At 40.3% G+C, this 139,359-nt stretch overlaps 14 protein-coding genes, 2 long non-coding RNA genes, 1 other non-coding gene and 3 pseudogenes across 20 annotated transcripts; 8 read left to right on the forward strand and 12 right to left on the reverse strand.

The window, feature by feature from the left end:
• The first annotated feature begins 3,434 nt into the window (after window positions 1-3,434).
• LOC104430273 lies at window positions 3,435-5,047 on the forward strand (annotated as a pseudogene).
• Window positions 5,048-7,319: 2,272 nt separating this feature from the next.
• LOC104426018 (histone deacetylase 5) lies at window positions 7,320-14,451 on the forward strand. The gene is made up of 14 exons (XM_010038936.3): window positions 7,320-7,598; window positions 8,838-9,039; window positions 9,794-9,940; window positions 10,036-10,145; window positions 10,431-10,642; window positions 11,811-11,875; window positions 12,101-12,271; window positions 12,373-12,456; window positions 12,751-12,856; window positions 12,940-13,061; window positions 13,174-13,367; window positions 13,495-13,624; window positions 13,750-13,814; window positions 13,938-14,451. The coding sequence occupies exons 1-14, from the start codon at window positions 7,423-7,425 to the stop codon at window positions 14,101-14,103; spliced, it is 1,950 nt and encodes a 649-aa protein (XP_010037238.2). The 5' UTR covers window positions 7,320-7,422; the 3' UTR covers window positions 14,104-14,451.
• A 2,374-nt stretch (window positions 14,452-16,825) lies between these two features.
• LOC120289527 (phosphoserine phosphatase, chloroplastic-like) lies at window positions 16,826-20,422 on the forward strand. The gene is given in 9 exon segments (XM_039304575.1): window positions 16,826-17,052; window positions 17,513-17,743; window positions 17,987-18,119; window positions 18,207-18,314; window positions 19,024-19,055; window positions 19,058-19,116; window positions 19,483-19,632; window positions 19,711-19,764; window positions 20,095-20,422. Coding segments are annotated over 8 exon segments (885 nt in total). The 5' UTR covers window positions 16,826-17,052; window positions 17,513-17,520; the 3' UTR covers window positions 20,221-20,422.
• Window positions 20,423-20,772: 350 nt separating this feature from the next.
• On the reverse strand, window positions 20,773-22,291 carry LOC120289529. The gene is made up of 2 exons (XR_005547563.1): window positions 22,169-22,291; window positions 20,773-21,118 (listed from the first exon to the last, which is right to left on the reverse strand). It is a non-coding gene; the product is annotated as an uncharacterized LOC120289529 (long non-coding RNA).
• An 8,224-nt stretch (window positions 22,292-30,515) lies between these two features.
• LOC104426017 (histone deacetylase 5) lies at window positions 30,516-37,653 on the forward strand. The gene is given in 15 exon segments (XM_010038934.3): window positions 30,516-30,808; window positions 32,043-32,241; window positions 32,995-33,141; window positions 33,231-33,340; window positions 33,628-33,839; window positions 34,986-35,050; window positions 35,276-35,422; window positions 35,424-35,447; window positions 35,557-35,640; window positions 35,937-36,042; window positions 36,126-36,247; window positions 36,361-36,554; window positions 36,696-36,825; window positions 36,951-37,015; window positions 37,139-37,653. Coding segments are annotated over 15 exon segments (1,947 nt in total). The 5' UTR covers window positions 30,516-30,632; the 3' UTR covers window positions 37,305-37,653.
• Window positions 37,654-39,218: 1,565 nt separating this feature from the next.
• Window positions 39,219-42,836, forward strand: LOC104426019 (phosphoserine phosphatase, chloroplastic). Its single transcript, XM_010038938.3, has 8 exons — window positions 39,219-39,415; window positions 39,878-40,108; window positions 40,352-40,484; window positions 40,573-40,680; window positions 41,363-41,456; window positions 41,798-41,947; window positions 42,026-42,079; window positions 42,410-42,836. Exons 2-8 carry the CDS (start codon window positions 39,886-39,888, stop codon window positions 42,533-42,535), a joined length of 888 nt encoding a protein of 295 aa, XP_010037240.2. The 5' UTR covers window positions 39,219-39,415; window positions 39,878-39,885; the 3' UTR covers window positions 42,536-42,836.
• Window positions 42,837-43,062: 226 nt separating this feature from the next.
• LOC120289528 lies at window positions 43,063-46,339 on the reverse strand. The gene is made up of 2 exons (XR_005547562.1): window positions 46,156-46,339; window positions 43,063-43,449 (listed from the first exon to the last, which is right to left on the reverse strand). It is a non-coding gene; the product is annotated as an uncharacterized LOC120289528 (long non-coding RNA).
• On the reverse strand, window positions 44,067-46,149 carry LOC104430274 (putative pentatricopeptide repeat-containing protein At1g64310). Its single transcript, XM_010043028.2, has one exon. It carries the CDS (start codon window positions 45,984-45,986, stop codon window positions 44,289-44,291), a length of 1,698 nt encoding a protein of 565 aa, XP_010041330.2. The 5' UTR covers window positions 45,987-46,149; the 3' UTR covers window positions 44,067-44,288.
• A 914-nt stretch (window positions 46,340-47,253) lies between the features above and the next one.
• On the reverse strand, window positions 47,254-51,519 carry LOC104426021 (nuclear transport factor 2). 2 transcript variants are annotated; one of them, XM_010038940.3, is made up of 9 exons: window positions 51,338-51,519; window positions 50,346-50,588; window positions 49,436-49,739; window positions 49,147-49,355; window positions 48,876-49,050; window positions 48,446-48,567; window positions 48,297-48,359; window positions 47,905-47,968; window positions 47,254-47,794 (listed from the first exon to the last, which is right to left on the reverse strand). In XM_010038940.3, the coding sequence occupies exons 2-9, from the start codon at window positions 50,529-50,531 to the stop codon at window positions 47,571-47,573; spliced, it is 1,347 nt and encodes a 448-aa protein (XP_010037242.2). In that variant the 5' UTR covers window positions 50,532-50,588; window positions 51,338-51,519; the 3' UTR covers window positions 47,254-47,570. The 2 variants fall into 2 exon arrangements, with proteins under 2 accessions (XP_010037242.2, XP_010037241.2); XM_010038939.3 differs by having other exon boundaries at window positions 48,446-48,570; window positions 51,338-51,518.
• A 15,167-nt stretch (window positions 51,520-66,686) lies between these two features.
• On the forward strand, window positions 66,687-68,774 carry LOC104426023 (transcription factor TCP5). 2 transcript variants are annotated; one of them, XM_010038943.3, is made up of 3 exons: window positions 66,687-66,919; window positions 67,237-68,034; window positions 68,161-68,774. In XM_010038943.3, the coding sequence occupies exons 2-3, from the start codon at window positions 67,275-67,277 to the stop codon at window positions 68,427-68,429; spliced, it is 1,029 nt and encodes a 342-aa protein (XP_010037245.1). In that variant the 5' UTR covers window positions 66,687-66,919; window positions 67,237-67,274; the 3' UTR covers window positions 68,430-68,774. The 2 variants fall into 2 exon arrangements, with proteins under 2 accessions (XP_010037245.1, XP_039161660.1); XM_039305726.1 differs by having other exon boundaries at window positions 67,252-68,034.
• Window positions 68,775-72,186: 3,412 nt separating this feature from the next.
• TRNAT-CGU lies at window positions 72,187-72,258 on the reverse strand. Its single transcript has one exon. It is a non-coding gene; the product is annotated as a tRNA-Thr (tRNA).
• A 233-nt stretch (window positions 72,259-72,491) lies between these two features.
• Window positions 72,492-77,513, reverse strand: LOC104426025 (ABC transporter B family member 25). The gene is made up of 17 exons (XM_010038946.3): window positions 76,994-77,513; window positions 76,594-76,665; window positions 76,470-76,505; window positions 76,296-76,370; window positions 76,064-76,188; window positions 75,736-75,835; window positions 75,427-75,598; window positions 75,217-75,335; window positions 74,835-74,945; window positions 74,608-74,752; window positions 74,337-74,469; window positions 74,037-74,112; window positions 73,892-73,957; window positions 73,663-73,770; window positions 73,390-73,497; window positions 73,100-73,297; window positions 72,492-72,965 (listed from the first exon to the last, which is right to left on the reverse strand). Exons 1-17 carry the CDS (start codon window positions 77,036-77,038, stop codon window positions 72,714-72,716), a joined length of 1,941 nt encoding a protein of 646 aa, XP_010037248.2. The 5' UTR covers window positions 77,039-77,513; the 3' UTR covers window positions 72,492-72,713.
• Window positions 77,514-83,949: 6,436 nt separating this feature from the next.
• On the reverse strand, window positions 83,950-88,683 carry LOC104426024 (ABC transporter B family member 25-like). The gene is made up of 17 exons (XM_010038945.3): window positions 88,554-88,683; window positions 87,833-87,904; window positions 87,709-87,744; window positions 87,541-87,615; window positions 87,309-87,433; window positions 86,982-87,081; window positions 86,677-86,848; window positions 86,457-86,575; window positions 86,075-86,185; window positions 85,849-85,993; window positions 85,579-85,711; window positions 85,298-85,373; window positions 85,153-85,218; window positions 84,924-85,031; window positions 84,632-84,739; window positions 84,343-84,540; window positions 83,950-84,204 (listed from the first exon to the last, which is right to left on the reverse strand). Exons 1-17 carry the CDS (start codon window positions 88,596-88,598, stop codon window positions 83,950-83,952), a joined length of 1,944 nt encoding a protein of 647 aa, XP_010037247.2. The 5' UTR covers window positions 88,599-88,683.
• Window positions 88,684-90,274: 1,591 nt separating this feature from the next.
• Window positions 90,275-100,262, reverse strand: LOC104427731 (annotated as a pseudogene).
• Window positions 100,263-101,379: 1,117 nt separating this feature from the next.
• Window positions 101,380-103,549, forward strand: LOC104426026 (pentatricopeptide repeat-containing protein PNM1, mitochondrial). The gene has a single exon (XM_039305594.1). It carries the CDS (start codon window positions 101,461-101,463, stop codon window positions 103,066-103,068), a length of 1,608 nt encoding a protein of 535 aa, XP_039161528.1. The 5' UTR covers window positions 101,380-101,460; the 3' UTR covers window positions 103,069-103,549.
• A 768-nt stretch (window positions 103,550-104,317) lies between these two features.
• LOC104426027 (cleavage stimulation factor subunit 50) lies at window positions 104,318-109,743 on the reverse strand. 2 transcript variants are annotated; one of them, XM_010038950.3, is made up of 14 exons: window positions 109,379-109,743; window positions 108,646-108,729; window positions 108,427-108,551; window positions 107,497-107,569; window positions 107,312-107,395; window positions 107,159-107,245; window positions 106,543-106,613; window positions 106,343-106,394; window positions 106,176-106,233; window positions 105,814-105,914; window positions 105,562-105,716; window positions 105,085-105,193; window positions 104,725-104,781; window positions 104,318-104,640 (listed from the first exon to the last, which is right to left on the reverse strand). In XM_010038950.3, exons 1-14 carry the CDS (start codon window positions 109,481-109,483, stop codon window positions 104,485-104,487), a joined length of 1,317 nt encoding a protein of 438 aa, XP_010037252.2. In that variant the 5' UTR covers window positions 109,484-109,743; the 3' UTR covers window positions 104,318-104,484. The 2 variants fall into 2 exon arrangements, with proteins under 2 accessions (XP_010037252.2, XP_018721448.1); XM_018865903.2 differs by lacking the exon at window positions 109,379-109,743 and adding an exon at window positions 109,064-109,353.
• A 6,621-nt stretch (window positions 109,744-116,364) lies between these two features.
• LOC104426029 (protein COBRA) lies at window positions 116,365-119,775 on the forward strand. Its single transcript, XM_010038952.3, is given in 7 exon segments — window positions 116,365-116,648; window positions 117,332-117,411; window positions 117,654-118,110; window positions 118,535-118,674; window positions 118,676-118,695; window positions 118,819-119,099; window positions 119,195-119,775. Coding segments are annotated over 7 exon segments (1,377 nt in total). The 5' UTR covers window positions 116,365-116,542; the 3' UTR covers window positions 119,488-119,775.
• A 13-nt stretch (window positions 119,776-119,788) lies between these two features.
• Window positions 119,789-122,149, reverse strand: LOC104426030 (COBRA-like protein 4). Its single transcript, XM_010038953.3, has 6 exons — window positions 121,960-122,149; window positions 121,776-121,855; window positions 121,216-121,672; window positions 120,971-121,118; window positions 120,513-120,790; window positions 119,789-120,404 (listed from the first exon to the last, which is right to left on the reverse strand). The coding sequence occupies exons 1-6, from the start codon at window positions 122,081-122,083 to the stop codon at window positions 120,112-120,114; spliced, it is 1,380 nt and encodes a 459-aa protein (XP_010037255.2). The 5' UTR covers window positions 122,084-122,149; the 3' UTR covers window positions 119,789-120,111.
• Window positions 122,150-124,831: 2,682 nt separating this feature from the next.
• LOC104426031 lies at window positions 124,832-126,922 on the reverse strand (annotated as a pseudogene).
• Window positions 126,923-128,916: 1,994 nt separating this feature from the next.
• LOC104427732 (COBRA-like protein 4) lies at window positions 128,917-130,907 on the reverse strand. The gene is made up of 5 exons (XM_018864941.2): window positions 130,866-130,907; window positions 130,273-130,729; window positions 129,837-129,984; window positions 129,471-129,748; window positions 128,917-129,212 (listed from the first exon to the last, which is right to left on the reverse strand). Exons 1-5 carry the CDS (start codon window positions 130,890-130,892, stop codon window positions 128,917-128,919), a joined length of 1,206 nt encoding a protein of 401 aa, XP_018720486.2. The 5' UTR covers window positions 130,893-130,907.
• Between the last annotated feature and the right edge of the window lie 8,452 nt (window positions 130,908-139,359).

Consider the following 139,359-nt stretch of genomic DNA (forward strand, 5'->3'; position numbering starts at 1 on the left):
AATCTGGAAAGTCAGGAACAAGTATGTTTTTCGGTCCCAGAAGTCAGATTTCAAGCGAACCGTGGAAGAGGCTCTCGCGATGCTAAAAAACCAATCCCCATGCCTCCCTGCTAAAACCAACAACCAGAGGTTTCCGCGAGCTTCAATCCGCAGTCATGGAAACCACCACAGCAGGGTTATCTCAATATCAACGTAGGCGGAGCTTACCTCGATGGAACAACTAATGGTGCAATTGCGTGTTTGTACAGACAGATCTAGGCGTTTGGTCGACGGTTGTGCTCGATAGATCAAGTACTGGTGGAATACTTCATTCCAATATCTTTTTTTTTTTCCTTTTTAAGTCAAAACTTCCAATTTCAAAAAATTCGGTTTAGATATCTTGATCTGATGAGTGGCCTCAAGATCTCTGGTCAGATCAGTTAGGATGTGAGCGCCCATATCAGCAAAGCCCAAATCGAATTAGATATCTTTTTTTTCTTTTCGAATCTCAAATTCGGCCACGTCGAGAGAGAGCCCGACAAAATTGTAAGTTTGGATTGTGAAAGGCAAGGAAAAATAATATAACCTAACGCGAAATTGGACCTCCTCTTCCTCTACCCTTTGATTGTTCTGAAGCACAGATTTGTACCCTCCATCCTAATGAAAAATTTCTGACAAAAAATAAAATAAAATCTGATAATTTTTTCTAAATAATTGTATAAAAATTTAATATAGTCATCTCAATCAATTCTAGCATGAAATTGTCGAGATAGCTGTCTCCTCATCATGGTCGTCTTACATGTCGAGACCAAGATCCTACATAAATTAAACACGTTTTTTTTTTTCTTTGAGTTTTTTATTCTCTCTTTCTTCTTTTTTCCTTTTTCTTTTCTTTCTCTAAACATGTAAACTACTTAACGTGGGCTATCAATGGATTTTGTTATCCCATTTTTTTTGGTAGGATGATATGACTACAAAATAGAATACTAATAACAAGATGGGCAAAAGTCGTCAAAAACCCCAAACTATATATACTGGGTGACACTCCATGTGCAATTTAGAACATTGGCAGAGGCTTTCCCTAGATACAAAAATCTATTTAACAGGATGTCAAACGGAAAATTATACCCAATCAAAATTTGGCCAAATTTGTGCAAAATATTACATAATTTTCAAAACATCAAATCGGAAAATTTCTTTAAAATTATACATGTAATTTTTATAGCATTTCAAATTATCAAAGTGGGAAAATTTTTGAAGATATTTTTGTAACTTCTACAAAAATTTAGCCATACTTTGGTCGGACAATTGTTGATAATTTTTGCACCCACGGAAAACTTGTGACCAGTGTTCTATGAAGCACTTCAAATCATCAAGTTGGAAAATATCAAAAAAATCGATATTTATGTAATTTTTGCACAAATTTGGCAAAACTGTTATTGAACATAATTTTTCCGTCCGATAGACCATTTACTCAATTTTTGCACATATGGAAAAGCTCGTGTCCAATGTTCTAAATCATGGTTAAAATTTAAAATGATTTTTTATTTTAGAAAAAAATTAAAATTGCTCCAAACGAGTTACAATATCATCTTATTTTGAGCAATGAAAGATATCTAGAATGACATCTTTGTGTAATAGAAGCAACTTTGCTTTCTATTTTCTTACTTGTTACATGCATCATTAATATATGATTGGATTTCTCAAACTTTATAAGATTTTGATATTGAAAATTATAAAAATAATGCCTTCAAAAACCACACTTCCTGATATTGATTCTTTTTTGGGTGAACATCGAGTCCAGTTCAGCCCTAGAACCAGATTGAACTAGTCAATTCAAGGCCAGTTTTAAGGTGAACTAATCAAATGCTCGGTACTTTATTGGTTCCTGTTGCAAGCCAGAACTCGGAACCCATGATCTAGTTTCACGATCCCGTTTACAAGTTGAACGGGTTTTTTAGAGATAAAAACACTTTTGTGTACATGGAGAATCAAACCATGTCTTCAACACAAACAAATAACATTTCCAAAACCGGCCGTTTTAGTTCCCAGTTCCAACTTCCAAAAAATTACATTTGGAGTCACAGGGCAATTTTCACTTCTAGGTTGGGACTGACCCATTCGAGAAATGATCACCCATAACTCCTTTCTTGGAAAAAGCATGTAATGATGGGGCATAACTCTAAATAATCATATATATATTCTTCTATAAAAATTTAGCCAAGTTGTCTTCAAATTTTGAAGTCGTCATTTATATTCATAAATAAGTCATTCAAATTACTATTCTAGGAAATAAATCATTTTGAATTATACATAATAGAATGAATACATATTCCTCGTTCAATCTAAATATTAATTAAAGCTGAAAACAAGAAAAGGAAGAGTTTGTAAATAAGAATAAATAAAATAATGATAACAAGCTTTACCAAAAAAAAAAATAATGATAACAAGAGTAATACGAAGTAAGAATTCTTTCGAGAAGTGATTGATTTGTCCAAAAAGGAAAGAGTTTAAACTTTTGTTTATGAAATATGTGGATATAAAAGAAATAAAACAAGACTAATTTATGAAATCTAAAAGTAAGAACGGAGAAAGAATTGATTGGTTATTTATGAAATAACGGTATATGTAAAAAAAAAAAGAAGAAAGAAAGCAAGAGAGAACGGAGGGAAGATTTGAATTTCTGTATGCCTTCCATCCCCGTCTTCTTCACCCCACAAACCCAAGGGCAGCATTCAAAGATTGCTTGGCATTTCTTGAGGAGTGAAATAATAATTTCTCTGCAGACATACTTAGAAATTCCCTTGAAACAACACTGCAAAAGCTAGCAACTCAACGAAGAGAAGGAAGGGAGAATCATGAGCTGCTCGAGAGAAGAAGCAAATCAGCCACCGATGATGAAGTACAGAAGGAAAAAGGATTAACGAAATCAGGCAACTTAGGCAGAAGGAGAGAGAGCTCTACTTTGCATGGCTAGAGGCTTGCAGAAGGTATGATCTGGCCGAAGCTGCAGTAGTGCGTTATAGTGCAATTAAGGTAAATATCGAAGAGAGACCAGGAGATATTTCCAAGATTGTGAGCTTCTGGGATGGCGAGCATAAAGCCATTATAGATGGCTCGGTCGAGGTTAGTCAGAGGCTGAAGAATCTGGTGAAATATTCTCTCTTATTCTTATTTTGGTAATCAAAATCTTTCATTTAATTTTTGCTCTAACGTATCATTTTCTTTAGGTTAAAGAGTTGAATGACTTGAGGGACAAGCTTCAGCTGCAGAGAATAACGTGCTGGAAGAAAAAAGTAAGGACTGATGAGATCAGGTAATTTAAGCATAAAGTGGGAGTCTTCCTTTCATTGCAAAAGGATGACAAATGGACCGAGATTTTTCAAGCTAGTGATTTGCATAATCATGCACTTCAAGAAGTTACGCAGCTGGAAGAAAATGCTGAGTAGAACTTAATGTTGAATGAGACTGTTGGACCAGAACATGTTGACAAGGTCGTGAGCAGCAGGACTGGCATTCCCATCTCGACGCTTGACCAGAATGAGAAAGAGTGGTTAGTTGGACTGGCTGAAAAGCTGCATCAGAAAGTAGTTGGGCAAGATCAAGCAATCAGAGCTGTGGAAGCGGCTGTAATGAGGTCAAGAGCTGGGTTGGGAAGACTACAACAAACAACTGCCTCGTTCTTATTCTTGGGTCCGACCAGTGTTGGCAAGACTGAGCTCGAAACGCCCTCGCTGAGCAGACCTTTGACGATAAAAATCTTCTAATCGAGATTAATACGTGACAGTATGAAGAGCAGAATTCTATGTCAAGATTTATCGGTGCCCCTCCTGGGTCAGTGTTTTAGTTTATGGTGCCGCTTCGTATAACATGCATGCTGCAAATGTTTGTGGCAGTATTTGATCCTTGTTCTCTGTTGTAATTTTCAGTTATGTTGGACATGGAGGAGGTGGGGAACTAACTGAGGCTGTGAGGAGGAGACCCTACAGTGCTGTGTTATTCGAAGGGGTCGAGAAAGCGCACAGAGGAGTTATGAATAGACTGCTCCAGGTTCTCGATGAGGGCAGATTAACCGATGGCCAAGGCCGGACGGTTGACTTTAGGAATACCATAATCATCATGACCTCAAACCTTGGAGCAGAGCACCTTCTATCGGGCCTGAAGGGCGATTGCTCGCTGCAAGTTGCCCGTGAAAAAGTCACGCGGGAGGCAAGGCGTCTGTTTCCACCTTATAAGTCTGTCAACTTCATATTCTGGCTGGGTTGTTTAGGAATACTGACATATGTCTTCAATGGAACAGGTGAGGAGGCACTTTAGCCCAGAGTTGCTGGACCGGCTCGATGTGATAGCAGTGTTTGATCCTCTCTCGCATGAACAACTGAGGAAGGTGGCTAGACTCTAAACAAAGGATGTTGCAAGCAGATTGGCCAGAAGAGGCATAGCTTTGGCCATCACCGATGCGGCTTTGGACTTTGTCGTAGAGGGTTGTGATCCGGTAGGTTTTCAGTATATACGTGTGGGTGTGTGGTCATCTACTTACTTTGTGAGCCCGTCGGGAATCATATCGCTAACATGTGTCATTCCACCACAGGTTAATGGCGGATGGTCAGTCAGGAGATGTCGCGAGGACAAGGTGATGACCGAGGTCGCGTTAATGCACTTGAGGGAGGAGATCGACGAGAACTCAACCTTGTACATTGATGCAGGCCCAATGGGCAAGATCTCGTGTACCGTGTGGAGAAGAATGGAGGCTTTGTGAATGCCGCCGCTGGGCGGAAGTCGGATGAAGATAGAAGGAATAGAAGATGGTGATGAGATGTCCGAATGAAGGCTTTGAAGTCTGCACGTAGGAGAGGCTGGAGAGAGCTGCGGATTCTCCTGCGACTTGACCCCTCTTCTTGATTTTGTAGAATCTTGACGTCATTGTTTAGTGCATGCTCTTTTCAAGAAAAGAAACGAGCAAAGAAAGTGCTGTTTCCGGATAACGTTATTCTTTTTTTTTTCTTTTCATTTTTATATATCGAAATCCAATGAAGTTTGAGAGAACCAGTCAACCTTTGATGATGCATTAAACCAGTAAGCAAATTATAGAAAGCATAGTTGCTTCCACTTAAGAAAGACTGACGAGATTTTCTTTCATTGCTTTAAAAGTGAGATGATATTCTAATTTATTTGGAGAAATTTTATAAGTTCTTTGTTTTAAATAAAAAATCAATTCAGATTTTAACCACATGTAGTCTTTTTTTTTTTTTTTTTTTTATGGGTCAGAAACCGTTGCACATTGAAAACTAACAATTTTTCTTGAGATTACAACAAGGGAAAAACTGGAAAAAGTAAAAGGAAATAGAGAAGCTCTTGGAATTTGATAATGCGGTATAACGAGTGATAGCCTGGTTGTCCCCATTGTCTTGTTCGTGCTCTTTTTGGCATTCCACGCAAAGCCGAATTTGATAATGCGGTATAATGAGCAAAGGCCTGGTTGTCCTCATCGTTCTGTTCGCGCTCTTTTTGGCATTCCATTCAAAGCCAACTATCATAAAAATTTAAGTAATTAGATGAATACGTAATTTATTATTTAAATATTTTAATACTTCCCGTCACACTTAATTTGAAAAGATTTAAACTCAAGACTTCTAACTCAGATATTATATAAATTGTATGCGATCATAGCTAACTGTTCTGAAAAATTTAATTGTTAAATGAATGCATTATTTATTATTTAAATATTTTAACACTAAAAGCAAGTTTGGCCAGAATCTCTTTATGGCCATCTACCAAATTGGAGCAGCTATTTTGGAGATACGCTCGATTGTTTTTCCAAGGAGATTATGTCAACGGATTGGACGCTTTGTTAGGATCTTTCCTGGTCACAGGGATTATTGTTTTGCATTATGCCAATCTTAATATATGATTTGTCGCATTTCTTCATCTTCTCTTTTTTCGCTTTTGACAATTCGATGCTTTCAAGAGGAAGATTTCCATATAGACAAAACATGCAACTTCGAAATGAAGATGCCAGGTTTCTTATGCTGTCTGGGATTAGTAAAGATGCTGCAATATCTATAGTTGTATGCACAGCAAATGAACAAATATGATTCCGGCGCAAGAACAGCTGGACATGAAACCGAGGTCGGCGCAATTCTTTTTTCCCCTTCGTAGCCGTTGATGTGTCATCACGAATTCTTGACCAGTGGAAGACTGGCGATAAAGTCGGCTAACCGGATTTGTTTCATAGGTTTTCCCAAGTACGTGCCTATGACAAGCAGAGAAGGATTTTTGTCTTATTTTTATGGACCTGTTTGGTTCGGGTATTGGAAAATACCTTTGGTCAAATGTAAATACCTTTAGGATAAATGAATTTTTAGGAATATTTGAATGTTTGGAAAATTATAATTTAAAAGGCATTGAAAAGTGATTTTGCCGTAAATACCGTTTGGTAAACCCAACATTTACAAATGGCTTTTATTATATTTTAAAAAATAAAAATAAAATTTGATGAAATTCTCATCAATCAATGGCGGAGCCAACCATTGGCGACCAAATCTAGCCACCGTTCGAGGCTAGCTGAGGTTGCATGAATCAAGATCTTGTCATTGGTGAGGTTGCCCGAGGTTCCGCGACCTTAGGTGGCACCACCTAGGCCTCCCCGATGGCCAAATCTAGGTACACATGACCCAAGCGAGGCTACTTGGGTCGCTCAACCTTAGGCCGACATCACTTGGGTTTCCAACCTTAGGTGGTGTCGCTTAGGTTCCCCCGACCTTAGGTGGCGTCACCTGGGTAGCGTGACCTTAGGTGACGCTTGCCTAGGTTGTGCAAGCCTAGATCTCGGCCGCTAGCGAGGCTTAGGTGGTGGTACTTGAGGTTGCGCGACCATAGGCAACCCGACCGACAACTAGTTTTAGATTCCCTAGACCTCGAGCAAGCGCCTCGTTGGTGGCTAGATTTGGCTGCCTTGGCCGCTAGCGGGTGGGGTATGGAAAAGATGAATGCTTGATAAAAAAATAAAAAAAAGTCAATGAATGAACAGTTAAAGTGGACTCGTATTTCCAAAATGCTAACATTTGGCTAATAGACTTCTAAAAATACTTATCAAACACTTAATATTTTTCCAAATAGTATTGAGGGCTCAAGGCCCCGGGGAAGGCTGAGCCAAACGGGATGTCGTCTCGTGTAAGGAACGTCCCTCCGTCAAGGGATCACGAACCGAACCAAAGAGGAAAGCGTTTCAGGCGGGAGTTTATTTTCAAGCAGAGGACCAAAAAGTCCCCGACCAGGCCGCCCCTGTCCACGTGGCGGGATTTCGTTTGCTCATTGCGGTTAATCTTTTCTCGTTCTTCATTCGTCGATTCGAACTTCCTCGTTGTCTGTTCTCCCTCCTGCCTTCCTCTCGTTGACCAGTCGCGAAGAGAGAAAGAGAGAGAGAGGGGGCGCAGGGCAGCGATGGAAGCTGTGGCGTCCGGGAGCGACGGCGCGAGCCGGAGTCAGCGAAGAGTGGGGATAGCGTACGACGAGACGATGTGCAGGCATCACACCCCTGACGATGAGCCTCACCCTGAAAACCCTAATCGCATCAGAGCCATCTGGAACAAGCTCCAAGCTGCCGGCATCACTCAAAGGTCCCGACTTCACGCGTACACATGCGCATATCCGTGTTTCCTGGGCATTTCTTGGCTTTACCATGTTCGAAAGTTTCAATTTTCCGTATTAATTGCATTTGAGGTGGAGGTTCAATGATGGAGTGTGTTTGATCAGTGGACAAAAGAGGTGTTTAGAGTCTTTTTCTGTGTTTTTTTCTTTTTATCTGAATTTGTTACTGACGTAACGGGTTCGTTTTTTCGTACGATCTTTCGTTTTCGGGAGGTGATCGATGTTCATATGGATTGTTGAGAGAAAGGAGGGTGTGTTCGCATTTGCCCGAACTGTGCTCAATTTTAAGTGGAGAAGTTTTGATTTGAATTGGGAATTTTCTTTTGGAGTTGTCAAATTTGGTGGAGTGATGATGATGGGATTTGAAGGAAAGATTTTCTCTGTTAGCGTTTAATATCCTGGATAGATTAGATGGTGAATTGGCATGGTTTAAGAGTAGTCCCCACTCTTTCACTGTGGAAGTACAGTTTTACAACATACTTCTCTTAACTTTAGAGGTAAGAATACGGCGGCATTATTGAGTTTCGGTGTTTGGATGTATCAATTGTGGAAAAGATACTCGCTAAATGACACTTTCAGCTTTTGACATTTATTTCTGATTTTGTTCTTTTTTCTAGACTTAATGAGCCAACTGAAGAATTAATATAAGGGTGCAATTTAATTTTTAATGGGTACAAAAATACACGATACTTAGCTTGTTACATGTTTCATGCTCACTTTGTTTTGGAATTTCTTTTTGTTAATTCATTTGTGGGGCATAGTGAGTAAAATTTACCAGTGATTGCTAAACTTTAATGGGTATTCCATTTGGGTCAATTAACTTCGGTCTAAATCATCGGTTCTCTAAATTTTCATATCTTTATAATTGATACACTTTGACCAGAATTCAATAAATTTTCTCGCGAAGTTTTGAACAAGAGACATGTGGCCACAATATGGTGTTGAATGTTTTGCCCTTGTGTTGGTCAAACCAGCATTTCTCCAAAAAATGGGCCAGATTCCAGTCAAAGTGCATCAGTTACAATGAAAAATAAAGTGCATTGGATGATTAAAATCAAAGTTCAGCTGCTTGATTGTTTGACAAACTAAAGTCAGCAACCATTGGTGAATTTTACGCGTGTTATAGTGGTAGCAAAGTGGTACATGATAAAAGACCAGTCAATTGCTCTGTCATTTTAGTGTATGATTTACTGCTTCTTTCTATCCAGGTGTGAGGTTTTGAATGCCAAAGAAGCAGAAGATAAATATATTTTGTCAGTCCACGGCAAAAGTCATGTTGATCTGATTAGGAACATAAGTTCCAAACAGTTTAACTCTCGCAGAAATAGAATAGCTTCAAAGTTTAATTCAATATACCTGAATGAAGGGTCATCGGAAGCTGCTTATCTTGCTGCTGGTTCTGTTATAGAGGTAATTTTTTTTTTCTTAAAAAACCTGCATGCTTATTGATTGCCACCCTTTTTAGGCGGTGAGTAATAATTTTCCACTGCTGTAAAGCCTCTGAACTTCTGTATGAATTATTGGGTAAAACTGCCTGTAATGTTTACAACGCATCCGCATGCATGAAAGAACCTCCATTGCATAAGGTCTGTAATTAACTGTATTTATCTGAGCATATCAGTTGGCTGTATGCAGTACCTTTTTCCATATGCACTGTACTAAGTACTTAAGAGACTCTATTATCAATCATGTAAGACTGTGCATGAATATGTACTTACCCTATCACTGAAAATCGTAGAAGATTGTCTTTCTCCACTGCCTAATAATCAGGGTTTGTCTCTTGACCAAAATAGAACTTGCAGGGTCCTTCCATGTCTGCAAAAGTATCTTTAACATGTTCAACTGTTTTACGGCCTTGATGTTCTTCCTGCTTGAAGCCTGATGTGTATCCAGGCTATTCATCACAGGGAGATTTATTTTCTTGGCAGAACTTTCCCTTGAGTTAGACCTACAGAATTGTTTGACAGCAGACTTACTGGAATTTCTGAAAGTCAAGCAATTTTCTCTTGCAACTTAAATGAATAGCCTATCTAATCTTTTGCATGATGACAAGCATTCTGGATTGCTGCAATCCATCTGCAACAGTAATATGTACTTCTGCTTCCATGATCATGTGATTGCATCTTTCAATTGTGAAAATTGACCAGAATAATTATCCCTGTAGGTTGCTAAAAGAGTTGCCAAAGGGGAATTAGACTCTGCTTTTGCTATTGTAAGGCCTCCTGGACACCATGCTGAACATGATGAAGCAATGGGATTTTGTCTCTACAACAATGTTGCTATTGCTACAAATTTTCTTTTAAACGAGAAAGTGAGTGCTGGTTTCCTAGTACCTTTCTCTGACTAAGTAGGTGTCCCCTCATGTAGTTTTTACTCTTTCCTTTTCTTTTTTTTTTCCGTTTGCAGGAATTGGGCATCAACAAAATCTTGATTGTTGACTGGGATGTTCACCACGGTAATGGTACTCAGAAGACATTCTGGAAAGATCCTCGCGTTTTGTTCTTCTCTGTCCATAGGTATAGAAACTACAGCAGTTTATACGTGATCCTCATGTCTAGGAGTAATAGTAGAATCTCTTATGACTTTTTTCTGAGGATAAAATTGTATTAGGTGAGCAAGTACTAAAATGTTGTTTCTACTGTGATTTAGCAGCTCTTTTTCCCTTACATGAACTCTTTCCTCATTATAATCTTAAGCTTGTAGACAAGCCCCAGGTTAATGGCTTAAGCTTGAAACTCACTGATGTACTCTCACCATTGACATTTGAACCATAACTGAAAGGTATCAACCTCATATTTCAGGCATGAGTTTGGGTCCTTTTATCCAGCCAGTGATGATGGTGACTATACAATGGTTGGAGAAGGTCCCGGGGCTGGGTATAATATAAATGTCCCATGGGAGAATGGTCGGTGTGGAGATGCGGACTATCTAGCAGTATGGGACCACATCCTGATCCCTGTTGCTAAGCAATTCAATCCCGACATGATACTAATTTCTGCGGGTTTTGATGCAGGTCTGTTATCATATATCTGATGAGCAATTTTTATCTATGAAGGGTCATTTTCATTTTTCTTTTAGTTTCTAGGTTCTTCCAGTTTTTCTTTGTACTTTAGTTTAAGATATGATTTTGGGGTTTCCACAATTTTTTCCTCATTTCATGTTAATGCACTGGCAGCCTTGGTGACTAGAAGCGATGTGATGTGCTTGGCTTTGTGAGACAGTTTCTTTGACACATGCATCGATGAGTGGTTTTCTTTATTGACTAGAATTTCATAGAGGAATTAAATAACAGATGGTATAAAAGATTGTAGCATTTAATAAAAGTTGCATTGGTTGCAGAAATTACAATTAGTCATAATAGGTGGGAGCTGATATTTGGTTCAGAATGTGGTCACTGCTTTGGGAATGTAGGATATAGATCATACTAGATAGCCATATAATATGCCTACTTAGTTTGTGTCCACAGAACATTTTGTTGGGCTCTTTCGAGGAGGAAAAGCATGTAAAAAATTCTAGTAATCATATTGTAAGATGAATAGATGAAGCAAAAGTTATTGTCATGTTTCGTTCACGTGACAGAATATAACGCCTGAGATTGATCATAGGCCAGAATTTGAAATTCATGAGATTATCTTTATGTCATGTCTTAGTTTATTAAGGCCTATTTGAAGGTTGATTACGCGTATTCTACATCTGTAGCTTTTACTACACGATTAGTGCATGATAGGTGAATTACAAAGGGGGGTGTTGCTGCATTGGCTATGCCTACCCCACCTTTTCTACTTATCAAAAAAAAAGAAGAAGAAGGGGGGTGGGGTGTTGGGGAGATAGAAGAGTGTAGGAAAGCAGAATCCAATGCTCATGGGCTTCAGTTCTCTATCATCGTTTCACTTATCCTTGTTGAAGAAAGATAATTGTATAAATTCCATGATTACTGCCTAAATGGGTCAGCATAAGTCTGAAGGACTCTTAGCAACTCCAAACTCATGATGGTCACTGCTTTAGGAAGGTATCACTTTGATTGATTAGTATGTTTCGGTTCATGTGCATTTGAGCTATAAAAAGAAATGGCGTGCTCGGATTTTGCTTTTTCTGTTCCCGTACTTCCTCCATATAGTATGTACGACGGTGACTACTTAGCGGTGAGTTCTACTAATTTATTAATTTCATGTTTATAACAGCTGTTGGTGATCCTCTGGGAGGTTGTCGTGTCACTCCATATGGATACGCAATGATGTTGAAGAAGGTTAATTTCTGGATAAGTTTCTCTCATTTTTTTGGGTAGCTGGAATTTGTCTCCATCCATTTTTTGTTTGAAATATTGTAAATAATATGTAACTAAGTAACATAGGAATTCACCTTCTCAGGAAATCCTTTTCCCTTGTTTACTTTGTGTTATTGTCATAAATAGTATTTGATCAGCTTAATTGGATCCTTACAATGCATTAAGCATGTTGATTTTACATTTCAGTTGATGGACTTTGCACGAGGTAAGATAGTATTAGCATTAGAAGGAGGATACAATCTCACCTCAATTTCAAATTCAGCCCTTGCATGCATGGAAGTTTTGCTGGATGACAAAACTGTCGCTGGTTCCACCGAAGCCTATCCTTTTGAGTCCACATGGCGAGTAATACAAGCGGTAAATGTTTATCTTCTGGGTGTTCTGGCAACATGTCTCCCCAGAATTTAGCTGCATCATTATGATCAATCAAATGATAGTGTGCAAGCTAACTTTCTCAGGTTCGTCAAGAACTAAAAGCTTTCTGGTCAGTACTTGCTGATGAATTGCCGACCAAGTTAACAAGTCAAAAAGCACCTATTCCGGTGAAGATCCTTTTGCTTTTTACTTCTATGCAAGCATTCTTATGTCCCGAAATCTGGATGCTAGAATACTTATGATTCCTAGAGGCTGATTTGACCTCTCATTTTTGCTTTTATCAAAGATAAACCTTTATTATTATCTAGAGATGTAGTATGTTACTAACTGGGTCCTGTGACAAGCCGTTATTTTATCTTTTACAAGGCATATGAAGTGAGCTTTAGAAGTTAGTTGTTCCGTTTTGTTTTATATCATTATCATAGTTCCCATTACTAAAGGAATCATTTTTTTTTTCCCAGAAAATTCTCATTTCAAGCTCTGACTCTGAAGCCGAAGATGTTGAGGAACTTCTGCAGGATGTCATTCGACCTCTTTCAACTCTCAGGGTTGATGAAGATCATCATGGTAAAGAGACTTGCCGTCAGTGGAATTGTGAAAAAGTAGATCTGAATTCTGTTAAATTAATACAATCTTTAAATCAAATGTAGTTCTTGCAGAATCTGCTTCTGTGTCCTGGAGATCGGATCTTTCGAAAATTGACATCTGGTATGCCACCTTTGGATCAAATATGTGGAAGCCTAGGTTCCTCTGCTATATTGAAGGTGGACAGGTAATGCGCTTTATTATTACCTTTTTCAAGCTTTAGAACATCAGTTACCTAACATGCTGATGTTTCATGACATACATGATGATTGTATTGTGGTCCTGTCCAATGATTTCAGGTGGATGGCATGCAAAAGCCATGTTCTGGCTCAATGGACAGAAGCCCGCCTAAAGATATTTTGTGGAAGACCTTTCCTCACCGATTATTCTTTGGCAAGGAATCCACACGCACGTGGGGTATGGGAGGAGTTGCTTTCCTTCATCCCGAAAGCAAGAATGAGGATATTGTGCACATGTGCCTGTATAAGATAACGTATGTCTTTGTCATGTTTTTCTCCTTTATGTTTCCCTGTCTCTGTTGAAGAGAATACTCTCTTGAGAAGGATGGAGTGAATATACTGCAACTATGACCTTTTGTCTTTTTGACTTTCTCTGATCAGGTTAGAGCAGTTGAATGATGTCTTACTTCAGGAAAATGTTTCCAGCTATGACATGAGTTCTCCTTTGTTTGATCTTACATCTTTGGACTGCAGTAAAGAAAAAGGATCCATCGACTTGGAAGCTGTCAAGGTATTTCCTTTTGATCTCATCCAAGTACTGTCCTGTGCACCCGATAAAGCCTCAACTTTATCTCGTTCTCTTTCAGTTATCACATTCTGATCTCTAATATTTCAAGCTGGTCAATCTATTTACAGAATGGTTGGTACCATAACGTTGTTTACTTGGGAATGGAGCAAGACATCCCCATACTCACAATGACGTAAGCATATAAATTACCTTGCCCTCCTCTCCTTGAAGTCACACATGATCTCGAGACTATCAGCCAAATAGACTTCTTGGTCCACAGAATTAATACGATATACCAACTTGCTGATCTATTTAGGTGCGACATGTCGGAAATTGAAAACTTCAAGTCGGGGAAGGTTCCTTTGCGTGCTCCGAGTGAAGACTATGCCAACACGTTGATAAGAGGCTTGGTGGAAGGAGGGCAGCTCTCGGAAGAGGAAGCCGTGTCCTACATCAAGGACGCTGCTACAAAGCCCTTATAGAATGCAAACATTACTTATTTGCTCTCCCCCTTTATCGAGGATGTTTATTCTTCATTTGCAACATCGCTAGATTCTCTGGAGCAAGAGTGAATCCGACTAAAAAGTCTGGCCTCTTAGGTAGCACTTTATAATTGAAGGAGACTAATTTAGGCTTGTGTATAAATCCCATTAAGCGAATTTCTCTTGTATATAGTCTCACCGATCCTGCTGAAGTGGCTCTAGCCAACTTCTTCAGGGTTGATAAGCTTGTAGTTTCCCCCTATACGCATTGATTCAAGGACCGTGTTTGTAGTTTGAGAAGTCTCATGCATTCTCAAGACTGTCAATTGCCACTTATGGTTCTCATTAGGAATTTTCTGCTTGTCTGTTTCCCCTCATTGAAGGTAATAAGGCGGTGGATTTCATACATCCACAGACAGACGGAGGGAGCTACGACAATATTGAGAATGACTCAATAGCATTATCGTGGTCAATAGAGAGTGGTTAGAATTTTATTCACAAAAGTGGGTGCCTCTATTATATTTTACCAACTCCCTGGGCCCACTTCGGTGGTGGGTGCACAGCTGCAACACTGCCCACCATGCAATGTGAAGTGGACTACTGTAGAAAAAGTAGATTTTATCAATAAGTTTTTCTAGGGCAGTCGAGAGATTATAATATATTTGAAAGTGTAAAAGAAAATAAATAATTTGACAAGATAAAATGATAATTTTTGCTAGGGCAAAGCGGTTTTCAGGATAGATAGATTTTAGATTTGGAATTTGTTTTATTAGGACAGGTTCCTAGCTTTTAGACCTTATAATTTATCTTGTAAATTTTGAAATCAAACATGTTGATTTGGTCATGTTCTATAGTCTAAATGGAAAACGATCGGTTCTTTTGGGGTTTCCTCCTGGACCTTTCATTTCCCTGTACCACGCCCCCGTGTTTCAAGGGGGAAGGCATCACGGGGATCCAGGTTGCCCCCTACCCTTGTAAGGGGGTTGTGGACGAGAGGAGCAATGGGGTCAGAATCTTTTTTGACGCCTGAACTCGCCTCTACCTGGACTTTTCCAATGGTTAAAGCCTTTTAAGGTCTTGCTCAGGACCAAAACCTCTCTCTTATTTCCTTCCCCAAATAGCTGGGCATGTATAATATATTGGGAATCCACGCCGATTGCTTTCTTTTCCTTATTGCCTATCGAATATTTCGAAATATTCTATCCGTCCGTCCACCCGGGGGTTTCCCCCCGGACCTTTCATTTCCCGTATCACGCCCGTGTTTCAAGGGGAAAGCGTTGCTATGGGATCCAGGTTGCCCCCTAACCCCATAAGGGGGGTTGTGGACGGGAGGAGCAATGGGGTCAGAATCTTTTTCGAGGTCTGAACCCGCCTCTATTCGGACTTTTCCCGGTGGTTAGAGCCTTTTAAGGTCTTGCTCAAGACCATATGTAATGTGAAGTGGACCAATGTAGAAAAAGTAGATTTTATCAATGAGTTTTTCTAGGGCAGTCGACAGATTATAATATATTTGAAAGTGTAAAAGAAAAATATATGATTTGACAAGGTAAAATGATAATTTTTGCTAGGGCAAAGCGGTTTTCAAGATAGATAGATTTTAGATTTGGAATCTGTTTTATTAGGACAGGTTCCTAGTTTTTAGACCTTATAATTTATCCTGTAAATTTTGGAATCAAACATGTTGATTTGGTCATGTTCTACAGTCTAAATGGAAAACGATTGGTTCTTTTTTTCTTTTTGTGGTTTCATTAGTTAAAAGCTATTGATAACTGGCGGTCTACACGCTTTCAATACTCCATTATTGATAAACACTGTTTTACCTACTAAACAAATTAGAAAAATATGAACCTCGCCCATAAATTTCGCGTCTCTCACAAATAAACATCCTATTGGCAATTTTTTTTCTGATTTCTTAGCAACTTTCTTTATGTAGCCATAGTTTTTTATACTTTAGAAGCAGAAGGAGTTTTCTTCCTTTCAGAAAAGCCTGGACGAAGCAACCATGAAATTCCTTAACAGGACAAAGCAAGGAACCAGAAGCAACAACATGCAAAGCAAGAGTGAAGAGAGAATCGAGCTACTCCAGTCTAGATTCCCAATTCAATCTGGATTTCCTATTTGGTCCAATTCCACACCATAAACTGGGAGTTGGACTGATTATAACCGGTCCTAGGGTCAACCCGGAAATGATGCTTACCCTAGATATCTTGCATTGTTAACTCATTGAACAGTGCAAGAACTTTGTATGCTCATTTCTGATATGTTTTAAACATGTTTTTAACCTTAGAGACACTTGACATGATTGTGTGAGTGCTTTAGAAAATCTCAGAGGCACTTCTTCAATATTTATTACTTCTTTGTTTCATTAAACATTTTACTCACTTGATTCCGACAAAAATGGCCTGTTTTACAATAAAAAACAATGAATTTATTTGGCACTTGCAAGGTACCTCATAAATATGATTCCATTTTACACCCAAAAACCAATCAATTGTTGCCTACTTTACACATTTCAATGAACACTTCCCTATTTGATTTTCCCATTTTCACTAAAAGCACTCACTATACATTATCCTTTCTTCTGATACTTCCCATTTTCCCTATTTTTCTTCTCATTTGAATTCCAGAATCGGCGAATATAGCTTTTCATTTTTTTCCCAAAAAAAAATTAGATATCTATTTTCTGTAATTCCAGTAATGCTGACCATTTTGGAGTTTGGACAGCGACAACAAAAAAAAGGCAAAAAACCCAACCAAAAATTAAAAAAGGCCTCCTAAGTACTAAACCTGAAAGAAAAGTTTCACTTGCTTTCCTCCCACCAACCTCAAACGCAGATCCGAATATTGCAGATCCGAGAACAAGAACGCCACCGTAGGAAAAACCCAAAAGCAGAGGAAGCACTCGACGCCCCGGCGAAGCCGAACGACCAGCGGGCGTAAATTGCGTCGGTGAGTTTCGCGCTCGTTCTTCTCTCGGCGTTTCGATTTGTTCCGCTTCGTGATGTCTCGAGTTGAGGTCGAAAGGCTCGGGAATGGCAGAAATATCTCGACTTTAGCATTCTGGATCGTCCATTGAAGATGTCACTCCTGTTCTTGCATTGCCCTTGAATGTTTTCATTCAGACGGTTGCTCAAGTTTTGTTTTTTCATGTGAAAAATGGTGCCGTTGTCATTCCCATTTCGCAGTCTCTTGCTTATGTTCACCAAGTTCTGTTTTTTTTCGGTTTTGTTTGCATTATGCTCGTGTTTTATGTGGTTGGATTTAAGTGGGTTGCTCGTGCTTGTTGGTTTAAGCTCAAGCATGTTGTGTGATGGCTAATTACATGGAGACAATTACGTTGGTGGGAGCAATGACATTGTGGTGGTGCTCGAGTTCCATTTCATTTATTTCTTCGATCTGCTGGGAACAGATAATTTCATGGAAGGTTTGAAGAGCATGTGGAGCGCACCGGTTTATACTTGCAGAATTCGGCATCTCTCGCTTCTTGTCCGCGCATCTAAGTTGAGATACGTGAAGGCTCTGTACAGAAACAGAGTGTCGATGACCATGAGCTCGAAGTCATTTAACTCGGTTTCTGCTTCCATTAATCCACTGGAGGCCTCAAAATTGAGTCACTCTGACAACACGTTGCCATCTAAAGGTTATATACAGCAAATGGCAGTATTTACAGAAGTCACAGTGGAACTTGAGTTGATGCTCAATTTATATTAATCTGGTTTATTAAGTCATTGTTTAGGAAGTGAGTTAAGGGAAATTGCTTGGTTGCGTCTAAACTGCATGCTTTGCTGAAATCATAATTGGGCGAGTCTGAAGCTTGTAAATAAATAGGTGAACTCTCAACTTATTTCTTTTGATGATTCTGAACTGTGTGTTGTGTGTACAGAAGTTCTTGACCTTTGGAGAAATGCCAATGCTGTATGCTTTGATGTGGATAGCACTGTGTGTGTTGATGAAGGCATTGATGAGCTTGCAGAGTTCTGTGAAGCTGGAAAAGCTGTTGCAGAATGGACTGCAAGGTAATTTTGTTTCTTATCGTTATTGTTGTTCATCCCTTATAATTTGTATTTTAGTATTGATATTTCTGCATTATCCAAATATTCTAGAGCAATGGGCGGTTCAGTTCCTTTGGAGGTGGCCTTGGCTGCGAGATTATCTTTGTTCAACCCTTCCTTGTCCCAAGTTCAAGATTTCTTAAATAAAAGGCCCCCGAGGTACGTTAACTATTTTTATTTGATCTATTGCTCCTACCTAGATCTCTATAAGTCTGCATGAGGATATCCTTTTTGAATATTAATATTTGCTGTGTCTGTCAGGCCCCTAGTGGAGTGAGTATAACTTTAGTTGACCTATCATGCAAGACTAATTATGTTGATATAATGACCATAAAGCTGGATGTAATATTCCAGTTTTCCAAGTCACAATATACGAAGCAACATTGGCAGGTTTCAGACACTCAAAATCTTATGCACTTTGAGATATCTGTAACATCCCAATTTCATGGAGCCTAGTTAAACTGTTAAAATTATATACAAACTACCTGTATTTGTAGTCAGATGTGAACTTAATGTTTCTGTATGCTTTATGGGAATTTTTGCTCGATCCATCAAACGGATATGCCATGTTAAAATAATTAAAACTAGCAAGTGTGCTCCTCAAATGTTATGCGCACCATATATAGCTGACAGCTGACATGAAAGTGTGCTCCTTTCTGTTTGTACGAATGGAAAACATAACAATGATCCACCTGTTAAGTCACTGTTGTTGGTTTGATGCATCTTGAAATAGGTTTTGCTAGATGGGTATATCTTGGTGCAGATAATTTGAATTTTTCTCTTTCATTGGAACCACTTTGAAGCAACAGAACTTTTCACTTTGACGAATGAAGTACGTAGATATCATCATTTGGCTTTCTATTGGCAGGATTTCTCCTGGTATAGATGAGTTAATCGTGAAGCTAAGGCCAAAAAAACAGATGTTTATCTCATCTCTGGAGGATTTCGCCAAATGATCAATGTATGGTACTACTGCCCACTGAATCATCTCGAGGGAAAATCATGCATTTTCTGCTGATTCAGTGTCTGTCTCCCTGTCTTTCTTCACTCTTGCGTTTATTATATCGCAAGAAACTGTATCAAATGCTCTGCACAATGGGCGCAGATGAGTTTTGATTAAGGGTGTAAATGGTTATTATTAATAGTAGATCACCTGTAATGTTATACCATCAAATGCCATGCTCAATTGTGATGGGTTACAATCAATCATCGAACTTGCATAGCTTCATATGTTTTGTCTTTTCCAGTATTGTAAGGCAACCCTATATAGGGAAGCAAAATATGCAGGAAAATGCATTTTCTGATTCTTTGAGCAATTCTTCTGCAGCCTGTTGCCTCAATTCTTGGGATTCCTTCTGAAAACATTTTTGCCAATCAACTGCTATTTGGAAGTTCTGGGGACTTTTTGGGGTTCGACACCAATGAGCCTACCTCTCGGAGCAGTGGAAAGGCCACTGCAGTACAACAATTAAGGAAGGTCAGTTTTGATAGCAACAGGTAGGTTTAATTGTATGGCTTACTAGTAGCAAACCTCAATTTAAAGTCTTCTTGACAGGCCCATGGATACAAAGCTTTAGTCATGATGGGGGACGGTGCAACTGATCTTGAGGTTAGTGACACTGTATGCATATCTTCAGTTAAAAAATCTGAGGAAACCAGCAAAGACATTCTCCTGTTTGCCATGTTGAACAAATGTTGAATTTTTTTTCCCATTGAATGAATTTGGCGAACTCCTTCACTTTACGTTTCATTTATTTTCTTGTGCATTAGTAGTTTTGTCCTATCGGACTGCAATAGTGACCGAAAATAGGGAGGGAAACTTACTAAATGAATTGGGGAAAAAAAAAAAAGCAACCTGCAATTGTGGTTGTTTTTTGGCGGATTGGCCATTGAATTTTATGCCTGTTTTCTTAGTTTGTTTCTGTTATTCTTTTCACAGGCCCGTAAGCCAGGTGGTGCGGACTTGCTTATATGCTATGGAGGCGTTCAACTTCGAGAGGCTGTGGCAGCTAAAGCTGATTGGCTGGTGTTCAATTTTAAGGATCTGGTCAATTCTTTGGACTAAACCTAAGTTGCTCCAGGGGATGCATCTTCATCTTTCACACCTCTTTCGGTTATTGCAATAAAATGTACAGATTTCATATCGGAAGATGTAGAGTGACAGAATATCACTCTCTCGACATTCTTTCATCAGCTCGACCCGGTGGTGTTAAAAGTGATTCTATATCAATTTCTTCTCGAGGACTATTATGTTTACACTCGTTAGAGATATTTGTTCAACTAAATTAGTGAGATTGAGATTGGTATCCGTTTGTTGTGGAATGAAATGTTAATAAGCCCATAGGAAGTTTGATGATGGCAATGATCAATTCGAAGAACTAAGTATCTCTAATCCACCAAAGAAATTGCAGAGATTACCGAGTTGCTTATATTGCTAATGCGAATCAACTGAACATACCCAATGTCTGGAATCACTGAGAACGTCAAGCAAGAGTAGCATTCAAAACCACTCAGAGAATCTTGTCTACTTTAGTACCGTTTTGCCCTCCGTACCCGTTTTTTAATTAACAACAAATCACAACCAAGCCACCCGACTGCTACTGGCTAATAGTTCATTCAAACAAGATACCAGTAAGGGCTAGTACTTGCAGCAGCTAGAAATTGTTCAAACACAACCATAGAAATCGTCAGCTAATGCATGAAGATATCCGTCTTGCCGGTATCCAAATATTGCTTCAAAAACTCTGAAAGGAGAAATTCTGACAACATTCTAAGTGACTTAGATGGAGAAAACAGGACGAGCTTCTGCTAAACATCAATTCATCCTATCTTATCAAATCCAGGGCGTGATGTGGTTCCGAAGGCATGGTGACTCCTATTAATCATCACACAGCCATAAGGTCACCATACTGCCGCATCAGGAAGATAGACCCCGCAAACAATCCAGCAGCTCGCAGCAGTTTCTGCAAGAAAGGGAGTACAAACCAACTTTAAGATGCTATCAACATACTGAGTGGTGAATCCCCATAGAACACATATTTTTACTTTCTTCAGAGGAAACAAGCAGGTAGTAAGTGCTATTACAAGTATCTATCGACAAAACTATAAAAAATACATACATTAGACCATACTCTGTCCATTGAAAAATAAGCAATGCATTTAAAACATGGATATCTCATTAAAAGGACACAGACCTTGCAAATAACGATGAGTCACTTGATTATTCATAAACCATACTATTCAGTGGCATTAGTCCTAGATTTTATCAGAAAACACAGCATTGCGCACCATAAAGAGAGTGATAGGCAGCATATTAACAGGTAATGACCATCAATCTCCACCTAATAAGTTCAGTCAGCCTTCAGTACACAAATGCCAATCTAAACAAGAACATGAAAGCCAAAAGCAAAAGCATCAGTCAATCGGTCATTATCAATTTCATATTTCTTTTTTTTTCTCTGAGTCAGAAACAGAGGACCAATTAACCACTCATTAGAAGTTCCAAATCCAAACTACATCTTAAGTAACTGCGACCATTACCATGGATCTTGTTACCTGGAAAAGATTAGTTGGACTCCCGTCTGAGAACAATATATATACTCATAAAGTTATGAAGATGACACCATATCGATTGCAGATTAAAAAAGATGGTATGGCTACAAGATTCATCAAGAAAAATCATAACACTCATACCACCAATTATCCAAAGGTACAAAATGGAAAACGATCTATTACATAACACTCTTCCCCTCCTCCCTGATCACCCTCTATTTTTAACCTCTAATTGCTCCAGTCATAAAAGGATTAACTGGTCGACATTTTATTGTCAATCTGATTGCCTGAACATCCAATCCAGCTCAGCCCAGGGATTTTTTTCAGTCTCCTGTCTATTATCTCATCTCTCAGTTTCTTCACATCAGACCATCTTCCATCACTAGCACAAGTTTTCAAAAGCATCACTCTGTAGGCACCCTTCTCTGGCTCCATTTGAAAGAGCTGCTGAGCTACTATACCTGCCATTGTGGAATTACCACACATCTCACAACATGACAGTAGTGCACCCCAGACTCCAGGATCCACTGGTTGTGGCAAGGACTGAATAAAATTGAATGCTTCTTCCAACTCTCCAGCGGTACCAAGAAATGCTCAGTCCCAGGTTGGAGGCAGAACTCATCTTCCATTCTCCTGAAAATTTTCTTTCCATCTTCTATAAGGCCAGCATGACAACAAGCACAAAGGAGAGCAGAGAAAGTACAATGATCAGGATTTACTCTGACGCGAAGTATTTCCTCAAATAATTGAAATGATTGGGAAGCTAGTCCATGGAGCCCAAGACCCAAAATGATGGAATTGTACATAATAATATTCCTATCTGACATTTGCTCAAATATGATCAGGATTTACTTTGACGCGAAGTATTTCTTTTTGCCTTTTTCTTTTGCCTTTTCTGGTGGTCGGTGGCCGGCCACAGTCGGCTGACCTCGCCCGCCATAGGCAAGGCCAGGCCGGGTGAGGAGGAGCTCCGGCGAGCGCAACTCGGCAAGGGTCGCCTGGGCAAGGGGAGCCCTCGCCGGGGCTTGCCCTCGCCCAGGCGAGCGTCGGCCTCACCCAGACCAGATCTGGCAAGGCCGGCCCACGCCCTTGGCCGAGCTCGGGCAGAATTGGAGCTGTTGGCCAAAGATGCAGGCCAGGTCCTCGCCATAGAGGACAAAGACGAAGACGATGAACAACAGCAGGGCGAAGAGGTAAGGCGAGAGGCGCGTCTTCCTCAGTGGAGAAGACGAAGACGATGGCGATGGCGGCGGTGCCGACACCGGAGGAGAGAGAGGTGATTTTATCGAGGTGGGTGGCGTCGGCCGGCCAGGGGCGAGGGCGAGAGCTCCCCTCGCCAGATCTGGTGAGGCCGGCCCTCGCCCAGGGCAGGGCGGCCTCGCTGGGCGTCACCGTCGCTCGGCCGACATCCGGCAAGGGTCGGCCTTGCACAGGCGACCCTTGCCGGGCCGCGCCTGGGCGAGGGCTCTCGCCATAGCTCCTCCTCGCCCGGCCGAGCCTCACTTGTGGCGGGCGAGGCCAACCGGTTGGCTGTGGCCGATGGCCGGCCGTTGCCTATGGCCGATGGCCGGCCACCGAAAAGGGAAAAAAATCAAAAAGAAAATAAAGAAAAGAAAAGAAAAAACAGAAAAATAAAAATAAAAATTCAAAAAAATTCAAAAATATTAAAATATTATTAAAAAAATTGTCAAATCAGCGCTTAGTCCTACATGACCCCCACCAACGTCCACGTTAAGATTTTCCTACTAAAATCGACCATGACTTAAACCTAAGAAGTGAAAATGTTTAGACTAAATCAAGAAAAAGCTTAAAAGATTTATGATCAATCGACAAAAGAAGAATAGGTTTAGTGACTTTTTGGACAATTTTCTCCAACTAAATCAGGCTAAGACAAACCTCCAAAAACTTTACATGCCGAATCCATGCACGTACATCTCGCATACATATTGAGAGCTTTCCCCTACCTCCCTTTGGTAGCTCCCCCAAACCCTAGTTTCCAGCAATTGTCCGAATCCCCAAAACCCAAAACCTCTTGTGTAGTTTTATGTCTGCATTTCCCCACACTCTCCTTGGTTCTTCGATGATGTGGAAGGATAGGGTTTCCTTCCGTTGACGGCTTCAAGCAGCGCGAGCTCTAAAGGTTCGGCCCGTAGAAGTGTTGAATATAATCTATTCTCTGAGGGCTTCTTTCTGGGTTGTTGTTGCGCAGTCACTCGAAAGGGGTTTTCTTCTTTTATCCACGTCTGGATGGATTTCTTCGATTGAGAGCAGTAGGATGGTGGCGAGTTCTGATTCTGATCTTTGGTCTTTTGTTGTTTAGTAATAGCCGTTTCTCGGGGAGGTAAATGGACGAACCCGGGGCAATCATTGCCGTCTGGCCTTATTATGCAAGAGGCTAGGGAATCTGTGAATAGAGGTGGATGCCCCGCCTCGGGAGAGATTAATTTTAGAGGCGATGTTAGATGAATGTAAACGTATTGTGTTCGGTAAATTGTATTCGGGAGGAAATATCAATTATCAGACATTTCTTACCACTATGAAGCGAGCTTGGAAGTTAGACTCTGTGAGCTTTGCGCAACGCGAATAAGATATCTTGTCTTTTACCTTTGATTCTGAAATGGATAAAAAAAAAAAGAGTGTTAGCAAACAGCCGATTGTCCTTTGCGAGTAATCTATTGATTCTAAAACCATGGGAGCCTAATAAACCTGCGCAATGTTACAAGTTTACAAGCTGTGAATTCTAGGTTCAAATTCATGGTCTACCAATCGAATGGTGCAATGAGGAGGTTGTGTCACATATTGCCCAAATAATAGGTTGCGTAAAGGAAGCAAAAGTGGAGAAAAAAGGAGTGGCATTTCAAAAGGTGGGAAGAGCAAGAGTAGAACTGAACCTGGATATACCCTTAAGGCCAGGTACATTATATAATTTGGGAGAAGATAAAGTTTGGCTGGATTTTAAGTATGAGAGGCTACCTAAATTCTGCTATTCCTGTGGAAGAGCTGGGCACTTTACAACAGGTTGTGAAGAAATTCCTTATGATGAGACCAAAGTTGAAGATAGGAAGACGAATAGGTTTGGGCATTGGCTAAGAGCAAAGGCCAAGGAGAATATTCCGTTTTGGTAGATCTTTAATGATGACAAGGTGGCTGAAGAGGAGGAAATACAAGAAGACGGTGACCTCTCATCTCATGATACTCAAATAGTCATCTTCTCGAGTGAGCAAACAGCAGCAAGATCCACAAAACCAACTCAATCTCTAAAAAGGGCACATATGGATATAACTTTACCTGAACACCAAGTGGAACAGCAACTGGAGAAAGGAAAATGCATCATGAATATTGACAAACCAGCACAACAGTTTCTGCCAGCTGTTAAACCTTCATCCTAGACAAAAAAAAAGCAGGATTAAAGAAGGAAAGCAGAATTGTAAAAGCTCACCATCAAAGAAATTAAAGAGGTATACCCCTTATAACCCTACAGTTATAGAATTGGCAAGTTTAGATGAAGCTAATTTGCAGGACACTCCTATAAGTCTTTCAGAAGAAACCATGGGAAGGGCTTTGGTGGCTAGCCCAAATAAGCCACCGAGTTACAAATGAGGGCTATTTGTTGGAACTGTTAGGGGTTGGGCACACCACTGACAGTCCAGAATTTGAGAGCCATTGTGGCTCAGGAAAGGCCCTATTTAATTATGTTAATGGAAACAAAAAACAAAGAAAATGTGATAACTCGTATTAGAAGGCAGCTGAAGTTTAAAAACAGTTTTGTGGAGAATCCGAAAGGAATTGCGGGGGGATGGCAGTGATATGAAATGAGGAAGTGGCTATAGAGGTGGAATTTAGCTTCCAGGAAATGATTAATTTGATATGTGTTGATCATGAGAGTCAGATTAAAATGCGGGTAAGTTGTGTGCATGCTCCAAATATATATGGGGAAAGATTACAATTATGGGAGAAACTAAGACAAATAGGTTTTTCTAATACTCTTCCATGGGTATGTTTGGGAGATTTCAATGAAGTATTATATTATTGGGAGAAGGTGGGAAGAAGGATGGCAGAGAATTTTCGAATGCAGGCATTCCAAAGTTGTATTCATGATTGCTCTTGAATGGAAATAGATTGCAAAGGGTGTGTTTTTACCTAGTCCAATAATAGAGAATTGGCTGATTTGGTAAAGGAGAAATTGACAGATGTTTTGCTCGATGGATTGGCGGCTCATGTTCTCGGAAGTAGAAGCCTTTGCTCTACCAGCTGTTGGGTCTGATCATAGTCCGCTCCTCTTGGTGAGTAGTACTGAATCTATTAAAAAAAGAAAAAAAAAATCACTTTGAGGCTTTTTGGGTTGAAGATGGTGAATACCGAGATATAGTTGAACATGCATGGCAATCTCAAACTTGTCTTGAAGTAGGATTGAGAGATAAATTACATGCCACAAGCCAAGCATTGAAAGAATGGAGTAAAAGGAAATTTTCCAATAGCAATATCCGTATAACAGCCCTAAAGAATGAGCTTCAATCCTTAACTAATAGCCAAAGCTTTTTTCAAGAATCAAACAGGATAAAGCTTACAAAAGAAGAGCTTGAAACCTTATGGCGAAGAGAGGAAATGTTTTTGGGGTTAAGATCTCGAGTAAATTGGCTTCGTTGGGGAGATAAAAACACGAAATATTTCCATGCAGCAACGATCCAAAGGAGACAAACCAAAAATTGGATTACTATGCTGAAAAATGCATCAAAGCAGTGGATTCGGGGAAAACAGCAACTTCAGCACCTCACTATGTCTTTTTTCAAAGAGCTATACACTTCAGTAGGGCCTCGCAACTACCAACCAGTATTGGATCAATGTCCTACACTAATCAGAAATGATATAAATGACTGTTTAGTGACGGAAGTAACAATGGAAGAAATTCATGCTACTGTGTTTCAACTTGGACCTCAGAAAGCTCCTAATCCAAACGGTTTAAATGGAATTTTTTATCAACATCACTGGGATATAATCGATTCTGAAGTGCTGGAGGAAGTTCGAGGTTTCTTTCTTTCGGGAGTGTTAGAACCAGCCTAAACAAAACACATATCACTTTGATACCAAAGATCCCCACCCGGAAAGACTTGATCAATATCGCCCTATTAGCCTTTGCAATTTTGCATACAAAATAATATCCAAAATTTTGGCAAAAGACCCGAAAAGACGGTTGCCTATGCTGATTTCAGGAGAGCAAAGTGCTTTTGTCATGAAAAGACAGATTCAAGATAATATTTATATTGTTCAAGAGGTGTTGCATCAATTGAGAATGAGGAAAAGGAAAAAACATTTCCAAATGGTGCTGAAACTTGACATGCAAAAAGCATATGACAGAATTGAATGGGACTTCTTAAAAGGTTGCTTGCTGAAAATGGAGTTCTGTGCTAAATGGGTTCACTGAATTATGCAATGTGTCACTACAGTCACTTTTAGCATCAAGTTTAATGGAGAATCCCTTCCTTTTTTTGCTCCCACTAGAGGTATTAGACAATGAGACCCTTTAGCACCCTATCCGTTTATTTTGGTGGCAAACAGTTTGTCATCTTTGATGGGTAAAGCTCTACGATATGAGAATATAAAAGGAATTAAGTTGAACAGGTTTTGCCCTACTTTGACTCACTTATTATTTGTCAATGATTCAATCTTTTTCTTGGATGGATCTTTACAGGAATGCCAAAATGTTGCAGCTGTTCTTAATCGGTATTATTATGCCTCTGGACAAGCTGTAAACCTAAACAAGTCTGGCATCTTCTTTAGTAAAGATTGTCCATATCTATTAAGGGAGAATATGAAAAGAGAACTGAGGGTACCAGGGCTAGAGCGATCGGGTAAGTATCTGGGAATTCCCTCTAATTGGGGAGCATCGAAGAGGCAAATGTTTGGGTGGATTTTAAATAGGATCAACATGAAATTGGAGGGCTGGAAGGAACAAATTATATCAAAAGCAGGAAATGAAATACTCTTGAAATCAGTGGTGCAGGCAGTACTACAATATGCCATGTCAGTTTTTAAAATTCCAATGTCAATTTGCAAGGTTGAAGAGAAAAAAACAGCTAATTTTTGGTGGAAAAACAGTGAATCAAAGGCTGGGCTGCATTGGAAGAGATGAGAAATCATGAAGATAAGGAAAGACAGGAGAGGAATGGGATTTAGAGACTTGCTTATTGTTAATAAAGCCCTATTGGGTAAAAAAGCTTGGAGAATGGTAAAAAATCCGAACACACTGTGGAGTAAATTATTAAAAGGGCTCTATTTCTGTCACACAGATTTCTGGCATGCTGATAAAGGTTTTAAACCTTCATGGGGGTGGAAAAGTTTGCTTATATGAAGAGAGGCTATTGCGGATTTAGTCAGATGGTCGATAGGAAATAGAGAAACTGTCAATATTAAAACAAATAGATGGCTAAAAAGAGGATTAATAGGAGGGCCCGCAAATAGAAATGATCCACAAAAAGTTTCTAAGTTGATGAACCTTGAGACACAACAATGGAATGAACCGTTGATAAATAACCTATTTGATGAGCAAACTACTTAGGAAATCTTTGCAATTCCAATCAATAGTCATTTTACCAGCAATGAATTAATGTGGACAGGCATGAAGAATGGGTCATTTATATTAAAAAATGGCTATAACTTGCTAAGAGACAGAATAACAACAAGCAGAGCAACAAAACACCATTCTTCCTCATATCAAACACCAATAGAGCTATGGAATGCAATATGGCATATGCGAACCAGCCCAAAAGTGAAGATCTTTATATGGAATGCTTATCAAAACGCCATACCAACCAAGGAGAACCTTTGGAAGAGAAAGATCTTACCTGATCCGGTATGTGATCTTTGCCAAGTCAAGGTGGAAACGGTCGAACACACCCTTCTCCTCTGTCCATGGGATGCAAGGGTATGGAACCACCCGGAAATCAACCTGCGAGTAAACACACAAGAGGTTAAACGAACGGATGAATAGCTGGTACAATTTATAAGGAAAAATTCGCACCTCCCATCTCTGGAAATGATCGGAAATCTTCTTTGGCAAGTATGGAAGGAGTGCAACAATTTTGTCTTTCGAGGTACAAAACCAGAGGTCTGCAAAGTGCTAGATCTAGCAAAATTTCAGCAAGGTAGCTACCAAAATGGGGATTTAGGGATTCTCCAGAAAAAAAAAAAAAAAAAAACCGAAGAGCAACAAATCTCACTTACCTGGCAAGCTCCGAAAGCCGACTCCTTCAAGCTTAATGTAGATGGGTCGTTGTGCGAGGGATCGACGGAGGGAGCTGTGTCTTGCGTCGTCTGGGACTCCTTTGGTAGCCTCATAGATGGATTCACAAAGGTTATCTGGGCGGAGACGGTTCTACAGTTGGAAACCTTAGGGGTTCTCGAAGCCTTGAAGTACTTGAAACACAAAAAAGTTGGGGAGGCTTTGGTGGAGTCTGACAACCGAACTCTTGTGAACTACTTGAAGAATGAAGAGGAAATGTACTGGTAGGCATGTGCAGCTTTGTTCGAATGCAAAGCTCTTCTGCAGCAACTGCCTTTAGTGGGTTTAACTTACTGCCCACGTTCAGCTAATGCGGTAGCGGACTGGGCCATACGACATCAGCGACTGAAGACCATCCCTCCAAACTGGCGGGCCTCTCCTCCTCTAGGCCTTTGGGCTCTGTTATGTTTTGATGCCCCAGCTGTGGGGTTTGTTGCTTTTGTTTTATAATATAAATAAAATAACTCTCTTCGACCAAAAAAAAAAAAAACAAACAAACAAACACACTAGAGCAGCACCCACATAAGCATCAGAATCTAGATAGCTTTTCAAACATAGTCCATGTATACTTTGCTCGACACCTATCAAGTTCATATCTGCCAAACTAGGGATCAACCCAACCAAAGTATACCCATCAGGTAACCTTCCCAAGCTTCTCATCTCGCTAAACAATTTCAACCCCTTATCCCATGCACAAAGATGCCCAAAACCATCCTCACTACCATCTATGTGATATTCCACCACATGCCTGCGCCTTGTCGACACGTTGCTTCGACAAGTTACAACCACTTTAAATGAACGAAGGATCAATTGCACCAATTTGAACGAAACTCGGTTGAACGGGAGTGTGAATTAAAGTGTATGGCGAACCTAGGAAAAGATAATGAAGAATCGAGATCCTCGTGTTACACATGAGCGTCTCAATAACGAAAATGTGGCTTTACTAGAGATTTTGTCTTATTCGTTCAGAAAGAAAAAAAAAAAAAAAAAAAAAAAGATGTGAAGAAACAAAGGTTGGGGTTTCTTGTTGTGTTTCAATCCGTGTTCCATTAATAGAAAATTTCGTTGCTCCAAGCAAGAGAGGACAAAGAACGGAAAACATGAAGGCAGAAGAAGAAAAATGTGAGAAGGTGAAGAGTTTTTTTAGGTCAAAAGAACATCAAGAGTTTGAGGGTTTTTTTAGGTTTGTTAATTTATATTTATATTTTTGTGGACAAAATTACCCATATTTCGAGCCAAATGTCAATGGCCAGCCGGCAAGTCAAGTCATTTTTGAAACTTGTTAGTCATTTCAGGCCATTATTTGGGATAACAGTCGTTTTGGATCCTTAACTTAAAAAATAAGTTTATTTGGGTCTTTATTTAAGATTTTTTTCTTTTCATACGATGCTGTCTCGTGTAAGGTACGTCGCTCCGTCATGGGATCACGAGCCGAACCAAAGAGGAAAGCGATTCCAGGAGAGGACCGCCCATGTCCACGTGGCGGGATCTCGTTCGCTCATTCGTCGATTCACACCCCTGTCCGCTTGCCCTTTTCTCGTTCTTCATTCGTCGATTCGAACTTCCTCGTTTTCTGTCCTCCCTCCTTCCTTCCTCTCGTTGATCAGTCGCGAAGAGAGAGAGAGAGAGAAGGGCGGAGGGCAGCGATGGAAGCTGTGGACTCCGGGAGCGACGGCGCGAGCTGGAGTCAGCGAAGAGTTGGGATAGTGTACGACGAGAGGATGTGCAGGCATCACACCCCTGACGGCGAGTTTCACCATGAAAACCCTAATCGCATCAGAGCCATCTGGAACAAGCTCCAAGCTGCCGGCATCACTCAAAGGTTCCGACTTAGACTTGCGCAGATCCGTGTTTCCTCGGCATGTCTTGGCTTTACCATGTTCGAACTTTTCATTTCCCTTGTCGATTGCATATGAGGTGGCGGTTAAATGATGGAGTGTGTTTGATCAGTGGACGAAGAGGTGTTTAGAGTCTTTTTCTGTGTTTTTTATTTTTCTTTTTATCTGAATTTTGGTACTGACGTAAAGGGTTCGTTTTTTTCGTATGATCTTTCGTTTTCGGGAGGTGATCGATGTCCATATGGATTGTTGGAGAGAATGGAGGGTGCGTACGCATTTGCCTGAACTGTGCTCAATTTTAAGTGGACAAGTGTGACTTGAATTGGGAATTTTCTTTTGGAGTTGTCATATTTGGTAGAGTGATGATGATGGGATTTGAAGGAAAGATTTTCTCTGTGAGCGTTTAATATCCTGGATAGATTAGATGGTGAATTGGCTTGGTCTAAGAGTAGTCCCCACTCATTCACTGTGGAAGTACAGTTTTACAAGATACTTCTCTTAACTTTAGAGGTAAGAATACGGCAGCATTATTTAGTTTCGGTGTTTGGATGTATCAATTGTGGAAAATATACTCGCATTTTTAAATGACACTTTTGGCTTTTGACGTTTATTTCTGATTTCGTTCTTTTTTCTAGACTTAATGAGCTGACTGAAGAATTAACATAAGGGGCGCAATTTAATTTTTAATGGGTACAAAAATACATGATAATTAGCTCGTTACATGTTTCATGCTCCCTTTGTTTTGGAATTTCTTTTTGTTAATTCAATTGTGGGGAAATTTTACCATTGATTGCTAAATTTTAATGGGGATTCCATTTGGGTCAATTAACTTTGGTCTAAATCATTGGTTCTCTAAATTTTCATATCTTTATAATTGATACACTTTGACCAGAATTCAATAAATTTTATCGTGGAGTGTTCAATCAGAGACATGTGGCCCCAATATGGTCTTGAATGTTTTGCCCTCCGTGTTGGCCAAACCAGCATTTCTCCAATAAATGGGCCAGATTCCAGTCAAAGTGCATCAGTTACGATGAAAAATAAAGCGCATTGGATGATTAAAATCAAAGTTCAGCTGTTTGATTGTTTGACAAACTAAAGTCAGCAACCATTGGTGAATTTTACGCGTGTTATAGTGGTAGCAAAGTGGTACGTGATAAAAGACCAGTCAATTGCTCTGTCATTTTAGTGTATAATTTAGTGCTTCTTTTTATCCAGGTGTGAGGTTTTGAACGCCAATAAAGCAAAGGATAAATATATTTTGTCAGTCCACAGCAAAAGTCATGTTAATCTGATTAGGAACATAAGTTCCAAACAGTCTATCTCTCGCAGAAGAATAGCTTCAAAGTTTGATTCGATATACCTGAATGAAGGGTCATCGGAAGCTGCTTATCTTGCTGCTGGTTCTGTTATAGAGGTAATTTTTTTTTTTTTAAACCTGCATGTTTATTGATTGCCACCCTTTTTAGGCAGTGAGTAATAATTTTCCGCTGCTGCAAAGCCTCTGAACTGCTGCATGAATTATTGGGTAAAACTGCCTGTAATGTTTACAATGCATCAGCATGCATGAAAGAACCTCCATTGCATAAGGTCTGTAATTAACTGTATTTATCTGAGCATATACGGTTGGCTGTATATAGGACCTTTTTCCACATGCACTGTACTAAGTACGTAAGGGACTCTATTATCAATCATGTAAAGACTGTGCATGAATATGTACCTACCCTATCCCTGAAAATCGTAGAAGATTGTCTTTCTCCACTGCCTAATAATCAGGGTTTGTCTCTTGACCAAAATAGAACTTGCAGGGTCCTTCTATGTCTGCAGAAGTATCTTTAACATGGTCAACTGTTTTACGGCCTTGATGTTCTTCCTGCTTGAAGCCTGATGTGTATCCAGGCTATTCATCACAGGGAGATTTATTTTCTTGGCAGAACTTTCACTTGAGTTAGACCTACAGAATTGTTTGACAGCAGACTTACTGGAATTTCTGAAAGTCAAGCAATTTTCTCTTGCAAATTGAATGAATAGCCTATCTAATCTTTTGCATGATGACAAGCATTCTGGATTGCTGCAATCCATCTGCAACAGTAATATTTACTTCTGCTTCCATGATCATGTGATTGCATCTTTCAATTCTGAAGGTTGGCCAGAATAATTATCCCTGTAGGTTGCTAAAAGAGTTGCCAAAGGAGAATTAGACTCTGCTTTCGCTATTGTAAGGCCTCCTGGACACCATGCTGAACATGATAAAGCAATGGGATTTTGTCTCTACAACAATGTTGCTATTGCTACAAAGTTTCTTTTAAACAAAAAAGTGAGTGCTGGTTTCCTAGTACCTTTCTCTGACTGAGTAGCTGTCCCCTCATGTAGTTTTTACTCTGTCCCTTTTTTTTCCTTTTGCAGGAATTGGGCATCAACAGAATCTTGATTGTTGACTGGGATGTTCACCACGGTAATGGTACTCAGAAGACATTCTGGAAAGATCCTCACGTTTTGTTCTTCTCTGTCCATAGGTATAGAAACTGCAGCAGTTTTTATGTGATCATCATGTCTAGGAGTAATAGTCTAAAATCTCTTATGACTTTTTTCTGAATATAAAATTGTATCAGGTGAGCAAATACTAAAAAGTTGTTTCGACTGTGATTTAGCAGCTCTTTTTCCCTTACATGAACTCTTTACTCATTATAATCTTAAGCTTGTAGACAAGTCCCAGGTTAATGGCTTAAGCTTGAAACTCACTGATGTACTCTCAACATTGACATTTGATCCATAACTGAAAGGTATCAACCTCATATTTCAGGCATGAGTTTGGGTCCTTTTATCCAGCCAATAATAATGGTGACTACAAAATGTTTGGAAAAGGTCCTGGGGCTGGGTATAATATAAATGTCCCATGGGAGAATGATCAGTGTGGAGATGCGGACTATCTAGCAGTATGGGACCACATCCTGATCCCTGTTGCTAAGCAATTTAATCCCAACATGATACTAATTTCTGCTGGTTTTGATGCAGGTCTGTTATCATATATCTGATGAGCAATTTTTATCTATGAAGGGTCATTTTCATTTTTCTTTTAAGTTTCTAGGTTCTTCCAGTTTTTCTTTGTACTTTAGTTTAAGATATGATTTTGGCGTTTTTGGTGTTTCCACAATTTTTTCCTCATTTCATGTTAATTCACTGGCAGCCTTGGTGACTAGAAGCGATGTGATGTGCTTGGCTTTGTGAGACAGTTTCTTTGGCACATGCATCAATGAGTGGTTTTCTTTATTGACTAGAATTTCATAGAGGAATTGAATAAAAGATGGTATAAAAGATTGTAGCATTTAATAAAAGTTGCATTGGTTGCAGAAATTACAATTAGTCATAATAGGTGGGAGCCGATATTTGGTTCAGAATGTGGTCAGTGCTATGGGAATGTAGGATATAGATCATACTAGATAGCCATAAAACATTTTGTTGGGCTCTTTCGAGGAGGAAAAGCATGTAAAAAATTCTTGTAATCATATTGTAAGATGAATAGATGAAGCAAAAGTTATTGTCATGTTTTGTTCACATGACAGAATATAACGCCTGAGATTGATCATAGGCCAGAATTTGAAATTCCTGAGATTATCTTTATGTCATGTCTTAGTTTATTAAGGCCTATTTGAAGGTTGATTACGCATATTCTACATCTGTAGCTTTTACTACACGATTAGTGCATAATAGGTGAATTTCGAAGGGGGTGTTGCTGCATTGGCTATTCCTACCCACCTTTTCTACTTATCAAAAAAAAAAAGAAGGGGGGTGGGGTGTTGGGGAGATAGAAGAGTGTAGGAAAGCAGAATCCAATGCTCATGGGCTTCAGTTCTCTGTCATCATTTCACTTATCCTTGTTGAAGAAAGATAATTATATAAATTCCATGATTACTGCCTAAATGGGACAGCATAAGAGTCTGAAGGACTCTTAGCAACTCAAGACTCATGATGGTCGCTGCTTTAGGAAGGTATCACTTTGATTGATTAGTATGTTTCAATTCATGTGTATTTGAGCTATAAAAAGAAATGGCGTGCTCAGATTTTGCTTTTGCTGTTCCCGTACTTCCTCTATATAGTATGTACGACGGTGACTACTTAGCAGTGAGTTCTACTAATTTTTTAATTTAATGCTTATAACAGCTGTTGGTGATCCTCTGGGAGGTTGTTGTGTCACTCCATATGGATACGCAATGATGTTGAAGAAGGTTAATTTCTGGATAAGTTTCTCTCATTTTTTTGGGTAGCTGGAATCTGTCTCCATCCATTTTCTGTTTGAAATATTGTAAATAATATGTAACTAAGTAACATAGGAAGTCATGTTCTCAGGAAATCCTTTTCCCTTGTTTACTTTGTGTTATTGTCATAAATAGTATTTGATCAGCTTAATTGGATCCTTACAAGGCATTAAGCATGTTAATGTTATTTTTCAGTTGATGGACTTTGCACGAGGTAAGATAGTATTAGCATTAGAAGGAGGATACAATCTCGCCTCAATTTCAAATTCAGCCCTTGCATGCATGGAAGTTTTGCTGGGCGACAAAACTGTCGCCGGTTCCACCAAAGCCTATCCTTTTGATGTCCACATGGCGAGTAATACAAGCGGTAAAATGTTTATCTTCTGGGTGTTCTGGCAACATGTCTCCCCGGACTTAAGCTGCATCATTATAATCAATCAAATGATAGTGTGCTAATAGCAAGCTAACTTTCTCAGGTTCGTCAAGAACTAAAAGCTTTCTGGTCAGTACTTGCTCATGAATTGCCAACCAAGTTAACAAGTCAAAAAGCACCCATTTCGGTGAAGATTCTTGTGCTTTTTACTTCTATGCAAGCATTCTTATGTTTCGAAATCTGGATGCTAGAATACTTATGATTCCTAGAGGCTGATTTGACCTCTCATTTTTGCTTTTATCAAAGATAAACCTTTATTATTATCTAGAGATGTAGTATGTTACTAACTGGGTCTTGTGACAAGCCGTTATTTTATCTTTTACAGGGCGTGTGAAGTGAGCTTTAGAAGTTAATTGTTCCGTTTTGTTTTATATCATTATCATGGTTCCCATTACTAAAAGGAATCACTTTGTCTTTTCCCAGCAAATTCTCATTTCAAGCTATGACTCTGAAGCCAAAGATGTTGAGGTTCTGCAGGATTCCATTCGACCTCTTTCAAAAACATTCAGGGTTGATGAAGATCATCATGGTAAAGAAACTTGCCGTCAGTGGAATTGTGAAAAAGTAGATATGAATTCTGTTAAATTAATACAATCTTTAAATCAAATGTAGTGCTTGCGGAATGTGCTTCTGTGTCCTGGAGATCAGTTCTTTCGAAAATTGACGTCTGGTATGCCACCTTTGGATCAAATATGCGGAAGCCTAGGTTCCTTTGCTATATTGAAGGTGGACAGGTAATGCGCTTTGTTATTACCTTTTTTCAAGCTTTAGAACATCAGTTACCTAACATGCTGATGTTTCATGACATGCATGATGATTGTATTGTGGTCCTATCCGATGATTTCAGGTGGATGGCATGCAAAAGCCATGTTCTGGCTCAATGGACAAAAGCCCGCCTAAAGAGATTTTGTGGAAGACCTTTCCTCACCGATTATTCTTTGGCAGGGAATCCACACGCACATGGGGTTTGGGAGGAGTTGCTTTCCTTCATCCCAAAAGCAAGAATGAGGATATTGTGCACATGTGCCTGTATAAGATAACGTATGTCTTTGTCATGTTTTTCTCCTTTATGTTTCCCTGCCTCTGTTGAAGAGAATACTCTCTTGAGAAGGATGGAGTGCATAGGATGGAGTGGATATACTGCAACTATGACCTTTTGTCTTTTTGACTTTCTCTGATCAGGTTAGAGCAGTTCAATGATGTCTTGCTTCAGGAAAATGTTTCCAGCTATGACATGAGTTCTCCTTTGTTTGATCTTACATCTTTGGACTGCAGTAAAGAAAAAGGATCCATCGACTTGGAAGCTGTCAAGGTATTTCCTTTTGAACTCATCCAAGTACAGTCTTGTGCACCCGATAAAGCCTCAACTTTATCTCGTTTTCTTTCAGTTATCACATTCTGATCTCTAATATTTCAAGCTGGTCGATCTATTTACAGAATGGTTGGTACCATAACGTTGTTTACTTGGGAATGGAGCAAGACATCCCCATACTCACAATGGCGTAAGCATATAAATTACCTTGCCCTCCTCTCCTTGAAGTCACACATGATCTCGAGACTCTCAGCATAATAGACTTCTTGGTCCACAGAATTAATACTATATACCAACTTGCTGATCTATATAGGTGCAACATGTCGGATATCGAAAACTTCAAGTCAGGGAAGGTTCCTTTGTGCGCTCCGAGTGAAGACTATGCCAACACGTTGATAAGAGGCTTGGTGGAAGGAGGGCAGCTCTCGGAAGAGAAAGCCTCGTCCTACATCAGGGACGCTGCTACAAAGCCCTTATAGAATGCAAACATTACTTTATTTGCTCTCCCCCTTTATCGAGGATGTTTATTCTTCATTTGCAACCTTGCTAGATTCTCTGCAGCAAGAGTGACTCCGACAAAAAAGTCTGGCCTCTTAGGTAGCACTTTATAATTAAAGGAGACTAAATTAGGCTTGTGTATAATCCCATAAAGCGAATTTCTCTTGTATATAGTCTCACCGATCCTGCTGAAGTGGCTCCGCCCAACTTCTTCAGGGTTGATAAGCTTGTAATGTCCCCTCTATTCGCATTGATTCGAGGACTGTGTGTGTAGTTTGATAAGTCTCATGAATTGTCAAGACTGTCAATTGCCACTTCTGGTTCTGATTAGGAATTTGCTGCTTGTCCATCTTCCCTCGTTGAAGGTAATAAACCGGTGGATTTCGTACACCTGCCCAACTCTCGTCCACAGACGGACGGAGGGAGCTGCGACAATATTGAGAATGACTCAATAGCATCATCGCGGTCCATAAAGAATTTTATTCACAGAAGTGGGTGCCTCTATTATATTTTACTAACTCCCTGGGCCCACTTCGGTGGTGGGTGCACAGCTGCAACACTGCCTACCATGCAATGTGAAGTGGACCAATATGGAAAAAGTAGATTTTATCAATTGAGTTTTTCTAGGGCATTTGACAGATTATAATATATGTGAAAGTGTAAAAGAAAATATATGCTTTGACAAGGTAAAATGATAATTTTTGATAGGGTAAGCGATTTTCAGGATGGATCGATTTTAGATTTGGAATCTATTTTATTAGCACAGATTCCTAGTTTAAGACCTTTGAAATTATCCTGTGAATTTTGGAACCAAACCTGTTGATTTGGTCCTGTTCAACAGTCTTCTTTTGGTGGTTTCATTAGTTAAAAGCTATTGATATTTGGCGGTCGACATGATTTCAATGCTTCAATACTCCATTATTGATAAACACTGTTTTACCTACTAAACAAATTAGAAAATATGAACCTCGCCCATAAATTTCACGTCTCTAACAGCTTTTGGTAAATTTTTCTGATTTCTTAGCAACTTCCCTTGTTTTATGCCATTGAAACTTTCTTTATGTAGCCAAAGTTTTTTACTTTAGAATAAGAAGAAGTTTTCTTCTTTTAGGAAAAGCCTGGACGAAGCAACCATGAAATTCCTTAACAAGACAAAGCAAGGAACTAGGAGCAATGACATGCCAAGGACGAGCAAAACGAGAGAATCAAAGTTTCTCCGATCCAGATTTCCAATTCAATCTGGTTTTCCTATTTGATCCTGATTCCACACCATAAATTGGAGTTGGACTGATTATTACCAGTCCTAGGGTCAACACCAAACCAATGCTCACCCTAGACATTTTGCATTGTTAACTCATTGAAAACTTTGTATGCCCATTTCTAATATATTTTAAACATGTTTTTAACCTTAGAGACACCGGACATGATTCCGTGTTAGTGCTTCAGAGAATCTCGTATACACTTCTTCCATATTTACTACTTCTTTATTTCATTAAATGTTTTACTCACTTGATTTTGACAAAAATGCCCTGTTTTTAAAATAAAAAATAACGAATTTATTTGACACTTGCAAGTTACCTCATAAATATAATTCCATTTTACCCCAAAAACCAAACAATTGTTGCCTACTTTACACATTTCAATGAACACTTCCCTATTTGATTTTCCCATTTTCACTAAAAGCACTCACTATACATTATCCTTTCTTCTGATACTTCCTATTTTCCCTAATTTTTCTTCTCATTTGAATTCCAGAATCGGCGAATATAGCTTTTCATTTTTTTCCCAAAAAAATTTTAGATATCTATTTTCTGTAATTCCAGTAATGCTGACCATTTTGGAGTTTGGACAGCGACAACGAAAAAAGGCAAAAAAACCCAACCAAAAATTAAAAAAGGCCTCCTAAGTACTAAACGTTTTAAAGAATATCTGGCAAGAAAAGTTTCTCTTGCTTTCCTCCCACCAACCTCAAACGCAGATCCGAATATTGCAGATCCGAGAACAAGAACGCCACCGTAGGAAAAACCCAAAAGCAGAGGAAGCACTCGACGCCCCGGCGAAGCCGAACGACCAGCGGGAGTAAATTGCGTCGGTGAGTTTCGTGCTCGTGCTTCTCTCGGCGTTTCGATCCGTTTCGCTTCGTGATGTTTCAAGTTGAGGTGGAAAGGCTCGGGGAATGGCAGAAAAATCTCGATTCAGCATTCTGGATCGTCCATTTAAGATGTCACTCCTGTTCTTGCATTGCCCTTGAATGTTTTCATTCAGATGGTTGCTCAAGTTTTGTTTTTTCATGTGAAAAACGGTGCCGTTGTCATTCCCATTTCGCAGTCTCTTAGCTTATGTTCACCAAGTTCTGTTTTTTTGTGGTTTTGTTTGCATTCTGCTCGTGCTTTATGTGGTTGGCTTTAAGTGGGTTGCTTGTGCTTGTTGGTTTAAGCTTGAGCATGTTGTGTGATGGCTAATTTACATGGAGGCAATTACGTTGGTGGGAGCAATGACACCATGGTGGTGCTCGAGTTCCATTTCATTTATTTCTTTGATCTGCTGGGAACAGATAATTTCATGGAAGGTTTGAAGAGCATGCGGAGTGCACCGGTTTATACTTGCAGAATTCGGCATCTCTCGCCTCTCGTCCGGGCATCTACGTTGAGATACGTGAAGGCTCCGTACAGAAACAGAGTGTCGATGACCATGAGCTCGAAGTCATTTAACTCGGTTTCTGCTTCCATTCATCCACTGGACGGCTCAAAATTGAGTCACTCTGACAACACATTACCATCTAAAGGTTATATACAGCAAATGGCGGTATTTACAGAAGTCACAGTTGAACTTGAGTTGATTCTCAATTTATATTAATCTGGTTTATTGAGTCCTTGTTTAGGAAGTGAGTTAAGGGAAATTGCTTGGTTGCGTCTAAACTGCGTGCTTTGCTGAAAACATAATTGGGGGAGTCTGAAGCTTGTAAATAAATAGGTGAACTCTGAACTTATTTCTTTTGATGATTCTGAACTGTGTGTTGTATGTACAGAAGTTCTTGACCTTTGGAGAAATGCCAATGCTGTATGCTTTGATGTGGATAGCACTGTGTGTGTTGATGAAGGCATCGATGAGCTTGCAGAGTTCTGTGGAGCTGGAAAAGCTGTTGCAGAATGGACTGCAAGGTAATTTTGTTTCTTATCGTTATCGCCGTTCATCCCTTATAAGTTGTATTTTAGTATTGATTATTTCTGCATTATCCAAATATTCTAGAGCAATGGGAGGTTCAGTTCCTTTTGAGGAGGCCTTGGCTGCAAGATTATCTTTGTTCAATCCTTCCTTGTCCCAAGTTCAAGATTTCTTAAATAAAAGGCCCCCGAGGTACGTTAACTATTTATTTGATCTATTGCTCCTACCTAGATCTCTATAAGTCTGCATGAGGATATCCTTTCTGAATATTAACATTTGCTGTGTCTGTCAGGCCCCTAGTGGAGTGAGTATAACTTTAGTTGACCTATCATGCAAGACTAATTATGTTGATATAATGACCATAAAGCTGGATCTTTCCACTGTAATATTCCAGTTTTCCAAGTCACAATATATGAAGCAACAGTGGTAGGTTTCAGACACTCAAAATCTTATGCACTTTGAGATATTTGTAACATCCCAATTTCATGGAGCCTAGTTAAACCGTTAAAATTATATACAAACTAACTGTATTTGTAGTCAGATGTGAACTTGATGTTTCTGTATTTTTTATGGGAATTTTTGCTCGATCCATCAAACGGATATGCCATGTTAAAATAATTAAACTAGTAAGTGTGCTCCTCAAATTTTATGCGCACCGTATATAGCTGACAGCTGATGTGAAAGTGTGCTCCTTTCTGTTTGTACAAATGGAAAACATAACAAATGATCCACCTGTTTAGTCACTGTTGTTGGTTTGATGCATCTTGAAATAGGTTTTGCTAGATGGGTATATCTTGGTGCAGATAATTTGAATTTTTTTTACTTTCATTTGAACCACTTTGAAGCAACAAATCATTTGGCTTTCTATTGGCAGGATTTCTCCTGGTATAGATGAGTTAATCGTGAAGCTAAAGGCCAAAAAAACGGATGTTTATCTCATCTCTGGAGGATTTCGCCAAATGATCAATGTATGGTACTACTGCCCACTGAATCATCTCGAGGGAAAATCATGCATTTTCTGCTGATTCAGTGTCTGTCTCCCTGTCTTTCTTCACTCTTGCATTTATTATATCGCAAGAAACAGTAGCAGACGAGTTTTTGACTAAGGGTATAAATGGTTATTATTAATAGTAGATCACCTGTCATGTTATACCATCAAAAGCCATGCTCAATTGTGATGGGTTACAATCATCGAACTTGCATAGCTTCATATGTTTAGTCTTTTCCAGTATTGTAAGGCAACCCTATATAGCGAAGCAAAATATGCAGGAAAAAGCATTTTCTGATTCTTTGAGCAATTCTTCTGCAGCCTGTTGCCTCAATTCTTGGGATTCCTTCTGAAAACATTTTTGCCAATCAACTGCTATTTGGAAGTTCTGGGGAGTTTTTGGGGTTCGACACCAATGAGCCTACCTCTCGGAGCGGTGGAAAGGCCACTGCAGTACAACAAATAAGGAAGGTCAGTTTTGACAGCAACAGGTATGTTTAATTGTAGGGCTTACTAGTAGCAAACCTCAATTTAAAGTCTTCTTGACAGGCCCATGGATACAAAGCTTTAGTCATGATCGGGGACGGTGCAACTGATCTTGAGGTTAGTGACACTGTATGCATATCTTCAGTTAAAAAATATGAGGAAACCAGCAAAGACATTCTCCTGTTTGCCATGTTGAACAAATGTTGAATTTTTTTTCCCATTGAATGAATTTGGCAAACTCCTTCACTTTACGTTTCATGTATTTTCTTGTGGATTAGTAGTTTTGGCCTATTGGACTGCAACAGTGACCGAAAATAGGGAGGGAAACTTACTAAATGAATTGGGAGAAAAAAAAAAAGCAACCTGCAATTGTGGTTGTTTTTTGGTGGATTGGCCATTGAATTTTATGCCTGTTTTCTTAGTTTGTTTCTGTTATTCTTTTCACAGGCCCGTAAGCCAGGTGGTGCGGACTTGTTTATATGCTATGGAGGCGTTCAACTTCGAGAGGCTGTGGCAGCTAAAGCTGATTGGCTGGTGTTCAATTTTAAGGATCTGATCAATTCTTTGGACTAAACCTAAGTTGCTCCAGGGGATGCATCTTCATCTTTCACACCTCTTTTCAGTTATTGCGATAAAATGTACAGATTTCATATCAGAAGATGATGTAGAGCGACAGAATATCACTCTCTCGACATTCTTTCATCAGCTCGACCCGGTGGTGTTAAAAGTGATTCTATATCAATTTCTTCTTGAGGACTATTATGTTTACACTCGTTAGAGATATTTGTTCAGCTAAATTAGTGAGATTGAGATTGAGATTGGTATCCGTTTGCTGTGGAATGAAATGTTAATAAGCCCATAGGAAGTTTGATGATGGCAATGATCAATTCAAAGAACTGAGTATCTCTCTCTAATCCACCAAAGAAACTGCAGAGATTACCGAGTTGCTTATATTGCTAATGCGAATCCACTGAACATGCCTAATGTCTGGAATCACTGAGAACGTCAAGCAAGAGTAGCATTCAAAACCCCTCAGAGAATCTTGTCTACTTTAGTCCTGTTTTACCCTCCGTAACCGTTTTTTAATTAACAACAAATCACAACCAAGCCATCCAACTGCTAAATTGCTAATAGTTCATCCAAACAAGATACCAGTAAGGGCTAATACTTGCAACAGCTAGAAATTGTTCAAACACAACCATAGAAATCGTCAGCTAATGCATGAAGATATCTGTCTTTGTCCGTATCCAAAATATTGCTTCAAAAACTCTGAATGGAGAATTCTGACAACAGGCTAAGTGACTAAGATGGAGAAAACAGGATGAGCTTCTGCTAAACATCAATTCATCCTATCTTATCAAATCCAGGGTGTGATATGGTTCCAAAGGCATAGTGACTCCTGTTGATCATCACACAGCCATAAGGTCGCCATACTGCCGCATCAGGAAGATAGACCCTGCAAACAATCCACCAGCTCGCAACATTTTCTGCAAGAAAGGGAGTACAAACCAACTTTAAGATGCTATAAACTTACTGAATGGTGAATCCCCATAGAACATATATTTTTATTTTCTTCAGAGGAAACAAGCAAGTGGTAAGTGCTATTACAAGTATCTATCGACAAAACTATAAAAATACATACATTAGACCACAGTCTGTCCATTGAAAAATAAGCAATGCATTTAAAGCATGAATATCTCATTAAAAGGACGCAGACCTTGCAAATAACGATGAGTCACTTGATTATTCATAAACCATACTATTCAGTGGCATCAGTCCTAGATTTTATCAGAAAACACAGCATTGCGCACCATAAAGAGAGTGATAGGCAGCATATTAACAGGTAATGACCATCAATCTCCACCTAATAAGTTCAGTCAGCCTTCAGTACACAAATGCCAATCTAAACAAGAACATGAAAGCCAAAAGCAAAAGCATCAGTCAATCGGTCATTATCAATTTCATAATTCTTTTTTTTCTCTGAGTCAGAAACAGAAGACCAATTAACCACTCATCAGAAGTTCCAAATCCAAACTACATCTTAAGTAACTGCGACCATTACCATGGATCTTGTTACCTGAAAAAGATTAATTGGACTCCCGTCTGAGAACAATATATATACTCATGAAGTTATGAAGATGACACCATATCGATTGCAGATTAAAAAAGATGGTATGGCTACAAGATTCATCAAGTAAAATCATAACACTCATACCACCAATTATCCAAAGGTACAAAAAGGAAAATGATCTATTACATAACACTCTTCCCCTCCTCCCTGATCACCCTCTACTTTTAACCTCTAATTGCTCCAGTCATAAAAGGATTAACTGGTCGACATTTTATTGTCAATCTGATTGCCCGAACATCCAATCCAGCTCAGCCCAGGGATTTTTTTCAGTCTCCCATCTATTATCTCATCTCTCAGTTTCTTCACATCAGACCATCTTCCATCACTAGCATAAGTTTTCGAAAGCATCACTCTGTAGGCACCCTTCTCTGGCTCCATTTGAAAGAGCTGCTGAGCTACTATACCTGCCATTGTGGAATTACCACACATCTCACAACATGATAGTAGTGCACCCCAGACTCCAGGATCCACTGGTTGTGGCAAGGACTGAATAAAATCGAATGCTTCTTCCAACTCTCCAGCGGTACCAAGAAGCTTTACCATGTAAACATAATGCTCAGTCCCAGGTTGGAGGCAGAACTCATCTTCCATTCTCCTGAAGATTTTCTTTCCATCTTCTATAAGGCCAGCATGACAACAAGCACAAAGGAGAGCAGAGAAAGTACAATGATCAGGATTTACTCCAATGCTAAGTATTTCCTCAAATAATTGAAATGCCTGGGAAGCTAGTCCATGGAGCCCAAGACCCAAAATGATGGAATTGTACGTAATAATATTCCTATCTGCCATATGCTCAAAAATGTGCATTCCCTCATCCAAGAAACCACACTTTGAATACATATCTATGAGGGCAGATGAAACCATAATATTGGATTCCAATCCACAACGGAGAACAAAACCATGTATCTCTTTACCAGGCCTTACATTTGCTAATTGTGCAATTGCCACGAGCACACTGGAGATCAAAACATGGTCTACCATCCTACACTCAATCGTCAACTTTCTGAAAATCAGAAGCGCTTTTTCACCATCTCCACATTGGCAATAGCCCATTACCAGAGCAGACCATGCAACTAAATCAGGCTGAGACAAACCTCCAAAAACTTTACATGCTGAATCCATGCACCTGCATCTCACATACATACTAACTAGAGCAGCACCCACATAAGCATCGGAATCTAGACAACTTTTCATACACAGTCCATGTATACTTTGCCTGACACCTATGAAGCTCATATCTGCCAAACCAGAGATCAACCCAACCAAAGTATACCCATCAGGTAACCTTCCCAGGCTTCTCATCTCGCTAAACAATTTCAACCCCTTATCCCACGCACAAAGATGCCCATAACCAGAAATCATGGAATTCCACATCACCAAATCCTGATGAGACTCGGACATAGCATAAAACACTCTACTTGCTTCATCAACATGGCCTAACCTCGAATAAGCAGTCACGAGTGCACTACCGCAGATAGAGTCCCAACCTAAACCAGAAACCACAGCCCCTCCATGTACAATTTTCAGCCCATCTAAATCAGCCTCATCACAGCAAGCCCGCATAAGACAAGCATACGTGAAATTATCCGGTCTTATCTCGCTCCTAAGCATCTGCCCGAACATCGAAAACGCCTCATCAAAGTCGTTCGCGCGTGCATAAGCACGGATGATGGAGTTCCACAAAAAGACGCTTCTCTGAGGAGTTTCGTCGAACACCCTACGGGCATAGACGAGGTGGTTGCTCAGGGCGTAAGCTTGGACCACCCTCGTGGCGTAAAACGGGTCGCCGGAGAGGTGGGTCCTGGTTATCACGGCGTGCAGTTGCTTGGTGGACAAGAGCGTCGGCTGCGACCTCGAGAGCGCCGACAGAATCGACCGGAAGTCGATGAACATCTACGTATGACAACGGCTGCTATACTCGAGTGCCTAGTTCCTGGACTTGAATCGCGACAAGAGACCACCTATACTGGACCTTGAAGACATGCGCGACAAAGATCATACGAACTAAAGCTACAATCTAGTGGAAGAGAGAGAGAGAGAGAGAGAGAGAGAGAGAGAGTACCATGTTGAAAGCCCAATTGTCGTCGTCCTGAACCTGGGAACGCCAGAAAGCCTTGAGCTTGTCGAGGGAAATCGGGGAGTCCGCCATTGATGATGAGCTCAGACGCAGAGCTTAGGGCAATCAGATTGACGAGACTTAGCAGGCTCGCGAACATGCCCGTGTTGACCGGACTCGCGAGGGCAGAACTGTAAAATAACGAAATGTGTAGTTTTAGCTCATTTTAGAACAGTGCTCTCCGGCACTCTCATTTTTATTTTATAATATAGTCCACCATTACATTTATTTATCTACTGCCCAATTTTATTGATTAAGTTGGTAGAAAATGAGGACAAGTCATTTTTTTTTTTTTTTTGTATTGTTTTGTCGATTGTTAGATGGCGCCAGCAAATGTGAACAAGCGTTGCATATACCTTAAAAAAATAAATTAAAATATTGATTAAAATCATTGGACTACTGTAAAAGATTTGGATATATCAAAATACACAACATGAAGGCACTATATCACTACATGAGAAATGAGAAAAGTGTTGCATGATATATACACATTTTATAAAGATTGTTATAGATTCGAGTTCTCAAGAAATAAAGTAGAATTTTTTAGTGACATTTATTCATGGACATATTACTTGAAAAGTAAGTAATAAATGATATTTGAAGGGAAAAAAATGATTGAGACCTTCAAAATTAAGATATTTTCTTTGATTTTGTATAATGATATTAATGATTCAGAGTTCCAAGTCAAAACTTGTTTATATACTACCTTAACTAAGATATTCGGGACTCGTAATTATTGAAATTCTATCGAAACATATACCTTTCTTATACGAAAGCAAATAGAATTTTTTTAAATCATTATAATATTGACATGCGAATGTTTTGTTGCTTTTTTTATGTTACAACCCTTCGCTTTCCTTGAACAAAACTAAAAGAGCATAAGGAAAGCAAAGGCCCTACAAACCGAAGGCGAAAACGACTGCAATTCTCAGAAATAAAAATAGAAGCATTAGCAATCGTCACGGGAGGATGAATATCAAACGAAATAAAGCGATAACGACGATACTTAGAAATCAAGATGGATGCATTGGCTATCAATGATCATCAAGGGAAGATGACTATAGTCGAGGGTCAATCACAAAACTCAATTGAAGTCTCACATTGATCAATAGATGGACCTGCTAGCAGCCAAAGGTTTGTCTACAAGGTATGTACCGACCAGAGAAACCGCCGGCAGCCAAAAAAATTGCACAAACTGCAATATTACCCAAATGACTATACCTTTGTTAAAAATCGAAACAAGAAAAAACCGTGATGAGCAAAAAGAGGTCGATCGGAACAGCTCTCTACTCTCAAAATTGCTTGCCTACTTACTACTGCTGTCTTGTCACGTCAATGTTACTTTATGCAGCGCCATCCATTCAATTTGCACCTTCACGGCTGCCCTTTGCATTCCCATTCTGATAAGCGCGTTGATAGCCGTCTCCACCGCGTCCCATTGGACCCCTCGGCGAGAATTCCCCTTGGTTTCGGAAGTCATTCCTTCCATAGCCCCGGCCGCCACCAAAGTTCCGGCGGCCCCTAAAACTGTCATTCCTGAATCCGCCTCTTCCCAAAGAATACCTCCCTCTTCCACTGTTTGCCACTGAACAAAAGACCAGAGGATTAGTTATCTTTCAACATAGGGAGAATATTAGGGTTCAAGCTTCTAAACAACACTAAATTTGCCTCTAGGTCTATATCTATGCATTTCACCTTGGGTAGTAGTTCTCTTCTCTTCGATTAACGCTCGATGATCCCCGATTGTTATTGGTGATGCCTGCAAATTTAGTGTCAAGTACGTCTGGTTAAAGACAAGTATGTACCAAGCAATGCCTGAAGTAGTCCATCTAATATTGATGCCACGTTAGTTTGCTCATGAACTGACATACAAAGTTCTCAACTGAATATTCATTCAGGAAATGTGGCACATGAACTGTACAACAAAGAATATCATACGGCAAATGCTCAAGAGTTTGACAATGACTCACAAATTTCACAAGCTATTGGTGCCTTGCCAACAAAACTCTATGAAGCTAACTATTGCAGCACTGCCAAATAAAGTGTAGTCATGTTTCTTTCCCAAAGTGTTCTGCAGGAGGAAATACCTTAAGAGCACTTTCCCTGGAACTTGATGTTTCAAACTCGATGAAGCCAAAGCACGAACCTTGCTTTAGAATGGAAGAGAATAGGGGGTGAGAACACTACATTGAAAAAATAGAACCTGAGGAAATTACAGAATAATCATATATCTCACCTTAGAACTCCTAACTTGAATGCCATTACTCTTGATAGGCCCAAATTTTTTAAACTCCTCCTCAAGCTGTTCAACTGTTGCGTCAAAAGGCAAGTTCCGGATGAATATCGAACGACCCTCTGCTGCTGGTAAGAACAAAACCAATGAATTAATTAAAAAAAGAAGAAGAATTTTGACATTTATGCAAATAACAATATCAAATTCAATGCTCTTTAAGAAATCTTGATTTTTCTAACTGGATATTTTTTGTTGACAAAGGGAATCGACCCAACTCTAAAGTTGGTAAGGGCGTGACCAACGCTTAGCATGACCAAAATTGCAGACCTGCTCATTCCATTCCCACATCAATTGCCTACATTTGTAAGCGTGCATCTGCATGTGCAGTGTTAAAACATAGCAAAAGAAGAAAACTTAAAAGAGAGCTATAAACCTTCTTCATGAACATCACTGCTTTCAGGGGCAATGTCAGTACTAGGGTTGGGAGTTATGACAGAAGCTTTCTTAGATAGCTGTTGAGTATCGCTTGCAGGTGGTGGTGGAGTCCTTTCCATCTTGGAAGGAACAGTTACTTTGCTGGTCACTGCATGCCCTTGCATTACTTTGACCTATAAAAGAACCATAAAGTTTCTTTCTTAAGCAAATCAGGGTCCCTACCCAAGAGAAAGAAAAGTTCAAAATAAGATTTAACCATACAGACTTACAATTGATGCATAAGATTTCTTTGGAGCATCTTCCTCACTTGCCAAGCAGGAATCAATCTTATGAGGAGTGGATTCAATAGCCTTGTCTTCAATCACATATCCTCCATTGCCAGAAGGAATAAGAATCTCGGGTCCATTATTAAGCTGTTCCTCCTCCACCAAGGGAGTCGGCAGCTTTGCAGCAAGTTCATCGGGAACCTTGGCAGGCTCTGTGCACCAGAAAATGACCCCCTTCTAAATAAAAAGAAAGATTACAATAGATAAAACATATTTAGAGAATATGTCCGACCTTGTTCTAGAGGCAAGGCAGCTGTTGCAGTGGCATTACTTATGCCATTGTTTGCAGTAGAATGGATAGGTATTGGTTCATTCTCCTCAAGAAACCTAAAAACATCGTTCAAAACGAAGTATCCTTTTTCTTGGGGAGCTAGAAAGAATGTCTGAGTGAATTTTCTCCTCACATGGTCCTTTCCAGTTAAGCATCCAGTTACCAAAACAATCACACCATTACCATAGGACTCCTGAGCATCTGCTGTTTCTATCTCTGCCGTATAATCCTCATAGTTCAAAGAGAGTATCTTTTCGTTGATAGCCTGATTCAGTAAATGAAGGTGGAACGATGTGTTAGCCAACTAATATCTTTGCATGTCAAGCAAGATACTTGGTTGAAAAATTGATGCGGCCATAATATGTCTCGCTATATTAGATGCCACTTCTTACTCAGTAGGAGAAAGAGAGAAAACTTGCATATATGAAGCTATTTTTTCCACAATGATCAGGAAGTTGAATGTACACATATATGAAGTAACAAATAGTTTTCTGAGAAATTAATAGCTTGCTGAATTTTCTCCTCCTTGCATACGTCATGGCAAAAGGTGCATTGCAGATTTATATCAGATGCTCTTAAAATCACATCCTTAACCGAGTTGTTCCCCGTAGTTAAGATAAATTAAAGGCTTTTCCATGCACGCACCGGGCATGTAGCATGCATGACTCGGGTTAAATGCGTAAGGCCCAAGCAGAAAAATTTGAAAGAGAAGGAGAGAGATTCTGAGCCAAAACCAGAAGAAACATGATGAAACTTGCGTCTTTATATGTATCAATGACATCTGACATAGGAATAATGCCTAAGTTTTCTCAGCAGCATTAGTTATGGTTCTAGATGAAATGGAAGCAGTCATCCCGAGTGATGCACTTACTTGCGTTGTTTTAACCGTTGTTATGTTGCCACTGACATCTGGCCGACCTAGAACACTCGAGTCCTGGTAAAATCTATGAACCAGACCAGGAGACTGGTGAAGGATGTGGTAATACTGCTCCACAAAGGCATTAGCCACAACTTGCGCGCCGGGAGTAGGGGCTGAACCAGCTTCTTGCACCGCCATAACGATAAGAATTCGACCACCAAACTTCCCAGCAGTAGTCCAGGCTAGACGAATCAGCTGTAAAATTGACCCAACAAGCCTCCATTACAAAAGGTACCAAATGATACTTCCAACAATCCCTCCTATTGCAGCATACAGCAGCTAACGGAGAAACAACACTCCCATTAAGAAAACTAACAAATGATCGTCGAGAAGAACCGGTTAACCTTTTTAGCTAAGCAATGCCAATACATCCAATACCGAAATTTACAAGTGCAAGTATGCTAAAGCCAACAGGACATTAGAAGTCACGCTTCAAATCAAAGAGGGTCGCAACCGTTCACCAAATCCAACCACATGGTTAAGCGAAGCACGGCATCGGCAGCAACAGGCATTATTCCTAACAAACAACAAACGAATATCCATACAAACAAAAACCACATCGAACGCTCGAGACACCTCGCGCAAAAACCCGGCCGGCACGCCGCAACGTCGAACCCACGGAAAACAAATCAAGAAGGGCAGAGACGGGAAAACCTGCCGAACAAGATTCAATGCCCACGACCGAGTCAACATCCGGGTCACAGGCAAAACGGGTAATCTCGAAAAAGAAAAAAAAAGAATTCACAGTAACTCCCACGAGAGACGAGAACGACGCGAAACCAACGAGAGACCTCCGAGGATAGGGACGCGCGCGAGCAAGAAAAACGAGAGCCGTCTCGCCAGCGAAAGACCAGATCTCGCGCCCGAGCAAGAAAACGGGAAAGCCGGGGGAATGGAGACGGGGCGGGGGGGGGCGGGGGCAGCGAGAGAGAAAGCAAAAGTACCTCGTCGGTGATCCGGGTAAGCTCGAGAGCTCGAGATCTAAAGGGGGCGGTTTGCTTAAAAGAGAAGGAGAAAGAAGGAAAGGAGCTGCTGCTGCTGCTGCTGCTGCTGTCGGAAGACAAACCACAGGACACTACAAAGATGCTCGGAGGAAGAAAAGGAAAGCTTTTGCGTATTTCGGGTTTTGATTTGATAGGATGATTTCGAGAGCTGGCGATGATGACTTCCGCCGCTGTCCCTCCTCTTTTCTTTTCCTTTTTTTTTCCCCCACGTGTTTATTTATTCTTCCTTTGATTTATTGATTGCAGCTGTTCCGCACATTTGTCTCGTTTACGGATTCTATAGTTGTGATTATCGCCTAGATTTATGGCTTCATTCGTTTAGTGGAAATTTAATAATTTCAAAAACATTTTCTAAAAGTAAATCGGTTATAATCTATAAAAAGCATTTTTCATTATCGATAATAATCTATGTGTGAATATATTCATGGGGATGAACAAGCGAATTTTTTCCATTAAATAAAAAAAGTTAAGTGATTCACTTTTTGTCCAAAGTAAATCGATTCCCACTTTGAAAGGGGAATCGTCAATGGGACCAAAAGGGCCGGCCCACTTGGTCCGGTTACCAAATGTGTTCCAGAACCAATGGTATCTCCTCTTTTTTCTTTTTTCTTATTTCCTACAAGGCTGCAAAGGTTGTTGCATAGTCTGTTGGAAGATATGATCTGCAGGATCAGGATGATTTGTAAATTGATATGTTTGTGTCTATATTAGGATTAGAAAGATCATAGGATATACATCTTTGTACAGAAGATACAATCAATGAAGTAAGGGCATTCCTTCTCTCGAATATTTTCTTCCCTATGACCTTCAGCTCTTTCTTCTTCGTTCACCTAGTTCGTTGACATGGTATCAAAGCCTTCTTAAAGTTCTGAATCTTTCATTGCTTCCGCTTCGATTGCCTCACGGAACTCCAAATCTGCAAAGGGGTTGCCATAGGAATCGTTATTTTCTTTAGGGAAGAAATTTTTTCATCATGCCTAAAACACAAGACCTTACCTCTCTCTCCTTCAAGCGATAAAACTGCAACACCACCAGAAACCTCGCAAACCCAAGACCCTCTCGTCGTGACTTCCTCCCGTAACAACCCGCAAAGCGCATCAACAAGCACAACACGTGCAATGGCAGCCATTCCAAGCTCGGTCAACTGGGGGCACCGTTTATGGGCCATCCATACCGGTGGGTACCATATCCATGGTTCCCTAGGCCAAACCCAAATGCATCACTGCTTGGAGGCTACCAAAGCAACGTTGGTTCCGATGGAGGCCTACCAACCGGCGAAGGGGCAAGCGCAACCATCAGAATAGAGCAGACGGGCGGCACACCTGGATCGGGCATGGGAGGAAACCATTACCCGACCTTTCTCAATACGGGTCATGCGGGTTATGTGGGTCAAGGAACCGGACCGAATCTCGGACCCGGAATTTTTCCTTATTAGTTTTTTGCTACCGGTGCCTGACCGGAACCAGGCGACCCGCTTCACACGACTAATGCCGACGGATCGGAATTGAAGCTTATTAGCCAGCAATTGACCGGTGCCGACAATTACTCGAGCTAGTCGCGAGAATTTTGACGGGCACTAGTAACAAAAGACAAAGATGGATTTCTCGATGGGACAATACCGATCCCAATCAACGAAAAGATGGCACGTTTTGGAGAAAATGCAACTAGTTAGTTAGAACATGGATTGGAAATTGCATAACAACCGAAGTCACGGCCAGACTCCCTCCGACGGAGGATTCAAAACAGATGTGGGAGAACATCAAAGAAATGTTTGGAAAACTTGATCAAGTCAAGATTTTTTCGTTAACACAACAAATCTCGGAGCTTAAACAGGGAAACATGTCCATTGCAACCGTATATAATAAACTTTCGGCATTATGGAATGAACTTGAGGCAAGCTGAAGAAAGGTTCGACTGGCCCGAGCCGATTTTACAACAATACAAACGGATGCGCGAAAGGGAAAAGGCGACGAGATTTCTCCTCATACTCAACGAGACTTACCTCCTGTTTCATTCCCAGATCTTGACTGTGGAGCCCCTACCGAGCATCGGCTGAATCTATCAACTAGCCGTGCAAGAAGAGAATCAACAAAGAACAGGAGATTACAACAGAGGCGGAAATGGAATGGCGTTGGCGGCGAAAACCCTAGCTTGATCTTCGTCGAGGAGCGGAGGAGAGAGAGGACCGAAAGGGGCGGAACTAGGCTTTCTCGAGGAGAACCCTAGCCATCTCGAATATATAGGGCGATCGGACGGCTCTCGTTCGTCCCTGGGAGGAGGCAAATCGGACGGTTTAGGAGGAAGCCGCGCAGTTGGCCTAGATGGGCTGCGAAATGTTTACGGTTGGACCGGCCCAGATGGGCCGCGAGGCATTCATGGGCCAGAAATCATGCGCGGGGACTTATTCGGTGGAGCAAAAGTGTCATATGGGCCGACTTTGGCCCAAATCTCACAGCTTGCGAACGGGAATCATTTAGGCCCGAGAAATTTTACCTCCAAAGGCAAAGGTAAAATATACTGTGACTATTGTAAACGTCCACATCACACAGTAGAGAATTGCTAGAAATTGCATGGGAAACCTGGAGAAAAAGAAAAGGGAAAATTTTCCTAGATTTTTCAAGTATCAGGACAATCAGCGGAAAAGACAATTAGTCATGATGACTATCAGGGACTTATGGAGGCTCTGAGGAAGTTGGACACCTCTGATAAATCTGAAGTTTCACAGGTACTTCTTATTGCCTGGCAAATACAATTTCGAAGAATGCATGGATTATTGATTCAGGTGCCAATGACCATATTGTCTGTGATATGAGCTTGCTTTCAAATATCAGAAAATTGTCCTTTCCCAAATCTGTTCAGCTCTCAAATGGAAGCATGATCCAAGTTGAAATGATTGGCACTGTGAATCTTAGTTCTCATTTTACACTTTGAAATGTGCTTTACATTCCTAATTTCCAGTTCAATCTCATGTCAGTATCTCGAGCTTGTGAAGAAAATTCCTGTCGTATCTTATTCAAATCTGATAAATGTTTCTTTCAGGCCCTTTCGACTGGAAAACTAATGGACTTGGGTAGAGTTTTTCAAGGGCTATATTTCTGGATGAATTTTCAATTATCTTCCAATAAATCATTGTGTAATACTACTATCAATGATAAGAATCTTCTTTATCATCAAAGATTGGGTCATACTGCTTTATTTCCTTGTCCTCAGTGCCCTGTTTGTCCATTAGCAAAACAGACACGTCCTCCTTTCCCAAATAGCACTTCTCAAGTCAATGAAATATTCTCATTAATTCATGCTGATGTCTAGGGACCCTATCACACTTTGAATCATGATGGGTCTCGTTTTTTCCTGACAATCGTAGATGATTTTTCACGTGCGACATGAATATTTCTCATGCAATCAAAGGCTCAGGTCCTTTCTCACCTGAAAACTTTCCTTGCTTTGTCCAAAAATCAATTTAGGAAATCAATTCGTCGTATACGTACTGACAATGGTAGAGAATTCTTTAATGGGGAATGTGCTTCTTTTCTTTCCTTAAATGAAATTTTGCATGAAAGCTCTTGTACATATACTCCACAACAAAATGTAGTGGTTGAAAGAAAGCTCCGCCACTTATTGGAAGTAGCACGGGCTCTTAAGTTTCAGGCTTCTATTCCTGAAATTTTTTGGAGAGATTGTGTAGTCACAGCAGTATACCTAATCAATCGTATGCCATCACACATTCTTAAAGGAAAAACTCCTTTCGAAATACTGTATGGGAAGAAACCGGATTTGAGTCATCTCAGAGTCTTTGGGTGCCTATGCTATGTGACCACGGTAGGGCACAGGGATAAGATGGAACCTCGTGCAAGACAGTGTATATTCATGGAATATTCAAATCTGAAGAAAGGATATCGTGTTTATGAACCATCCACAGAGAAGTTCTTTGTGAGCAGAGATGTGGTTTTCTATGAAGACATTTTCCCTTTCAAAGATGCTCTTCATATACCTCAAAAGGAAGGGCCAGGCATTAATCGATCTTTATCAGAGGAGGAGTCATCTTCTGGAGAATCTTACATTATTATTCCTCCTCCCAGAAATTCAGAATCCATTGCTGCACAATCCCCGATGTCTACTGAGGCCAATATGGATCATTCAATTGACAAGGACCCCCAAGAAAGAGATTCTCATCTTACAGCTCTTCCAGAATTGAGTACTAATGAAGACTCGACTTTTATTCAGCATGAAGAACCTCGGCGATCTGGTCGAGTTAGTCGTCCACCTATCTGGACGAAGGACTATGTATGTGCTCAATCAGGATCTCCAGGTACTCGATATCCTATCTCATCCTATATTTCATTTGATAGGTTATCGTCAGAACATTTATGTTGCATGAGCCATATTTCTGAGGGGCAAGAACCATCTAGTTATAATGAAGCAATGCATGATCCACGTTGGCAAAAGGCCATGGAGGTAGAATTACAGACTTTAGTGGAAAATCATACTTGGGATATTGTGCCATTACCCACTCATAGAAAACCTATTGGGTGTAAGTGGGTATATAAAATTAAGTATCGAGCATATGGTTCTATAGAGAGATATAAGGCTCGACTCGTGGCCAAAGGTTTCACACAACGATAAGGTTTTGATTATCATGAAACCTTCTCTCCAGTAGCCAAAGATGTCACCGTTCGTTCCTTCCTGTCAGTTGCTGCGTTTCGAGACTGACCATTACATCAAATGGATGTACATAACGCTTTCTTACATGGCGATTTGGATGAAGCAATCTACATGGATCTTCCACTAGGATTACGGAGACAGGGGGAGTCTAAGGTATGTCATCTCCGCAAATCTCTGTATGGATTGAAACAAGCTTCCTGTCAATGGTATGCCAAATTTACTAGTGCTCTTGTTGCTGCTGGATTCAAACAATCTAAATATGACTATGCATTGTTCACTTGGAAGAAAGGTATGTTGTCTATTTATTTGATGATTTATGTTGATGACATACTCATCATGGGCAATGATGACTCAGCTGTCAAGAATCTGAAAGAATATCTGCATTCCACTTTCCATATCAAAGATTTAAGCTCGCCTAAGTATTTTCTCGGAATTGAGATAACTCGTTCAGATCAGGGAATTTCACCCAGTCAGCGGAAATTCATAATGGAGATTATATCAGAAGCAGGATTGTTAGGTTGCAAACCTGCCATTATTCCCATCGAGCAAAATGTCAAGCTGACTTCCGTTGACTATGATGCTGAAGTATCTTCTTCTGATGATCCATTATTGAAAGATCCATCAGGATATCAGAGACTTGTAGGGAAACTTATCTATCTTACCATGACGAGGCCGGACATCTGCTATGTAGTTCAGACTCTCAGCCAATTCATGCACAGTCCAAAACAATCTCACATGAATGCAGCTTTGAAAATTGTGAGATATTTGAAGACATGCCCAGGATTGGGAATACTTCTTTCTCGGAAATGCAACATGGAAATGAAAGCCTATTGCGATGCGGATTATGCTACATGTCCCATGAAGAAGATCTATTACTGGTTTCTGTATCAAATTTGGGGAATCATTGCTTTCATGGAAGACGAAGAAACAATCAACTGTGTCCTTATCTTCAACTGAAGCCGAGTATCGATCTATGACCAAAACTGTTTGTGAAATAGTTTGGTTAAGAGGTTTGCTTATGGATCTCGGGGCACAAATTAAGGGACCTACTACACTCTTCTGTGACAACAATTTAGCACTCAAGCTTGCAACAAATCCCATAGTTCATGAAAGGACAAAACACATAGAGGTGGATTGCCATTTCACTAGAGAGAAGATTCAAGAAGGAGTTATCCAGACTAGAGAAATCAGAACCACGGAGCAACCGGCGGACATGTTCACTAAACCTCTATGTCAGAGACAACACGCATATCTTCTAAGCAAGCTGGGCGTCTTGGACATATACAAGCCACCAGCTTGAGGGGGAGTGTTGGAAGATATGATCTGCAGGATCGGGATGATTTGTAAATTGCTATGTTTGTGTCTATATTAGGATTAGAAAGATCATAGGATATTCAGGAAATATAAACTTGCTTTTTATTATTATTTCTTTTGTATTATATACATCTTTGTACAGAAGATACAATCAATGAAGTAAGGGCATTCCTTCTCTCGAATATTTTCTTCCCTACGACCTTCGGCTCTTTCTTCTTCGTTCACCTGGTTCGATGACTTAGGCCCCGCATGGAAACATTTCTGCTCTTTTCTGTTCTCGAACAAATAAAAAAAAAATGTTTATGTTCCGGAACGGTTTTTGAACAAAAGAACGCGTTTGGTAACGTTTGTTTCGGTAATAAAAATGAATATAAACACGTTTGGTAAATTTTTTTTTTTTTGTTTCTTTTAATTTTTTAATATTTTTATTTTATTTTCCATTTTTTCCTTTCTTTTTATTTCTTTCTTCTTTCGGCCGGCCGTGGTTGGCGAGGCTCGCCGTGGTTGGGCGTGGCTCGGCCTCACCGGCGGGGGCGAGGCCGAGCCTCGCCGCCCTGCCATTGGAGCCGAGCATCTGCGCCCCGAAGCCCGCAGCTCGACGCCGTCCCGATCTCACCACGCCATTCGCGACGCCATCCGCCAGTCTTTGCCCGCGTCGCCCCGTGTTGATCCCGAAGCCTCTAGTGTCGCGCCGCCGTCGCACCGTCCTCCGGAGCCCCTCGCCGGAACCCTAGCCGAAGATCTCCCCTCGAGCGAGGCCGAGCCTCGCCTTGGCTGGGCGAGCTCGGCCTCGCCGGGGGCCGACGACGCTCCAGCAAGGTCGCCGACCCTCGACGGCGTCGCCGGCCAAAGAAAAAAGAAGAAAAAAAGAAGAAGAAAAGAGAAGAGAGAGAAGAAGAGAAGCGTTTCTTTTTGGCTTTGAAGAAGTGTTTCTTTTCTCTAGAGCAACTTTTTGTGTTTCTTTTTTTCCAATTTTGTTCCGGGAACAAAAACAAAAAGAATAGAAACGCAACCGAACGCGTTTTTTTTTTGTTCCTGAACAAAAAAGATATAAAAGTGTTCCAAAAACATTTTTTTGGAACGTTTCCATGCAGGGCCATAGTCTAAACTACTACACGAGTTTTGTTAATAAAATAAGCTCGTGATAAGCTGAAAGTGAGTGACTAATATAACTAGGTTGCAAGAAAAGAATGAGAATTAGGCTTTTAGAATAATGATAATTAAATTATATATCGGTATAGTCCAAGTGGATGGGTTCATGTGCATTGGACTGATATTTACCGATTCTGGATTTTAGGAATTGTGAATGACTCAAAATTGATCGATTCAATCACTGCCTTGGTGGTCGCGATGTTTAGGCTCTCTCCCCCTCACGAAGGGGAGGAACTCGAATCCCCTCACGGTCGCTTAGGGTATTAGTGGGACGCCAGGGGTGGTGGGTCATTTGATCAATTCAATTTGGTTCAATTCAATTCGATTCTCCAATCCATGCTCAATTACAAGGAAGACTTGGGAACAAGTGATTGCTTCTGTATAAATGTCGGGCTTCTATTCGAGTCTTAATCACTTCACATTCGAGTAAATTATAACCCCATTGAACAAGAGTTGATTTGGAGCTAGAACGATCTTACACTCACCTCCAATGAATCAAGATTCTTCAACGTAGATGGGCAATTGAGACCTAAACTTGTGTCTAAGTAGACTACTAACCATGCAAGAGTAAATATTCAACTAACTCGACTACTTACTTTTGTGGTAAAAAGTCAAGGGATTTAGAATGCAAGTAAGTTTGTTTTGGGGGATTTCTAACACTTAACGAGATTCACGATCGAAGTGGTCAATTCGAAGAAGTGAGGTTTGAGATAAATGAAGATCATAGATCATACGTAACATATAGGTAATTAATTTAAGAAAAAAAAGTCATAAAAAATCTCAAATTATACTCATTATAACACATTTACTCTAATTTTTTTTATGCCATCAAAAACCTTAAAGTTGTTTATCTCAACCCTTTTTTTTCTATGAGATCAAAACCCTCAAAATTGTATCCATATAATGTATTTATCCTAATTTTTTCATGACATCAAAAATCCAAAATATGTACTCCCGTGATGCATTTATTGTAATTTTTTTTAAAGAATTGTCAAAAAAGTCTTAAGCATTTTTCAAATGTGCCAATTCAATCCTAAATCATTAATTATTATTTTTTGGCCATTGAGTCATAAATCTTTTGTTTTTGTTAAGTTAATCCATTTGCCCAATTTTGATCGATTGATATTAACGCGGCACGATTAGTGCCCACATGGAAAATTCTTATTAATATTTTAATTTTTCTTTAGAATTTTTTTTTATTTTCCTTCTTCTAGCTAGTGGCTAATCAAAGGCAAAGGCAAAGGTAGGCGAGGCTACTCTCAAGGCTGACCTTGCCATCTTTAGGCGAGGTCGAGCCCATCAAGCCCTCACCATCAATGGGCAATGCTTGACCTTGCCATGGCTGAATAAATTTGTGATAGGTGTATTGATTTAGAGTTTAAATGATTAAAAAATTAGTTAAAAGTGAATTTATCATATAAATATACTAGTTTTAAGTAAATTTGTCATAGATAAAAAGAAATACGCATCTTTCTTAAGTGTAGAAATTACGACCATAAATCCATCCAATTTAGTTAGAGCAAAATTGTCAAAATTTTGAATGGTTTTACGGATTTGATCGAACCATGGACAGTTCAAGCACGATGATACACATTACACATTGGATTACAGATTAGGAACTTAAAAAAGAAAAAAAGAAAAAGAAAAAAAAATTGCATCAAAACGACGACGCGTCTGCACTCTCACGCATCCACCTCCACCTCCAGCCCAGCTCCACATCTCCCGCAGTCTCTGCATCTCCCTGTCTCTCCATCGCTGCAATGGCGAAAGTCTTGCAAACCCTAAAGCGCTACTTCAAGAAGCCGTGGGACTTAACCGGCCCGTGCGCTTCGCCGGAGTACAAGCTGTCCATCCCCAGGGCGACGGAGTACCGCGTCCCCAGCCCCGCCACGTTCCCGATCAAGGCCTGCGTGCCGACGTCGGACCCGGAGACGGTGTACGACATCAAGTACTTCGTCCGGGACCAGCGCCGCAACCGGCCCCCGGTCCGGAAGACCGTGCTGAGGAAGCCGGACATGGTGAAGATGATGAAGGAGAGGACGGGCTTCTCCCCCGAGGAGTTCCCCCCGGTCTACCTGACCGCCAAGGTCGAGGAGGATATGGACACGATCGGCGGCGGTTACCAGAAATAGGTACGTCATTCGAGCTTGGAAAGTCGAATCTTGCGAGGTTTTAGTGGATTTGGGTGTTGCGAAATGAAGATGGAATGTCGGATTGAATGGGCGAATTGCTTCTCTCCGATATGCGCTGATATGGACCTAACAATGAGATAATTTTGTGGATCGGAAACTGATATGGAGGGGCGCTGGAATCGCATTCGTGCGTGAGCGGGCTTTGTGGTTTCATGAATTTCTCTTGTTTATGTAGTGGTGCAATGAAATGTGGTATCCGAAATATGGTTTTAGATGATCTGTTTGTAGGGTAAGAATAGGATATTTTTCCTTGCTTTAACAATTTATGCGAGGACGAAGCTCACTGAGAATTGTTTTGTGTGGAGGCCTACGTGGGTTAATCCGAAGTGCGATTTGTTTTTAGATCTTGCTTGGTCTTATCATTGTAAGGAAGATAAATCGTCGGTGTGAATGGTCTCCCTTAGGCTTCTGGTTGTTTGTTTGGGATTGGTTCTCTCTCTGTGTCTGTCACCGAGCCGACTTATTGCCAGACATGACCATTAAACCTGAAGTAATCGATGAACGGAAGCTCTTTAACCCATGTGATGTAATAGTTATATAGTTTTCACTGCAATCGGGAGAATTGGCAGGTTTGACTACTGTACGAGGGAGATTAGCATAGTTTCGAAAAATCAAGTGATGTCTTATGTAAATAACTATTTGACTTTGATGATCTCCTATTATATCTTTAAGGATTCGGGCTGCTTTAAATTCAATTTTCCTTAGAGAAAATGTGAAGTTGGATGCTTCAAGATTTGTTCTTTGTTCAGATATCACTTGGGAGTTGAGGATTGTTTCATTCTTGGGATATCTTATGTGACAATGAACTGCATTAGATTACTAGGAATCTGTCTGCCTTGTGTGGGGAAATCTATCATACGAGAAATGTGACAAATGAAGAATGAATTATCATCTGGATTGTATCATCAACTCTCTAGCATTTCGACCTTTTTACCTATTGGGATTTGTACAACCACCAGCGGAAGACTAGCAGTTCTTCAGAGAAAGAATCCTTTTTTTATAGCATATGCATGGAACTCATTAGCGGAGTTGCTAAGGAGCTCAATATGGCATTTGTGTATGCTTGAGGTCAGAAAAAGTGCTGCACAACGTCTAAGGCTTGATCGGATGAAGATTTTCAAATTGAATGGTGGTTGGACATAGAGAACATATGTTATTGGAAAAGTTAGACTTTGACAGAAAGGACATGCTTAATATGCATCTCCATTGTTTAATAGTAGCTTGACTTGGAAAGTTCTAATTCTCCATCTCAAGTGACGTCAAAATCGTGAATCTGAAAGGAATCAAGAGAAGGCTAGTATTAAGAATGCAATGTAGGCTTGTGAATACGGCCAGGTTCACACTTACTCAAACGGTGCAGGGGCTGGAAGTTCTTTTTAAAAAAAGTTGTGTTGTGATGCATTGAGCTTTCGTCTAAGTCAATTGGTTGCAGACTGCTGAGTGTAGTCCGAATTTCACTTGTGGAATGTTAGCTGTGGATGACACTTGATGTCCCTTATTTGATCAAGTCAGAACAGAAGCTGAATGATAATACCTTGTAGACTAATTCCGATTTTCTTTGTTACCTCATAGACTAACCAATAAACTTAGAGATGATGCATAGGACTTTTAATGGCATATAAAAGATTTCATGCAATTCTGATTCGTTAAGACAAAGAGGTTCTGCCTAAAGGCTTGGATAGAAATTGTTTTGGGCCCTCACTTCTATTAAAGCTAAATCAAAAGATGAATAGCAATTTTACCCCTGTTGGTCTCTGCTCTCATGGAATTAAAGTGATTTATTACCAAAGGCAGTGTTACAAGATAAGAAAACTGCTCTTATAATCTGGCCACGTTACAATCATCACTTGAACTTTTGTTTACATCGATCCTGCTTTTTGACTAGCTACCTTGACATTGTTTATGTAGCTGATTTTTGTTGAGGTAGTCTCCCTGGTCAATGGGGCATCTGTGGTCAAGTTTTGCTGTTTCTTAAAAATGTAAAAACTGGATGCATAGCAGCCTCTTAAATGATGTACGTGTTAGTTTGGATCGTATTTTTCCGATTCAACATTCATGTCACAGTTGAGTAAATTAGCACAAGTATGCCAATCGGTTTCCCTGTTGTTCGTATATAGGAAGCTCCTCATCTGGTCTCCACTGATTCATGACAAAATTTTTCCATAACTCATCCATTTGGGGGCTCATGGATGGATCATGATGTAAATAATGTAGTGTTTTCCACATTAGGGGCCCCATCTCAATTTTCAGAGAACTGATTATGCATGTCATGGGAGAAAATTCCTCATTAGTTGATTGTTTAATGAGTTTCCTAAGGGCACTCTTTTACACATTTATATACTGGTATTTGTGTGGCTGTGGAATATTTTCTTATGTGGTAAAACATGTTCAAGTCCAAATTTCTCTACTTGGAGCAATGATTAAAGTTGAAGACAATTTGCCGAGTGATCGGATATTTTTTTTTTGTAATGTTGTAGAAGTAATTGAATACTTGATAATTAAAGCTGGCACCTAGTAGATAATGAAAGCTGGCACCTAGTAGATAATTGGGTGGGCCCGGGCTGAGCCAACCCATTGGTCAGGCTGAAATTGTTGCTCGGGCCGACACTACAGACCTTCTAGACTATCTAACCTGAACGGAAATTAATTACTCTAGTTCTAGAATGTCAGAGAGAAAGATTTAGCATGTGATAATATATCAAAGCATTTCCTGTTCTGCAAGTAGGAAGATTCATGTTTTGGTCCCCTATTTGCTGGGAGTTTAGATAAGATAGTTATGCAGAGACCAGTGGAATTATATGGTTCTTTAGTTAGCAAATAAAAATTTATAAGGCCCTAGGCTTGGCTCATACTTCATTCCATTTGTTTAGCAGAAAATGGATGATTTGGAAAATATTTTCTTTAAAATGATTATTTGTATTGTTTAAGATAATTAGTCAATGAAAAATATCTATTAACAACAATTTATGTCTAAATATTTTCATGGACAATGAAATTTTTATTCGTTCATTTATTTTGTGATCAATATAATTGTTCATTTTCAGGAAATTATTTTTCAAATCATTCATTTTTCGCGAAACAAATGGAGCCTTGATTCATCTATGCAATTTTCCTAATATCCGGCTATGCATGTATCTTCCTGTATGAACCTTTCTGGATGATCTATCCTCTTTTCTATATGCCTTGGTCATTCTCCTCCTGTAATTTGACTAACAATATATTTGCATTGCTCCGTAGATGGCTTGGAGATTTGTGCCAACAGATTCCAATGTGCTCGTTGCGGTTGTTGTTAATTTCCTTCTCCTTGAAGAGCTCCGAGTGATATAAGTTGATCGAATTGTTTTAACTTCAATAATGGGAGTTGATGGGACAAATTCAGACTGTGGCTAAAATTTTATTGTTATCCAGTACTTGTATAAAATCCAAATGCTTTTTGCAGTTTGGTCATGGACGATGCAGTTGTTCCAGATCTGTGAGATTTTCTCTCTTTTGAAAGTTACTGATCCGCAGTGGCAGTTCCTTTTTCTGACTCATTTTAATCGATCAAGTTCCCTATTATTATCTACGACAAAGAAGCTGAGGTCGAAAGTTTCCAACCTATTTCTTTTTCCCTACTTACGCAACAATTATGTATGGACGCACCAAACACTACAAATTGAGTTGATGAAATGTATGAGACTGGCTAATGGAGTGAGGGGCAACTACGTAGTTGGTTACTGACCTTGAGGTCAGTTTTAAGCTGGAACTTTTACTATGCACTTCTTTCTTGTCGTCATATTTCCTCCTTAAACTCTTCCTTGAGCTATCACATCGAGATAAAACTCAGATCGATACAGGACACACTGGGAGCTGAAAAGCGTTGTGCTACTCATGAGATGCTGCACCACTAGGCCGCTGAACTTGTGTGTCTGCCATTTGTTCCAGAAAGGAAAAAAGAAATGAATGATGTAGTTTATACTGCGTGGGGTGTGGAAGGGCTGGTAAGTTACCGAACGGCAAAAGCATTGATGACACTGGAAGAGAAAAAAGAGAGACTCAATGCGAAAAAAAAAGGGTCGTGATTTTGGCCTTAATGCGCTGAGTCATCTGATCTGACAGTAAGCAGAATGGGGAAAATGGTACAAGCAGGACTGGAAGTTGCTCTCCGGTTCTCTCTCTGATGGCTCTGTTGTCCGAGTAATGTGGCTCTTGCAGTTGGATCACACATGCTGGGCAATCACATTAACTTAGCTGCAGAATCTGTCGAAGTCCCCAGACATCATTTCTTCGTTTGTCAGACACTCCTGATACGGTCAATTAGGGCTGTTTAAGGAATTTTGAAGCCATCAAGTTGACCAGTGATTAATATGCCGGTCTGCGTCGATTAGCTTGTCAAACTTCAAAGCCCTGAAGAGTTCATACCGTGAAATCTGAGTTCTTGGTGCACGATTTTTTGGAAAGTGCGAATTCTAAACTCCTCTTCTGGGGCCGTGGAATTAGATAGAGATTGATGGTTATGTGTTCTTTGCTAGCACACGACTTTGCAATGTGTTCTCCTAAAAGGTGCCGTGAAACCGGAGTTAGATGTCAAGTTAAACAATCTTGTCTCGAATTTCGTGCTTCAACAATTAGGTCAAATTTTTGGGAGGGAATCTTAGTGAGAACTTGGGTAAAAGCCAAAAGTTTCGGGGTCACACAGTTCTTTTTCTCTGCGTCTCTACATTATTTCCTGCCCACTTTGCCTGTTGTTTCCTCTTCTTAAAAGGTATTCGACCAGTCGCTTTCTGGGGCGGAGTGAAATAACTTCATCCGTCAGAAATCCTCAAAAGGCCGAATCAAGAAGAAACTGAGCCCGCACATGAATTACCTCTTGGATTAGGGAAATTCTTAGGATCCGCATAAACACGCACGCAGACAGTTGGCGGTCTTAGTCTTAGAAGGTATCATCCTATATGGCCCTCAAATACAGGACTTAAAACTTCTCAATTTGATTTCATGACCGCTCTAGTAGTCGTGACTAACTCGTAAATTGCATAAATTTAGTGTATTCCCAGTAATGTTGTGCAGAAGATGATGGGAACCCGCTATTTACATTGGAACCGTATTCTAGGATTAAGGTTACCCTCTCAAGTAGTTGCGTTGGTGCCGAAACCATAAAGAGAAAAACTCCGTTCGTTCGTTTTGATGAATTTTTCATAAGCTGACCCGGAGGCTTCAAGATCATAGACTCTCTCTCTCTCTCTCTTCCAAACTAACCCCCCCCGCGGGGTTGGCTGAGCAAATGCATAGTTCAAGGGCTCAGAAGAAGACAAGTTTTAGGGTCAGCTCTACATTCAGAAAGCCTGCTGTTCCCTGCAGGTAAACTCTGTGAACCATGCAAACATAGCCGGGGTAAAGTAAGTTCAAAGGTAAAAGGAATAAAACCCTAAAAGATGGTTGGCTTCCCAATGAACTTAGACCAGCGAAAGAAGAAGAAGAAGAAGAAGAAGGAAACGGCTAATGAACTAATCCACCAGGGCCAGAACAATTATATAAAACAGATGGTTAAATCGAACGAATTGCACTAAGTCCAAATCTCACTGCCAGATACATGTGGTCTCTCTCCTCTGAGTGATGATGCTTTCAAACGGCCTTGCCTTTGGGTTCTTCCACAACATAATCAATGTGGTTGATACCAAATAGGTCAATGTCTACTGCGGCTGTTAATTGCCATAATCAATGAAAATTCAGCAGCCGAATCTACAACATTCTTTTGTAAACTTCTCGATGTTTTTGAGTTAGGGTTTTGGTAAGGCGCATAATGTGAAATCGACATCTACATGCATAAAGGTATCTACCATGTAATTTGTTGATAAAGGCGACAACCTTGTTCTTTGAATGGTCCCCAGTTTTATTAGATTTTGTGGTTCTGCTTGACGACGAACTCTTAACAGTAGATAAAACACGTGGACGCTAAAGTGCCTTACTTTTCCTTCTTCCATCACCAGAAACTTAGTTTCGCTGGTAAAAGATATTGCCCTAATGAACCCTCAATCCCAAGCACTTTTCTTTCAGCTTTCGCTAGATTGAGAGAACTTGTTAAAGAGAAGGATTTCATGGCATGACATTTCCTTCTCTAATACTGTTCCAGAACACGCCGATCTGTCACTTCATGCCTTTGATTCTTTGCCTGCAGAAGCACTGAAGTTCTTCTCTGGGCAATTGGTGTATACTGGATAATGAGGTAAATGATCATTCATTCTTACAAGAATTAGACGAGTGCTCCTTTTGTTTTCGTGGAGTTTTTCTTGCTCGCAAGGTTAAATCAAAGGAAAACCCTAGGTTAGACCCTTTCATAGGTTTTCCAAGTTGCCCTAAATTTCAGCCCAAGCTCCAGTTCAGGATCTTTTCTTCTTCTTCTTTTTTTTCTTTTTTTTTTCCAAGAACAAGTTGTGTTGTAACTGATCATACGATTAAATTTTTCATGTAGGAGAAAAATAGGAAAAAGGTAACAATTAAACTCCTATTAACTATAGAACTAACTATATGTCTTGGATTCAGCTAAACGTGTTGCAGCAAGAATATGAGACACAAGTGAGATGATCACCAGCTCAAGAGAAAAGAAAAGTGCTTTTCAAGCCAAGGAAGTAGGAGAGAAAGGCTGTAGTCAGATCTCAAAGGTGGCGCCGTCAAGTTCAAGTCGTTGGTCATTGGAACTTCGGAATAATCCAAGGGTTGTTCGCATCCCACGCACTTTTGGAGGTAAAGACAGGCACAGCAAAGTCCGCACTGTAAGGGGTTTGAGGGATCGGCGAATTAGGCTTTCTGCACCGGCTGCGGTTCAGTTGTATTACCTTCAAGATATTCTAGGTCTGACCCAACCGAGTAAGGTGATAGATTGGTTGATTGAGGCTGCGAGGCATGACATCGAAAAGCTTCCACCTCTCCAAATTCCTCAAGGATTCAGCGAAGTGATCAACCAACAATTGTTGTTTCCTCCGGAATCAATTAACTTCTTTGATGCAAGTCTTCCATTCACAAAGCATGGACTAATTAGTCCTAGTCTCACATTACTAGCTGGCAGCGCGAAAATGGAGGTCAATGAGGATTGTGTTTGGAGCGCAGATGATAGAACAAGGCTGAAGTCAAAGTACTATTGGGATGGGATCTCAAAGTTGAGTGAAAGAAGCAACGAGTTTGAAAGAGGGTGCTTTTCCGATAAGAGCAAGCAGATCGATCTGAATGTTCGAGAAAACCAAGAAGATATCAGTTCCTCTGGAACTGGGCTGGTCTCAGATCAAAATCTCCTTCCAATTGGCCTGCTGAACAATACCATTGGATACCGGCACTATATTCCTGGTAATTATTTGGAGCCCTCTTCCCACAATTTATCTTTATCCCCATTTGGAAGCTATGAATCAATATCACAAAGAGCAAACCTCCCCAACACCATTGACGCTTGTTTCTTTCCATCTTCGTCAATAGGTCTCAATTCGGAGGATCAATTTATTCTCAGTCCATCTAACATGACAGGCCCTTCTTCGATTCCTTCATGTTCACCGTGTTGGACTGGTGCTGGTCCTATTGATAATGAACACAGAAAAGTGAACCATTTCCCTTTGTTCAACTCAGGCTCACAATTGCCTAGCTTCACCCCGGCTTCGCTTAAACTTTATTATGATGCCCTTGAGACCAAATATTCTCTTCTTTCTCGAGATGAAAGCCAGGCAAATGACAACAATGGTAACTGTTGAAGTTAAGTGTTTGGATTCTCATGTCTTTTGATTGATATATTTACTCGGATAATGTTTCTTCAGCTTTTTGTTGCAGTTCTTCTATGGGAAGCACGCACTTTAAGCATAGATTTGGCAAGCCTGTTTTTGCAAATTAATTTTGTGTACTGCAGTCAAGACTGCAGTTTAAGCAGAAATTAAAAGATGTGCTATTGTAATAATTTCAATCCAAATAAGTCAATCAGTTCAAGTGTTTTTTTTTTTTTAATATATTATTTATTAGTATCCGGATCAGCTGGAACTTTCAGTTGTTGCATTTAATATCTCTAGTTCCATGTAAGCCTTTTTCTCCACGAGGGATGGTAATGCCTGTATCATGGAATTTGCAAGTCTCTTCATTAATCCTGTTTATGGTGCAAAATTTTGTGCAGTTAATTTAGGCGTTGGCTCTAAGTTTCAAGATGGGAACAAGTTAAACAGTGTAAAGCACAACTCGAGCTTTTATTTTCTCATACATTAACTAAGCCAAAGTACAGGTGACCAAGGTAATCATTTTTTGAAGTATAATTAACTTTAGGTGAAAGAACAAATTATCGCGGTGTTCATAGACTCCGATCATGGGAGAGCCATCTCATTCAATTATTAGTCCTATTGTCGTCTTGTAACGTCTAATTATGAGGAGCCTAATAACCGACTTGTTCATACTTTCATCAGATTTTAATAGCGCAACTCTATCTTGCTTAATTAGAAGTCAGCTAGCAGAATAACGGTAATTACGTGAATCAGCACTTCAGGAAGTTTGTAAAAGAACAACTTCATTGCTGGACAGGTTACATAAGATCATAGAATGCAGTTTCTACGGCAAATTGATTGAAAATATTAAAAGAAGCAAAGGCTAGAGGTCTAGCTAGTGTGGGCGATCAAGAATACTGCTGATAATCCGGCAAAAGTTGAATTACTCACTAGAACTAATTCTTAGAAATCATGTCCTCTAAACAACACTTGAAGTTTAGTGCATGATCTTGAAACAAACACGAATTCGCATGATCCTTAAATAAAAACCCTGCAGCTAGAGTTTTTGGAATGAAAAAAATGAAGATCCAGATAAGTACATGACACTGTAGCAGCACAGATAGAGGATCTTACGGGCTAAGTACACTATCAGTACCAAAACTTGTGTACGGCGCTTACTTTGGTGCAAAAACTTTATTTTGGAACACTTAAGTGCCAAATCGAAAGAAAAACAATCACTTTGATGTCACCGACGAAAGATTTCGACCAAAATAATTACATGGCTTTTATATATATATATATATATATATATATATATATATATATATATATTTTAAAAAAATCGACATGACTTTTAAACGACGTCGTTTTGTCATCCTAAGTGGATGGCCTCACAAAAACGACGCCACACAACTCATTTGGGGATTTTATTTATTTATTTATTATTATTTGGGGATTGAAATTAAGGTTTTTGTCCGATCCTTGCCCAATGCCGACCTAGCTCGCTCGACCGCCGTCGCTCAGCCTTCGTTGTAGTAGCACTGTGTCCCAATCTCCATAACATTTCACCAACTTCAACATCCTCAACGACTTGCGGTTGCACTTGAGCGCGAGTTTCGTGACCAAGTTGAATTGTGCGAAAAGCGCCAAGACTGCGTCCAACAGCTCCGAGTGGGCATGGAGGGTGAGCCTTTGGCGGCTCTAGCCTTTGATCGCAAGCTAGTGGTGGCACACGAGGGAGCACCGGCCTCGATCGCCGGAGCCTAGGTACTGGAAGACGCAAGCCAGGCACTCATCGGGGAGATCGGAGATGGAGAGGGAGAGATCGGGGGCGGCACACTCGTCGGTGACCTCCTCGAGCACCAGCCAGATCACGGCCTTCGACTTGGCCGCCAAGTGGCCATCGTCAGGGTCGGGTCGGGGTTAGAGCCGTAGCGAATGAGCGTGGGGGCCATTGAGGACGGCAACTGGCCCATCGACGGCGGACATGAAGGCGAGGGATGTGGGCGATTGAAGGGGGAGGAGGGAAGATTCAGGCAGCTTATTTTCTTTTTTTTGGGTGAAACCAGGCGACTTATTTTCTCTCTCTCAATTTGGGGATTTAGGGTTTTGAATTGGGAGAGAAACACCAAACGATATCATTTTGTTGTTTAAATGCTAATTGTACCCTCCGACAAGTCACATCAGCTTCAAAAATTAATTAAAAAGTGTCACTTCGGATTTTCGGCCAACTAGATCGGCGTTGGCACTAAAATGATCATTCTTAAAAAAATTTGATACTAAAGTGAGCGCTGTACATAAGTTTTGGCACTAATAATGTACTTACCCTGAATCTTCACAGTCAAATTGTCTAAAATAGATCCAAGAAAATTCAAAAAAGGGCAACACTAGAAGTAGTTTGGTGGTTAAGGAAGAAGCGTTTTTTTTTTTTTTTTTAATCAAGATAAATAGATGGCATGTACATAAAAAGACAGAAGAAAAGCTTGAGTCACTGTCATACCTAGGGATCCTTAAAAAATTAAATGAGCATTATCCCATAATTGTGAATGCAATGAGTCCAGATCCGGTTCAGACATAATTGTTGACAAGTTACAGTGCACGTGAATTTGTCAGAAAATTATTTTTTATATATAACCATACTATTTTTCTAATATGCTATGCATGATTACGAAACTCCAAAAATCGAAGTAGATAAAAACGGGAACGCGCTATTTTCATATCTTTTATGACTAAATTCGCCATTTTTTTAAAACTAAAAAGGCAAAATTAGCCTCAATCATTCGATAACAATTGAAAGTGGTAGCCTCAAATTTATTCACTTTCCTTCTTTTTTATTGTTTTTCCATTTTTATTTAGAATGTAGTTGCCATATCTAAACATTGCACATATTTTATATTTGTTTAATGTGGTTATCTCGTGCATATTAAAGACATTATTATTATTATTATTATTATTATTACTACTACTACTTTTAGATATTGCTTCAGTAAAATAAGTTTTATTGAAAAGAAAATTTTCGTGAATTTTAATTCTTTTTTACATTATCAAGCAAATTTATGGTTTAATTGTCTAGTAAAATCTAGAGATTAACATAGATAATTTTGTAAAACAAACTTATCTTCATAAACTTTTACTTTTGTTGTGCATGTCACCATCAACCCTTTGATATTTTCTCTAAAAGACTTCATGGATAATATTGTCAATCCAGAATAATAAGAATTGATTGGCATTTAAAAAATCATCTCTTATTTTATGAATGTTGTGATTTAATTACATTTCATCTTTAAAAGTTTCACATAGGAGAACATAACTAGGATTTTATTTTAGAAATTCTTTATAGAGGTTTTACTTTTTCATCGATCATCCCATTATATGTATATAAGCATAAAAGACAGCTAATAACAAAGAGTTTGACTATAATATACACAAAATATATGAAAGTTTATAAACAAGTGATTGCATCAAAAAAATGTTTATGTTAAAAATTTTATAGATCCTACTTGTTTATTAATCCACAAATTTTTCCTACAACCTTTAAAAAAAAAATTGGGTTTTTTGACAATCTCTTATCGGAAAAACTAATTTCTAATAAGTAATGTCTAATAATAAATTGAAAAGCATAGTACCTTTAATACAAATGGGATACTCACAAAAAAGAAAAAGAAAATGTGATATTCTAATGTCGCAAATACATCCTATATGTAGAAATAGAAATTAAAAAGAAAAGGGAAGGTAGATAAAAGTCAACAAAAATGGAAGGAAATAAAGCCCCCAGCGAGGATCGAACTCGCGACCTTTCGCTTACGAAGCGAACGCACTACCACTATGCTATGGAGGCTCAACGATTACCAATTTATATCCAACTATTTTTAATCAAAAATTATGATTTAAAAAAAAAAATTTCTTAAGTAATAGAGCGTCCGCATTGTGTTTTACGTCATCAGACATGAAGATGAAGTCACTTCTGCAGAAAGAAGGTGGCCTGGGCATTTTCTTTTTCTCTGTTTCTTGTTTCGTTTCGCACTTCGTTTTTGTTTTCATTCAAAATATCCACGGTGTAGTCGATGATCAGGAAACAAAAGGAGCAATTGTTATCAATAGCATCGTGTCGAATTACAGTTGACTTCGAGGTGAAAATCGAATCAGATTCGGCTCGTTAAAAATGATGCTTGAGGCTGGCACCTGATATGGGCCAAAGTTCACATCCATTATAAGCCAACAGGTGAAATTTTGAGCAGTTTGCGACGGGATCCGATGTACAAGTGAATCACCTACGACCACGCAGTGTGCAAACTACTGTTTCTCTGTAATATCGGTTCCATTGTCAACCGCCTCGATCGTCTTAATCTCGCTCTTGGCGCCTTGTAGCTGTCTCCGGACTAGTGCAGTGTAAACACCGTCTTTGCTGAGGAGATCCTCGTGAGGGCCTCTCTCGACTATCTGGCCATCGGAAATGACCGCCACCGTGTCGGCACTCTTCACTGTCGATAGGCGATGGGCTATCACCAGCACCGTCCTTCCCTTCATTAGAGAATCCATCGCGTCCTACATCATCGGAAGCCGATCGACCAATGAAGTGAAAATTTCTGTGTCTCGATCTCAAGTTACGATGTCGAACCTTAAAAACATATGCGAACTTAGAGAGAAAGATATTGCTCATATGTATGTCATGTGCTTACCTGAACCAGGTATTCACTTTCGGCATCGAGAGCACTTGTGGCTTCATCTAGCAGGAGAATCTTTGGGTTCATCAATAAGGCCCTCGCGATCGCTACTCTCTGTTTCTGACCGCCGGAAAGCCTCACTCCACGCTCTCCGACCATGGTTTGATATTTCTCCGGGAACTCCGATATGAACCCGTGGGCATTGGCCATTTTCTGCAAAATTCACATCATTATAATGACGAGTTTCGAAAGGTCAAAGTGTGTAGTGAGCCAACTATTTGTAAAGGGAGATATGTCAGTCTTACGGCTGCATTTTCCACGTCTTCGCTGCTGATTTTGCCATCAAAGCCATAGGCTATGTTCTCCTCTATGGAGCAGTTGAAAAGGACAGGCTCTTGGCTAACTATACTTATCTGCGAGCAAATTATTAGGATATCAGCACATATCTGTTAAAAAATAATGATACCAGGGATGCAACAATGGCATAATATGGTAACTATGGTACATCTGCATCTAAATTATGACTTTTATCACCGCTCATTGGACATGCGAATGCAAAAGATATAACGGACGAAGACCTTTCGGTGGAGATGTTCATGGGATACTTCTACCAATGGAATCCCATTTATCAGAATCTTCCCCTTGATAGGGTCATAAAACCTCTCAATCAAGCTTGCTATTGTGGTCTGCAGAGCATAAAGAAAAAGTTTAGTAATGCAGGTTGAACAGTATCACCTGGAAATTGTTATTACTCTGAAAGCGGCAAACTGGGCTCAAGAGATTAGGCTTCCCATAGGATGAACCTACCTTTCCACCTCCGCTAGGACCAACTAGAGCAACTTTTGAGCCCGGCTGCAGCTTTAATGTTATTCCCTGAATTTGCAGATGTATAATGTTCTTTACAGCAGCAAAATGCGAGATAGATCATACTATAAAACGAGAAATTCATTACCTTGAGCACCATGTGGCTGGGACGGGAAGGGTACGCAAACCACACATCGTCTAACTCCACCTCTCCATCTTGGTCCCTACAAGACAAAACACAGTTCATAGTGAGGCGTATCAGTCTGATATTTACATTAATTGCATGTTCTCACGCAAAATCTCTAGTAAATAAGATTAGTGGTACTTGACCTCCACCACCACATTCACATTGGCGTAGAAGATGCGACTTCCATTTTTATTTTCGGCTGTTTTTTAACATGAAATCTTGAAAGACTCCAATGGAGTAAGAGAGAATAGAGGAACTAACCCCAAGGGACACTTATCCCCTGACATAGGCATGGATGAAACACGGTCCAGAATCTGAAAGACCCGCCTGCTGGCTCCTGCAGCTTTCATTGCTACAGTGTACAACCCAGATAATCCAGAGACCGAGGATCCCACTGCAAGAACAAGCCTAAATTAGTCATATCGAGGAGTATCTGATATGTAAACTCAATTATCAACTCCTGAATCTTGAAAGACAACAGAAAACATAATTTTTATGTTGGAATTTTCAGCAAATAGACCAAGAGAAATACCGGTGAGGCTATAGAGAATGAAAGAGGTGAGAGCACCAGGTGACATATGACCCATGATGGTCAAATTGGCTCCATATATGACAACAACAATCACTGACAGTGTTGAGGCCGCATTTAGGCTTCCGAAGAAGATGCCAACAACCCTCTGTAGCAGAAAGACAGGTAAAATTAGTAGCTTTTGAGAGTGAGGAAAACTGGAGGGAGGGGAAGAACGAGGAGGAACTCACAGCTTGTTTGATTCCAAGGTTCAGTGTCTCATCAACTTTCTCGGAGTAGCGTGACACTTCATATCTTTCCTGGGCAAAGGATCTCACGGTGCGTATCGCACCAAAAGACTCCTACAATATTCTTTATATAAGCTTCCAACTTTCTCGAGTAGAAAGGTAGAACAAAATGATTATGCTTCATGTTTTTCAGAGTATTTCTACTCAAAGCACTAAAAATTCTACGGGTACATACAGATCACATAAAAAGCAAGATATGCAAGTCACTAGGGTAACTTTGGACATTAAGATCATCAGCACACGCCTATGGACTAAAAGAAGATCAATTGACAAATTTTAGCTGAACGAGCGGAATATCTAAATTCTTAATGCTAGCACGTCATACCTCAGCAATTGAGGAGGCTACAGCAGCCGCAGTTTGTGTTTTATGGGAAAGTTCGCGAAGAAAGCGGCCGAACTTACGAACAGCAACAGAAATAGCAGGCACAATGGCCAAAGCCAACACTGTAAGATAAACAGAAAGAATGGCACAATGTCAACCAGCAATCAGTGCATTTCTCTAAATATATTCATATGCACTTTAATAAACAATTACATGTCAGCTTCCAAGATGTGGTGAACATGAAGCCAAGGCCAATAAATGCAGTTGATAGATTTTTCAAGGCCTCGGACAGATTGGTGGTTGCAGCATTTTTTATAATCTGAGTATCCTCAGAAAGTCTGCTCAACAGCTCCCCTGTTCGAGTGACATCAAAGAATGCTATTTCCTACAAAAAATTAGCCACTTTAATTAATAAGTTGTGCACAGAACAATTAGAACAGTCGCCTTCCAATACATGAAGCTCTAGGTCTCCGCAACTACACTACATGTTATTCATACACTAAATCATTGGATGAGATATACCTGATTAATAAGGTGACTGAATAAGTTCTTTCTCAGTCTAGCAACGACTCGTTCACTAGCAGAGGAGAATAACCATGCTCGGAGTGCTGTGCAAACAGAACTGGAAGGTCGACAAAGAGAGAAGCCTCTATTAGGGGGAAAGTAATCTAAAATTGTAACCACCATAGAATCTCACTAATTGTCAGCTCAGAAGGGAACAGTTCAAAAACGTCATGATTTTCATCATAAGAGAACTTAGATTCTAACAAATTTGATCGTAATTTTGTCGCCATTAGGAGGCAAATTCTGCGCCAGAACGGTATATAATGAAGCGAGTGCAAGTCCTTACCCAGTCACAACAATTAAAAATATCTCCAGTATGGTTCTGTTGACAGCCTCCAGTGCTTCAGCTCTCTGTTCAGGTGATCTCATCTCTCTTGACACAATATCTATTATCATCCCACCAAATTTTGGCTGCGAAGAATGGTCAAACACATTTCAATTAATAGTCCAATTTCTCAAAATGTTTCTTGCAACATCAACGCTAGGACTCCAAAAGGGAGAGAGATTACAGAACCTACAATTAGTATGCTTGAAAGGGATGCAACCAAGAGAGCAATCGTAGCTATGATCAACTTCCCAGCATCGGGCTTTGCCTGTGAACCAATAGAATACCAGTATCTATTTAATTGTTGGATCAGCCCAAAGAGAGTACTCAAAGATCAAAGAACAGTTTAAGCATAAGGGAAATTTACCAGTGAGAGTACTCTGCCAAATCCCACATTTGCAGCCTAAGGAATTAATGAGAGGAAAATTGTATCATGAACTCGAATCTCATTAGATGTCAGTAAGAAAATATGAATAAGATGGCATTCTCACTGGTACAGCATCTCCATGTTCCAGGTCCGTCACATGACTGTTGATGAGAGAATCATCTCTCTTTCTTCCTCCCTGCAAAAGTTAATGTTCAACGCCAAGCAACAACAAATTAAAGGAAAAAAGAAAAGGGAACCCAATTTAGCTTAAAACCCATGCATGGAAATTTCTTCTAAACAGATTAAACTTGACTCCATAAACTGATTTAAACACCTCTTTCCTTAAGCAAAACTACCACAAAGATTCCACTCACTTCAGTATTCTAAAAGCACCATCTATTCAAAGTGGACAAACGCGCGTGGAATCTTTGAAGCCGAAAAGGTCCAAAAGAAAACTGAAAATTTGCCCAAGATCTTCATCAAATCACGAAAGAGAAAAGGAAATCCCAATTCGAAAAACATACTCCTCGTTGCAGCAACGGGGCTCTCTCGCTTCCGAAGCCGTGCATCCTTTTTGCCCTTCGACCAAGCAACGAGAATCAGTGCGAAACAACAAAAAAGCCCAAGGAAAGAAAAAAAAAAAGGTGGGTCTTCTTTCCCTCTCAAGATAAAGTTTTCGTTCGACTTGCACCCCAAGACGGGGAGGGAAACACGAATCAGAGGCGACGAAGACGGCGAGGAGACTCGCCCAGTTTTACAGTCGCGACGACTTGGAGAGGTCATTATTAATTGCCGGTAGCCCCCTAGTGACGGCGACTCTTTAACTTTTGGACGAAGGATTCTCCTGCCCTTCGCGTCTCTGTCAATTGGCTTCCGTCACCGCATGCATCAGGCTCCCTGTCATATCATCTGATCCGGGGATCTAGGCCAAAAGTGGCCACGGTAATTCCACCCTCCTCGGATCGACCGGTCGTTCTTGGAGCGTCTGATGAGCTGATCCACGTGCTCAGCAGCAAAGAAGGAACGAGAAGTCGAAACGTTTGGAGTTTCAAGAAACTATATCCATATGTTCACATTCATAGGCAATGCATAGGTATGTATCGGCGCACGTGCACGTATCATCATGGTGAGCTGACTGGCGGTTAAAGGTCGTTTTAACTCCCGCAGGTTTGTTCACACTTGCAAATAAAACGATGAGCTGCCAATACGTAAGTATTGTGCAAGTTTTGGAAATTTGGGATTAGAAAAAGAAGTCAAGATGTGAGAACTATAAGATTTAAGTTAGTTGAAAAACAAAAGAACAAAAGTCACCAATTGCCGAATACACCAATCTTTTATTATTAAGTAACGATAGACATTTGGTAAGTATAGTTAAGATAATGCTTAAGGCCGGCACCTGATATAGGCCAAAGTTCAGATCCATTATAAGCTAACAGGTGAAATTCGAGTAGCTTGCGACAGCATCCGATGTACACATGAATCAGTTGTAATTATGGTTAATGGATCAACGAATGCCAATAAATTAAGATACGTCTTTTCTATTCACGTATCTCTTTTTGGATTCATGAATTCCTTAAACTTTTCTGTTCACGTATCTATTGAATTCATGAATTTCCTAGATCCATGTATCTTTTAATTTATGTATTTATTGAGTTCACGAATCTTTGAATTCACGTATCTCCTGGATTCGTGAATATCTTGAATTCATGTATCTCTTGATTCATGAATTTCGTGGATACATGCGTCTATTTAATTCATGTATCTCTTCTGTACATGAACTAAAAATATCTATAAATAGATGGGAGCATAGAGCTTCATAATGGTTTTTTGGTTTTTCCGACTCGATTCCAAAAAGGCTCGATACACTTTTCTACTCTTCCGAATTTTCCGAGTGTCTTTGGTTCAATTGAACGGTTCGACCGAGTCCTGTTTGCATAGTGCTAATCCAAACAGTTCGAGGTGTTGTATCTTGGGAGGCATAGTTCGTGAATCATGGAGCACCATTGGCGGGAACTAATTGCCTTAAGGAGATTCGGATATCCGTACCTCACCTCCAATTTCATGTTCTGATTGCAACAAACAGTTTGTGTTTTCTTTTGGATTATATTCCAACAATCTTAAGGCAATTATTCACTCACTTGTTTGTTGTTCTTGTCGATTATTGAGATGGCTGGAAACAACCAAGTGCCATTCAATGTCCCGAATGTTTCGGAGACGTTCCTATGGTCGATTCGACCGATGCTATGGAAGATGTTCAACCTCGTGGTCTGAATTTGTAGCAGCCAATGCTACGGGCCATTGGGCTAACACCAATTTGGTGGTGCGGGTACAAGTCATACGACCGTATACCCGGATCAAGTTTTTCAGAATGATAGGCCAAATGGCTTTTGGCTCAAGCTTTCGGAGGGATGGTTCAACGAACCTTGCCTACAAAAGGATGGCACGCCTCCTAAATTTACCGGAGTGGGCTTTAAACAAAGCTGTACTTCTATTTGACCATGCTCAATCCGACGAAATATTTATCGGAGGTGTGCCCGATAATTAGTCCAAATGAGCAAGATGTCACGACGCTCGGTGCGTTGGAGACTTGGAAGCATGGGGACTTCTTATGCCGAAATTATATCCTTAACTGTTTAGTGAATTCTCTTTATAATGTTTATTGTAATATTGAATCTGCTAAAATGCTTATGGGAGTCCTTAGAGAAAAATACAAAACCGAGGATGCTGGCACCAAGAAATTTGTGGTTGCCAAATTCTTGGACTACAAGATGGTGGATTCTAAATCTCATGAGTCGTTCAAGAATTGCAATTAATTTTGAGTGACATCTCGGCTGAGGGAATGATACTTAGTGAATCATTCCAAGTGGCAGCCATGATTGAGAAACTACCTCCGGCTGGTCCGACTTCAAAATTATTTGAAGCACAAACGTAAGGAGATGAGCCTTGAAGATCTCATTTTGCGCCTTAGGATCGAGGAAGACAATAGAAGGAGTGCGAATCCTTCTTCTAAGCCAAAGGCCAACGTTGTGGAATCTTCCAAATCCAAGCAAGATAGAAAAGGAAGATGTCTTTTCAAGGAAAAGGCAAGCAAAAGGAGCAGTTCCTAAATTCCAAGGAACGTGTTTTATATGCAACAAGCCCGGCCATCGTACTAAGGATTGCAAGAAGCGCCCGAAAAAGGCAAGAACGAAGGTGCAACCCAGCAACTCGAATTTGACAGAGCATGACAATATTGAGAGACTGGTCACTGTGGTAATGTCTCAAGCATCTCTGGTGTCGAACACTAATGGTTGGTGGCTAGACACGGGTGCCACAAATCACATCTGTGGCAGATAAACACATGTTCTCATCTTATGAGAAGGCTGAAGAAGATGAGAAGCTTTATATGGCTAACTCGCATCAAAAAGATCGCCGGAAGAGGAAAGGCGATCCCGAAGTTTACATCTCGCAAGGAGGTCGCCCGCCGAATGTGCCGCATGTACCGTATATTCGGAAAAATCTAATTTCTGGCCCTATACTTGTCAAGAAGGGTTTCAAAGTTGTATTTGAATCGACAAGTTTGTACTTTCAAAAGGAGGGATGTATGTGGGGAAAGGGTACTTATGTAATGACCCGTTTAAGGCCAATGTGACTGTCATTGATGTAAACTCAAAGTATGTGTACCCAAAGACTATTAATAAAGAAAAGTCTTCGCTTACACCGTTGTGTCTCCTTATCTATGGCATGGTAGATTAGGACATGTAAACTATGGTACAATGAAGAGAATAGCAAACTTGGGGTTAATTCCAAGATTTGAGTTGGATGCCCATTACAAGTGTGAGACCTGTGTTGAGGCCAAGTTTGCCAAGAAACCTTTCAAATCCATTGAAAGAACAAGTGAACCTCTACAATTAATCCATAGTGATCTATGTGATTTAAAGTTTGTAGAAAGTAGAGGTGGAAAGAAGTACTTCATCACATTTGTGGATGATTGTACTAGATTTTGCTATGTTTATTTACTAACTAGCAAAGATGAGACTATGAGCATGTTTGTCAAGTATAAAACTGAAGTTGAAAATCAACTTGATAAACGAATCAAAGTGCTTAGGTCTCGATAGAGGAGGAGAATACAGCTCAATCAATTTGAAAGAGTTTTGTGCTAGTCATGGAATAATTCTCCAAACGATCGCACCTTATACTCCACAACAAAATGGAGTTGCTGAACGATTGAACAGACACTAAAGGAGATGGCTAACGCCATTCTTTTGAGTTCAGTTTACCTCGAACTTGTGGGGAGCAGCTTTAACTGCAAATTATATTCTTAATAAAATACCCCACAAAAAGACAGGTAAAACTCCATACGAGTTATGGAATGGAAAGTTGCCATCCTACAATTTTCTAAAAGTGTGGGGGTGCTTGGCCAAGGTGGCGATTCCTCCTCCGAAACAAACTCGGTTGGGACCTAAAACGGTGGATTGCATATTCATCGGTTATGCTCAAAATAGTAGCGCATATAGATTTTTGGTTCATAAATCTGAAAATGCGGAAATTCATGTCAATACAATCCTAGAATCAAGGGATGCTGAATTTTTTGAGGATATATATCCTGCAAAAAGAAATCAAGGAGAACTTTCTCGAAAAGGCTTAGAGAATCGAATCGAGAATGATGAAGTTGTGGCTAAAGAAGCCGAACTTCGAAGGAGTAAAAGGTCTCGAATCGAAAATCTTTCGGACCTGATTTTCTAACATACATGTTAGAAGGTGAGCCCCAAACATATAAAGAGGCAATGTCATCTCCGGATGCTCCTTTCTCGAAAGAAGTCGACAATGAAATCCATTCTATCCTAAGTAACCATACTTGGGAATTGGTTGATCTTCCACCGAAATAAACCAATTGGATGTAAATGGATTTTCAAGAAAAACTAAAAGCTGATGGTTCCATTGATAAGTACAAAGCTCGGCTTGTAGCCAAAGGGTTTAGACAAAAAGAGGGTCTTGACTACTTTGATACTTATTCACCTGTCACAAGAATAACATCAAGAAGGATGTTGATTGCTATAGCTTCGCTATACAATTTGCAAATACATCAAATGGATGTGAAAAACGCATTCTTAAATGGTGATCTCGACGAGGAGATTTATATGGAACAACCCGAAGGGTTCAAGGTCAAAGGACAAGAACACAAAGTGTGTAGACTTGTCAAATCATTGTATGGACTTAAACAAGCTCCTAAGCAATGGCATGAGAAATTTGACCGGGTAATGATTCAAAATGGGTATAGAATCAATGAGTGTGACAAATGTGTGTACACTAAATCCACTACAGTTGGATATGTACTTATTTGTCTATATGTTGATGACTTGTTAATTTTTGGAGATAACATTGAGGTCATCAAAATCACCAAGAACATTCTCAAGAAGAACTTTGAGATGAAAGATTTAGGTGTTGCAGATATAGAGACGGCATCAAAATTCTAAGGAATTCGATGGCTTAGGTTTAACACAATCTCATTACATTGAAAAGGTATTTGAGAGATTTAAAGGATTCGGCATTAAAGATGCAAAAAAATCCTTTTCTTCCACACCTAACTTTAAGAAAGAACACTGAAATAGTGTTAGACAGCTAGAATACTCTCAAGTAATCGGCATCATGTATATCATGAATTGCACTAGACCTGATATTGCGTACTCGAAGCAAACCGAGTAGATATACTAGTAACCCAGTCATGAGCATTGGAATGCTTTGATGAGAGTATTAGGATATTTGAAAAGGACAAAAGACTATGTTCTACAATATGGCAAATATCCAGCTGTTTTGGAAGGTTATTGTGATGCAACCGGATTTCGATTCTGATGAATCGAAATCGACTAGCGGATATGTGTTCACGCTAGGAGGTGCTGCAAATTGTCATGGAAATCCTCTAAACAAACTATAATAACACGCTCTACAATGGAATCGAGTTTGTTGCTTTGGATAAAGTCTGAAGAAGCGTAATGGCTTCGACATTTTTTAGAAGATGTTCCAATGTGGCCAAAACCTATGCATGCAATTTGCATACACCGTGACAATCAAGCGGCAATTGCAAGGGCACATAATGTGATTTATAACGGTAAGTCTAGACATATTCGTCGTAGACATAACACCGTAAGGCAGTTGCTCTCAAATGGAATAATTTCTTTAGGCTTTGTAAAGTCAAAGGAAAATATTATGGATCCGCCGACAAAAGGTTTGTCAAAAGAGCAGATAAACTAGCATCGAGGGGAATGGGTTTAAGAGCCTTAACCCAATAAAGAGATTCCAGGTGGAAACCTAACCTATGCGATTGGAGATCCCATGGTCTAGGTTCAATAGGACAACGCAAATTTTGAAACTCTATTGTCAAGACTGTCTACCATTCCTATGATGCAACAAAGTGCTTTCCTACAAATAAGCGTTATTAAGGGTACGCTATGCGTTTAATGATTCCTATAACTTGGAATATAACATCCAAGTCCAAGTGAGATATGGTAGGATGTCTTTAATAGGAATGCACCTATATGCGTGAGCTGGCCGACTCTATGAAAATCTTTAAAGGCTAGATTTTCTAAAGCACGCATGAATCCCGAGAGGTTCAAGGCCGAAAGAATGAACACAACCGAGAACCAATCTTGAATTGGAAATACTCCGTGTGAGGTTTATTGTTTAGGCTTACACAAACAACTGGCGATTCAAGGCTTAGTCCATCGACTAGTTAAGTAAGTCCGATAAGCTTTCACTAAAGAAGGTTCAAAGAGAAATCTACCTATCTTGATGCGGTTTATTTCAACAGGCATGCTCAGATTCCTTCAAGTCAAAAATGTTTTGTTGATCCATTAATTTGGGAGATTGTTGTAATTATGGTTAATGGATCAACGAATGCCAATAAATTAATATACGTCTTTTCTATTCACGTATCTCTTTTTGGATTCATGAATTCCTTAAACTTTTCTATTCACGTATCTATTGAATTCATGAATTTCCTAGATCCATGTATCTTTTAATTTATGTATTTATTGAGTTCACGAATCTCTTGAATTCGCGTATCTCTGGATTCGTGAATATCTTGAATTCATGTATCTCTTGATTCATGAATTTCGTGGATACATGCGTCTATTTAATTCATGTATCTCTTCGTACATGAACTAAAAATATCTATAAATAGATGGGAGCATAGAGCTTCATAATGGTTTTTTGGTTTTTCCGACTCGATTCCAAAAAGGCTCTGATACACTTTTCTACTCTTCTGAATTTTCTGAGTGTGCTGGTTCAATTGAACGGTTCGACTGAGTCCTGTTTGCATAGTGCTAATCCAAACAGGTTCGAGATGTTGTATCTTGGGAGGCATAGTTCGTGAATCTGTGGAGCACCATTAGCGAGAACTAATTGCCTTAAGGAGATTCGGATATCCGTACCTCATCTCCAATTTCATGTTCTGATTGCAACAAACAGTTTGTGTTTTCTTTTGGATTATATTCCAACAGAATCACCTACAGCTATAGGCAGTTCCATTATCATTATCAGCCGCCTCCATTGTCTTAATCTCGCTCTTGGCGCCTTGTAGCTGTCTCCGGACTAGTGCAGTGTAAACACCGTCTTTGCTGAGGAGATCTTCGTGAGTTCCTCTCTCGACTATCTGGCCATCGGAAACGACCGCCACTATGTCGGCACTCTTCACTGTCGATAGCCGATGGGCTATCACCAGCACAGTCCTTCCTTTCATTAGAGAATCCAACGCGTCCTACATCATCGGAAGCCAATCAACCAATGAAGTGAAAATTCTCACGTCTCGATCTCGAATTAGGATAGAATAACCAACTTTAAAAACATATGCAAACTTGAAGAGAACGATACTACTCTTATATATGTCATGTGTTACCTGAACCAGGTATTCACTTTCTGCGTCGAGAGCACTTGTGGCTTCATCTAGCAGGAGAATCTTTGGGTTCATTAATAAGGCCCTCGCGATTGCTACTCTCTGTTTTTGACCGCCGGAGAGCCTCACCCCGCGTTCTCCGACAATGGTTTGATATTTCTCCGGGAACTCTGATATGAACCCATGGGCATTGGCCATTTTCTGCAAAATTGACATCATTATAATGATGAGTTTCGAAAGGTCAAAGTGTGTAGTGACCCAACTCTTGTCAAGGGAGATATGTCAGTCTTACGGCTGCATTTTCCACGTCTTCGATGCTGATTTTGCCATCAAAGCCATAGGCTATGTTCTCCTCTATGGAGCAGTTGAAAAGGACAGGCTCTTGGCTAACTATACTTATCTGCGAGCAAATTATCAGGATAGCAGCACACGTCAGTAAAAAATAACCATGCAGTGGACGCAACAATGGCATAATATGGTAACTATGGTAATCTGCATCCAAAAAAAAAGAAAAGAAAAGGGATTTATGACTCGAACTACTGCCCACTGGACATGCAAATGCAGAAGATCTAACAGATGATGACCTTTCGGTGCAGATGTTCATGGGATACTTCTACCAAAGGAACCCCATTTATCAGAATCTTCCCCTTGACAGGGTCATAAAACCTCTCAATCAAGCTTGCTATTGTGGTCTGCAGAGCATGTAGAAAAAGTTAGTATTGCAGGTTGAACACTATCACCTGGAAATTGTTATTACTCTGAGAGCGGCAAACTGGGTTTTGAGAGATAATACTTCCCGTAGGATGAACCTACCTTTCCACCTCCACTAGGACCAACTAGAGCAACTTTCGAGCCCGGCTGCAGCTTTAATGTTATTCCCTGAAATTTGCAGATGTACAATGTTCTTTGCAGCAGCAAAACAAGAGTAGATCATACTATAAATCGAGAAATTCATTACCTTGAGCACCATATGGCTGGGACGAGAAGGGTACGCAAACCACACATCATCTAACTCCACCTCTCCATCTTGGTCCCTACAAGACAAAACACAGTTCATAGTGTGGCGTATCTTGCATGTTCTCACGCAAAATCTCTAGTAAGTAAGATTTGTGGTACTTGACTTCCACCACCAGATTCACATTGGCGCAGAAGATGAAACTTACATTTTTATTTTCCGCTGTTTTTTAACAAGAAATCTCGAAAGACTCCGATAGAGTAAGAGAAAATAGAGGAACTAACCCCAAAGGACACTTATCCCCTGACTTAGGCATGGATGGAACGCGGTCCAGAATCTGAAAGACCCGCCGGCTGGCTCCTGCAGCTTTCATTGCTCCAGTGTACGACCCAGATAATCCAGAGATCGAGGATCCCACTGCAAGAACAAGCCTAAATTAGACATACTGAGGAGTATCTGATATGTAAACTCAACGATCAACCCTGAATCTTGAAAGACAACAGAAACAATAATTTACATGTTGGAATTTTTAGCAAATAGACCAAGGGAAATACCGGTGAGGCTATAGAGAATGAAAGAGGTGAGAGCACCGGGCGACATATGACCCATAATGGTCAAATTGGCTCCGTATATGACAACGACAATCACTGCCAGTGTTGAGGCCGCATTTAGGCTTCCGAAGAAGATCCCAACAAGCCTCTGTAGCTCATAGACAGGTAAAATTGGAAGCCGTTGACAGTGAGGAAAACTGGAGGGAGGGAAGAACGAGGAGGAACTCACAGCTTGTTTGATTCCAAGGTTCAGTGTCTCATCAACTTTCTCGGAGTAGCGTGACACCTCAAATCCTTCTTGGCCAAAGGATCTCACTGTGCGTATTGCACCGAAAGACTCCTACAATATTCTGTATATAAGCTTCCAACTTTCTCAAGTAGAAAGGTAGAACATAATGAATATGCTTCATGTTTTTCAGAGTATTTCTACTTGAAGCACCAAAAATTCTACAGGTACATACAGCATCATATACAAAGCAAGATATGCAAGTCGCTAGGGTTACTTTGGAGATTAAGATAATCAGCAGATGCCTACAGACAAAAGATGATTGATTGACAAATTTTAGCTGATTGAGTGGAATATCTAAATTTTTAATGTTAGCACGCCATACCTCAGCAATTGAGGAAGCTACAGCAGCTGCAGCTTGTATTTCATTGGAAAGTTCGCGAAGAAAGTGGCCGAACTTACGTATAGCAACAAAAATAGTAGGCACAACGGCCAACGCCAACACTGTGAGATAAACAGAAACAATGGCACAATAGCAACCAGCAATCAGTGCATTTCTCTAAATATATTCAAATTCTCTAAATGCACTTTAATGAACAAATTACATGTCAGCTTCCAAGATGTGGCAAACATGAAGCCAAGGCCAATAAATGCAGTTGATAGATTTATCAAGGCCTGGGACAGATTGTTGGTTGCAGCATCTTTTATAATCTGACTATCCTCGGAAAGTCTGCTCAACAGCTCCCCTGTTTGAGTGACATCATAGAATGCTATTTCCTACAAAAGATTAGCCATTGTAATTAATAATTTGTGCACAGAGCAATTAGAACACAATTGCCTTCCTATACATGAAGATCTAGGTCTCTGCACTACATGGTGTTCATGCACCAAATCATTGGATGAGATATACCTGATGAATAAGGTGACTGAATAAGTTCTTTCTCAATCTAGCAACGACCCGTTCACTAGCAGAGGTAAACAACCATGCTTGGACTGCCACACAAACAGAACTGGAAGGTCGACAAAGAGAGAAGCCTCTATTAGGGGGAAAGTAATCTGAATTGTAGCCACTGTAGAATCTCACTAATTGTCAGCGTAAAAGGAAACAGTTCAAAAACATCCTGATTTTCATCATAAGAGAACTTAGATTCTAACAAATTTGCTTGTAATTTTGTTACCACTAGGAGGCAAATTCTGCGCCAGAATGGGAGATAATGAAGTGAGTGCAAGTCCTTACCCAGTCACAACAATTAAAAATATCTCCAGTATGGTTCTGTTGACAGCCTCCAGCGCTTCAGCTCTCTGTTCAGGTGATCTCATCTCTCTTGACACAATATCTATTATCTTCCCACCAAAATTTGGCTGCGAAAAATGGTCCAACACATTTCAATCTATACTCCAATTTCTCAAAAAATTTCTTGCAACATCAACGCTAGAACTCCAAAAGGGAGAGAGATGAGAGAACCAACAATTAGTATGCTTGAAAAGGATTCAACCAAGAGAGCAATCGTAGCAACGATCAACTTCCCAGCATCAGGCTTTGCCTGTGAACCAATAAAATGCCATTATTTATTTAATTGTTGGATCTGCCCAAAGTGAGTACTCAAAGATCAAAGAACAGTTTAAAATGCACTTACTAGTGAGAATACTCTGCCAAATCCCACATTTGCAGCCTAAGGAATCACCAAGAGGAAAATTGTATCATGAACTCAAATCTTATTAGATTTCAGTAAGAAAATATGAACAAGATGGCATTCTCACCGGTACGGCATTTCCGTGTTCCAGGTCCATCACATGACTATTGATGAGAGTATCATCTTTCTTTCTTCCTCTCTGCAATAAAATAAAAAATAATCGCATCATACTACCAAAAGTACAAATATACAGACATTAAAAGGGAATGAAGATGAAAAGTACACTATCAAGTCTTTCTTTTACAATTTAACCAACAGGGCAAAAGCACCCAAGAACACTTCTCAAACAATTCTTAAGCTTTCACGAACTGCACATTTAACCAAGACTCGACTGCTAGATGGCCTAGGCTAGAATTTTCTTGAATCTGCTCATGGACTGATCACTGAAACCCAAGTGAATTCGCTCTTTCCATCACTCTTTTTCAGTGGAAACGCAGGGTAAAAGTAAATGTTTAACAGCACGCAACAACAAATTAAAGGGGGAAAGAAAAAGGAACCCAGTTTAGCTTAAAACCCATGCATGGAAATTTCTTCCAAACAGATTGGACTTGACTCCTTAAACTCATTAAAACATATCTTTCCTTAGGCGATACTACCACAAAGATTCCTCTCACTTCAGTATTCGAAAAGCTCTATCTATTCAAAGCGGACAAACACACGTATAATCGAATCAACTCCAAGAAATTCCAAATTCGAACCCCAAAAAGTCCAAAAGAAAACTGAAGTCTTGCCCAAGATCTTCATCAAAATTACGAAGAGAAAAGGAAATCCCAATTCGGAAGACATACTCCTCGTTGCAGCAACGGGACTCTCTCGCTTCCGCCGCCCTGCATTGTTCTTGCCCTTCGACCAAGTAACAAGAATCAGTACGCAACAACAAGAAAGCCCAAGGGAAGAAAAACGGTGGTGGGTCGTCTTCTTTTCCTCTCAACATAAAACTTTCACTTGACGTATGCCCCAAGACGAGAGGGAAACACCAATCAGAGGCGACCAAGACGGAGAGAGAGACTTGCCCAGTTATGCACTCGCGATGACTTTGAAAGGTCATTGTTAATTGTATCGTCTTCCCGTAGTGCCGGCGGCTCTGAACTTTCTCGGTTGGTTTCCGCGACTCTGTGGATTGGCTTCCGTTGGCGCATGCATCAGGCTCGCTGTCATATCTTTTGATCCGAGGATCGTAGCCGAAAAGTGGCCACAAGAATTCCACCCTCCTTGGATCGACTGGTTCTTCTTTCTGGCAGTGTACGATGAGCTGATTCACGTACTCAGCAGCAAAGAAGAAACGACAAGTCGGAAACGTTTGAAGTTCCAAGAATCTATAATTCATGCAGACGCGCATGCACGTTGGGCGACTCGTGGAAAAAACGTTTTATTGTTATTTTCTCTCCAAAGCTTACAACATTGTTCGATTTTTAGAAAATTAAAAATAAATTATATACGAATTCACATATCAATTACTTTTTACACCGATCTTAGTACTACGTGACGACAGACATTTGGTAAGCATAGTTAACGAGGAATACTTTGATTTTTTTAAGAATTGATTACATAAATCTGAGAAAACACATAATGCAAACCTACAAACACTGCTTGTTTAGTTGGTTCTCGAGTGTTTTAGGGGCAAATATTTACGAAATCATCCTATGATAAGGTTTTCTTTACAAGTATCTCACGAGCACAAATGCTAAAAGATTGAAACTTCCTTCATTATGCGTGTTCAACCAATGCCCTAAGGTACTCGTCAATAAGATCCCTCTATGCTATATTGAAAGGATAGCAAAACATGCAACGCAAAGCATTAGAGTGCATGAGAGCATAACGACACTACTAATTGACCAGAGCATTTTCATGTTGTATATTCTAATTAGAATTAAAAAGTCTCCATACACGATCCTCGTAAAAAATTCTTTCCCTCATGGACTCCATCCATGTGAATCAAGCAAATCACAATCATTGGATATCGGGCACTGAGGGTCACGTGTGAAAAACATGTACCTTAGATTCCGTTTATTTTATGGAAAATGAATAATTTTCAAAATATTTTCTAAAAATAATAATTTGTATTGCTTACGAAAATAGATGAATGGAATTAAAAGTCGTACAAAAAGCCACGCGTGCAAGTGCACACTGTTTTGCTTTTACGGTCTCTGCAAGAAATCGTAGAATTAGTGAGTTTCTTTAGTGTTCGCCGCTGATATGTCGTCGCCAAAGCCAAGTGCGCTGGTGCCTTGAGACCTGGGGCAGACTTTTTAACAAACCTCTAATAAGATTTCAAAGATCTTGTATTAATTTTTTCGTTTGAATATTAGCGTTCGATATTACTTTAATATTATATTCAGGTGCAATTTTTTTTTTTTGTGCTTTCATAAAACTTTTGGGAGAACATAAGACATCTTATCGTATTTTCACAAATTAGTATAGTATTGCTATATAGTATTATTCTAATATTTGAATGCGATTTATCAATTGGGCTAAAGCAAAATGGTATATCTAGTCTAGTTTCTCACATTTATTTTTCATTGTAACTCTTAACACTTTCCCACTTCTCTCCCCTAATCTTCTTCCCAATCAGGCAAAGGCTAGCCCTCCTGATCAGGTTGCCGCCACCCGTCGCCTCCAACAAAGTTTCGTTAAGTTCAGTTGTCCTGATCTAGAAGGAAAGTAAACTGTGTAATCAAAACTTTTGTCTCTTTTTGCTCGAAATAGTCGCGGTATAGCTTAAAAAATAAAAAGGGTAAATAGTCACCGAAAACTCCATACTTCATCTAGTGTGATACATTTACCCAATTTTTTCTTGTAACGTAAAAAAATCTCAAACTTTATCAATTGTGACATATTTATCCCAATTTTTTTTGTAACATAAAAAACTTCAAACTTATACCCACGTGACAGATTTACCCCAAATTATAGGGTCTTTTCGTTTTTTTTTTTTTTTTTTTTTTTTTTTTTTTTCCTCTCTTCTCAAGGAAATTGGACTCAGGTGAGGGCCCTCCTCGCCCGACGCAAGGGAGGGCAGCCCTCGCCTAGGTCTGGCTTCTCTCTCGCCCGCCTCGGTGATTGATGCGTGGCACCGGGGTGGTGGTCTCCCCGCTACCGACACCTAGGGGTTTACGTGGCAGCTGTCGGCCAAGGCGGTTCCTCTAGCATCAAAAAAAAAATTAACGAAAATGCCCTTCATCCCTAGAGTTAGAGTAAATGTGCTATAGTAGGCAAAATTTGGGGTTTTTTGTGTAAAGAAAAAAAAAGTTAACGGTAAATTCGTCATATTAGGTAAAATTTGAGGTTTCTAATGGCTTTTTCCCCATAGAAAAAAGATTGTCATTAATCACATAATGTTGGATTACCATAGATTTTGTAGGGAAAACTAAACCAAACACCGCTTGCCAAATAAATCACTTGGTTGGCACCAGATATAAGCCAAGGTGTAGATGTTGGAAATTTCCTATAGTATGGGCTTACATTAATTAATTATTTTTTATTTTAAACAATCGGATTAATAGATATTTCAATATTTGTTGAACCGTAAAGTGATCTGATTAAATTGGGTATTGACATCTATTAATAACGGGCCTAGTTGAGATCTATTGATAACGGGCCTAGTTGAGCAGCAAAGTGTAGGTAATTGTGTTTGACTGAAACTCGTAATGGGAATGGCTCAATTAACACGCTGTTGATTAGGGTTTGCTAGGCCTCTCTCTAGCCTATAAAATGGTAGGTTATACCTATCAATTACTTTAATCCTATTGAAAACTATTATATCGAAATAGGTCGGGAAAAATCTAGCATTCCGATAGATCCCTAATTATGATCTACTTTTCTTTTAAGTGAAGCAATTGTTCAAATAGGTACACTTTAATTCTGCTGTATTTATTGATCTTAGTGTTTTACAATCATATATAAATCTGATTCTTTTTTATTAAAAAATTATCCATATGAATAATTAATTAATCAAGAACCATCAAACTGGACTTCCCAAGGAAGAACTTACCTTTCCACCTCCACTTGGACCAACTAGAGCAACTTTTGAGCCCGGCTGCAGTTGTAATGTTATTCCCTGAAATTTGCAGATGTGCAGTGTTCTTTACATTAGTAAAACATGAGCTGGATCTTACTATAGATCAAGAGATATTAATTACCTCGAGCACCATATGGCTGGGACGGGAAGGGTATGCAAACCACACATCGTCTAACTCTACCTCTCCATCTTGGTCACTACAAGACGAGACAGATCATGGTGAGGCGTATCATTCTAATCAATAAATGCATTGCTTGTTCCTATGCAAGAAAAATTTTAGCGACTAAAATTTGCCATGTTCGACTTACTTGCACCATTAGATTCACATTGGCATTGAAAATGAGACTTCATCTTTTTATTTTTGGCTGTTTTTAACATGATATCTCGAAAGCCTCCAACAGAGTAAGAGAAAATAGAGGGACTAACCCCAGAGGACACTTATCCCCCGACATAGGCATGGATGGAACACGGTCCAGAAGCTGAAACACCCGTCTGCTGGCTCCTGCAGCTCTCATTGCTACAGTATACAACCCCGATAATCCAGAGACAGGATCCCACTGCAAGAACATACCTGAATTAGACACATTGAGTAGTATCCGATATGTAAGCTTAATGAGCAACTCCTGAAAACTTGAACGACAACAGAAAACATTTCATTATTTTGATTTTTCAGCAAATATACTAAGAGAAATACCAGTGAGGCTACAGAGAATGAAAGAGATGAGGGCACCGGGTGACATATGACCCCTAATGATCAAATTGGCTCCATACATGACTCCACCAACCACTGAAAGTGTCATGGCCGCAACTAGGCTTCCAGACAAGATTCCAACAACCCTCTGTAGCAGAAAGAAAAGTGAAATTAAAAGCTGTTGAGAGTGAGGAGAACTGGAGGTAGGAGAAGAGCAAGGAGAAACTCGCAGCTTGTTTGAGTCCGAGGTTCAGTGTCTCATCAACTTTCTCTTTGTAGCGTGACACCTCAAATCCTTCTTGTCCAAAGGATCTCACTGCGCGTATAGCACTGAAAGACTCCTATAACAGTCTGTATATGAGCTTCCGACTTTGTAAAGTAATAAGGTAGATTACAACAGATATGTTTCATGTTCTTTCTAGTGTCTACTTGAAGCACTAGACATTCTACAGGTGCATATATCATCATATAAAAAGTGTTGGTAATTTGTTTATAAAACAAATGAAGAGGTCCCTTGTCTCACATTGAAAAGATGTGAGTGCGCACGTGGACGAGATTTGACACTAACCAACGATAATTATTTTTATTTATTGAAAATTCGGATTTATTTCTATAAAAATTAACTATAAATATTTTTGAAACAGTATGACTGCTCACGAAAAGTTACGATTATTTTTTTATTAATTATTTATTTAATTCCGAATTTCTTATGTCTTTTCAACGTAACCTTTTGAAGAGTTGCCACTATTCAAAAGACAAAGATAAGTATGTTTGTTTTGAGATCAAACACACATCTTCTTCCATTTTCGTCTTCTTTTGAAAGATTATACAGCTATTGTTTCCAATTGTTTCCCATGAGAGATCCTGAAGAAATCTAGAATTGCTATCTAGTATTCTCATTTGAGACTTTGTTGTATCCTGGAGGAAATTTGCAGGTGACCATTAGCAACTTTGTGAGGCAAATAAATCCTTAAAAAAAAGTGATATCACGCCTCAAAGTCCGACTTGAGTATTCTAAAGATCCGACTTCATTGTTCTACCCAATTTGAAGCCATATTTTCCCAACAATTTTAAGGATTTATTTTTGCTACAATGAAGTCAGAGAATCAAAGTCATTACTCAAGACATGGTGATACTAAACTGGTTTGATGGCAACAATTTTACTTGTGTGATCATTTGATGTTTCTTATGTTCCGATCCCTTATCATTTCTATTCTCATTTCAAGACTACGTTGATTGTTGTTCTTAGTTTTGCTCTGAATATATTCCCTGAATCCTTTCGAGGAAGTTCTTTTTGGGCTTGTGAGTGAACCATGCAAGAAATTGGGAGGATGAACTTCACGAATTTTCTTAAGTTTTAGATAGAAGTGGAAGGGAGTCAATGTGGTCCTGAAGGCATGTTCTTTCCTTTGGAGTTTACGTACTCTACGGCCCTTCTCCAAGCCGTAATCCGATGACCTGAAAGTTTCAAATGAGTTGGTCCTTAAACTTCCGGTTCCCGAACATACGAAGCACTTCATCTTTGCTATGAGGGAACCCGAGTCGCAGTCTGTGATTTACATGCTCGCCATGCAGAATTTGTCTGGGATTCCTGCCCGGAACACTATGTGTTTGATTAGAAGAGAGAAGGGAAACCACCAAACGGCTATAATTGACGTTACAAGTTCCATATCTTGCGGGAGCCCAGATCATCAAAATAAAAAATTCGCCTAGCAGAAGACAAGCGTCCATATTTGGCGTCCATGTCGTGGAACGCTGTCTTGAGGAAGCAGTTGAAACGAGTCCCTTGCCAATGCCGATTAGTAAATCTCGAGGCAACGGGTGGCCGTAAATCTCGAGGCAACGTTTGACCGTGGATAAAGATGCAAGAGGGCACGTTCGCCATTGCGTGATGCGAGCACCAGACGCATGCAAGTGGACAGGTTCTTTCACTTCCCAACAGGTCTGTTCCTCGATGGCTTCTAGTCGACGCCAACAATCATCACTCATCACCGTTGGCCAGAGTTTCAAGGAAGATCTACAAGCTCTCTCTCTCTCTCTCTAATTTTTTTTTGTGTGTCCATTTTGGTTCTGTCATAAGGGTGTGTTTTATGTCTTTTGTGTGCGCCCAATGCTATGCCATGTCTTGTCTCTGTATTTGATGTTCGGTTTGTGACTCAACACTTACTAATCTTGATGGCATCTATTGTGATGGAGAAGACAAGAATGGTGGAATATTGAATTACGGCGTTAATTTCTCGGAGCAAAAGGTGATGAATGAGGCTCTTGCTCACGATGCGAAATCCATCATGGAAATATCATGCAAGATGGCATCTCATCTTGTAAAAACGACTTCGAGGATGTCGAGACTCTAATCATGAGATCGAGTACAAGATCTTTGTTCGGGAGGAGATTTAGCGATCCTTCAGTCCAGAGTAACATGAGGCATTGGCCGTCAAGGGTCATTGCTGGTCCCGGCCTCAAGCCCATGATTGTCGTCAATTTCAAGGTCGTAAAGAAGCAGTTTGCTGTGGAGGAAATTTCATCCACCCTCCTCACAAAGATGCGTGAGACCCTGAGGCTTACCTTGATATGACTATCAAGAATGTGTTGTCCGGGTCCCTGCACACTTCAATAACTCGGTCTCGTCAAGAGGCAGTTACATGATGGATTCATTTTTTATTTTTTGAAGATGCCTTTTAATCTCTTTCGTGGATTGGCATTTTGGATCCATATCAAGTAGAAGGTACTTTCGCAGGTATGGCCCAATTTTGATTTTTATTTTTACCGCCTCGAGGAGTCACATTCTAGATTTGTCTAAATGGCTGCAAAATATGTGAACTCATGGGGATATTGTTTTAGTTATTAAAAAAAAATGATTGAATTTGGAGACGGCTGTTTCGGAGAGATCAGGAATGCGGTGGACCATGCGAAGGAATTCGTGAAAGGAGCGGCAGAGATGAGCGTGAAGTTGGCCAAGGGTTGTGGGGACATCGTGTGGCAAACTCTTGGCAACGAGAACTCCTTCCTCCCCAAGTACTTCGGGAGGGACTCGTACGTCATGGGCAGGCTCTAGGGGCCGTGCGTAAGGACGTTTACGAGATTGGAGCTCTAAGTGAGTACTTCTCGAGGACAAGAAGCCGATGCATGTCTGGTCGGCCGTGTCATTCATCTCTATTGTGGTCGCTGCAAGTTGGTTGGTGATTCTCTATCTAAGTTCCTAGTTTGAGCGAGGAAATTTTTTGATTGAGAAATGCATCATATCACATTCCGTGCATTGGTGTTGTTGACCCATTATGGAAAATTTTCTCTTTTTTAACTATTGTTTGATCTTTCTGAGAATGAGAAATTGGAGAATTCGATGGACTGTCCTCTTAGTGATCTAAAATTCGTAAACATTTCTTTTGGTTTTTCTGTTGACGAATTTGGATACACACAATCGAAAGATCTTATTGAAATGATGAACCATCGTAATAATGTGGCAACCTTTTGTTCTACCATCGGTTTGTCTTGGCGAAGCTATTGAAAAATTATTTGTTGTATGCTTCTGTTCTCACATGCTTTTGATTGTTAGGGATGGTGTATAAATTGCTAGAATTTATTTATTTATTTATTTCCCATCCTTGTATGAATTTCTGTACTTGGTTTATTATTAATTGGATATGATGATGAAACGTACGTTATCATATTGGATGCCTCTTAAAAATAGTCTTGAAGTGTGGATATTTGAAGGGGACTATGGAGCCAATGTGATTGGAGTCATTAATATATATATATCTAACTTTCATTTTAAATGAAAGATTTGAGTGAAGTAGATACCTTATTGGGTGTTAAAATTAAAAAATAGTGGGGGTTATCCTTTGAGCCAAAGTGATTACATGAAAAGGATGTTGAATAGATTTAAACATCTTGTTTTCAAATATATAAGTACTCCATTTGATTACTAGTGGAGAGTTTTTAATGTGAGTGCTATGGGTCTTTAATGTATGCGATACATTATACTAGACCTGATATTACTTTTTATATATGCAAGTTGAGTAAATACTATTAATCCAATATAGAACATTAGAAAGTTATCTTATTGTTTTATAATAATTCGGCTATATTAGAAAGATATACCGATGCTAGTTGGATTGCAAGTGTGAGAGATAAACAATCCACTAATGGATTAATTTTCACATTACGTGAATGTGTTGTTTCTTGGGCGAGCAAGAAACAAATGTGCATAATTTACTCAACTCTGGAATTTGAATTGTTGCTTTAGCAAAATTTGGAAAAGAGGCTAAATGGGCTATGAATTTGTTGTTGAATATCAATTCATGGCTTAGTCCTATGGCTCCTATTTCTATCCATTGTGATAGTTAGGCTACTTTGGTAAGAGCCTATAGTAGAACCTATAATGGTAAGTTTAGACATATTAGTCTAAAACATGAATATGTGAGACAATTGACTAAAGATGGTACCATAACAATTGTCTACGTGAGGTTAAGTAATTATCTTGCCGATCCTTTGACGAAGTCTTTACCGAGAGACATGGTAATAATGACCTCACAAGAAACGGGGCTGAAACCCTTTAATTGAAATCACCAATAATGGTAACCCTACATTTTTCTAGAACATCACTAGTTACAAGGTTTAATGGGTAAGAACAAGTTATTGAATGTGATTGTTTGATACTGACGTAGCCCTGATATGAGAAGTTAGTATCGTCTGTTACGTTTTGTAGGCTGAATTAAATTCTTAATGAAGTATGATACAAATTTGTAATGTGTTGATAGTAACAGAAACACATGGTAGATACTTCACCTATATGAGCTTAGAAGTAGTGCTGCTTCTTACAAAAGTTAGGATTGCTTTTTAGAGAGCTCATGAAACAGGATCAAGCACAAGGTCATAATAGTGCGGAGTAATATAGAACTTCTCACTGAAACAAGAGGTTAGTATATGTGTGGTAAGTCCGGTTCTATTATATAAAAGTACAAGTTTAAAGCCGAGCTACTTATCACTTTGATAAGGCTTTGAGATACTTGCACTAAGTAAAGGTTTAACTCGAAAGAGACCTTTATGTATGTATATTAATCTCACGGAAATTTTGGCTGTATATTTCTAACGTTTTGTTTTTGTTTTTGTTTTATAAACAAAAGTGGGGGATTGTTGGTAATTTGTTTATAAAACAAATGAAGAGGTCCCTTGTCTCACATTGAAAAGATGTGAGTGCGCACGTGGACGAGATTTGACACTAACCAACGATAATTATTTTTATTTATTGAAAATTCGGATTTATTTCTATAAAAATTAACTATAAATATTGTTGAAACAATATGACTGTTCACGAAAAGTTACGGTTATTTTTTATTAATTATTTATTTAATTCCGAATTTCTTATGTCTTTTCAACGTAACCTTTTGAAGAGTTGCCTCTATTCAAAAGACAAAGATAAGTATGTTTGTTTTGAGATCAAACACACATCTTCTTCCATTTTCGTCTTCTTTTGAAAGATTATACAGCTATTGTTTCCAATTGTTTCCCATGAGAGATCCTGAAGAAATACTAGAATTGCTATCTAGTATTCTCATTTAAGACTTTGTTGTATCCTGGAGGAAATTTGCCGGTGACCATTAGCAACTTTGTGAGGCAAATAAATCCTTAAAGAAAGTGATATCACGCCTCAAAGTCCGACTTGAGTATTCTAAAGATCCGACTTCATTGTTCTACCCAATTTGAAGCCATATTTTCCCAACAAAAGCACAAGATAAGCAATTATCCAGATTCTTGATGCTTCCACGTCATACCTCGGCAATCGAGGAAGCTACTGCAGCCACAGCTTGTGTTTTATGGGAAAGTTCACGAAGAAAGCGGTCGAACTTACATATAGCAATAGAAATAACAGGCACAATGGCCAAAGCCAACACTCTGAGATAAACGAAAAGAATGGCCCAATGTCAACCAGCAATCAGTGTATCTCTCTAGATATAGTAATATGCACTGTAATGAACAATTACATGTCAACTTCCAAGATGTTGCAAACATGAAGGCGAGGCCAAATAATGCAGTTAAAAGATTGCTCAAGGCCCCAGACAGATTGGTCGTTGCAGCGTTTTTTATAATCTGAGTATCCTCGGAAAGTCTGCTTAAAAGCTCCCCTGTTCGAGTGACATCAAAGAATGCTATTTCCTACAAAAAAATGCAAGCTCCTCCATTAAAAAGTTGTGCACAGATCAATTAGAACAAAATTGCCTTGCTACACATGAAGCTCTATCTGTCAGCGACGGCACAACATGGTGTTCATACACCATTACATTGGATGAGTTATACCTGGTGAATAAGGTGATTGAATAAGTCCTTTCTCAGTCTAGCAACAACCCCTTCACTAGCAGAGATGAACAACCATGCTTGGAGTGCTGTGCAAACAGAACTGGAAGATCGACAAGGAGAGAAGCCTTTATTATTGGAAAAAGAAATCTGCTTTGTAGCTACCACAGAGTCTAATTTGTCAGCTCAGAAGGAAATAGTTTGAAAACGTCATGAGTTTCCAAGAGACTTTGTGGCCAAATAGGAGGCAAATCTGTGCCAGAACTGGTGATAATGAAGCAAGTGTAGGTTCTTACCCAGCCACAACAATTAAAAATACCTCCAGTATGGTTCTGTTGACAGCCCCCAGCGCATCTGCTTTCTGTTCAGTTGATCTCATCTCTCTTGACACGATATCTATTATTTTACCACTAAATTTTGGCTGCGCATAATGGTTAAATGCATTCCAATCAACAGTCCATTTTTTTTCTCAACATGCTTCTTGCAACATAAAAGTTAGAATTTCCGAAGGGGGAGAGTTGACGGAACCTACAAGTAGTATGATTGAAGTGGATGCAACCAAGAGAGCCATTGTAGCAACGATCAACTTCCAGGCATCAGGCTTTGCCTGGGAACCAACGAAATGCCATAATATAGTAAATTGTCTGATCCGTGCAAAGATATTACTTGAAGATCACTAGAACAGTATAATCATAAGGGAGGTTCACCAGTGAGAGTACTCTGCCAAATCCCACATTTGCAGCCTAAGGAATTACCGAAAGGAATATTGTATTATGAACTCGAATCTTGTTGGAATGTCACTAAGAAAATATGAACAAAATGGTACTCTCACCGGTACAGCATCTCCATGTTCCAGGTCCGTGGGATGACTACTATTGAGAGCATCGTCTCCCGCTCTTCCTCCCTGCGGTAAAATTGGGGATAAGATGGCGTGTCACAGGAAGTAAAGCGAAAGTTCACAAACACCAACATTAAAAAGGATTGAAGACGTCAAGTACACTGCCGAGTCTTTCTTCCACAATTTGCCAACAGGGCAAAAGCACCCCAAGAACATTTTCTAAACATTTCTTAGGCTTTCACGAACTGAACATTTAACCAAGATTTGATTGCAAGATGACAAAAGCTAGGATTTTCTCAAATCTGCTCATGGACTGATCACTGGAACCCAAGTGAATTCACTCTTTTCCATCAGTCTCTTCAGTGGAAACGCAGGGTAAAAGTAAAAGTTTAACACCATGCAACAACATATTAAGGAAAAAGAAAAAGAAACCAATGTAGCTTAAAACCCAACTGTGGAAATTTATTCTTAACGTATTGGACTTTTAATCGATAATGCTTCCAACACACGTGGAATCAAATCAACCAAAAATCCTTTAAATTTGAAGTCCATAACACTCAAATTTCGCCTATAATTTTCATCAGATTATGAAGAGATTAGAAAGAAAAAAAAAATGCTCGACTTGGAAAACATACTTCCTCTCTTCCGGAGCCCTGCGTCATTCTCACCCTTCCGCCAAGTAATGAGAATCAGCGCGAAACAACCAAAAAGGCCAGAAAAAATAGTGGGTTCGTCTTCTATCCTCTCAAGATTGAATTTTGATCGACGCGCGCTCTACCACGAGAGGACACACGATTCAGAGGCGAGAAGACGGAAGAGAGTCTCGGTCATTTTATAGGCGAAATTGCCTTTGAGAGGTCATTTCTTAATCGTTGGTCCTGGTGTGGTGACCATCTCTGACTTTTTTGGGCGAGTTTTGGACAACAATCTGGGGAGGCAGACAACGACCCATGATTCTGCCTTCTGCGATTTCTTTGAATTATCCAAGAAAAACCAGCACATCCAATCACTCTACTGGCCGACCAGTAGAATGATGCCCCCCCTTTCTGAAACTAGCGGAGAGATTGGAACTCCTGGTTTTTCTTAGAGCATTTGATAGGCCGATTCAAATGCTCAGCAGAAAAGAAACAGAAAAGGTTGGACACGCTATAAAGCTTCAAGAATAGGCTCGATTTCCATGAAATTTGAAACATTCCTTAAGATTTTGTCAACGAATATCTCATGAGCACTTATCAATGCTTTAAATAAACCAAATTTGTAATTTTTCAAGACATTATATTTCTTTTGTAAATTATGCTTTGAAAATCGAAACATCTTTTATCAGACGTATATAACTGGTGCCTTAAGGAACTTGTCAACATAACCGCCCTATAGTTAAGTGAAAAGATAGCAAATCATTAAAAGAAATTGATTTTTCGTATCTCTTATAAAATTAAATGAATGAAAAATATATTTATCATCCATGGAACCATTTAAGTATTAACATTTTTCATTGACTAATTTTTTTAATAGATATAATCAATAATTTTTTGAAAATTATATTTTTAATCATTCTTTTTTTCGAGAAACAAACGGACGCTTGATCTCAGGTCGGAGCAAGACTCTTGCATCGAGTGCATCACCGACATCATAGTCATCGGTATCTGTTTTGGGCTCCAATTAATTCCTGGCCCAATAATAAAGATCGCCTTAGGCCCACGAAGGCCCACGCTTCACGCCAAAATTGGGCCCACTAAGTTTGTACAGCCCTCCCTCTCTCTCTCCCTCGGCGTAGGGTTCTTCACTTCTCACTCCAGCTCCAATCCCTGCAACCGGCGTCGCCACCGTCGCGCACTCCCTCCGCCGCCGTCTCACGAAGCGATGCCGCCGTTAAGACCGCCGCAGCTCCGGTCCATCCTCCTCCTCCGCCGCCTCTCTTCTTCTCCTCCTCATCCCTCCGTCTCCCAATGTCGCCGCCTCCTCCTCCCCTACTCGCCGCCCTCATTTCCTCCCCGCGTCGCGCCGGCCTACTCTGCCCGGCTCCCTCGCCTCTCCGATTTCTCGCCGCTGCGCCGGAGCTTCTCGTCCGCCGCCGCGGACGCCGTCGACCCAAGCGGAGGTCGGGATCGGGATCGCGATGAGGTCGCTCGGTCTATCTCCGCGGAGCTCACGGCGGAGGCGGCGGTGGAGGCGGACGCGGAGGGGGACGCGCTCTCCGTCGTCCAGCGCCTCGCGCTCAACTTCTCTCACGTGACGCCGGACCCTGGCCTGATCCTGTCGACGCTCAATCTGTCTCCGGATGCCGGCCGCGCGGTGCTGGGGTTTTACCAGTGGCTGGCTCAAAACCCTGATTTTGCCCACACGGATGAGACGCTGTCGATGTTCGTGGATTACTTAGGGCGGCGCAAGGATTTCAAGGCGATCGACGAGTTAATGAGCGATGCCAAGGATGTAGCGAGTTCTAAAACCCTGGAATCTGTTATCGATAGGTTGGTTCGGGCAGGGCGGCCTGTGCAAGCAGTCGAGTTCTTTGAGAGGATGGAGAGGGATTATGGGCTCAAACGCGACAAGGAATCGATGAAAATGGTGGTGGAGAAGCTTTGCGAAAAGGGTTATGCCACTTGTGCGGAGAAGATGGTTAAGAATTTGGCTCATGAATTTTTCCCAGATGAGCATGTTTGTGATATGCTGATTAAGGGGTGGTGCGTCGCTGGAAAGTTGGACGAGGCCAATAGGTTGGCAAGAGAGATGTACAGGGGAGGCTTTGAGATTGGTACAGCAGGTTATAATGCTCTTCTCGATTGTGTTTGTAAGCTCTGTCGTAAAAAGGACCCGTTTCAGCTTAATTCGGAGGCTGAGCAAATTTTGGTCGATATGGATTATTATGGGGTTCCAAGAAATGTTGAGACTTTCAATGTGTTGATTGGGAATTTGTGTAAAATTAGGAAAACAGAGGATGCGATGAAGTTGTTCCATAGAATGGGAGAATGGGGCTGTTATCCTAACGAAGAGACGTTCCTTGTGTTAACTAGGAGCTTGTATCAGGCAGCAAGAGTGGGAGAGGGAGATGAGATGATTGACAGGATGAAATCTGCAGGGTACGCCTTGGATAGAAAGGCATACTATGGTTTTCTGAAGATTTTATGTGGGATTGAGAGGATTGATCATGCTTTGACTGTTTTTAAAAAGATGAAGGCTGATGGCTGTGAGCCGGGTATTAAGACATATGACTTATTGATGGGAAAATCGTGTGCCCATAATCGTCTTGACAAAGCGAATGCACTCTTCAACGAAGCTTTGAGGAGAGGAGTGCCAGTGGAACCTAAGGCCTATAGATTAGATCCCAGATTTATGAAGAAGCCCAAGGCTGAGAAGAAAGAGAAGAAGCGTGAGACGTTGCCGGAGAAAATGGCTAGAAAAAGAAGACGTCTTAAGCAGATTCGTCTAAGTTTCGTTAAGAAGCCAAAACGAATGATGCGAGGATACTGATCCACTTGAAGCCTTGTGCCCCACAAAATTGGATGGAAGTGTGGCAAGGCAACTTGAGGTTCTTTCTTGTACTACACATTTAATCCTCTGGATTCAAAGATTGCTGCTGCCTTGGTGTTCAATGGGGGAAGGATTGAAACTTTAGTTGCTATAGGGCTCTGGAGGTTGGGTTGTAAGGGTTTGCTGGATCATGTCGATCTTCTATTTGAATTTACAATGGCAATAGTGGAAAGAGTGAGAGTAGTCTTATAGCTGCCAATTTTGCTTCTGGGTTTTGCTTTCCATTAGCGAATTCAATTTTCTAGGTTATGTAATGCATGTCAAATAAATCTGCTGTTCACTAAACAAATGCCGGCATTTTTCTCAATGAGAACACGGGCTTATACTGAACAGGGAACAGTATCGCATGTGGCGGAAGTCCTCTTTCTCTGCTTGTTATTTATGTTTGGCTTGAAGCTACTATGATCCTTGCTAGTGATGATTTAATTGCTCTCCTTGGACTGAGACTGCCTTTTTCAGTCCTCTGTAATTTGTGACAGAAACTATTGGAGGTTTCAGTCCTTTCCTTTTGCCCGGTGAAGAGATCCTTGGCATGAATGACGGTTCCAATCATTTCTGTCTTCGACTCTACGCATTTACAATTCTTCCGTTTTCTCACATTAAAATTTCTTGCTCAGGATTCATACCAACTAGCAATTCTTTTGGTGAATTTTACTGGAAATTTATTCTGCTGGAACATACATAATTAACCCAGTGGGGTCAACGTAAGCTTGTATCATCTCCTCGCTGGATCAGGATGTACCACAGACGATGAGCTTGCTCGGCTTCGTGGCTGAGAAGTTTGTGATCGTCAATAAGAGCATGTGACAGGGTAAATATCGGTGAGCACTTAAAATTAGTGGTCGTAGATTTTAGCTCACAAAGAAAAATTAAGTTGATGCCGTTTCTAATTAACTTTTTTTCCATAATTATGTTCTGTAGAACGATGATGCCTCGGGCATTAACGATGCCTCAATACGCCCCGGTGCGTATGCTTTTCTGCTAATAAATTGGAAATTTATGCTTATCATCTGCATTCAGCCGAGATACTATATACCTGAAAATCTGTAGGTCGTCTTGACTTTTATTTGCAACAAAAGGAATTTGGTAAACATCTGGGGAAATTGCGCAACACTCACCCAAACTTTGGTGTAGTATATGTTACATATTACCCTCCTAACCTTATAATTGTTATGAAATTTGCAATGGATATAAGTTATTGACAATGTCCCCTCGAATACCTCACAAGTTCCTTACAAAGACGGAAAGAATTTGTGGAAGGCGCAGTGTATGGGGTCATCATCCTTCTGAATCAAATTGTGATCACTTCTAAGATGTCCGAGGCTGCAAATATCACGATCATCTCCATAGATCACCCTAGTGAGTTTCCTTCCAGAATCGGATCGATCTGTCAGTTCCGCAGGATACAAAAGCTGCTTCTGTGGGTGAGTGCTCAATCCAACGAGGAGGGCCATTATGGTTGGATGGCCATCTTGCCACTTTTTCTGCTGTCATGGCATCCCAGACCACTATCTGCAAATGCAGGAAATTATTGGCTCAATCCTGAGAGGATTAACCACTATAATATGTTTTACAAAACAAGAAGATTTCACAAACCTCATTGCTCGGTTCATCAATGGATAGAACAAACTCTTCTGTATTGTTGAAGACAGCCTGCAGAAGGACAGCTGGTAATTTCTTCGGTGTTCATTGGGTTAAAGCAGAAAGAAATTTAATGACATTCCCCAGTGCAACTTATAGGAGCGATGTGCATTAGCTATTGAAAACCATGTCTTAAGACTCGCTGCAAAAAATGACTTGGATTCACTCCTAGTACAGATCTATACATGCTTACTAGGAAAAATAGCATGAAGAAAAATGTTGAGTCATATTTTATTGATATCTAGGTATTTCAGCTAAGACCAACTGTGACCATATATACGCCAAAACAGAATTTTAAGCCAGCATAAGAAATACCTGGCATCGCAACTGCATGTGAGTGGCTCCAAGATATTGTTTAACCAATCTTCCTGTGCCAACTTCCCAGAGTTTCACAGTAGAGTCCTTCCCACAAGAGAGTACATATCTGGAGCATGATAATCACTGCAATGGTTAAAAACTGTGCATCCAGTTTAAATGCACTGTCAGTCTCCTTCAACAGCTGCAGTGCTTATAAACTCAACTGCCATTAGACTAACCATGGTAGTGGCCAATATCTCTCAATGCAATATGTACCCCTTCAAAGTTTAGATAAAGGGGAGAGACCCGTGCATATCCACACATACATTGAAGCGATTGCATTAATTTTAGAAGGAATCGGCACATAAGCACAATTTTTCAGAACCCCTTTTTCAAGACCATGGTAGTTGTGAACTTTAATATCCAGAAGCAATTAGAAGAGTTTTGCAAAACACAAGTCCCAGAAGACCATTTAAACAATTCTCTAGTCCATACCTCTGATCCTTCGTGAAGTTGGCACTAGTTACTTCAGCTGCCCCATGTGCACCAGCAATGGAGCGAACGCAGTTGGCCGATGCCCCATCCCAAAATCGTATAGTACCATCTTTAGATGCTGTAACATACATGCCGCCACTAGATGAATATCTTACCTACATGAACATGAACTTAATATCCTTAAGGGTCGGCCATTCAGCACACAGTACAATAAGAAACTATAAGAAAGAAAAAACAAAGCAAGGGATCTACCTGGTTTATCGCTGCATTAACTGCAAATTCTGGGACATTTGCAGAAAGATAGCATTGGAATGTGTTGACATCATACAAGTGTGGAATTGGATGATCAGTCCCTGAGATATTATTTAACCAAACTTTTCAGGTAACATTTATTGGAAAGGCACTCATTAACTTGTTATTGGAGTGATGCCAGTATCATGCATAACACAATAAGCAGGGGATTTATTAAAAGAAAAAAAGAATGGGTGATAAATTCGCCATGAAAGAACTTATTGCCCTACGTATCTAGTAAAACTTCTACAGCTACACGAGTACAGAATCACGTGTCAAGGTACCAAAATATACAATAAACATAAAAGTGAGAAGATAATCACCAGCCAAAAGAAAGTCGCCAGAAGGATGGAAAGCAACTGAACGTACATTGTGAGTATCCTGGATAATTAAGATCAAGGATAAGATGGCCACTTAAAGATAATGTCATATTGATACTACCGAATTTAACAAATGTTTCCACAATCAATGATAAAGCAACAAAATAAACCTGAATAACTCTGAATGCTCTCTTTGCTGTAGCCTTTGAATAATCAAAGAACCTGAAGAGTGACACAAGTATTACTAAAATACCACAAATTCTGCCCGCTATCAAATGGTTGCTTGTACCATACACATTAAATCAGCGAATAACACTAAGGATCAAACAGATTTGTTGAAGTCAAACTACAAAAAGACAGATAGACGTACTTTACTGTATGGTCTTTGGCTGCAGATATCAGGACAGTATTTTGAGGATGAAAATCCAAGTCATTTACAGGCTGCAATCATGTTGATGAAATTAACATGGAGAAAAATCCTCAAAATAACAAAAAAGAACAGAGAAACTATGACACATAGATATGGTTGGAAATGGAATCCCTAAGTAGCTATGGGAAAACATTAGTTCCTTAACACATTGATAATATTCATACAACAGCAGAGATCTGCATACCAGAGTTAAAACTTTAATGTTAGATCAAATAGCTGATGGTGCACAAATAATGAGCAGCTCTTGTAATAGAAACTTCCCAGTTTTGTTGGGTAAAATTTTCTTGAAAAGTCTAAAAAGAAAAACTGCATACAATTTCACAGCGCCCTATCCCCCACTCCCCTTTTTTTTTTTTTTTTTTTTACAGTACGTTATTGAACCGGGTATGTAGGTCTTTGAGCAAAAATAAATAGGGAGATTGTTTAGCTAAGAAGTTAATTGCAGATATAGCAAAACTCAACCATTAACTTCAAACATAAATACTGCGTGTAAACGAAAACTCAAATGGTGATTGCCATCAGTAATATCACAGCCATGTGGGAGAGGTATATTTACATGTGTATGGTCATAAAATGTCCGTATAACAGCTCGTATAGCGCCATCTGTAGAATCTGGTAGCATCATTTGCTTTATTTTTGAGACCTACAAAATGCAATACCTTTAGAATGTGGAGGCCAAAACTAAAGTTTAAAACAGTATAAATCCGACCTCAAAGAGCTTAATTGAAGTGTCTGCACTTCCTGTTGCAAAAAACCTTCCATCAGTGCTAAACCTTGCACATCTGGCAACATTCTACAAAAAATTTACCTTTTAAGTCCAAAGATAGTGCTCAATAACAAAGTAAAACATAAAAAAATTGTCATCATATCTCCTTTTGTCATGCTGTTCAGTACCTTGTGGTCTGAAAGATGCCTGGTCTCATGTTTAGTGAAACTCTTGGACATGCCCTTTGTGTCTCGCAGAGAACTGGTTTGATAAGCAAATATTAGTTCTAATAAAGAAAGAGGCTACAAAATGCCATAAGAATGGAGATAACAATTTCTTTGCATCCCACACACTAATGATTTAACCGCATTTATAACAAATAACTCCTGTCTACGGAGCAAAAGCAAAGTGGAATGAGCAAATTCAGCATAAAAGTCAACTCCCAGAGGGCCTCTACATGTGGTTCTTGGATAGGAATGGGTTAACTAAAAGGACAGTGAGAAGAAAGACAGTTCTGTCTATTAAAATGTGTCCTCCCAAAGATGACATAGATCAAGGACTATCTATCTCAAATGTATCTCAGCAAAAGTTGCAGGAAAAAAGTGCAGATTGGCAACTTAAGAGTAAAATTCAGACTGTAAGAGGTCGGGAAAAGATGTAATTGAGCAAGACAAAATTAGTTAGGCAGATACTGCCTTGTATAGCTCCAAAACTAGCATTAGTGCACCCAATTTTTATGGTTCTTACATACTCCAGAAAAATTGTATATACTAGCGGGCAGACCACTCTTAGAGTTCAAAAGAAGAAGGACAGTCACTAATATCTCAAAGTAAAACTCTACAGAAGTCCAATAACACATCCAAATATATATATATATATAGCACAAAAAGTAAATAACATTGCCTGACCATCATCATATGTACTTTATCCTCTCTACACCATGAGTCCCCCCTCTCCCCAGGCTCTCTCCCTCTCTTTCATCAAATCCCTTACTAACTCACATCACAAATCACAAAAGTATCATGAATCGATCATACATGGGCAGTAGCCAACAACATCAGCCCAATGACAATCTCTTTGGCCACCATTGTAGTGACACATTGAGAAGCTGCATTTACCTGAAATCAATAGCGGTCCACGGAGCTGGAACCAAGCCATATGAAGCAGGTATTGATCCACCCAGATCATTTGTCCCAGCATGAGAAACACCTCTCAATAGTTCACCCTTTTCCACTGCAAGACCCTGTTAGTACCTTAGCATTCCTTTCATTTACATGACTACTGAAAAGAATAATCTATGAAGAGCAAAGTAAAGACATAATAAACAGAGCAGAAACCTTGGCAACTAGCTCAAGAAGCCTATTTCTTGGGGCTTCAACATTCAAAGGCGTCATTGTTGCTAGAGCAACCGCACTTGCCGCCTGCAAAAGAAAGCATTAAGAGTTCTAAGGTTCATCATTTCCTAATAAAAGACGAGGAAGGCAAGCGTCCAAAAGAGATCTAAATTCTGTTACAAATACAGTGAATTTACTCAATGAAGATATCAACTTCCACTCAATTCTGGAAGCCTATGACTACGTACATATTTGAAGTAAATCTCCATGACCCTGATTACCATGCAAACGAGGACAACATCGAAAGCTTTAAGCTTTCTATTCTAGAAAACACTTTCGTAACCCACCAGGAATCCTCACGGATCAGTGAGCTTCCTTCCAGACTAAAAAAGTAAATACATCAGTATAGAACAGCGGGAACCTCTGAGATTCGAACCAGAGGAAGCCATCGAATTAATGGCCAATTCTAGTCTTCTTCCGCAATTTATCACAAATTGAAGAACAGTTTGGAGGCAGTCTTGGTTATCAACCAACACCATTTTCCCAGTGCCAGAAAGTGCTGCAACTTTTTACACGGGTCAACCAACACGAAACACATCACTCCCCATCATTGCTCATTTTCTTTCCACATTCCTTCTCCGGACAACATACAAATTCACGGAAAACGATCATCTTGAGACCCTCAGGAGTGAGCACAGTAAAAAAGCGAATTTTGTCCTTAAAAATCGTCGCTTGCCTGCGGGAAGTTGTGGTCGCGAAGATGAGCGACGACGAGCGAATTGAGCTGCCTGTATATCCTCCCATCTTGCAAAGTCTGCTCCAAATTGCCGTTGCTTTCCATCTTCTGCACCGAATCAAAACCCTAACTTCCACCCGCCAGCTAAAAAGCCCCAATTTCTCGATTAAAGACAAGTTTTTGCTTTCGAAATTGGGACGATCACACCCTATAATCGAGCTCCGTGCGCATGGCGAGGGAGAGATGATTGATTCTTGCGGACGTTTCCGGAGGTATGCTGAAACCCTAATTGCCTGCGGAATGACTGCCGCCATTTTCTAGCGGGTTCAAAATCTTTCCATGGTGTTTGCCCCAAAAGCAGAAAAATAAAAACTTTAACAAATGAAAAGAGAAGTTGCTTGGGGCGCGTTTGGTTGTTTAGAATTAGAACAATTTCCGATGAAAAATGATTTTTTCTAATTCTGTTCTTGAAAATAATTTCTGAGCAAACCCACTTCACAGTGGCCGAGTTAGTTCGAGCTCTACCTCTCATCCAAAAGGGGAGAGGTTTGAAACTCCTCATCTTTATTGTGCGACTCACTCATAGCGGGTCAGGTGGGTGGGCTCGACTTGCTTCGAGTTTATGCCGTTTCTCACCGGGCATTTTGTACGATGATTAGGATCATCAAAAAAATAATGGTAATAATAATTTCGAACAAAATAATGCGTTTGGTAACTTCCCAAAAATTATATTCTCGGGATAGAAATACGATTTTTAGATTTGCTATTTCTTTTCTTCTTCTTTTTTTGGTTGGTCGACATCCACGTCGTGGTCGCGCAGGCTCGACCTCGCCTAGACTAGGCCAGGTCAACCTCGCCCAGAGCTGGCGAGGCTAAGCTTGCCCAACCATCGACAAAGCTCAGCCTCACCGGGGCACCTCCAGAACAGCACGGTGACTAAGCGAGCTCGGCCTCGCTAGATCTAGGGGCAAGGTTGACCTCACCTCACCTCACCCATGCGAGGCCGAGCCTCGGTGCCTCACCTAGCCACAGCAAGGCTCTGGCCGATGAGCCTCGTCGTGACTCAACATCTCCAAGGGCCGGTGACACTCCAGCAAAGTTGTCAACCAAAAGGAAGAAGAAGAAAAGAAAGAGAAGAAAAAGAAAAGAGAAAAAATTGATTTTAGAAATTGTTCTCGAAAACAAAAATTACTTTTTTTCTACTTCTTATTTTTGTTCCAAATCTATTCTCGGAAATAAAATAGATTTTTTTATTCCCGAGAACAAAAGTTTTACCAAATACGTTTCTATTTTGTATTTTATTCCCTAAAACAAAAGTTTTACTAGGGTGTCTTAAATGTGGCGCCGGGGTGGTGGGTCATCCGCTAAAGATCACCCCGTGGGATTGCTTCACCTGCACTCCTCCGACTCGTATGGGGTTCTGGGTCATAAAAAAAAAAAAAAAAAAAAGTTTTACCAAATACGTTTCTATTCTTTTTCGTTCTCTAGAACAAAAGAATAAAAAAAAATTATTCCGAGGAATAAAAAAAAATTTAACAAACAAGCCCTTAATTTCCTAAAAATCTTCAAACTTTAAATTCAATCCCAGATTTGCCTTGAATATTTTTTTGAAAAATATCTCTATTTCATTTAAATTTCTAATATATCCCGGTCGTCCAAGTTACTATTAGCCATCCAACATGACAGTTCAACTTTTCATTAGTTATCCAGCGTGGTATGTTATAAATGAAAAAAAAAAAATTAAGAAAGATAAATAAAAAGAAAAGAAAAGGCAAAAAATAATAAAAATAAAACTGAGAGAGAGAGAGGCGAACATGGCTATCTATTCTTCTAGCTCGCGACGGCTAGCTTCGGGCTTGCGGTGGCCATGGTCAATAGAGTCTCAAGCTACGAAGCTCACAACGACCATGGCCACTGGAGTTTCGAGCCATGAAGCTCGTGAAGGCCATGGTCGCTCAAACTTTGGGTGCGACAGCCATGGCCGCTTAACACGATGTCTAAGTGGAGAACACGAGCAGATAGAGCTTTGTTTGCGCTTAATATCTAGAGAAATGAACTCTGTTTTTGTTGTGATTTCAATTGGTGCGTTGTGGAATTTGATTTGGAAAATGCTCAAGAGTGTGTTCCAACATTTGGGGTTCAAATTCAATCCATGTTAACAAGTATATTTCAAGAATGATGGCATCCCCTCTCGTTTGCTTATCTGCCACCTATCTTAACCCTCAAGAGAATTTGCCCACGACTATTCTAGCTTTCAGTGGCTTTGCTCTAACAAATTGGGCTTGACAGTGGGGTCTCATTTTTAAGGTGTACCTGTAATTCTGAGCTAGCATCTTTCCAATCTCAAGCGGCTTACTCAGCGCGCCAATCAAGCTTGTGAGTTTTTAGGTTAGTGGTGCCGTATGACCATGGTCGTCGTCGCCCCCCCTCTCTTCTCGTCCTCATCTCTTGTCTGCTCGCATGCTCTGCTTGGTCATCACATGCTTGCAGCAATGGCTGTTTAGCTTGAGCGGCCATGGCCGCGTCCCCCTTTCCTCCCCCTCATCATCGATCTTGCCTAATGTGGCTTTACACGTGGATGCCACCTTGGACAACTAACAACTAATGATGATTTGGATGACGAGGATAAATTTAGAACTCAAATGCAAATTGGATATTATTTGGAGACAAAGAAAGGTTCGAGGTAGATTTGATATTTGAGGCAAAGTTGGAGTGTTTTTTTAGGGAATTAGGCCAAAGAAAAGATTTATCATTTAGTTGTCATGGTCCTGAGATTTTCAAGACTCCATGTACCAAGAAATGATCAGGGAACGGAATAAGTCTTAAACTACTAAATGACTAAAATTTCTTGAAAATGTATATTTGCATTCGAGATATTTCTTGTATTTAAACAACTATATGGTAGTCTTGTTTTAATAGGATATATGGTGATTGGCGCAGTAGTAATTGGAAGGCCCTATGCATAAATAGAGGTCCTCTCAATGTTATTTGTATCACCTAGCATTTAAGCAATAGAAGAACAGTATTTCCTAGAACTTCTTTCTAAACACTTTCTCTCTCTAAAGATCGGGCAAGTTAGTAAGCAAGCAATCGATCCTTGAGAAAAAGGCTTGCTTAGGTGACCTAACGAACTGAAAGAAGCCTAAGTTATCGCAAAGTTTCAATCTTAAGAAGTGGCATGTGAGAAGTGGTGTCAAAGCCGCATGTAAGAGAGTTTGTTTAAAGAGATCAAGGATCATATCAAGGGGTCGAGAAAATGTCGAACCATTGCTGATGTTGCCATTGTTGATTAGGCCCCCGAGAGAAAGTCATCCAAGAAAAGGAGACTCATGGTAGAGCCAAGAAGAGAGATGTTTCAACAGACACCATTTCCACTCTTGAGAAAAGGTTTGCTAGAATGAATGCCACCATGGTGAAATTTATTATGAAATTGATGAGGTGAAAGAGTGAATTGTCAAGATAGAAGAGACGCTCCGCCTCAAATTCATAACCATCATGAACATACCCAAGGTCCTTGCAGTTGAAGGATGAATCCCTCCAAGTCACGATTGAGGCTTTGAAGATGGAAATCCTAGAGCTCAAAGAAGACTAACTCCCACAAAATCAAAGTTGAAACTTGGAAGTTGGAGATCCAAAAACTCAAGACCGAACTAGCCTTATGTAAGATCAATATTACGAATGGTGCCATACCCATCACACAAGGTGGATGTGCTAAAACCTAAGGAATTCAAGGGCAACGGGTATGCTAAAGAAGTGGACAACTTCATTAGAAGCATGGAACAATACTTTGGCGTTGCTAACATTCAAGAAGTGATGGCTAATGTAAGAAACTTTCTATGTTCATGATCGATGATGCCATGCTTTGGTAGCAAAATAGGTGCGATAAGACCAAGTGAGGTGCCATTGATCCCATCAACACATGGGATGACTTTGTCAAAGAATTTCGGAATTACGTCTTCCCATGTTCACCCAACAAGAGTCCCATAGCAAACTTCATCACTTTGAAAAAAGGGTACAATCTAAGAGTATCTAAAGGAGTTCACAAAACTCCAACTCCAAATTCCTAACTTAGGAGAGAAGGAAGCTCTTAGGGCATTCACAGATGGTTTGAAGCTTTGTGCCCAACTCGAGCTTAAAGGATTAGACGTCTGAACTATCTCAAAAGCACTCACCATAGCCGAGTCTTCGGCGGTCTTCACCAAACTTGAATCATTCGGGTCCAAAGAAAAACGATGAAGAATGGATTGCCACTACAACAAAGACAAGGATGGAAAAGTTACCCATGGTCAAAGAGATTGACGAGAAAGATCATAAGGAGAAGCCCCTTCCAAACAACCTAACCAAAAACCAACCCAAAGGTGACTCCCACAAATAAAGGGAGAAACCACCACCCTCCCATTGCTTTTTATGCGATGGTTCCCATTGGTCCTGAGATTTTCCAAAGAGGAAGTAACTTTTGGTATTGCTTGCCATAGAGGAAGAGGAAGAAGCAAAACAAGAAAAGAGAGAATTTTTGCGCGGAACCATAAAGATACTCAAATGTTAAGCAAAGTAGCCAAGAGTTTGAGAACTTGAGTGAAGCCAACCAAACATCGATTCAAAGTAGTTAGCTCAGATGATGTATCAGCCATTGGCATTGCTAGGAACATGGAACTACGCATTGGTGATTGGAAGAGCAATTTCTCTATTAAAGTAATTATGCTTGATCAATATAATCTTATCTTGGGTTTGGAATTTTTTCATAGTGCGAATGCCATGATCGATATGAGAACCAAGTCAATTATTATCACCAACCCACAATGCCCATCAATGGAACCCATGATCTTAGGGTTGATGAAGACAAAGAGCATCTCCACATACAACTCGTGGATAAAAGGTTGAGAGTTGAGGAGCTTGTAGTTAAGTCAAGAGTGAAGCCCCAACCTCTCGAGGGACCAAAGTGGAGTTGGGGCAACCTGTTTGAACTTACTAAGACGCCGATCTATGTACTTTTTTCAGAAATGGAGAACTTACTAACTAATATGGATATGGTCGAACCAAAAAAGGAGCTGCTTGTGCGAGTTGGGATTCAAGAGTTGTGTAGTTGGCAAGTCAAGAAGGGAAAGTCCGAGGGGCATCGAAGATTGAAGAATTTGCCAACGTTTGAAAAAAATCAACAATCCAAGGGAAGGATGCATTTGGGAAAAGAAAAGACTGAGAGTTGAGAGCAACAAAGGCATCGCTTGAATGGGTGGGGGAGAATGTTACAGCCAGTGGTTTTCAAGGCTTGATGTATCAAGAAATAACCTAGGATGATAGAATAAGTCTCGAACTACTAAATGCTTAGGGATTCTCAAATATGTATATTCGCATTCAAGTTATTTATTATATTTAATGAGATAGATGGTAATTTTGTATTTAATATGATATATATGTTAGTTGGAGTGGTAGTAATTGGAATCCCTCATGTATAAATAGGGGTGCTCTCCTCCTCATTTGTATCACCCAAAATTTGAGCAATGGAAACACATTCTCTCCCAAAACTTCTCTCTCTAAACACTTTTGCTTTCTATGAACTGAACAAGTTAGTAAGCGAGCAATCAATCTTCTAATAAAAAAGCTTAGCTAAATCGACCCAATCAACCAACGTCAATCTAAGTTGCCACATGATGGCCCGCGACAAAGAGTCGTGAGTTATTAATTAAAAATCATTAAGAATAATAATAACATAATCAACAAATTTCAAAATTTAAGTAATGATGTTCTTTAGAGAAAATCACCATGCTTCGAATAGTAATTCTTTAACAAACATCTTGTGAATTCTAAAATTTATCCAAAAAAATCTCACCGTGATGGGTTACTACTTCTGTCAGCTCGAATTGGAGAAAATTACCCACTTCAAATAGAAATATCAAACACAACCGACAATCTTCAACAAGCTTCTCATGAAATTTAAAATTTTCTCGAAATATCGCGATACTTTAATTTGCTCGAATTTGGGACTACTTTAGTGCCCGGAAGGCACCTAACAAGTCTTTTTTAGAAAGGGAAGTCGCGACCTTGTCTGTTTGCGTCGGTTTGTGTGTTAGAGAGAGAGAAAGAGAGAGAGAGAGAGGAAATAATTGGTACGAGCAAATAATAATTTTACGAAATCGTTGTTTGATTATGTTAATGTGGTGGTTGGATGGATGGCAAAGACAATTGGAGAAAAGCACAACATGTCCCTCTCCTTGCCAGTACACTCTCTTCACTGTACAAGTCATTTCCACAGAGAGAGAAAGAGAGCGAGAGATAGAGATTGAATTATTGATTATGTTTTTTCTTTTAAATTAAAAAGGCTTCAATTATATTCGTATTGTAATGCCACCGACAGTGTCGGAATTGCCCACGTTGCCCGCTGTCTCTCCCTTCCTCATTTTCAGTAATCGCATGGCTTGGTCCGAGTCCTCTTTTTGACGTTAATTAATTCGACGGGGGTTTGTGTTTTTTCTTTTTCCTTTTTTTTTTTCAGACCGCCGTTAGTTGAATTGCCATAATTATCCCTGTCCGTCTTTGGTCGGAACCCTAAATATGCTGCTGCAGTGAATCAACCCAAAATGCGGAAAAAAGAAAAAGAATTCAGCTGGAGCTTGTAAGAAATCCAGGATGGAAAAAAAAAGGGTAAGTAAACTGCGAACCATCTCAATTATAGTCACAAAGTTGCAACCCTAGAACGAAATTATCACAAGTGATTACAAATAATTTAGTCTAGATCAGATCTGAACAATTATTACACACACACGGCTTCTGTGAAGCACGTTTTAAAGCTTCAATTTTTTCTGGGATGCTAAGGGCAAAGATAGGTGGTCATTTGCGTTTTCTATGGCAGTGATGATGATGAGACTAATAATCACCATTTTAATGACTTTTGGTGTTAGTTGGAGAGAGATAGAGAGAGAAAGAAGGGTAATCTTGGAAACCAGACTAACTGTCACACCTCTGTCACTCCTCTGTCTTCTCTCTCTCTCTCTCTCTGAGACTTTAACAAGTCCACTCGAACTCAACAAAAGCTTCTACTTGCCATGTGAAAGGAAAAGACAACGCTCTCTCTCTCTCCCCCTTTCTCTCTCTCTCTCTCTCTCTCTCCATCTCTCTCCATATTTGCTGTGCAGATCTTGAATCGGAGGCAAGAGTTCTGCATCGAGAATGGAGTCTTCTTCCCTGCACTCGACCAGCGGCCTCATGTCCAAGCTCAGCGGAACCATCGTCTTGCTTCTGTTCTTGCTCTCTTGCTCCTCTTTCCCGTCCGCCGGTAAGTGCCCCCCCATTACGCTCCTCTCGCTTCTCTTTTTGCAAAATCTTGTTTCTTTAGGAGCTTCCTCTTTCTTGTTTCCCTGTTCCCTCTTGCGGTTGCCGTCCCTTGATTATGTCTCCAGCTCCTAGAGAGATGCGGAAATCAGGGTAATGCGCATCTGGGTTTGTTTCTTGATTCCCCCATCTCTCGCTGTCCTTGACCGGCTTTTGAAGTTAGTTGAAATCGAGTTGCCCTGCGATCTGAAGAGCCGTGTAATTTCGTAATTTGTTTCCGTAGTTAGTTCTAAAAGTGGCATATTGGGTAGTTTTTGGTAATTAGATGGTTGCGGTCGTTAGGAATTAGAATATGTGTTGTAGATTGTGTTTGGTTTTGAATTTTATCTTCAAAGATCTTATCCGGGGCAGTAGTTAAGAGGAAATGAGCAAAGGTGTCTTTTGTGTTTATTTATTTCCTCGAGTGGTCTGTGTGCTCTATTTTACGGATTCCATATAAGCTGATAGCGTCGCTTGATGTGACTAAAATGGCAGTTTACGCCCTAAATTTGTGAAATCTTGTGATTATCTTCTTCATGACTCCTTGGTGTGCCGTGTCATACTTTCAACATTAACTTGAGTACATGCTCTGGACTTATAACTTTCGGATTGATGTCCATGGTTTTCTTCTGATGCCCAATTTTGCAGAAGCCTACGATGCACTTGATCCTAATGGGAACATCACAATCAAGTGGGACGTAATAAGCTGGACTCCGGATGGTTACGTGGTATGCATTAGTTGTTAATGTGATCTTCTTTACCTTAGGTGCGTTGTTGTGAAAAAAGTAGCTTGCTGTCGTTGTTGATCCGAGTCCTTGTAAATGGCAATTTGAGGGGGCTTGAATTATGAAGAGCTGGAGGCTTAGCCAAGAAATATTTTCCTATCACGAAGAGTTTCTTTTTTCTTTCCCGGCTCAAGTCTGGCTACAATCCCACCTTTCTCATGACATTTTCTGGTTGAGTTGGGCAGGCTGTTGTCACGATGTTCAACTTCCAACAATATCGCCATATACAATCTCCGGGATGGACATTGGGGTGGACGTGGGCAAAGAAGGAAGTTATATGGAGCATGATGGGCAGTCAGACCACTGAGCAAGGTGATTGCTCAAGATACAAAGGGAACACCCCTCATTGCTGTAAGAAGGACCCAACAGTCGTTGACCTGTTGCCTGGAACTCCTTACAATCAGCAGATAGCAAATTGTTGCAAAGGTGGAGTTTTAAATTCGTGGGTCCAGGACCCAGCAAATGCAGCAAGCTCATTTCAGGTCAGCGTTGGAGCTGCTGGAACGAGTAACAAGACCGTGAGGCTTCCCAAGAATTTCACGCTGAAAGCACCGGGACCTGGATATACTTGTGGGCCTGCAAAGATTGTCAGATCGACTAAATTTGTTTCTGCTGACAAAAGGAGAACAACCCAAGCTTTAAGTAAGTTACTCACAGGTTTTCAAAGCAATATTACATGGGCACGATAGTCTTTTTAAACAAAATATTGAAAATTTTAAGCACGACACAGTGGTTGCATATGAGATGCATTTTAAACATGCAAGCAATTCTCCAAGATAGTATCATGTATTTGCATGTTTATAAAGTATCAAACATGCAAATGACTTTTCCTTCTTCTGGCCCTGAGATATGCGAGTAATGCAATGTGCGCATCGATTGTGGCATCTTTCTGAAGTGTGAACAATATCTAGCTGTTGTACATTGGGGAACTTATTAAGCCTACATGTGAGTTTTGAAATGCGGACAACAATTGCAAGTTTTGATATCTTGCTCTGAGTTGATTAAATTTCATTCAAGTAGGCAATTATCTAATATTCCCTGACCTTAGCTGCTTGATCTTTTGCAGTGACATGGAACGTTACTTGTACATATTCGCAATTCTTAGCCCAAAAGACTCCAACCTGCTGTGTCTCTCTCTCCTCGTTCTACAATGACACAATAGTACGTTGCCCTACTTGCACTTGTGGCTGTCAAAACAATGCTACAGGATACTGGCGGCTGCGTACAGTGAGTTCTATCACACTTAACATGAAAATTTAGTTATCTCTGAACTTGTCTTATAGAGTTCTCCTTCATTGTTATGTGGAAACAATTGATTCTTGACCATGTGTTTCTCATCTGGTCTTTCAGGGCAGATTCTCCACACTTGGCTCAAGTTGTAGCTGGCTCTGGAAAGTCTAGCAGCAACACACCGCTAGTACAGTGTACTAGCCATATGTGTCCAATTCGAGTCCATTGGCATGTGAAGCTCAATTACAAGGAGTATTGGCGGGTGAAGATCACGATCACAAATTTCAACTACAGAATGAACTACACCCAGTGGAATCTCGTTGTTCAGCACCCCAATTTTGATAATCTCACCCAACTTTTCAGCTTCAACTACAAGTCACTGACTCCCTATGCAGGATTAAGTAAGCAATGTTTTGCCTGATTCACTTATAATGGGCCTGTTGCATATGCCGCTTTCTTTGATCATGATGTTGCAATTCTTGTTATTTAATTGCAGATGATACTGCCATGTTATGGGGAGTCAAGTTCTACAATGATTTTCTCAGTGAAGCTGGCCCGTATGGGAATGTGCAGTCTGAGTTATTATTCCAAAAGGACCAATCCACCTTTACATTTGAAAAGGGATGGGCTTTTCCACGGAGGATTTATTTCAATGGCGATAACTGTGTGATGCCGCCTCCGGATGCCTACCCATGGTTGCCAAATGCCAGTCCTCAGCCAATTTTGCCTGGACTTGTTACATTTGTGCCAATTGTGGCATCTACTCTGTTGTTTTTGGCTTTTGTGTGAGAACCTCAGGGACGAATTGCTAAAATGGCTGCTCTGCTATTCCTATCAGGTTTACACTGCACCACACCGGGGTTATAGCATGATTTGTCAATGCAAATTGTAACACGTTCTTGCCACAATAGCAGGCGTGAGTAGAGACAGAAACGGGTGCTAAAAAATCTACCACTGCTAGGTCCCTGCCTCTTAGCTTATTTATACGTCCGGTGATAGAATCATTTGTATTTCCTTCTGAATAATCTTCTGCTATGTTATACCATTATTTATGTGGATCAATGTGTGTTTAAAGTATCCGCGACCAAAATGTTGTAATCTATTTGACTTTGAAGAAATGAAATAGAAGTACCATGTTTGTCAAACCATAGAGAATATAGAAATGGACAGTTGAAGCAGTGGTACTCAGTATTGCATGACACAGACACCCAAAACTGTTACTACTTGAGAGCAAGCTTTTGCATGATTCTTTTTACAAGCACGTTCTTTTTTCTTTTGCTGACATTACATGAAAGCCGTGTCTGGAGAGGGTCCGGAAAGTTTGTATGATATTTACCTGATGAGGGGCAGCGTACGTCTTAAATTGCTTGCATATGGCCTTGCTTTAAAAAAAATTCTGAAATGCATCTGCTTCTATGGAGATTTGTGAATAAGGAGTATCGACATAGCCATGGAGGTCACGAGTGTTGACAAGGCTACTAGATTCACTTGGGCGGAGTTCGGCAGAAATGGGTATTGATCAGGTGGGGGAAGCATACATTCATCTCCATTGAAGTATACTTTTCTTGGAAATGCCCATCCTTGTTTGAATGTAAATGTGTTCTTGTCTTTCTGAAGTAGCACTTCGGACTGTACATTTCCTTCTGGCCCCGCTTCCATCAGTAGATCATTGTAAAACTTCATTCCGTAGAACATGCCCGTATCGTCTGTGCAGTCAGAATCACAGATTGATTAGAAAGTTAGCCTGGCTCTTGCCCTGATATTCCCAATGAGTTAGGTAGAAAAGATTGATGAAGTGTAGCCTTAGCACTCACTTATGGATTCGTAAGCGATGAGAGGCTTGTAGTCGAAGCTGAAGACTCGGGTGATGCTGTTGAGATTAGGGTGCTGTGCGACAAGCGTCCACTGGGTGTGGTTCAGTCTGTAGTTGAAGTTCGTGATGGCGATCTTTACGCGCCAGTAGTCCTTGTAGTTGAGCTTCACATGCCAGTGAACCCTTATAGGGCACATGTGATGGGTGCACTGCAGAAGTGGCGTGTTGTCCTTCCGCGGTGTGTTTACTCCCGCTTTGTGTAGTAGTTTGGAGTCGCTCCTGGCAACAACAGGTCATGAGCCTCTCTGTTTTATATGTTTTTGAGAAATCTACAAGGAGATCTTGCACAACCGCTTATACAAAATTTCGATAAAGCCGTCACCAGGTGGATGATATATTTTCCGACAGATACCACACCGGTGTATTACCCGAAGAATAAAGGAAAATCATGGAACTTACGGAATGCAATTTTTCTTGTTATGGCAACCGCAAGCACAAGACGGGCAAGGGGTGATCGAGTTGTTGTAGAAAGATGAGAACGAGACGCAGCAGCTCGGGTTCTTAGAAACCAAGAACTGTGAATAAGTGCAGGTGACATTCCAAGTCACTGCATAAAAAGTATGATCACGAGCAATGGAAAAGGAAAACACAGCATTGCCAAGTTAATTAAACAAAAGCAGAGTCAACTTGAAAAAGAAACATACTCATGGCTTGAGTCTTCCTTCTCCGGTCAGGTGTGAGGTACACCGTTGAGGGCACGATTTTCGCAGGCCCGCAAGTGTATCCTGGTCCCGGGCCAAGCAGAGTGAAGTTCTTGGGGAGTTTGACCGTCTTATTGGAGGTGCCGGCTAGCCCGACACTGACCTGGAAGGCAGAGACCGAGGAAGTCGGGTCCTGGCCCCATGACGAAAGGACGCCGCCTTTGCAGCAGTTGCTGAACTGCTGGTTGTAGGGGACTCCGGGGAGAAAGTCAACAACTATCGGGTCTTTCTTACAGCAATGCGGTACATTGCCCTTGAACTTGGAACAATCTCCTTGTTCTGTAGTTTGTGCTCCGACCATTGACCATATCACTTCCTTCTTTGCCCAGCTCCATCCCAGTGTCCAACCCGGAAGCAAAATTGGCCGGTACATTTGGAAGTTACTCATTGTGACCGAAGCCTGGTTTTAATTTTATTAACAGTCAACGGTATATTCTACCATAGTATTCCAAGATATAATCTTCAAAGTACGGCAATTATCAATCAAAAATGAGCGTGCTCACCACATAGCCATCAGCAGTCCAGGACACTACGTCCCATTTGATCGTTATGTTACCATTTGGATCTAGAGGGTCGTACGCGACTGCAAGTGTGAAGTGAAGGAAAAGAGAGAGTTAACTAACGCTGGAATTGTGAGGCGAAAGAGTTTGAAATCCATGTATTTAAAACATGCTGGGCAAGGCCAACCTGTATGAGGAATCATTAGCATAAGAATGGCTGCCAAGAGCATGAGCTCAAGTCTTGGGGACGATAAGCCCTTTCCATCTTCATGAACTTTCCCTTGACAAGTGAAGAGAGCTTCAGATTCCATTTCTGGTGCCACCAGATACACTCAGTCTTCAGCCAGCTCACAAGCGATGGAATGGTTTGTGCGAGGAGTGCGTTAAATCTTGTATGGAGGAATGATGAGTCTATGTGATGTGTCACCTACCAGTTGGTAAGCTTTTCTTTTGAATTTTTCAAGTTTCGCTCTCACGCACAGTAATTTCCCTTGTTCCTTCAATTCTGTTTCTGCATCTTGAAGCAATATGCAGGTGAGAATGATGGCAACGCTGGAGGCAGACTTTTGGATGAACACAGCATGTGGGCAGTCAGTTCCTCGTCTGTGATCGTAGCCAAAATGTTCCCTTCTCTATAAGTTTAGGGGACTAATTATGTATATAGCCCTTTCTCATCTCTTCTAAAAAAGTATTGGCAAAATGATCTTGCAGAAAATAAATTGGAGTGTTGGAGAATGGATCCGTAGCCTCAGTTGCAAAAGTTCTGAGTTAGGAAATATGGGTACGGCTTACATGGAACGGACTCAGGCAATGTAGTTGGTTAAAAAGATTTCAAGCATTCCAATTGGAAACTGAAATCTGAAGCTTTTTTCAATTCCATACCGAATAATTGTTTGCCTCAAATGCCCCTTAGTACTAGGAAAATCAAAAAGGGATTTATGTTCATTAAATTACACATCTTTTTCTCATTCTCTAATACACGGGCATAACTTAGCTTGGACCGTCCCTCTTGATGCCAGGACAGAGGAATGGCCCTCTTACTGTCTGCTCAAATTGGTGGCAATTCTTGTAACTTTAAGGAGTTACTTTTTCAACCTTGCCTTTTCTATGTTTGTTCGCTCTGATTTTGCTCTACACGCTTTTCTTCTTCACGCTACCAAGAAAGAGTAAAGCTACCAAGAAAGAGTAAAGACCATCAAACTTAATATACACCCAATGGCTTCAGCAATCTGATAGTCAAGCCCATCTTGTCAGCTGATTGACGACACCTTCCTATTTCTGTCTTATGTCTTCTGTTTGTTTCTTGAGCCCATTGATTTGGTTGACTCTCATCTTCACGTACCATACCAACTTGCTTTTTATATCTATGAATTGCTGCTTCACTCTGCAGGGTTGCTTAGAAATGCAATGCAGGGACAAGTGAGATCAGATCTCTCTATCTGATAAATAATTTCCATCTGCCAGAGCTAAAGAAGGTGGCTAAAGGTTATTTATCTTGGACCTAAGTGGTTAGAAGACAGAGTGCAAATTGGTTAAAGAAAATTCCTATGGCTGACTAGAATCTCATGATTTGATAGGATTAGAGCTTAGGCACGACTATAAAATACAGTCTGCAAAGTAAAATATGCTAGAAGATGACGAGTACACAATGATGGTAATAGAATTTAACTTGATGATGGTTCATAGAAGATTTAGAAAGTTAATGGAAAGAATTGAACAAGTCTCTGTATTGACTTATTCATAACTTACATCGGTTTGTACAGACACTTGGACATTGATTCTGAAAGAAGACTCTTTTCCCATCACTCATCGCTTGCATATGACATTCCAAACATCTGTTGAGTGTTTTTGCCGCTGCGCAAGTTGATTTGGTCACTAATCGCTGTTACCTTTGAAGGACCCATAGGGTTGAATCAACTAGAATACTGCTATCGGCTATATAGCATGTATGACTTGAGCATGATTGTTTAACCTAAACCGACTTCTGATGAAGACGTTCATAAAAGTTATTTTATCCTAGATTGACTAGGTAAAACCCATTGATTTGCAAAGATTAAGCAACCAAATGGAATGGACTCGTTGCCTTTCTTCACGTCATCCATGGACCAAATTTACATTTGGCCGGCTTTGCAACAAGCTCATAAGGTCATAAACATTATATTATGCCAAATGCTTCTAGCATCTAGTATCTCACAAGATTCCATTACATATTAAACACATTTTTCTAAGCCGTTTCTTATTTTAATTAGGATAGCCACATGTATCTCACATAATTGTCTTCCTGGACCTTTTTACAAATTTCACCGGTATGTACACATTTTGACTCAATATCATACACACTGTACGGTTTTCATATATATGCTTTTCCATGAAAAACCTTTAAGCTGCGTTTGGCAATTAGGATAAAATTTATCATATCCTATACAGAATAAAATTGGATATAAAAAGAATATAAGCTTGATAAATTTATCTTATGGGGAAGATGGGATAAAGATGGATAAAGCTTTTACTATCCATAAAAGTTATTGATTTTGAATAATAAAATTAATAAATTAACAAAATTTGAAGTATATTTCAATATAAATAATATTTGAATTCTAATATAAAAAATTCAATATAACAAAAAAATAACAATTTAGTTTTTTTAATTTAATCTTATTTTTATGTTTATATTCAAATTTAGTTATCTCTTATAATATAAATTTGATATATAAGTATAAATATATATTTATATTTATTACATATTTTAGTTATTTTTGTATTTTAGGTATATTAATACAGTTTACTATTTAATAAAATTTTATTAGAGAATGATGGAAGGGAAAAAAGAAAAAAATAATAATTAAAAAAGAGGAAAAAAAATGAAGTAGGCAAGAGTGTCACAAGAGATTTTTATCATTTTCGTTTGTGCAACTTGTAAGTTCATTTACACTGATATATCTTTTATACCAAATTATATATATAATATGATATGAATATATGAGACTTTATTAGTGTGATTCACCAAATAGTAAACATGATATAATAAAATCAATGGATTTCATATCTTATCCGATCAAATCCTAAACTAGAAATCCAGAAGAACAAACATTGCCTTAATGTTTCCTTTTAGAGCTACAAACCTCTTTGTATGACAGAGCCGACCAGCCATTGCAATCATCTCAGGTGCGAGTAGATGAAGATGAGTATACATGCTGTAGTTTCCTTCAGAAAATCAGCAGCATTGGTACCAAGATCAGGAAGAAAGCCAAGGCCAAAGCCAAAGGAGGATTTGAAGGAGCTATGCTTGGTAGAGAAGGGTATTTATCAGGAGGTGGCATCATGCACTCATCACCATTAAAGTAGACTTTTCGAGAAAAAGCCCAACCATGATCCAATGTAAAAGTACTCTTGTCTTTCCGAAGAATCATCTCCGTCTGAGCATTTCCTTCTGGCCCTGCTTGCATTAGTAGGTCATTGTAGTACTTTATGCCATAAAACATCCTGGTGTCATCCGCAAGCAAGGGAATCATGAGAAACGAGATTACAAATTTTATCAAGTCTATCGACTCACCTACTTATGACTACACGATGTATTCTAATCTCTATTAAAGTGTTAAGTAGTGAGAGCATTACTATATCATGTATGCAGCTTGACTGTGTTCACTTATCACAACAACGGGCCGATTTGTAGAAGATCAACGTGCATACAAAGCAAAAATTCAATTACCAACCATGACAGCGTCCTTTTCTATTAAGGCCATGTACTTACTGAGGGAACCAAACGCGTTGTGTGGCTTATAGTCGAATTTATAGACTCGAGTGATGTTGTTGAAGTTCGGATTCTGCGCGGCGAGTGTCCACTGTGAATTCATCCCGTAGTTGAGATCGGTTTCCAGTATTCTTTATAATTGGCCTTGAAGTGCCAGTGTACCCGGATAGGACACATGTGGTTCGTGCACTGCAGCAAAGGCACGTCGCCTTCAATGGATGGTTGTGATCCCACCACACTCTGAATCTTGCCCTGGCTCCTGAATCGCATTCCAGTATTAGAATCAGTGTCCTAAATGCAATCACCCGTGGCGAACGCTTTTTAAGTAAAAGCTGTTAAACACTAACCCAATGCAGTTAGCTGTTCCGTCGCCACCACAGGCACAAGACAGACAAGGCGTGATCATAGGGTTGTAGAAAGAGGAAAAGGAAACGCAGCAGGTCGGGTACTTGGAAACGATCATTTGCGAGTAAGTACAAGTCACGTACCATGACACTACAACAACAATTAGAAGAGAATTCAGAAGATGGGCATGACTTTGGAATCAGAGCGAAAGAATTTATTCAGCCAAAACTTTCGATGTTCACGAATATAATGCTTTAGACACTGGGAGATGATCGAAGGATGTTCACGTTCAATCCAGCAAATGACGACAGACACATGGAAAGTCCGTCAAAAGCAAATAGTTCTCAAACCAAGTAGTCATTATAGGACTGCAAATTGAGCGCCACCAAAGAAACAGAAAATAATAGCCTCTAACTCACTCATGACTCGATTTTTTCTCCGTCCATCAGCTGAGAAGAGCACCGAGGGTGGCATGATGGTTGCACCGCTGCATGTATAGCCCAGTCCAGGTCTGAGCAGATAAAAATCCCGGGGAAGTTTCACGGAGGTGCTTGAAGTACCCGAGAGCCTGACACTGACCTGAAAGGATGAAACTGCAGCTGCCGGGTCTTGACCCCACGACGTGACGATGCCTCCTTTGCAGCAATATGTGTACTTTTGATTGTCGTGCACTCCTGGAAACAAGTCTGATGATAGCGGGGCTTCTTTCGCAAGAGTGAGGAATCTTTCCATTGAATTTTGAGCAATATCCTTGATCGGTCGCCTGCGCTCCCACGATGGACCATATAATCTCTTTGCCTGCCCATGTCCATCCCAACGTCCACCCGGGGCTCGGGATGTGCCTGAACATTTGGAAGTTGCTCATAGTGATGACTGCCTACAAGTTATCACCTTAGATCTAGTCAGTGCCTTGGATATTATGTTCAGGATCCCTTCGATGCCCAAACTTACAGAACAAGAAAATCAACGAAAGCACCAATCGTTGACAAGCTTTTGGAACAGCGATTCTCACCTCGTAACCATCGGGCATCCACAACATAACGTCCCGTTTAATGTTAATGATTCCAGGTGGACCGAGCACATCGTAAGCTGCTGAAAAGGAGACGAAAGGAGTTAGAAAAGGCGAGAGCATCGGTACATGACAGTCTCATTGCTAGGAAAGAAAATTGTCGTCGTCTCCACGACTGAATTCTTCGAGCTAGAAGCTCACCCGTTCGAGCAAATGCCGTCGTAAAGAGAATGACCGTGACTCCGAGGCGATTGAGGTTGTAAGGGGACATCCTCAAAGTTTGCTGTTATCGTTTGGAGGATGCTGAAGATGCAAGGATCACTAGATCAGCGAGGTCCTTACATAAGAACTAACTCAAGGTGGTATCAGAAGGCATTGGAATACAGTTCAAGAAGTACAAATCCACATGACTGAAGATTTCCGAACAAACTCTAGCCACGGGTAGCACGGAGATAAATTCGGGTTCTGAAGCACTCGCGGCCGGCCGGAGAATCAAGCGCGTGTAATGTGTAGAATTAGAAGGAGAATTTTAGTAAGGTTACTTTGCATGAATGGAATGCAGTCCGCCTATTAATGTCCTAATATGCTTTGATCAATCCATGGAAAATGGACGAGGGAATCAAGAGGTCGTGATTTTGTAATAGAAATTTCTGTTCGATGTCCGATTAGCACTTGCTATTTTATACTGAGAAGTTGAAGTTGGTCACACATAATTCAAATAGAAAACATTAGATTGGTTTTCGTGTGTAATATGGTATCATTGGTATGAGCATCTTTTCAGTGATTGTTCACTAAAGTAGGAAACACCCCGAAAATAAAATGTACATTAGCTAAGTTGACTTTGGTACAGTACCATTGTCATGCTAATCTAGCTTACCCAGTCGAATTTAAAAAACCCTTATTACTAGAGTCATGTATCGTCCCATTTCTAGGTAGCTATTCGAACATGTAACCTCGAGTTCCAATTTAGGTTAGCCTCAACTGGACTTTATTTTAATCTTTGTTTATAATCTACCTTTCCTTTTAATTAAATTATACTTCGAGTGGATCAGGCTACTGACGTTAGACTTGCTCATAAGATCTTGACATGATATACCAAATTTAAGAAACCTAACTCTCACGATAATTAATTCAAGGGAAAAAAAATTATTTGAAGGAGTTGACTTTATGAATAGGCTCGATTTTGTCGCATTCTCAGCAACTCAAGCCTGGCCATGCTTGTGTAAAATTTTTCCGACCCAAAACTCTTTGTTAGATAGGAGTGATTAGTTTCCAATCCGATCCAACTCGGGAACTAGCCTAGAAGGACCAGTTCACAATTTCTGGAATTAGACCACCTGATCCTAGAATCAAACTGGAACGGTCCGATTCCCGAGCAATCTAACAGAACCGATGGACGTTGAGCTTGTTGGCCATGGGAGGGTTGGGGTGGGAGGCGAACCACCGGGTGATGTGGAGGAGGATGTGGAAAGTGGAGGTGATGGAGTGGCGAAGGTCGGGAGGTGGCAACGAAGTGGAAGACGATGTTCGTGGTGCAAGAAGCATGCTGGAGGATGAAGAAGACGCCGGCGATGGAGCCCTAGAGGTACGTGGCGTCGAGAGTCATCATGATGTGGATGGTGTCATCGGCATCACCCTGATGTGAGCATGTTAGCCACTTCATTTTGGGGTACTCTCTGCCGTTCTATAATGCGAGGAGGAAAAATAAAATAAAAAAACAAATAAAAATGAAGTTGGCGAGAATGTCTCGAAAGATTTTTACAATCTCCATTTATACAATTTGTAGATTCATTTACACTAATTTATCTTTTATACTAGATAATGTACAATGTGAATATATCCAACTTTATTAGTCTGATACAGTAAACAGGAAATAACAAAATCCATAGATTTCATATCTTATCATATCCAATCCTATCGTGACTAGAAAGTTTCCTTTTAGAGCTGCAAACCTCTCTGCATGACAAGATGACCAACCAACCGTTGCAATCATCTCAGGTGCGAGTAGATGGAGATGAGTATACATGCTGCAGTTTACTTCAGAGCATCAGTGGCATCAGTACCATCAGTACCAAGATCAGGAAGAAAGCCAAGGCCAAAGCCATAGAAAGATTCAAAGGAGCTATGCTTGGTAGAGAAGGGTATTTATCAGGAGGTGGCATCGTGCACTCGTCACCATCAAAGTAGACTTTTCGAGGAAAAGCCCAACCCTGATCCAATGTAAAAGTACTCTTATCTTTTCGAAGAATCATCTCCGTCTGAACATTTCCTTCTGGCCCTGCTTGCATTAGTAGGTCATTGTAGTACTTTATGCCGTAAAACATCCCGGTGTCATCTGCATATAAGGGAATCATGAGAAACGAGATTATAATTTTATCAAGTCTATCGACTCGCCAACTTATGACTACACAATGTACTCCAATCTCTATTGAAGTTTTAAGTAGCGAGAGCGTTACTATATCGCGTATGCGGCTTGACTGTGTTCACTTATCACAACAACGAGGCTGATTTGTTGAAGATCAACGTGCATACAAAGCAAAAATTCAATTGCAAACCATGACAGCGTCCTTTTCTATAAAGGCCATGTACTCACTGAGGGAACCGAACACGTTGAGTGGCTTATAGTCGAATTTATAGACTTGAGTGATGTTGTTGAAGTTCGGATGCTGCGCAGCGAGTGTCCACTGTGTATAATTCATCCCGTAGTTGAAACTGGTGACTGTGATCTTCACTCTCCAGTATTCTTTATAGTTGGCCTTGAAGTGCCAATGTACCCGGATAGGACACATGTGGTTCGTGCACTGCAGCAAAGGCGCGTCGCCTGCAATGGACGGTTGTGATCCCACCACACTCTGAATCTGGCTCCGGCTCCTGAAACGCATTCCAGCATGAGAATCAGTGTCCTAAATGCAATCACCATTGGCAAACACTTTTAAGTAAAAGTTGTTAAAACACTTACCCGATGCAGTTAGCTGTTCCTTCACAGCCACAGGCACAAGATGGACAGGGCGTGATCATAGGGTTGTAGAAAGAGGAAAAGGAAACGCAGCAGGTCGGGTTCTTGGAAACGATCATTTGCGAGTAAGTACAAGTCACGTACCATGACACTGCAACAACAATTAGAAGAGAATTCAGAAGATGGATATGACCTTTCTATCAGAGTGAAAGAATTTATTCAGCAGAAACTTTTGATCTTCATGAATATAATGCTTTCGACACTGGGAGATGATTGAAGTGTTTTCAGCTTCAATCAAGCAGATGACAACAGACAGATAGAAAGTCGTCATAAACAAATAGTTCTTAACCCGAGTAATCATTTTAGGACTCCATATATTAGAGACCCTAAAAAATTGAGCACCACCAGAGAAACAGAAAATAAAAAGCCTCTAACTCACTCATGGCTTGATTTCTTCTCCGTCTGTCGGCCGACAAGAACACCGAGGGTGGCATGATGGTTGCGCCACTGCATGTATAGCCCAGTCCAGGCCCGAGCAGATAAAAATCCCGGGGAAGTTTCACAGAAGTGCTTGAAGTACCCGAGAGCCCGACACTGACCTGAAAGGATGAAACTGCAGCTGCAGGGTCTTGACCCCACGACGTGACGACGCCTCCCTTGCAGCAGTCTGTGTACTTTTGATTGTCGTGCACTCCTGGAAGCAAGTCGATGATAGCGGGGCTTCTTTCGCAAGAGTGAGGGATGTTTCCCTTGAATTTTGAGCAATCTCCTTGATCGGTCGCCTGAGCTCCCACGATGGACCATATAATCTCTTTGCCTGCCCACGTCCATCCCAACGTCCACCCGGGGCTCGGGATGTGCCTGAACATTTGGAAGTTGCTCAAAGCGATGACTGCCTACAAGTTATCATCCTAGATCTAGTCAGTGTCCTTCGATATTATGTTCAGGATCGGTTCGTTGCCCAAACTCACAGAACAAGAAATTCAACGAAAGCACCAATAGTTCACAAGCTTTTGGAACAGCGATTCTCACCACGTAACCATCGGGCGTCCACGACATAACGTCCCATTTAATGTTAATGTTTCCATTAGGATCGAGCACATCGTAAGCCGCTGAAAACGAGATGAGAGGAGTTAGAAAAGGCAAAAGCGTCGGTACATGACAGTCTCATTGCTAGGGAAGAAAATAGTCGTTGTCTTCGCAGCTGAATTCTCTGAGCTGGAAGCTCACCTGCTCGAGCCAATACCGTCGTAAAGAAAATGACCGCGACTCCGAGGCGATTGAGGTTGTAAGGGGACATCCTCAAAGTTTGCTATTATCGTATGGAGGACGCTGAACATGTAAGGATCATTAGATCAGTGAGGTCCTTATGGAAGAACTAACTCAAGGTGGCATCAGAAGGCATTAGAATACAGCTTAAATAGTACAAATCCACTGAAGATTTCTAAACAAACTCTAGCCACGTAAAGCACGGCAATGGGAAAGAAAATAATAAATTCGGATCCTTAAGCACGCGCAGCCGGCCGGGGAATTAAGCGCTTGTTATTTATAGAAGTAGAAAAGGAACTTCAGTGAGGTTACTTTGCACAAATGGAATGCAGTTCGCCCTACCTGTTCTATTATGCTTTGGTCAATCCATAGAAAATGGACGAGGATGTCGAGAGGTCGTGATTTTGTACGAGAAATTTCTATCCGGTGTCCGATTGACACTTGCTATTTTTTAATGAGAAGTTGAAGTTGGTTACACATAGTTCAAATGGAAAACGTTAGATTGGTTTTCGTTTGTAACATGGTACGAGCATCTTTTGTCTGTGATTCTGTACTAAAGTAGGAGACACCCGGAAAACAAATTGTACCTAACTTAGCTGACTTTCGTCCCGTACCATTGTCATGCTAATCTCGCTTACCGAGTAGACTAATTATAGAAGGCTAATCGAATTTAAAAGACCCTCATTGCTAGAGTAATGTACCATCCCATTTCTGGGTAGCTATTTGAACATGCGACCTCGAGTTGAAGCTCGTGGACAGTCCTCCGAGAGTTCCAATTTAATTTAGCCCCGATTGTACTTTATTTTAATTTTCGTTTATAATCTATCTTTCCTTTTAATTAAATTATACTTTGAGTGAATCAAGCTACTTGCCTACAACTAACGTTAGACTTGCTCGTAAGATCTCGGCATGATTCATACCAAAACTTTCACAATAATTAATTCGAGGGAATACAAATTTATTTGAAAGAGTTGACTTTATGGATAGACTTGATTTTGCCACACTCTCACCATTGACCCTAGTCATGCTCATATAAAAAATTTCTAACCTAGAACTCTAGGTTAGATAGGGGTAATCAGTTCTCGATCCGATCCTATCTAGAAATCAGACCAGAAGGACTGGTTCATAGTTTCTAGAACTAGGAAACTATGAACCAATCCTTCCGATCCAATTCCCAGGCAATCCAACAGAACCAATGGATGCCAACCTTGTCAACCAAGTTAAGGGTCTAACTAAGGAAGAATTCGGAGAGGATGGCCACAAGAGGGTTGGGATGGGAGGCGAACCATCGGGCGAGAAGGAGGCGAAGATGAGCGGAAGGTGGAGGCTATGGTGTGGCAGAGGTTGAGAGGCCGCAAAGAAGTGGAAGACGATGTTCTCAAGGCAGGAGGCGTGCTGGAGGATGGAGAGCTCACTAGCATGTCGACGCTCATTTTTGGCCATTGTCGGCATCATTCAAGCATGCAATTGATCCTCAGGTATCCATCTTTCCCATCCAGCCATGGACGATGTTCACGACCAACCATGGACAACTAGCTCACAAGCGATGCCAATGCTCATCACAAGTCGTTCGCCACCCCGCAACTACCCCTGGTCCAAGAACAAGCACACCAAGCCCCCCATCACCGTTACCTCAAGCCCTCCCTCAACCCCTGCATCCTCGAGGCCCCTTGCCGCTCTAATGTCATTACCTCCTAAACCCTACCAAACCCAACAAGGACAGACCTAGCCCTGCCTCTGAGGGTCGAGCCCTCACCATATATGATGAGCAAGGTTTGCAACACCCTCACCAATATAGTCACCTCCCAGAAATCCTCGCCAAATCTGCTGAGGGTGACCCTCGCCCTAGCCATGAGGGTCAAGCCCTTTCCGAATTTGACAAAGGCAACCCTTGCCTGCCACAAGTAGGGTCATGACACCCTCATCAGCTCTCACCTATGGTTGGTCGCCGAACATAAGCTAAGGGGAAAGAAAGCCAAAAAAAAGAAAAAAGAAAGAGAGAGAGAGAAGCAAAGGAGAGTGAATGGACTTGTGCATTGTTAAAGGTGGGCATGTAGCAACACATGTCGCTCGTGGCATGGACGGTGCATTGTTGAGGTGGTTACCCCAACTGTACCTAATATTTTCTAGTTGATCGGTGTTGATGCGTGCGTTTGTTTGCGTTTCTGTTTAAAAATTGTTCTAGGGAACAGAAATAGAAAAAGTGTTTTCATTCCGAGAACAATTTTTGAACAAAACAACGTTTTGGTAAACTTGTTCCGGGAATAAAAAATAAACGAAACATGTTTGGTAAATTTAGATAATTTTTTTATTTTTTCTATTTTTTTTCTTATTTTTCCTTTTTTTTCTTTTTTTTTCTTTTTCATTTTTTTTTTTCTTCTTTTGGCGGTCGCCGGCCGGCAAGGGTCGGCCTCGCCTTGATCCGGCGAGGCCGAGCTCGCCCGGCGACGGGCGGGCGCGGCCTCGCCGGGCCACCACTAGGCGACGCCGACTCGCCCATCCGGCGAGGCCGAGGCTCGCCCGCCCAGCCGGGCGAGGTCGGCCTCGCCGGATCTAGGCGAGATCGAGGTCGCCCGGGCCGGCGCGGTCGGCCTCGCCATGGCCATGGGCGAGCTCGAGCTCGCCCGGATCCGGCGAGGCCGAGGCTCGCCGGCCGGCCGGGCGAGGTCGGCCTCGTCGGATCTGGGCGAGCTCGAGCTCGCCCGGCCATGGCGAGGTCGACCCTCGCCCGGCCTACGGCGAGCCTCGGCCTCGCCGCCCCCGGCGAGCCTCGCCGTGGGCGGGCGAGGCCGCCGGCCCTCGTCGGCCGGTCGCCATGACCATGGGCGAGGCCGGCGAAAAGAAAAAGAACAAGAAAATAAGAGAAAAAAAAAGTGTTTCTCAAAAGTGTTTGAAACAAATTTATGTTTCTTGTTTTACTTTCTTTTTGTTCTCCTTAAAAAAAAGAACAAAAAAACAGAAAAAGTGTTTAAAAACACAAAAAGAAATACAAACAAACAGGCCCTGAATGGACTTGTGCATTGTTAAAGGTGGGCATGTAGCGACACATGTCGCTCGTGGCATGGACGGTGCATTGTTGAGGTGGTTACCCCAGCTGTACCTAATATTTTCTAGTTGATCGGTGTTGATGGGGGAAAGAAAGAGAGATGGAGGGTATTATGAAAAATAAGTGAGTGGAGTTATCCTTTTGTGGTTTTTGGGGATGTGTGCCAAGCTAGAAAAGACAAACCTATCTTCATGTCTATATATGAAGAAATCAGTCCAATCCGAGCGATCTAGTTCCCATCTTGAAACTGGAAACCAATTTGAATAGTTCTTAGTTTGATCGGTTCTCGTTGCACACCCCTAACATTATATGTAATTCAAGCTCCAACCATAGTTTTTTCGTTTGTAATCAAGTAGAGTCTAAAGCATAGCAAACGCTTCATTAAACAAAGCTCAAGCTTGAAACTTGAGTTTTCTAGCTTATGGTTGTCAAACTGTCTCGAGTCGAGTATCAACTCGACTAGACTCAATTAAGCCCCCTCACCATTTCCGAGTATCGAATGCTAATCCCAGCTCAATGCATGGGCTCAATGGCCCAACTAGATGAGGCCCACAACACACACACACATGAAGAAACGGTTCTGTTAGGCCCAATAAGTACATGTTTGGGCCTAAACACAATAGGCTCAATTGACTTTTCAGCGCCCATGCATGAAGTTTATTGGCTGAATTGGCTGTCATGTTAAGCCCATAATTTTTTAATCATTTTCTTTCCCTGCCCTATATATACAATCGATACATACATATAGATTTCTCGAAATTTAAATACATCTCACAACCCGAAATAGTTTGTAGGAGGATTCACCGTAAAAATTTTCCCTTTGTACGTTAAGTAGTTCTACTTCAGAACAACGAGGCTTTTAACTACAAAACATGCCAATTTGCATCACCGTAGAAATTACAAGTTGTCGTGTCGAGTGATATTATATCTATATTCCACCTCTCTCGATGAAATTAATAGCTAGAAATTAACACCGAGAGTAGAGTATGATTTTTATTTTTTTTCTTTATTCGGATGAATTAAAAAATGAACAAAGTCTTCTCTTTTGTTGCATGGCATGCTTGATATGTCGGTGGAGCTGTCCAGCCACACAGCCAGTTGGGGCTGTCGGTGAGTCCCCTTGTTTGGACATATCACATGTCTCTTCTTTCGCTCATGTTCTAATTATTGTCCTTTTTTTAATTCCCTCTTTTTATTTTTTTTTCCTTTTTCTTTTTATTTTTTTACTTTTATTTTCCAAGATAAATTAGCTGTTCATTGCAAGCAAAGTAGCAAGCATCACTGGACGTTCAGCTAATTAAGAAAAGAAAATAGAAAGTGCTTAAGATTGACCAAGATGAGTGGCCTTGAATCATGAGCAAGTGACCCCTTGCGCCGTACGTAAATTGATCTTCATTCATCTTGACCAGTCCAACAACTTTTTAGACACACATAATCATTTTTTTCAACCCGAAATTTCCGTTTTTTCCCCTACTTTGAGCAGACATCATTTTGCAGGGTTTTCACCAATATTAACGCGTGAGATCCTTCATTATTTTCATCTTGTGATGGGCAACTGGACGTTGATTTTCCAAACAAATTGGCATTACCCCGTCCCCCTTTTTTAAATTTGCGTATCAAATAATGCAATGCATTGTATAGATATATGCATCCATGTTATTAGCAGACAAAACGTTCAAAAAAATCAGTTTAAAGCGTGAAATGAAATCTAACCCGATATTTGCGTCCCAAATTGATAAGATAGAGCAGCATTTTCTTCCAAATTGGGAATATGCTGTGACCAAATAATGAACTTCCATTCCACCTGTAACTTGCTGTGCTCGTGCTACCAATTGTAACCTGACAACCTTGTACAGCATCCTCGCTAAAAGGGATTCGAATGAGCTAGGCCGTGGCCCCATTGTCCCACGATTAATAAAAATCTTCTTTTTACCGCTTTGCACCGTTTGGGAGCATCCAATTATTCCTTGCGTTAACTTTTTCGATTTTGAAAAGGGTCGGTCCTTGAAGCTTTTAATTTTGGCCAGCCGACTTAAATTGGGGGAGACCATCGGAATGTTCTGAAAAATTTAAGCATAATGGTCGGGACGTGCCACCCATGATGAAAGGAAAATCAATAGATAGATCAGAGTGTAAAGAATCAAATATGTATACTAGAATCTATGATCATATTGATATGAAATCGAGTATGGATAAGATGGATAGAGAGGCCCAAAAGTGTTAGGATGCGAGATGGAGCATATTTTATAGGCAAACTAATTTGTGTTTATCAAATACAAAATTAGTCAAAGCATTAGGGCTGAACATTGAGTCCGCTTCGAATTGCTTGATTCGAATAATAGATGACATGAGGCACGAGGCTTTGAGCTTGTTCTCTTCACGATTCTTTCTCTTGCCCCTTTAAAACCTGGGATTTGGAAACTTGGTCTTATATGCATCATCTCTCTCTTTTTTAATTGCATCCTCTCCTTCCTTCCCGGGTCACTGTCTAGGGCTGCAAACCCATCTCTAGGACTAGAGATTTGACCTGGTTTGGAGGACATGGATAAGTGACCCGGTATAGAGAGATGCGACGAAATCAAAATGCCATAAATGTTGTCACGTTCTTCTTACAATATGTATGATATAAAATTTCAAAAATACTACGCATACAAAGCATTTCTGCTCTCTCCTCTTCCCTCCCGCCAATTTTGTCCAAATCCTCGTACTCTTTCGAGAAAAGGAGAGGATGAGGATCTTCTTTCGATGTTGAAAGAATTCAAATTATCAAGAAACCCCTTTAATTCGAACCCCGGTAGTTACGCGATCACACGACGGGTGGTATCAATCGCCGGAGGAGACAATCGAGTCTGGAAATTCGAATATTATATGCCATATGAAGAACAAATCAATGTAAAAAAAAGGGACCAAAGAAGTTAGTGGGGCAAGCATTTGGCAAGTAGTGGTCCCGTAGTGGTGGCCCCATGGTGGAGAGAAATCACGTTCCTTTGCATGTACAGTCTGCTGGCTAGACTCTCAGATCAGGATCCATCGTGGTAATCTAATTGTTAATTGACTTTTGCAATCGATATGCCTGCGAATATGCTCTCGCCAGTTATCGTCGTCGTCATCGTCATCAAGTCCCCTCTTTATAATAATAGTAGATGGCGAAAGACCAGAGGGAGATGTTTCCACAAGTAGCAGATGCGGGACGAGAATCAAACCGGTGGCGGTCACGTTACCATCGGCCGATGTGAGCCGCTTGGCTTTGGAATCCTTTGATTAATATGCCCATTATCGAGCGGAATCAATGATTAGCTCCTTGCCAAAAGACTTGACTATAAATTAGTACTCTATCGCTAGGACACCGCATTTTTCCACGGGGGAAGTCCCCTACCCACCCCACCCTTCACGATGGAAAAAGAAAATAAATAACGAAATCAGTCTTGTCATGTCGCATTGGACCCTTTTCTTGCCGTACGCCATCGATTGTCTGCCGTCCGATAGCGTCGGTGCTGTCTTCGCTTGGAGGGTTTCGAGATAAGTGAGGTACCAAAAAGTCTTAAAACATGTCAATTTAATTATAAATTTTTTAATTTAATCAATTTAATTATAAACTTTTTTACATTAATACTAATTCAATTTATCTGATCAAGTTTGGTCTGTCGGAGCTAATATGGATGGTGTCCGACTGATAAATGCAGACATGATAATTTTAAAATAAATTTTTATTTTTTTGAATTCTTTTTGTTATTTTTTCCTTTCTTTTTTATTATCATTTTCTTCCCATTCTTCTCGAGCAATGGGCAAAGCGCAACGACCCTTCTTCACCTAAGAGCATGGATGGCTTAGGCCTTGTTTGGTAACCATCTAAACAATGCTAAATTTTAATTTTTTGTTCTCATAATCAATTTGAGTTCAAAATCGCATTTGATAAAATTTTTGTTCTCAGGAATAGATTTGGAGTGAAATTAAGAATAAAAAAAAAAGAGTTGATTCTTGTTCCAAAATCGGAATTGAGAATCAAAACCAACAACTATTCTTCTTCCCTTCGGCTATCTCGCGACCACCGTTCATCGCCGCCACCTCGCCGGTTGCCATCCGCCCGGTCCGGCGAGATCACCAGAGGCTCGCAAAGCCAAGGCGAGATCCAGCGAACTCGCCGGAGGCAAGCCCAACCATCGGCGAGGCTCGACCTCACTAGATCTAGCGAGGTTGAGCCTCGCCGGTGGCTAGGCCTTGCCCAGCCCCAACAAGGCTCGTCTAGCCCTACCAGTGGCCAGGCGGGCCTCGTCGAGGCTGGGCAAGCCTTCAACACCCAACCCCATCGATGGCCGGGCGGGCTTGCCCATTTCGGTGAGGCTCGGGCTGAACAAGGGCCGGCAACGCTCGATGAGGTTGCCGGCCCTCATCAGCCGATCGCCGGTCCGACAACGGCCACAAGAAGAAGAAGAAGAATAGGAGAAAAAGAAAAAAAAAATAAAAAAATTATTTAAAAATTAAAATAAATTATTTAAAAATTAAAATAAATTGATTTGGAACATAATTAATAAGCATGATGCCAAACACAATTCTATTTCAGAATCATAAATTTTGGACAGTTATCAAATAGCTTAAAATGCTTAGAATCAGTTCCCATGAACAAAATAAAAAAGAATCATTTTTGCTCAGAATCTACTCCCGGGAACAAAATCGTTATCAAACGCATCCTTAGTCTAGATCTGCGCAAGGCCAACCTCACATTGCCCGCAACCTTAGGCGAGGTTGAGTGAGGGCGGCAACCCTACGTCGACCACTACAAGGAATCCAAGGAGGAAGAAGAGAAATAAAAAATAATTAAAAATTGCCACGTTAGTGTTGGCCATACAGCCAGTGTCCACGTCAATTTATACTAGTCAAAATTGGCCAAGTGGGCTGAATTGAAACCAATGTTAAAATATTTATAACTAAATTGGTACAAATGTCATAAGTTTATGATAATTGATCAAACATTAGTTTTTTTTGTTTTTTGGAAAAAAAGAAGAATAGAAATTCGTTTAATAAAATTTTTATTTCTAATAATAGATTTAGAACAAATTAAAGAAGAAAAAAATCGTTTCTTTATTCCCAAAAACAACTCAAGAATTAAGGCCAAACAATTTTATTTATTTTTCTTTTTTTTTCCTCTTCCTCTTCCTCTAGCTATTTGCCGACCATGGCGATGACCGGCTACTAACCAAACGAGGTTGACGA

This window comes from Eucalyptus grandis, chromosome 11 (genome assembly GCF_016545825.1).
Source record: "Eucalyptus grandis isolate ANBG69807.140 chromosome 11, ASM1654582v1, whole genome shotgun sequence".
Taxonomy (NCBI): domain Eukaryota; kingdom Viridiplantae; phylum Streptophyta; class Magnoliopsida; order Myrtales; family Myrtaceae; genus Eucalyptus; species Eucalyptus grandis.

What these genes read in the sequence shown, in the direction of transcription:
- LOC104426027 (XM_010038950.3), bottom strand. Translation starts at nt 109,483, where the DNA reads ATGGAAAGCAACGGCAATTTGGAGCAGACTTTGCAAGATGGGAGGATA. An exon ending in CATTTTATGACCATACACAT is followed by an intron (nt 106,614 to 107,158) that starts GTAAATATACCT and finishes ACATGATTGCAG; the next exon opens with CCTGTAAATGACTTGGATTT. An exon ending in TTAATGCAGCGATAAACCAG is followed by an intron (nt 105,717 to 105,813) that starts GTAGATCCCTTG and finishes ATGTTCATGTAG; the next exon opens with GTAAGATATTCATCTAGTGG.
- LOC104426025 (XM_010038946.3), bottom strand. Translation starts at nt 77,038, where the DNA reads ATGCACGGCTTCGGAAGCGAGAGAGCCCCGTTGCTGCAACGAGGA. An exon ending in TTTTTAATTGTTGTGACTGG is followed by an intron (nt 75,836 to 76,063) that starts GTAAGGACTTGC and finishes TCGACCTTCCAG; the next exon opens with TTCTGTTTGCACAGCACTCC. An exon ending in GGGGATAAGTGTCCCTTGGG is followed by an intron (nt 74,113 to 74,336) that starts GTTAGTTCCTCT and finishes TTTGTCTTGTAG; the next exon opens with GGACCAAGATGGAGAGGTGG.
- LOC104427732 (XM_018864941.2), bottom strand. Translation starts at nt 130,892, where the DNA reads ATGTCGTGGACGCCCGATGGTTACGTG. An exon ending in GGACGCCCGATGGTTACGTG is followed by an intron (nt 130,730 to 130,865) that starts GTGAGAATCGCT and finishes GATAACTTGTAG; the next exon opens with GCAGTCATCGCTTTGAGCAA. An exon ending in CAACGTGTTCGGTTCCCTCA is followed by an intron (nt 129,213 to 129,470) that starts GTGAGTACATGG and finishes CCTTATATGCAG; the next exon opens with ATGACACCGGGATGTTTTAC.
- LOC104426024 (XM_010038945.3), bottom strand. Translation starts at nt 88,598, where the DNA reads ATGCAGGGCGGCGGAAGCGAGAGAGTCCCGTTGCTGCAACGAGGA. An exon ending in TCCCGTTGCTGCAACGAGGA is followed by an intron (nt 87,905 to 88,553) that starts GTATGTCTTCCG and finishes ATTTTATTGCAG; the next exon opens with AGAGGAAGAAAGAAAGATGA. An exon ending in CACATCTTGGAAGCTGACAT is followed by an intron (nt 86,576 to 86,676) that starts GTAATTTGTTCA and finishes TTTATCTCACAG; the next exon opens with TGTTGGCGTTGGCCGTTGTG.
- LOC104426021 (XM_010038939.3), bottom strand. Translation starts at nt 50,531, where the DNA reads ATGGCGGTGCAAGAAGCTGGTTCAGCCCCTACTCCCGGCGCGCAAGTT. An exon ending in TGCCTTGCCTCTAGAACAAG is followed by an intron (nt 49,356 to 49,435) that starts GTCGGACATATT and finishes TCTGGTGCACAG; the next exon opens with AGCCTGCCAAGGTTCCCGAT. An exon ending in TTCAAGTTAGGAGTTCTAAG is followed by an intron (nt 48,360 to 48,445) that starts GTGAGATATATG and finishes TCCATTCTAAAG; the next exon opens with CAAGGTTCGTGCTTTGGCTT.
- LOC104426030 (XM_010038953.3), bottom strand. Translation starts at nt 122,083, where the DNA reads ATGGAATCTGAAGCTCTCTTCACTTGTCAAGGGAAAGTTCATGAAGAT. An exon ending in GCTAATGATTCCTCATACAG is followed by an intron (nt 121,856 to 121,959) that starts GTTGGCCTTGCC and finishes TCACACTTGCAG; the next exon opens with TCGCGTACGACCCTCTAGAT. An exon ending in AAGGAAGACTCAAGCCATGA is followed by an intron (nt 121,119 to 121,215) that starts GTATGTTTCTTT and finishes CTTTTTATGCAG; the next exon opens with TGACTTGGAATGTCACCTGC.
- LOC104426019 (XM_010038938.3), top strand. Translation starts at nt 39,886, where the DNA reads ATGGAAGGTTTGAAGAGCATGCGGAGTGCACCGGTTTATACTTGCAGA. An exon ending in CAACACATTACCATCTAAAG is followed by an intron (nt 40,109 to 40,351) that starts GTTATATACAGC and finishes TTGTATGTACAG; the next exon opens with AAGTTCTTGACCTTTGGAGA. An exon ending in CAGTACAACAAATAAGGAAG is followed by an intron (nt 41,948 to 42,025) that starts GTCAGTTTTGAC and finishes TCTTCTTGACAG; the next exon opens with GCCCATGGATACAAAGCTTT.
- LOC104426026 (XM_039305594.1), top strand. Translation starts at nt 101,461, where the DNA reads ATGCCGCCGTTAAGACCGCCGCAGCTCCGGTCCATCCTCCTCCTCCGC.
- LOC104426018 (XM_010038936.3), top strand. Translation starts at nt 7,423, where the DNA reads ATGGAAGCTGTGGCGTCCGGGAGCGACGGCGCGAGCCGGAGTCAGCGA. An exon ending in ACGCAATGATGTTGAAGAAG is followed by an intron (nt 11,876 to 12,100) that starts GTTAATTTCTGG and finishes TTTACATTTCAG; the next exon opens with TTGATGGACTTTGCACGAGG. An exon ending in TCGACTTGGAAGCTGTCAAG is followed by an intron (nt 13,625 to 13,749) that starts GTATTTCCTTTT and finishes ATCTATTTACAG; the next exon opens with AATGGTTGGTACCATAACGT.
- LOC104426023 (XM_010038943.3), top strand. Translation starts at nt 67,275, where the DNA reads ATGATCACCAGCTCAAGAGAAAAGAAAAGTGCTTTTCAAGCCAAGGAA. An exon ending in ATACCGGCACTATATTCCTG is followed by an intron (nt 68,035 to 68,160) that starts GTAATTATTTGG and finishes CTTCGTCAATAG; the next exon opens with GTCTCAATTCGGAGGATCAA.
- LOC104430274 (XM_010043028.2), bottom strand. Translation starts at nt 45,986, where the DNA reads ATGTTCATCGACTTCCGGTCGATTCTGTCGGCGCTCTCGAGGTCGCAG.